This window comes from Argentina anserina, chromosome 3, assembly GCF_933775445.1.
Source record: "Argentina anserina chromosome 3, drPotAnse1.1, whole genome shotgun sequence".
NCBI lineage: Eukaryota > Viridiplantae > Streptophyta > Magnoliopsida > Rosales > Rosaceae > Argentina > Argentina anserina.
This window is the reverse complement of record NC_065874.1, coordinates 6,265,803-6,407,466: the sequence shown is the minus strand read 5'-3', so window position 1 is coordinate 6,407,466 and position 141,664 is coordinate 6,265,803. Positions and strand designations below refer to the sequence as shown.

Here is a 141,664-nt window from a genome sequence, read left to right as displayed (position 1 = left end):
TTTACAGGTTGTCGAGCACTCGTTTCCTTGCATAGTAACTCTCTGTCTTTCCCCTTTTAGATCGATGTTATATAGAAGTAACCCGTTAACATTGGAGAATTCTGTTATACGCTGCTGCATGGGATGCAGCAACATTTTCATCCATACATAAACCTCTTACATTCATTGTGCATTTTATCAAACTCATCATTCACCACACACAAGTGTGTGTATAGGATACCCTGCTGCATAGCAGACAAATCCGTTAACATTTACCGTTAAAGTTGAAATAAGATTAAAGAAACTACTCTCGCACATACTAGACTTAAAAGACAAAGGAACGTACAGATTAATTAGGAGGAAACAACAGTCCTTCGCGGTAGGATCGGAGCCCATTCTCTACCTATTGTCTTATATATTTGTATTGTTATTGGAGAGTATTCATTTGTAAAACTACTGGATTAGTTACATGTTAAGAATGATATCATTGAACAGGCCAGGTCGTGGGTACTGCTAGGATAGTAGAATCCACCATCTTTCTCATCAAATTAACGACATTTGATAATTATATGCTCATTATTCTTGGGCACATGGCCATAGATAGACACTGTCAAGTCTCGCTGTGTATCTGATCATGGCAGTCATAGGCAGACCAACTTATATGTCCTTGTGATTCAAGACTCCTTGGCAGCAATAATCACAAAAAGATCGACTGGTTATGGGTTTGAGCCCGATCGATAAAGACGCAACGAACCTATAATTTTCTTTAATGTATGATATGCATTGCATCCTTGATAAATGGGGCTGCATTCCCAGCAACATTATCCTTCAAATGGCCCCAAGATGTGAACACTAGACTCGTCTGTCCTCGATTGTGTTTAAAAAAATGTGGTCCTTCACCCCATCATGTTCAGATTTAATCGATGCTTCCCTTCTTCTCCAGCATAATTTCGAAACTTTATGATCAATGGGCCAATGGGCAATTATATATGATAACTTTCAATTTTGTGATGCTTACAACTGCTGGCTATATATCTTTGGGAGCACGTACTATATAGTGGAGTAAACTGTAGAGCAAAAGCCAAAGGTAATGTATATGCTGGCTAGCTAGTGATCATCGAGTACCTCACGCTTTATATTTTATCTGATACAAAACCCGTGAGGAAGAGACAGCTGCTAAAAAAGATGATGAAGAAATCCATAGCAGTGCGTGTAGGTTATATATATATATATATATATATATATATATATATATATATATAATGGGTATTAGGGTATAATTTTGTTTTTCAACCAACTATTTTATTTTTAAGGTATCCGTTGTATTCTTCTTAAGTGAATTAATTAATCTTTGATAATAAAAAATCAACTCTTTTTAAGCTATTCAATATATATATGGATACTCATAATTCACTAATATATTCTTCATACGTCGAAAAGTTCTCATGTGCTTATAGCCGGTGCAGATACCAAACTCCCATCTAAAGTTCTAAACTCCAAAGATGTGTCTCTTCTTTCCTTTTAATTTATTATACAAATGTACATGTCCAAGTCTCCCAAGAACATAATTCTACATAAATGTATTGCCAGAGTTCTTTATAGTAGTTTAAACTTTAAATCTTCATTTCACACACATATATATAATACTTTTTTTAGTATGAAGTCAAGACGATTTTATTCAGTAAGAGTATAAAGATAATCCACCCATAAGTCCTGACAAAAAGAGTCAGCTTATCAGACCATCCAAACCAAGCAAACAACTAAGCTTACATCGCCGACATACATCTATCATGAATACCGTTTATAACACTATTATTTCAGTGCCTAGTAAGATTTAGAAGATTGAATAAAGTTTGCAACCAAGCCTCCTAAGCACTTTGACCAACTCAAAATTAAGCCATATTTTGGGTCATAAAAACCCAATAGAGCCAAAGCCACACCACACACCAAGCATGAACCAAGAAGTTGAAAAAGGCCCATAAGCCAATCAGCCCAAGGCCCAACTACCCCATTGATTCGACCAACCAAAGCTTCATTGACGCCGGCGTCTCCACCACCGCCGTCCCTGCTCTTCCAACAACCAAAGCACGTCCAACAACAAGAGGGAAATTCGTGTAATGCTCCAATTGAACACTACCACCCGAACTCATTGCCGACCAAGTTGAGCAACCCACGTCACCAACCAAGTCATGAAATCTTGACGCCCCCCCCCTCCAATAATCAGAGGTTGGGAATCCAAGCCACCACCACCAAAACTTCATAATGTCATCAATCAATTCAGATCCCAAAAGAAAATTAGAACCCGAATTGAGGAGATCATCACCACCTCAAAAGGCATTCAACAAAGCCAGGAAGGAGAAGAAGTAAAGAGATTACGACAACCAAAGGGAAGAGAACTCCGGGGAGAAGGAATTTATTGGCCTTAGCCATATGTTATGGAGATTTTTTGCTGCGGCTAGAGAAAACTCTAGCAGAACAGTAGTTAGAATACTAATTGTAGACCATATTGAACTAACGTATCATTGTATGATCTACTTTACAAATGTATGAATATGTATATATGTATGTACGTAACATCATCATAATAGGAAAATGGAAATGTAATTCTCGATTGTACTTGTGTAAGGGTGCATGATTCTACCATCTACATGGTAACATATGGACGACGACAAGCCCAATTAAAGTATGACCAGTCCATCTGTATTTCGAAACAATTTAACAAATTTGGTCACGTAGGTTGTAATTGAAGGATCATGATCTAGGTCTATGCTTGTAGGCTGTAGCTTAATTGTAAGAACATCGGTACAGTAATCTCTTTATGCTCCATGAAAGGCAGTTATAGCCTTATAGGGCGAGAATCTGTGATTCGTCACTCTATTGGCAAGCACATTTCTGATACAAATATAACAAAATCTCACAACTGCCACCAGCACGTCAGCTATGCGATCCATCCCTTTTCATGAAGATCGCTACGGTCAGTCGGTCTCACTCTTTTATCTTTTACCTATATTTCTACTTTTCTGTCTCTAAACGTACTGCTCGAGTTCATCGTGAGTTGTGAGCATGCATTCAGTACTGTTCTACCGGCTGTTGGGGGGAGACGAGAAAATGCAGCAGTCTAGCTGATTTGGGAGTTGAGAGATCTGACTCCAAGAATGTGTTAAGACTGTTAGAGGAACATAATGAAGATTAAGATTTCTTCTCCTAAAAAAAAATTAAGATTAAGATTTAAGGGGTGTTGTCTTCGTCAACGGCTTATATATATAAATGGTTGTATTCCAATCTTTCATGGATGGGAAACTCATTCGTATAGATGTCATGTACTCAATTGTACTACAATGTTTACAACGAAGCTCGGAAAGCTTATGAACAACAACATCGGGCTGAGCTCCAAGTCACAGCATGAGCTTTAGAGCGGACCTGCTGGGCTACAAAATTGAATGGCCGAGTGATACATCTTCCAGCATCTCTGATTTTTCTGTGGCCCAAGTTGCAACCCAGCGTGGAACTGTGGATATAAGCTGAGGAACTAGTTTCATAAGTTTATTGTTTCCATTAGCGGTACAATTTTTTTTTCCCGAAAAACGGGATCGTGCGATTGTCCTTAACGGTTGATTAATGAATCTGACAAAATTAAAAGGAGGCGTTAGTGACCCTTTTAAGTAGTTTAGGATATGAAAGTTACCATTTTGCCTAGAAAGCTAAAGTTCAACTTAGTGGTATGGGTCAAAACGGAAGTCTCATAATATGAGCAAAACTAGGCCTCGCAATCAAGTCCGAAACCGTGAACCCGCATGATATCCGCACTATTAAACACGCACGAAACATGGCTAATAACAAAATCGTGTTGCGTAAGCCCGGACCAACTAAAACCCATTAAGTTTTGTGTGTGCCATGTTTTTTCGTGGAACCCGTTTAGAACTCGTTAACCCACTGAAAAGTTAAAATGAATTTCCAAGCCGCAATCGTGCAACACACCTCTTCAGTCTTTATCGATCTCTCTCTCCCCCACTGTGTTTTTGTGCTTCTGCAACACACACCTCCTACCGATCTCTCTCTCACCAATGTGTTGGAATAATGGTGTCTCGGTGCTTTTGAGTACTATAGCAAAATTTGAGGTAATCATCTCATATTCTTCCTCTTCCTCTTCCTCTTTTGCTTTGTTTTCTTCATTATGGGTAGATCTGAATGTGGGTTTTGTCTTCGATGGTGATTTCACACGAATTGTGAGTAATCGTGTGTGTGTCTGTGTGTATATTTGTGGGTATATATGAATGTGTGCTTTCTTTCTAATTTTCTGCGAATCGTAGCCAGGTACTCTCTCTCTCTCTTTCTCTACTCCTCGAGCTCATTTATGGTAAATATAACAACTCAATAACCAATTAAGTAGTAGCTCATTAAGCTCTGTTATTTTCACTTAGTGATGCTGGTTATTTAGGGGTAATAGTTTTGTGGGCTACTGGGAAATTTACACAAAGAGGAATATAACTAAAAATGGAGAAGGAAAAGCTAAATTTGGTAGAACCCAGTTTTAGTGAAAGAGTGAAAACACTTGTAGGCTCTAGCACCCTTCAAAGTTAAGCTTTTGTATGTCTTAGGATTTGTAGTTGGAAATAAGAGGTATATATAACGTTGCCTGTGATAATTGGTAATGCTTGTAGTGTAGTACAAAGAGTTCATATTTTGGGAGAGATCTCAGAAATGTGGCAGTAGTTGTCATTCTGATATGAGAAGAGTTTATAAAACTATGAAGGTGATTGCTGACTTTGTTTTGTGTTATTTGATTGAGTACAACTAACAGATGGGGATTGATCAGAAAAAAAGGTATTTAGTTTTTCACATAAATTATATTTAGTTTCTTATTTCCCTCATTGCTTCCCATTGAGGGTTTTCTTTTCTCTATCGAGCTTTGTCCAGAAAAGAAAATGGTATTTAGTTTTTCAAATAAATCGGAAGCTACACTCAATTTAGATATCATGGCATCATAGAAGGTGAAGTTAAATATTGATAGAGTACTTGTTTGGGTTTCTAGATCAACCAATCTATTCAGGTGAATATAATGCTTATTGAAAAGTACTGGGATTTAGAAAAAATTAGAATGATCACTGCTTTAAAATGCAAGTAGCAAAAATTATAATGAAAAGTACTACTAGCAGTGGCTTCTACCTTAGTTTACAAGTAATCGTCATATTGGTTTATTGTTTAAGGTGAAGTGATTTCTAGGAATATTATCATGCAATGATATTTTATGTTATATAAGAAGATCTCTCTTCTTTTATGTCTCAGAAGCAGAATGTATGCATGTCTGTGAGTTATAAAGTTTTGTTTGGGCAAGGCAAGAATTAGGGAATTGGAGGGAAATGTCATGTTTTGTAATGTAGGGCTTTGTTGACATGTATGTAATGGGGACAGTTTATTCATCATCATTTTGTAACTATAGGTCTCTCCTCATCCTTCTTTTACTGTGTTAAGTTCTTGTTCTTGTATGTTCTTGGAGGGAAATATCAACTTAGTATTAAACATTGGTAGGGTACTAGGGTTAATATGCTTGATGAAGTTTTATAAACTATTGGCCGCAAGGCATTCCTGAATTATTTTGCACTGATGCCTAAGATGAACCTTTGCCATATATCTTGGTTGAATGTTAATTTGTGGCATATACGACATAGTAGATTTGGTGCTTATTACTTCTAAGTACTTATTTGTTCTTTGATTGTACGTATACCCCATGTTTCATAATTGCTGCTACTTTTCCCTCACTGCTTAAATATCATATTCAGGATCTTATGTCTTTGAGATCCAATTGAGATGAACTGTGAGTTAGAGAGTTAGACAGTTAAAGTTCCAATTTGCATAGAGTTACAAAGTTAGAGTTACAGAGTTCATAGACTCACATTATTACATAATTAGAGTTCCAATTTGCATTATGTTCCAATTTGCTATGCTTTTGAATATAATGATATTTGTTTCAAACTGATATGTTTGCAATGCTTTTGAATATAATGATAGTTATTTCAAATTTATTTGCTATGCTTCAGTCCCATTTTTTTATATTTTACTCTTACAACTGTCTATACTTTGGAATTATAGATGAGTATGAATGATGAGTCTCATAATCTTTCCATTGATGAAGAATGAGGTAATTTACCAAGCAGTAATGAGGTACGAGGTGTGCCAGCTAAGAAGAAGAGGGCGAGAACATATGTGGTTTGGACAACGTTTGAGGACTTTGATGAGGGTCCCGATCGAGGGAGACGTGCCAAATGCAAAAAATGCGGAACCATACTCAAATGTGACTCAATAACAGGTACGGGTAACATGTTGCGTCACCATAATAAATGTAGTACTAGTGATGTTGTCTCACCACAGTCTTCCACACGTTCTTATTCGTTTAGTATTGATAGATTCAGAGAGTTGGTGATTGAGGCAATTGTTAGACATGATTTTCCATTCAGTTTTGTTGAGTATGAGGGCATTAGAGATGTGTTTCAATATATATCTCCTCCACTTACACTCCTTAGTAGAAACACTGTTAAGGCTCATGTCTTGAAGACGTATGATAGTGAAAAAGTGAAGCTTAAGAATTTGCTAAGTTCAGCTAAAGGAAGAATTAGTTTGACTGCTTATTTGTGGACCTCTGTAGTTACTTATAGGTATTTGACTATTACTGCACACTTTGTGAATTTAGAATGGAGATTAGAAAAAAGAATTATTAATTTTTGTCATATGCCTCCTCCTCACAATGGTGTTGCATTAGCTGATAAGGTATTTACATTGATTGAAGAGTGGAGAATTGAAGAGAAGTTGTTTTCAATTACCTTAGATAATGCAACAGCCAATGACTCTTTTGTTAAGAAGCTAAACATAAGGTTGAATTTCATATGGTTGCTCTTAGTAGATGGCACATTTTTTCATGTCAGATGTTGTGCACACATCTTGAATTTGACAGTTCAAGATGGACTAAAAGAGATTCACACATCTGTCACAAAGATACGAGAAGACATCAAGTATATAAAGGGTTCAAAAGTTAGAAAACAAAGGTTTCTACAATGTGTTTCACAAGTTGGTTTGGGATGAAGCAGAAGGGGATTGAGACAAGATATGCCAACAGGGTGGAATTCAACCTATTTGATGCTTGATGGTGCTCTGTACTATCGTAGTGCATTATGAGCTTGGCAGTAAGTGACAGTTTTTTCAAGTGGTTTCCTTCAGATGAGGAGTGGGATAAGATTGAGAAGATAAATAAGTTTTTAGGGGAATTTTATGAAGTAATAGTGTTGTTTTCTGGAACAAAGTACCATACATCAAACTTATTTTTCCCGAAGGTGTTAGTTGTTTAGCACAGTATACAAGAATCCATTGCCAGTGAAGATACTTTTCTAAGCCGGATGGGAAAAGAGATGGATTTGAAGTTTAAGAAATATTGGTCAAATTATAGCCTGATTTTGGGGATTGTAGTGGTGATGAATCCTCGGTTTAAGATGGAGTTTGTTGAATGGACTTATGAAAAGCTCTATGGTCGAGGATCTTCACAATTGAAAGTTTTTAATGACACTCTATCTTCTTTGTTTGGTGCCTACAAAGAAACCTCCACTCACCAAAGTTCTTGTTACCATATTCATGAGAGCTCGTCTCAAATACAAGAGAAGCCTCGTATACTTCAGGTAACTAATTAATATAATTATTTTGAGACTAATCTTGGTTAGTATGATTTTCTTATATTAAACGTCAAATTGCTCTATTGCAGGAATTTGATGCTCGTTACAAAAGCGGTCAGAATTCGAGTTTGAAGCCTGAACTGAACAAGTACTTGGATGAAGTAAGACTCGATAATTTGGTAGACTTGGATGTACTTGCTTGGTGGAAGATGGAGCGACACCGATACCCAATCCTGTCTCAGACGGCTCGTGATGTGTTGACTATTTATGTCTCAACTGTTGCATCTGAGTCGGCTTTTAGCATTGGTGGTTGAGTTCTAAATGAGTATCAGAGCTCTTGGTTGCCTAAGACAGTACAAGCTTTGTTATGTACTTGGGGTTGAATTTTCGGGAAGAAGAAAGGTAAATTGAAAATAATTTAGTTTGATTTCACTAGTTTGACCTTTATGTTATATTTACAATTATTATTTATAATATTTTAGAAAAGAAGATGGTTGAGGTGGACGATTTTTCCAAAGACATATTGGGTTTGAGAATGCATGATCGAATAGAAGAAGAAGCGAGCTTCACTTGAGAGAAAACATGGCATTGATGTGAAATATAGGGATAAAACATATTAGTTTGCAGTTTATTTTCCATGTTCTCAAATCTCAATTAGTTTGTTGTTGTACTTATAAATAGGCACTTGAATTCGAACAAGGGTAATTGTAATTATCAATTAGTTTGTTCTTGTACTTATAAATAGGCACTTGAATTCGAATAAGGTTAATTGTAATTCTCAGTTAGTTTGTTGTTGCACTTATAAATAGGCACTTGAATTCGAACAAGGTTAATTGCAATGTATCTTACATTCTTACATATTTTCAGTTAGCTCGATGTTGCACGTAGAAGCATGTACTTGAATTCAAACAAGTAGCACAATTATAATGTTATTTTAATTGTTTCTATGAGACCATTAGGGATGAACCTTTACAAAATTAAGGACTCCAAAATCAAAAAAAATCATAAATAAAAATAATTTTATTCTCAAAGAGTTGTGTAGAATTATAGAAAGATTTTTTTAAAAATAAATAAATCAAATCATGTCGAATTTATGAACAAAAAAAATTCGTGGATTGACGGGTTCCAACGAGTAGCACGGAAACCCGTCGTGCTTAACCCGTTAACATAAACGGGTTCTTAACGTGCCGGCCCGTTAAGAGCACGGCCCGCATAAAACACGCACGAGCCATAGTAGCCACTCCCTGTATTAGGGTTTTGCAAACCCTCACTCTATTTAATCTATTCATTCACGTCTCGCATCTCACAAGTATCACTTCCTTGCCAACCGTTAATCTCTCTCATTTTTGTTTCACCATGACTAGCCTTGAGGAAGTCATCGCTACCTTGCTAGTGGAGATGTGATTGACGTATCTTTCATGGATTCGTCAAATGAACCTCCGATTGAAACCAATATTTTTCTTTTAGCCCAAACCCTAGCTATTGAAAGGTGCAAGTTAAAAATCTGCAGAGCAAGTTTCGTCGAATCTGGAAGCTTCGTAGCAATTTTAGGGTCCAGGAACATGGGCCTTTGCTCTACATCTTCAAGTTTGATATTGCGAAAGATCAAAACACCTTTTTTTGGGGTGGTCCTTTGTATTATCGGAATGCTCCCATGCTTATTGAGTAGTATGATGGATTGCAATCTCCAACGTCCATACCAATGAACAAGCTGTACTTCTGGGTTAGACTACAAGGCATACCTCCGACGCTGGAGAAGCATATCAAGAATGTCGCTTCGGTGATTGGATCCTATGTGCGGCTTGATGATGACACCCTCACCTTTCAGCATAAAGTTAGGGTTAGGGTTTCTAGGGGTCTTAACAAACCTGTTTTCCAAAAGAAGATGTTGAAGATTAATACTGGTGTGATTGCAGAAATTGTGTTTGATTTTGAATATCTTCATGGAGTTTGCTTAGCCATAACCCTAGTGCACGGTGGCGGTGTCAAGGCCCGCACTTCTCTTTTGAAGCTTCATCAACTCGGTGCCCCTAGCGGAATTTCTTGTTCAAGGGTATTGAGGCCGATCTAGCTATGCCTTCAGTGGCTTGGAACTTTTTTCCCCCTAAACTAGTTCTGAGAAAGCCAATGATTCGGTGCCGTGAGGAAGGGAAACCCTCCAATGTTGTTGTGAATCCTAAGCCACAGATAAAGCTTTCGTTGATTTCGCTAAAGAGGATAAGGCATGTCGACTCCTCGGCATCTCCCAAGAAGCCAAAGTTGTTGTTGTTGAAAGATCAAGCTCACAATTCTCCAAAGCGGATGAAAATGTCGGCCGGGGGGGGGGGGGTGAAACTCACAGCAAAGGCCTTCGGTTTGAGGGAGAATACTTATGGTCTTTTGGTGCCTAGGCAAAATGGAGAGTCCACTGATGAAACAAAGAAGAGGAAATGGCGACCCTATGGTTCCAAGAACAAACCAAATAAAATGAAGGTGGAGACGGTGATTGGACGGGGTCAGAGCATCAAGGTTGAAAGTCATGATCCGGGCCCTAGTGTGAAGGGCAAAGAAAAGGTTTAATTAGTTTTGTTGCCTATTGCTATGCTTGCATTAGCCGTAGAATACACGAATTTTTCTTTCTTTATTATGAGCTTATTACTAAAAAATAGTTCTCTACCACATACTAGTTTTGAGTTTCGACTTATGACCTCTTGTTTGTGTTGTGTCACTGCGGATGGGGGTGTACTCGCTATTCAGGTCTGAGAAACATTATGATATAAAACGTATTTGTTTGTTGTAAAAAAAAAGGATATGAAAGTTACCCTCCCTTTGTTCCATATATACGCTTAATGAAAACGTTTAGTTTAGTTAAAAAAAAACATGCGAGCAAGGTAAGGTTCTACCGTTTTAGTCCTTTCTTATAAGAAATTTCATGATAACATAGTGTTAGAACAATGCCAACATTGATGAAGATAAGGATTGCAACTGGTGAAAGTTTGTTATATCTATATTATTAATAACTCAAACATGTTTTACCAACTAAAACGTCTGTGAAAATACATTAATAACCTTAGACTACAAGTTAATTAAAAATAGATATTAATATATAAAAGTTATAACAATAATTAAAAAATGATATATAAAAATAGAAATTGAAAAAAAACTTCAAAACTATCGGATAACTACCCATAAATTTCTACATCCTATTTTTCCTCCACTAAAATTAAAAAAAAAAACAAAACAAAAAACAAAAATTCTCCCCTTGTAAAGGCTAGTATATAATGATTATTAACGCCTCTAATCAATATCCATTAAGCAATACAATATTGATCTAAGTTCACGCACACGGCACACGACGAAGTATTTCTATTAAACAACGGGTTAATTTAATATACATCAATGTATGTTATACATCCCACATCCAACGGTTGACAACATATATTATTTTTTTGACCCCACTCATAAAACAATATCGACCGTCAGATGTGTGATGTATATCATACATTGATGTATACTAGAATTTTCCTTAAACAAGAATCCTCGATTAATCTTAACTTCAGGTCAACTCTGTTTAACTAATTAGATAATTATAACATAGCATTTATATAATCTATCTCACTTCAGTCACTTGAAAGCTCCACAGTACGTTGTCGTCTACGAGGCATGTCAAACTCCCGCCTCTCCATGACAATCGATTCGGAGGAGCAGTACTGGAACTAATTAGCTTAATGAAGAATAACACATGCATCAGAAAGTAATTTTGTATAATTAGCAATTCTTCAACAGTAGCCTAAATCCCGAGGGCAGTACTTTAGGTTTAGGGTCGTGTTCTTAATTTGTTCCAACTTTGTCGATGCAATAGGCCTAGGTGATTTATACAAGGAAATTTTAGAAATTTTGAGAGACCTTGCCAATAGTCAAGTACACGTACGTCAGTACGTGCATTAGATACTTGAGCAGAACACAAGCATTTACGGGAATAATGCATGCATATGGCAAAATGCATGCCTTTCTTTAAGAATCCCAGCTAGATAGCGCAAAATGCATGCCTTATCGAAATCAGATCGACTCACTCTATATATAATATACGTATAATATATGCAAGTGACACACTAAATGATCTAATGCAAAAATTCGATATGGAATATTTGGAATAGAAAAGTGTAGGAATATGATGATGTTATCAGAAAGATAATGTTTTTGGGGGTGATAAATTATATCACCCATATACTCCATTTTCCTCCGAATTCTGTTGGCCTGCTAATTTAATTGAAAGTGACTTCAGAACAAACTAATAGTTAAGAAATGAATGTGAGACTAATCTGAATCAACCGATCCTAATCTGTAATTGAAAAAAAAAATGCAATTTGTTTCAATATGTTATTCTTTTGGATATGTACTGCAATATGAAGTGGTACTGGAAATTCACGTAGCAATATAAAGGTATTATCTTCCGGACGGTAAAGTACCTAAATGCAGTATTTGTACGGAGATAATATCATCTTCTGAAGCATTCGATAACATCAATTTCATATACGTATGATGTCACCTGCATTATATTAATAAATCTGCACTTGAAATAAAGAATACTAAAATCATATGTTCGTTCCATGCAACATGCATGCCTGTATGACATTAGTTAATACTATCAACAAAAATAATTGAGCGCATAGAGTCATAAAATTTCCTTCTATATAAAGAAAATCCAGGAAATGCAAAACTCAACGAACGTTCCAACAGAAACAAGTCAAACAACCATCCAGTGATCACTAAACAGAGAGATCGAGTAGTCAAATATGGCTACTGCCACTTCACTTTCCAAAGCATTTCTCCCAATCTTCTTCATAATTTTCGTCTCCGCAGTCATCCCTCAAGCTCATTCGCAATCCGAGAGTGATGAATGCAAGTCTGAAACTACCAATTCCTGCAACGACAAGGCAGGAGCTGTGCCCCTCAAAATCATAGCCATTACCTCAATCCTGGTGACCAGCATGATCGGTGTGTCCTTGCCACTCGTCACTCGCGCTGTACCCGCCTTGCATCCCGACCGAGACCTATTCGTGGTCGTCAAGTGCTTTGCCGGTGGGATTATTCTTGCCACAGGGTTCATGCACGTTTTGCCAGACTCTTTTGATATGTTGTCCTCGAATTGTTTGACTGAGAAGCCGTGGCATAAGTTCCCTTTCACTGGGTTTGTTGCTATGTTGTCAGCTATTGTTACTATGATGGTGGACTCCATGGCTACTAGCATATACAGCAGGAGATCTAAAGCCGGAGTTAACCCTGATACTGATGGTGTTGCAGCGATTGACGGAGATCAAGAGAAGGCTGTGGTGGCTGGTGGACATGGTCATTTTCATTCACATAATCATCAAGTCAAAGGAGGAAACGAATCGCAGTTGTCACGCTATCGCGTTGTTGCCATGGTAAGTTGTATTACTTGTATATATTAACCGGACCCTATAATACATTAGTCAAAGAATTATAAGAGTAATTTTCTCTTAACATGTGTCGATTAGTTGTGAGCTCAACATTAAGACTTTTATATGTACGTATGTAGTATAATTATCTACCTTGCAAGATCATCCACATAATCATGCAGAGAAGTCCATGTTAGGTCATTACGATCTCAAAACTTGTGTTGGCCGGCAGGTACTGGAACTCGGAATTATTGTTCACTCAATTGTTATAGGGCTTTCTCTTGGAGCTTCAAACAACACTTGTACCATTAAAGGTCTTGTAGCTGCCCTTTGCTTCCATCAAATGTTTGAAGGCATGGGCCTTGGTGGTTGCATTCTGCAGGTACATATATATCGAACCTATTAGTTTCTGAACAAATAGGTTTTTTGTCCACCGCCAATTAATCTCACTATCATTTGCTGGTTTATGTTTCAGGCAGAGTACAAGTTCATGAAGAAGGCACTAATGGTGTTCTTCTTCTCTGTAACAACCCCATCTGGAATTGCACTGGGAATGGCAGTGTCGAAAATGTACAAAGAAAACAGTCCAAGGGCATTAGTGACAGTGGGACTGCTGAATGCTTCTTCAGCTGGGCTCCTCATCTACATGGCTTTGGTTGATCTTCTCTCCGCTGACTTCATGGGTCCAAAGTTGCAACGCAGCATTAAGCTCCAGATCAAGTCTTATGTGGCGGTTCTTCTGGGTGCTGGTGGCATGTCTTTGTTGGCAAAGTGGGCTTAATTAAGGTTATATATATGTGATCAACTATATATATACATCTTATATATAGTGATCAGGTACTGATATAGATCATCTTTTCCTCAAGCTTATGGAAGCTCTTGATCTTTTTTTGTTTTTTGGATGTTAAGTTCATGAACCTTTTATTTCCAGAAAATCGATGTTAAGCGTTCCACTGTGCTTACAGTGTGTGATCAAATAGTCCTGCAGTTATGCTAATCTTTTTCTTTGTTGCACTGTTCGGTGACTGATCGAACCGAACCACTCCCCTTAACAGTCAAACTTATCTTTGTCTGTGATCATATCAATAAAAGCTCGAGAAATTAATTGGAAATAGTTGTTTACTTTCAAGCTAGTATTCCATTTCCCCCAATCAGTAGTTCAATACTAATAAAACATATGAATTTCAAATGTCTTGTGTAGCATCAACTGTATCCTCATATATCTTTAGTTTAGTTCATTACTCTTAAAGAGTTCATAATGTGGAGTCCTGAATAAGAGTGAGCGTCTATATTACGTCTACCAAAACTCAGGCCCCCCAATTTCAAAAAATAAAAAAATAAAAAAAATAAAAGAAAGCTCGGCCTGGAGCCTGCCTAGCTAGCCAGCTAGGAGTGGAATATCAAATCTGCCGCCTAGGGCGGCATAGCGGATGTCGGGACGGACAGGCAGACCTTTTTTTTTCTTTTCCCAAATCGTCATCGAGGTCTTGACGTGAGAGGAGAAACAAGCGCTTTTTTGGCTATCCTTCAATTTCACGAGCATTTTTATTGATAATTTTAGTGCAAAAGATCTATGTGCAACACCTTTTTAAGTAAGCATAATCAGTTCATAGAAGTTTACATGTTTCATGAATCATTTACCTCAACCACCAATTACTTATGGTTGAACTATAATTATTTAAATAATATTATTTATTTTACTATAATGACAATAAATTTATAGTCATAATTGTAAATGTGAGTATCATATACTGGTGGTTACCTAAAAAGATTTTTTTTCTTTAGATATAGATGCGGAATTTGTAACTAGAGGTGACAAGTGGGCCGAAAACCTCAAGCCCGTTAGCGGCCATGACCGGTCCATGCACGTTAAATTCATAGGTCAGCCCGTTAAACACATAATTATATATTATTTATATAAATAATGAGAATTGAATATTATTTATATAATAATGAGAATTGAATATTAGACCTTTTAAATATGAACCTCTTGATTATTTTATTATTTTAACTACATTATTTTACAAATATCATCAAAGTAGTGATAAAAAAACATAGTTTTGACATATGTAACATTTTAGAAACAAAATTATCAAATGTATTGTATTATTTTATTTATTTTACTATTCTAAATAATTTTATAAAAAAATATTCTAATTACACAATTTTATTATGTTAATTGTATCTTATAATGCTAATGGGCCGGGTCGGCTCGCTTCTTGACCCAACACAAGCCCAAGTTCGGCTCAATATGAGTTTGGGCCGTGGACCGGGCCAGCCTTAATATCTAAACAAATTGACTGGTCCGAGCTCAACACGAAAAATTAATGGGCCGACTCGAACACGATACGAGCACATACACGGTTTTGGCATGTTTAAAATAGGCCGCGTCTATTTGTAATATTAATTACTTGTCTCATCTTGGTAGTACGAATCAAATCTTTGAATACTGTTTAAAAAACGGAGCATCCTATATCCGTATACAAGCCTCCAACAGACAGTCGATCATCCAATCTTAGGCCTAGTTTGGGTGGGCTTTTGGAATAGCTTTTGGGATGACTTCAGCTTTTGGGGTTGATATATGGTGTTTGGTAAATCCCAAAAAAACAGTTTTTGGCTAAAATTGATTTTCCCAACAGCTGAAAGTCAAAAACTAGGAAGAGGTAACTTTTGAAAATTGAAAGCCGCTTTTATCAAAAAACACGGAGCTACTGTAGCAATGATTAAATGAAATTTTCAAATCTCACTGTGTACTCTTAGAAACTTGATGAAATTACATGATGTACCTAAACTTAAAAAAAACTCTATCTTCCTTCACGGCTTCACTCTTATTTTGGTAATTATACCTACTAAAAACCATTTTGCTTACAACTTACCAAACGCAAAAAAAATTATTTTTCGCTCATACAACACTTATGAAAACAGTTTACCAAACACCTCAGCTAATTTCTCTCACAGCAGATTCAAAAGCCATTTTGCTCACAACAGGTTTAAAAATCATTTTGATCACAGCACAACTTTACCAAACTAGGCGTTAGTATCTTACTCAGAACTCAAATAGATAAAAATAGGTATAGAAGCTGAAGATATAGAAATAGAATGAGAGGAGTCGAATGAGAACTTGAGAAATCAATTGGGGGCTGTACGAACAAATTGGTTTACTGTACGGAAGGGAATGTACGAACAGATGGGATGCCTATTTATATGGATGGTGAACCTCTTATTTGCCGCTTGTCAGAACCTAAACATCACCAACATAGAGTTGATTTTTTTTTCTTTGAAATAGAATTCACTTTGTCTGAGATTTTGTGGTAGTACCAATGTGCCATGGTGCATGACGATTGCGGAGGGGATGGAAAAAAATGATTATGTTCTTTTCAGAAAAATAGAAGAATATCTTTAATCTATTAATAATCGAGAAGACTATATTGCATTAGAATGACAGGGTATAATAACTATTCCACGACACACATTCATACAAACATTCGTAGTTATATATATGTAGTCAGCATTTATAAAAACATCCATGACAGACATTCATACAAACATTCGTAGTTATATGTAGTCTGCATTCACTAAAAACATCCATGACACACATTCCTACAAACATTCGTAGTTACGTAAGAGTCTGTAACTACGTACTAACAATAAACATGAGCCGAATAAGCTCTAAACTCTTACCATATTTGTGCTCATATAATCGACCTACCTGATCGTAAAAGTAACAAGACAACTAGACTGTTTTTGTACAGCAGGGTTTTCTCTCTACCTCCACCGCCAACAGCCCAAGACCAAACTCACTCACCTCTTCTCTCCTGGCCGAGTGCAGTTAGCTCCGCCGTTGCGTCTCGGTTTGAGAGAGATTGTTTTCCTTTTTGTTTCGGTTTCACACAATAGTTTTCCTCACGCCCTCTTAGATCTCGAGTTCGCCGTCCGAGTTCTCGGTGTTCGGGTGTTTGTCAACGGCTTCCATATCCTTACTCTAGATTTCCCAGATCTGGGTTGAGCCTTGGTGGTTATACTGCCCACTTCACTTGGGGTGTGATCCTATTCCTTTGAGTTTTCATCGATTTGCAGGGCTGTGTGTGTTTTTCTTTTGGTTTGCTGAATAAAATCGGCGATCGGCTCTTGTTCAGACGACTCAACTCGACAGCGGCCGACTCAACTCGACAGCGGCCGACTCCTTCCCTTCGTGGGCGATGTCCTCTCTTGGGGTTCATCACCCTTTCTTGCTCTGTTGCTTTCCAGTGTTCTCGGGTCTTCTTGGAGCATGGGTATCGACATGGGCCTCCTTTTCTGCGCGTCCGGTTTCACCACCGGAGGTTTCAGTTTGTCTTCCTTCTTTCTTGCACTTGCGCCATTCAGCTGTGGTGGGTGCCCGCCTGCCTTGGTGGCTGAGTAGTGCCATTGCCTGTCTCTCTGTGACTACAGCTTGGTCGGAGTGGTGGTTGTCATCTTGGGCCTTGGGCCCTTGTCTCTCGTTTGTTGTTGCTTGTATCTGTTTTGGGTCTCCTTGACTGGTCTAGCTTTATCGGTTTGAGTTGTTAGAGGTTCTGACAGAAAATAGTTCTGGGTTTCGCATTCCCCTTCATAATCGACCATGCTCGGATTCAACTTGCTGATACTAGTGTAGTCTTATTGTTGTTGTCATGTCTGTTTTGTTTCTGTTTTAGAGTCTAGATCTACTGTTTGTTTTATTGCTTTCTGGACATGTTTTCCGAGATCTGGTGGACTAATCTCATCTCTAATAGATTAAGATGCTGAACTCATTGTAATTCTTCCTAAGTTGAATGAATTAATCTTTGATAAAAAAAACTAGATTGTTTTTTTTAATAAATACTTATTTTGTTCTCATTGTAATATAGATTAACTTAATGCCACCGGTATCAAAAAAATTTGTGTAGTATTGAAATTTGAAATGATGATCCATTGACTAGTCCCTCTACCGTACTAGCAAAGTAGCAATACCCATGCAACCATGAATCATTCAACCGGAGTGTTTAATAAACTTCAAGGCTAACGAAATCTATAGGAAAATTAAATGGTCATATATACTACATACACTGATAGATTCAATATTTATGAACAGTTGATATTTATACTACATAAATGATCAAAGTCTATTGCTATCTAATCATGTAATTATGTCTTTGACAAGGTAAGAGTTTTAATTAGAAAAATTGCAGTACCATTACCGTGTACTTGCAATAACCATGCAATCGTTCAACTGGGGTGTTTTCAATTGTTTTCGATTAGCTAAGAGTATTGAATGGTCATACCACAGACTTGGTTAAAATCTTTAAGCTTTCGGATCGGACTTAAGTTGTTTAGTAGACTTTTTGTTCGCTCGTTTAAATTTTCGTTCCTCGAGTGTGTCACTTGTGTATACGTATATCAAATCAGCTGTGTCTTGCATGCATCCTGCCATATCTGGGGAATAAATGTGTTTAATCTGCTCATGTGTACCTTGTACTTTGGTAATTAAGCATCAAAAATACGTGCACACTGCTAGTTATTAATTAAGTTTCTGATATATCCAGGAATCGATTTTTCATTGACTTCAATCACTTCATTCACTTTAGTATTTTTGTATAAAGGATATACTATGCCGTACATATTCATTTCATGCTATATATCATTATGGTACAAATCTTAAAGTACCCCTGACCACTGTATTATATGAACTAAACTGACCAACTTAAATCATATTTTCATTCTGTTCGCATGCACCATGCCACTATATACTATCACCAACTAATTTGAGCACATACTGTCACAAGCTTTCTCTCTATATAAACAAGATCCAGGAAATGCCAAACTCGATCATCAGTCCAACATAAGATATATAGAACCATTAACTTGGTAATTACTAAAGAGAGAGATCGAGTAGCTAGTCAGATATGGCCACTACTACTTCACTCTCCAAAGTACTCCTCCCAATCTTCCTCATAATCCTCGTCTCCGCACTCATTCCCCAAGCTCATTCGGAATCCGAGAGTGAAGAATGCGGGTCTGAAACTGCCAACGTCTGCGTCAACAAGACAAAAGCTCTGCCCCTGAAAATCATAGCCATTGCCTCAATCTTGGTCACCAGCATGATCGGTGTGTCCTTGCCGCTCCTCACCCGCTCAGTACCTGCCTTGCATCCCGATGGAAACATATTCGTGGTCGTCAAGTGCTTTGCCGGTGGCATTATTCTCGGCACGGGGTTCATGCACGTTTTGCCAGACTCTTTCGAGACATTGTCATCGATTTGTTTGCCTGATAAGCCCTGGCATAAGTTCCCCTTCTCTGGATTTTTCGCTATGTTGTCTGCTATTGTGACTATGATGGTCGACTCCATGGGTACTAGCATATACAGCAGGAGATCTAAAGCCGGAGTTAACCCCGATACTGATGGTGTTACAGCCACTGATGGAGACCAAGAGCTAGCTGTGGCGGCCGGGGGACATGGACACTTTCATTCACAAAATCATCAAGTCGTCAAGGGATCAGGAGAAGGCGAGTCACAGTTGACACGCTTTCGCGTTGTTGCCATGGTAAGTTATATATAATAAGTCGAACAATACAATTTTAAGATTGATATAATATATTTAGCATGACTTGTATAAAATTGTCCACAATCTCAGAAGTTCGATCAACACTTCATGACATAATATTTAGTCATTGATCTGCTGAAAAGAAGGGAAAATATGCCGATTTTGAAAACTTATATGTATGTTGGCAGGTGTTGGAACTGGGAATTATTGTTCACTCAGTTGTTATCGGGCTTTCTCTTGGTGCTACAAACAACACTTGCACCATCAAAGGTCTTGTAGCTGCCCTTTGCTTCCATCAGATGTTCGAAGGCATGGGCCTTGGTGGTTGCATTCTACAGGTACATAACTATATATCCAACCTATTAGTTCCTAAGCAAATTAATCTTCATTCACCTCCAGTTACTCAGAGTAACGTCATTTGCTGGGCGGTTAATGTTTCAGGCTCGGTATAAATTCATGAAGAACGCAGTAATGGTGTTCTTCTTCTCAGCAACAACCCCATTCGGAATATTACTGGGAATGGCCATTTCAAACACGTACAAAGAAAACAGTCCAAAGGCATTAGCTACAGTAGGACTGCTGGATGCATGTTCAGCTGGGCTCCTCATCTACATGGCTTTGGTTGATCTTCTCTCCGTTGATTTCATGGGTCCAAAGTTGCAACGCAGCATTAAGCTTCAGATCAAGTCTTACATGGCAACAATTTTGGGTGCTGGTTGCATGTCTCTGTTGGCAAAGTGGGCTTAACCAGCTAAGATGATCATCATCATCATCAACCATATGTACTGTTTTCGTTTGAGCTAGATCGGTCATGTTTCCTCATCAAGCTGATGGAACTCATGATCCTTATGTTTTCCCGAATTCGATCTTTTCCTCTGTTAATCTTGTATTGTGCTAAATGTATGTGTTGTTAGCTCAAGGCCAGGGCTCTAAATAAATAGTTAAACCTTTCTGTTGGATCAAATGGTCAAGTTCATCTCTTTTCTTTGCAGTTTGCTGCATTGTAATTTCTCATTCTATCCGGTATCTTCATACTCAACTACTGTAACACAATTCAATGTTTCAATAGGAATATATGAATCAATGAATGCATGCAATAGTTTGGCGGGCTATAGGTTCATGTAGCAACTTAAGAGACCTAAATTTCTGTCAAGGGGATCATGTAAACTTGGAAAATAATAGGAAATAAGAGAAAACAAACAACTAATTCATATCGTGAGCCCAAATTCATACGATTCTTTCACTTATTAAGTAAACATCATCTGATTAATCGATACTAGGCAGCCCTTTTGTTAAGTAAAATCTGGACAAGTTAAGGAAAAGAACATGAAATTCATGTTCCATTAGGAACCATATATGATGCTAATATGCTTGTATAGATCGATGTAAGGACTTATTTTAAGGAGGAATTAAATAAATCGAGGTCAACGATGTAGCTACCGGGTCTTGGTTTAGCCAATAATAGGAAATTGATAAACTGTTGCGTAGACAATTTGTCCACACTGATTCATTGGTTTCATACTGAAGAATATATTGTGACACGAAGAAGTTCAGCAAGAACAACAAGAGCTGCAGAGTTGGTGTTAGCATGAGTAATAGAGCCAATTAGGGAGTGATTTGTGGTAGGAATATACAAATTTATGTTAACTGTACTCTAGTTAGCTTATATATAGAACATTTCAGTGTAAGAATTTATCATCCAATATACAAGAAGCATTCAGTCTATTCTATTCGGTATCCGAGCCATGTTTTTCATCCTCTGTTTTTTCTGGGTTTGTGTTTTTGGCAACCTGCAGCAGCGTAGTCACCTGCGGATCACACGGCCCGGCAGTGGTCTTGCATAAACTATTCCCATCAAAGCTTGCCGGCGGCAAAATCCGGAACTTCGTCACCGCATTCGGATCGTCCACCTTCACTGTGCCGTTGGATTTGAGATTGACGGGTTCGCCGAGCTCGGAGCTGGTGTCACTCTCGATCTTCGACAACGTCGTTTCACTCTCATTAGCCAAGTCGAGATTCAGCGAGTTCTTGAGCGACGCGATTACCTCGGAGACGTTCCGGCTCAGCCTCTGCAGCTTCTTCTTCTCTCTCGGCCGAGTTCCCAGTCCGCTGGCGTCGTCTTTCCGACTGCGTTTCCAGATCGCCAACGTTCGTCTGGTTTGGCATCCCTCTTCCCTGGTCGTGTCATCCTCTTCGCAGATATGCGCGTCTCTCTCCAGAAGTGCAAGTGCACCAGAGGCAGTGCATGTTCACCGACATTGCAAGCGCACCAGAGACCGTGCACGTTCACCGACAGTGCAAGTGCACCCGAGGCAGGTTCATTTCAGTTTTTTTTTCCACTGCACAACTACTGATTTGTTGATTGTTTTACAATGGGTTCTGGAAAAGAAGAAGAAAGTTCTCAGGTCACTGATGTTCAGAAGTTTGAAGTATCTGTCAAGAATTCTGAAAGTAGTTCCTTTGGGGGAGCCAAACTCAATAGGACCAATTTCGGTAAATGGAAGAGAATTATGGAAGCTCATCTTCAAGGAATGCAACCGGAGTAACTAAGGCTCCTAGTGCAAATGATATTGTTGCATACACTAAGTGGGACGACGATGATGGTCTTGTAATGTCAGTCTTGTGGAAAGCTATGAATGAAGAGATAGTTGATCTGGTAGAGGCATGTGACATTGCGCAGGAAATATGGAAGACATTGGAAGGCTTATATACTAATGACTCTGATTTCATACATGTTCATGAGTTAATGTGCACAGCTTTTGCGATTCAACAGGATGGGCAACCGGTGACGCAATATTTCACCAAACTGAAAAATATTTGGGTTGAGATTGATGTGAAACGTCCTTGCATGATCAAGAATCAGGAGGATATTGTTTGGTACCAACAAGAGAAGGAGCTTGAGCGAGTTCACCATGTCCTAAAAGGTCTTGATGCAAAGCATAACAGTGCGAAAGGAGAATTGCTTAGAAAGACCGAACCCTCTAGCCTAATCACAGCTTTCACATATATCCGTAGGGATGAGTCTCAATAGGAGAGTCTTCATCAGACACAAGTTGAAGTTTCCAGCCTTACTGTTCATGCTAGATCTAAAGCACCACCCCTTCAGCTCCACTTCATCAGCAAGGACCACCACCAGGCTTCGGGAATCAGCTCCGCCCTCCTTGCTCTTATTGTCATGATACTAACTAACGCTAAGTGTTCTATGACATATTTTCCTATGTATGTGATATTTCAGGATTTTCTCACCGGAGAGTTAATTGGTCTAGGGTATCTGAGGGGCAGGTTGTTTCATCTGGATCAGACATATGCAGGGGAGAAACCAGGGGGACAGTCTCAGACCGCTTTAATCTCTACTTCTGACAAGCTAAGTGAAGTTTGGTTATGACATTGTCGCTCAGGGTATCAATCTTTTAGTGTTATGAAAAAATTCATGCCTACTTTGTTTATTAGTGTGGATGAGTCTTTTTTACGTTGTGAGACATGTGTTTTGGGCAAGAGTCATCGATCTACTTATTCCCCTAGTACTTCTCAAAAAAATATTATTCCTTTTGAATTAATTAATTCTGATGTTTGGGGACCCTCCAAAGAGTCTATTATGTCAGGAATGCAATATTATGTGTCATTAATTGATGATTATACACGTCTTTCATGGATTATTCTCCTTAAAACTAAAGATGAGGTTTTTTCGGCTTTTCAAGCTTTCTATACCACTGTCCAAACACAATATAATGCCACAATTAGAGTTCTTCGTTCTGATAATTGGGGGGGGGGGAATATGTGGATCGTGTCTTTCACGAGTTCTTTAACACACACAGAATTGTTCATCAAACAACGTGTCTTTACACACCTGAGCATAATGGCGTTTCTGAAAGGAAAAATCGTCATTTACTTAATATGGCTCGGTGTATCCTTTTTAGTGCCCATATGTCTAAGTACCTTTGGGGTGATGCTGTCATAACTTCCGCCCACCTTATTAATCGTCTTCCCTCTCGTGTCCTTCAAGGAAAAATTTCATATGAAGTGCTTGCATCTTATGTCTCATTACCCTATTTTCATAATCTTCATGCCCGTGTTTTCGGTTGTGTTGCATTTGTCCATCTTCCAAAACATCTGAGGTCTAAGTTGGATGCCCGGGCAGTTAAATGTGTGTTTGTTGGGTATGTCGGACATCAGAAAGGGTATCAGTGCTATCATCCACCTACCAGGAAGTACTAAGTCACTATGGATATTATTTTCTTTGAGGACATGAGCTATTTTATCTCTTTTGATACTTCTCTTCAGGGAGAGAATTCATATTTTGAAGAGCTGTATCATGGAGAGGGGGAGACAAGTGAGCTAGTAGATATGGTGATAGGTTTAGTTGAGATTACCAATGTGTCAGCTACACAAGCACCACCGAATGATTCCAGTGTAGTCATTCCAGAGATTTAGGTACCAGAAGATGACAACACAACTGCCCATCATGTCTCCCGTATTATTGTTTATACACCTGACCAATGCTCTTCTGGTACAGAAGATCACTCATATGAGGTTAGTCATTCTATTAGGGCTAATACTAGTGAGGTTAATAGTAGACAATATGTCTTGCCAAATAGGTCTACTCGGGTCAGCCAACAAAAAAATATGAACCTACCCTTCAGGTTAAAGCTAAGTATCATGCGGCAAATTTTATGTTTACCAAAAGATTGTCTAAGTCATATGAATCATTTGTGAGTCAAATATCTACTGTATCAGTACCTAACAAAGTGCATGATGTATTGGGAGATCCAAAATGGAGGAAAGCAATGGAGGAAGAGATGAGAGCATTACAAAAGAATAATACTTGTGAGCTTGTATCTCCACCACATGGTAAGAAAGCTGTGTGATGTCGTTGGGTGTTTAGAGTGAATCATAATCTAGATGGGTCAATGAGCCGGTATAAAGCACGCCTAGTAGCAAAGGGGTTCACCCAAACATATGTGATAGGAGCACTTTGTGCGACGTTCTTAACATGTTTTTACCTCCATTTGTACTTTGTTTAGCCCTTATTGCTATACTATTAAGTCATTGAGTCGTAGTAAGAGTCTTGGGCGGTATTGGATGCATTTTTGTGCTTACATGAGTTAAAAACGCAAAATTGGTCTAGAATCATAGTTTGAATAGGAATCATTGTATGACTAGGAAACTTAGTTGGATTAGGAGTCTTCATTTTTCTACGTTTTGGTCTCATTAGCGATATTTTGAGAGTCCTTCTTGCACTATGAATCCTTGTTAGGTTTCGAAACTAATTATCTCTTAATTATGATTCTATTTTCTTATTTTCAGATTGGATTTAAGAGATAATACTAGAGGAAAACAAGGATAAGTTATGCACATGGAGTCCTATCATCAACAAATCATGCAAAAATTAAATAGAAGAGATAAAAAAAGATTGAGAGAATTAAGAGATGGAGTCCTTACAGTGGGAAGAAGAAAAGAAGAAGGAATAAATAAATGTGAATATTAATTAAGTGAAAAGAAGAGAGATGGAGCCATGCATATGCAACCTAAAAGCTAGAAGATGATCATTAAAAGAATAAAACATGACATGATTTAGGGAATAAAATATGACATGATTTAGGGAATAAAGCATGACATGATTTAGGGAATAAAACATGACATGATTTAAAGGATTAAAGCATGACATTATAATAAGAAGAAAGAGGCAAGTTCAAACCAAGCATATCCTCCCTCTTTTCTCTATATATACATGGCTTCACCTCTTAAATAATATCACTTCTCATTAGCATTCAAGAGCCAAAACTCTACCAAAACACCACCATAAAACTTCCCTCACAAATTAGCCAAGCCGTCCACCCCAAAACCATCATCATCTCCACCGAGTTTCACTTATTGCAGCCGTACCTCTAAAGTTCATACAACGTGTGATTTTCGCAACTCATCTCCATTGCTTCGTCTATTTATGTTAATCTACATTTCTTTGTCTATGAAGATTGTAAGTTGTTGTTTATGTGGAAATATTAGTTTTGTATTTGTTTTAGAATTTTCAGATTGTATTTCATATGTGTTTGAGGCTATGCCGAGTCTATGTTTTTAATATTATTGAAGTTTGTATTTCTATTGTTGTGTTCTAATCATCTTTCTCATACTTTTAGATAATTTTCATATATGTGCATATGAATTTAGTGCTTGGATACAGTCCCTAAGATTGTGTTTGAGTGCTAGATTCATCAACCATATTGACACAAATCGAATCATGCCCTAAATAGGTTCGGTTTGTGTTGATTAAAAGTGGTAAAAATTCTTTACATGTGAAACCATGGTGGGTGACGCCACACATGAAACATGTCTCCAACAAAGATTTGGGGCTTAAATGTAATCTTGTTTGATTTCTACTCTAAGTGTTATTGAATTCAATTCCATGCAAATTTAGATTAGACCCTAAGTCAATCTAAATGTTAAATGAAATGTTGCATGATTAGATGATCCCCTAAGACTATAATTATATTGGTGTCTAAAAAATATGTAATTGGTCGAATTAATATGCATGATAGGTTCGAACTTGTAATTATGTAGTGTAATGGTAAATTTGGTTTAAGTTTGTTAAAGAGAAGTCGATTATGTAAATAGTAATTTAAGTTTTATTTTAGTATTTAATATTCAAGCTCAAACCTCCCATTATTTGTTAACACTATAAGTTTAGAGTTCCCTTTAATTTCCCGGACTGAACGATCCCTGCTTATTCTATATTAACGATGATGTTTTACATGGTTTATTATAGATGTTTTAATTAACGCTATATCAATATGGCATAGACTATGATGAGACATTTGCACCTGTTGCAAAGATAAACATTATTCGAGTATTGCTCTCTTTTGCTGCTAGCTTAAACTGGTCACTTAGACAGCTTGCTGTTAAGAATGCATTCCTTCATGGAGAACTTACAAAGGAAGTATACATGGATCTTCCGCCTGGATATGTGGCCGCTTCTCCAAGTAACTTTGTTTGCAGATTGAGAAAATCTTTGTATGGTCTTAAACAGTCACCTTGTGCTTGGTTTGGAAGATTCTCACAATTCATGAGGAAAGTTGGCTACAAACAGAGTAATTCAGACCACACATTATTTCTCAGACATCAACAAGGGAAGGTAACATCCCTAATTATATATGTTGATGATATGATAGTTACTGAGAATAATACTGTTGAGGTGGATAGATTACATAATAGCTAGCCACATAGTTTCAGATAAAGGACCTAGGTACACTCAATTACTTCTTGGGCATTGAGGTAGCCCGAGGAAGTGATGGTATCTATCTGTGTCAGAGGAAGTACATCATTGATCTACTAACATAGACATGTATGTTGGATTACACTCCCATTGATACTCCTATTGAGCAGAACCATCGGTTAACAGAGTATCCAGATCAAGTGCCTACTGAAAAAACTCGTTATCAGAGGCTAGTTAGATGCTTGATTTATTAATCACATACCAGACCAGATGTTGCGTATGCAGTAAGTGTAATGAGTCAGTTCATGCATAATCCCAGTGTGGACCATATGGATGCTGTTGTAAGGATTTTGAGGTACTTGAAGTCAGCTTCATGGAGATGAGTAATGTTTTCTAATCAAAATAATATCCTTGAGGTTTGTGGCTTCACAGATGCAGATTCGGCTTGAAATATCACAGATCAGAGATCCACATCATGGTACTTTACCTTTGTTGGGGGTAATCTTGTTAAGTGGAAGAGTAAGAAACAAAACGTGGTAGCTCGATCTAGTGTTGAAGCAGAGGATATGGGTATGGCTCATGGAGTGTGCGAATTGTTATGCCTTAGAAATTTGCTACAAGATTTGGGTATTAAGCCTAAGTGTGCTATGCAGCTGTACTGTGACAACAATGCAACTATTGATATTTCACAGAATCATGTGCAACATGATCGTACAAAACATGTGGAGGTTGATCGTCACTTTATACAGGAGAAGCTAAACGCTAAGATCATTAGTTTTCATTTTGTTCATATAGAAGAGCAACTTGCCGATATGCTTATAAAATGAGTGTCTAAGAAGGCCTTTTATGACTCACTTAGCAAGTTGTGCATGGTTGATGTGTATGCGTCAACTTGAGGGGGAGTGTTAGCGTGAGTAATGAAGCCAATTAGAGCGTGATTCAAGGGGAGCCAATTAGGGAGTGATTTGTGGTAGGAATATACAAATATAGGTTAACTGTACTCTTGTTAGCTTATATATAGAACATTTCAGTGTAAGAATTTATCATCCAATATACAAGAAGCATTCAGTCTATTCTATTGTTGGTTCCAAGTTGACTTAACCTCGCTAGCTTCCCATGCAACTCAGACTATTTATTGCGAAAATTTTACCATTTTGGATAATTATATTGTTGAATCAAAACCAATGTTTACTGAGGATTAATGCAAATGATCTAGTCCAACTTGAACGTGACATCCACGTTTCAGCATGTTTGGGCCTAAAATAATACTCCGGTATTATCTAAACTATTCAGGCTCGTGGACTGGTTATTTGGGGAAAATTTATCATAGAATAAGATTACCTGCCGTATTGGAATAGATTTAAGGGACTATCGCTGTACAGAATTTGAGTTGATTAAGGAAAGTGAATCTAAATCAACTAGGAGGTTCTCAAGACTTGATCCGCAAGAAAGAACAATTTGTGTTCTCTATATAAAGGGGTCGAATGCGCAGAATAACACACGCAACGTCAAACAAACTATCGCGCAACCGCATAGTCAAATCTCCACACAGAGTAAAAGTCCGATTCGCTTCGGCAACCAAGTCTCCCATTGGAGCAGAGCTACCCAGATGTACGCCTCGCGCTGTATGTAGCAAATAAGTCTGATTAACCTCGGCAACTAGAGTCAAGTCCATTGAGTCGCTAGCCTAGCTTCTTTTCCCCTAGCTTCTAGCAAACACAAAAGCCTGCATTAGTCAGCAATTTCCTTACAACGAGAAAGTCCTGCTATCAACGACGCATTATAAGCTCTGCTTTTCCCCAAGCGGTCTAAAGTAAGATCGATCATCTACTAGAGGTGGAGTGAAAGGTACCTAGCAACTCCGGTTGTGTATAGGTCATTCGAACTTCAGCGGTTTATCAGCAACTGCGGAGCAATCGTTTGAGACGAAGACAATACATGAGCGCAATCATCGTCAAACAAAGCAACAGTTGTACCTAACTCAAAGGTACTGGCATGCCGGCAACAACAGAGAACGAAGAGTCGAACCGTCTAGGGTTCGACACCGAGGCTTGCTGATTGTTCTCTGAGAAATATCTTTTTTCCCAGCTCGAACACAGCATTTTATATACTAGTTGTCTAGTTGATGCATTAGTTTTTGGATCTCAAGGTTGGTAGGCATTCTAAATTTGAGAGAGTACCTTGATCACCTACGTGCCTTCGCCCATTTTTCTTGTAATAAAAACAAGGTTGTTGAGCAATCTGATTTGAGAGTTTTGGACACTTTTTTCAAAGGGCCACCGAGACCCGCTTAGTCTCGCCTAGAGTCCGCCTACATCTCTTTGGCGACCGCGAACACCAAGTCAGTGTCCGCCTAGGACGCCTAGACCGACGTAGGTCCGCCCAGGACGCCTAAGCCACCACCTAGACTAGACCCTAAATCGCCCAGATTCCTGGACTAGGCATTTCTCTTCAATGTCTCACCAACGCCTAACGCCTAGGCGGGTTAAAGGGCCAAATTTTAGAACATTGATTTAAGAGGAAAATTCACCAACAGTCCATGAACTCATGTGGTAAGGACAATTTGATCCCTGAACTTTAAAAAAGATCAAAGAGATCCATGAACTCTTATTCTGATATCAATAAAGTACTTCTGTTAAAACTTTTGGAATATTCCATTAAAATATTTTTTTTTCTGTTAATTTTGTCATTTTGTTAAAATTTTGACGGAGCATGGTGGACCTAATTCTTAAAATTCATTTTTCTAAGCAGTTTACTAATCTTTAAATCTACACTCTTTACTCAAAGGTAAACATTCATTTTATCATCATAGCAATTATCATAGCTTTTAGACTTAGCCTTTTAGCGTTTGCTAAACTGTTTTTAAAAGAACTGCTACAAGAAAAAGAAAAATATAAAAAACTAATAAGAAATAGAAAGAACCTTCTAAGAAATACCAAAAATTATTGGGATATTATCTACAGAATACATCGTAGAATCTACGTATCTGAAGAAAATATCGAAGTTCTTCAAGAAATTTTTGAAGAAGATCAGAAACCTCTTCATATTTTGAGTATCGGTTAGATTCGCCCAAGATTGGAGTAGCAGATATTGATTCGTCAAGTTCTAGCCTGATTGAATTTCTAGATTATCTATATAGAGAAAAAGGCAATAACAAAGTTGCAGAACAACTCGAAAGGTTTAATCTTCGATTAGATCAACTCAAAGAAATAAATTCCCAACTAACAAATAACTAAATGACAAAATTAACAGAAAAAAGAATATTTTAACGGAATATTCTAAAAGTTTTAACAGAAGTACCTTATTAATATCAGACTAAGAGTTCAGGGATCTCTTTGATCCTTTTTAAAGGTTAGGGATCAAATTGTCCTTATCACATGAGTTTAGGGACTGTTGTTGAATTTTCCTCTTGATTTAAACACCTCAAGTTTAGTCAAGTTTTTTGCAAGCCTGTTTACAAAGCAATGGGACAGTTAAGTCGCTTTCTCCTACGAATTGTCGTGTTTGTTTAGTCCAACAACCTTATCAGCTACCAAACCTAACATCTCACAAAACGATGGAATTAGAGACAATAGCCAACTAATGTATCCAAACTGGGGATTATTCTATGACATGATGAATGATTATTGTGGCCTGCAATGCGTGTACCAGAAAATGATTCGGTGAGCAGAAAGAGAAGCATTCACAGGCATTGGCATTCATATAGTAGCCCACATTTTATTATTTTTCTGGTGTATTATCGCCAATAATGGCTTAACTAATCCTAGTGCCCCTCTTAAAGGTATAATTGTATTATAGATCAAAGTTGAGTTACTTCCAAATTTCAGGATGCTTGATGACTCAGTAAGGCAGGCTTAAATATCATATCCATAAATCCAAATTTATATAATGCAAATAAACTCCACTGAAGCTGCATGTTCATGCTGTTAGATACTGCGCTTTTGTTTAATTGTCAATTAGCCAAGTAATACCAGCTTACAAGATAGGGCTGGCAATCATTAACATTTTGATCTTTTCTAATCTACTTTTGTAGTTTGCTGTGATACTTTAACAATTTATTTTTTCGGTCAAAATTCTTTAACAACTTCAATACAAAGAAATATTGCAAGGAATAAGCAGAAAAGAGTCAAAAACAAAGTCACATTTTCCACATCCAAGAGACAAACGCCATGTGCTTAGCTGCATAGATTTGTAGCACCAAGATAAATCCTGCATAGGTTTTCTAAAGTCATGCCAGCTTTCTGGATGAGAATCTTAATTAACTGGGGTTTGTTATAATAAGAAGTTTTGTCTTCAAAGTTCATGTTTACTGATCAAGAATTTGTGTAGCAGAAGCTGGGAAGGTTCTTAACAAAAATTTTTCCTTGGCATAATTTGAAACAGTCTTCAATACATCAACGTATAATTTATTCTCTCTCTCTCTCTCTCTCTCTCTCTAAATTTTTTATAGGCAAATGCAGAAATGCTGTATAATTTTTATGGAGAAGTTTATATACAACTAAGTCTATATAATACTTAACACGTAACCGTCCAAAATGATGCTACAAATAGAAGATTAGTCACAAGAACAAATGACAAAATAAGAGACTCTAGAAACAACAATGGTCAAGTTATCTGTTCAAGTATAGGTGCCAAAATATAATTGCATCCAAACTGTTCGTGTTAGAAAAGCATTGATATATTGCATATATAATTTAATAAACTGAATTATAAATAATTATAAAACAGAAACTAAACATGTAACTCTAATAACGAAGAACACGAAAAGTAATTCAACCAAAATACCGAACGATTGGTGATGGAAGAACTAGTCGAGACGTGTGTGATACCACACTGTCCTTAAGATGTTTACGCCTCCTCTACCGGTACAAGGATGCTTGACGCTTGTCTCTCAGGATATAACAACTAAACAATTATAGGAAGTTGCACAACTAACTAGAATCCTCAACGAACTTCAATGGTACCTCTTTCTATCACCAGAGAATAGCTAAGAACTTTGAGAAGAATTGGAGAGCAGATTGTGCTTCAAATTGGATGATTTTACAATGAAAGGATGGTGGCTATTTATACAGTGAGGATTTGCAATCAGCAATGAATAAGATGGTTGTTATAGAAATCAAAAGATCATAACATATATGAGTTACATATGTTACAAACACTGATTTTAATTCTGTTATAATTCTCCATAACACACAGTTGTTACAAAAGAAGAATTTGAAATGTCAAAACCGAATTTTCGGAAATGCAAAAAGAATCTGCGTTCCGACCCTCAATTCGGTGTTGCATTCGTGTCCGCAGGTCGCACGGGCATACACGAGTTTCCCTTGTGACCTGAGATTTGTACCCCCCCTGCGCGTGTGCGAGAATGTATAAGGGGGATTACACACTTTACAATCCATACACAATGGATTTTATATAAAGTCTTTTCAACACTTCTATTTTCCAATGTGGGACAAACACATTTCCCTCATTCTAAATAGTCATCTTTGAGTGACAATTTCTTATTCATCCACAAACCAAATTACACAAACAAACATATGATCTTATAGCCCTCATTATGGAGAACTCAAATCTATGTTCATATTTGATTAATTATAAGTTTAACTTAATTAAATTAATCAATTAAAATTTGATTTTAAAATGGTTTACAGTTTGATCCACAATGAAGGTTGAAAGTTAGTTGTTTTTGACATCCCAATATGAAAATGCAACTTTTGTGCATTCTTACTAAGTAGGACCAATTTTGAGTACTTGACTGTTCAAAGTCTGGTTTAGATCGATTTGAGTCAACTAGGGATCCATGATGTATACGAGTCCAGTGGAAGAAACACAAATAAAAAGAACAGTAAACGAAAGTGAACATTACTATACCTCTAGGGAGAATGATATATAGGAAATTTGATCATGGTGGAGATTAAAACATAAAGAAAAATCACATCATACTTTTTGAAGTGAAGATGATATCTTCAAGTCTTTATCTTTTTCTTTAGGTTTATGTAAATATATCATCATTTTCAGTGTTCACAAGTATAGCAGATCGTTAGGGAAAGTATTAGATTTACAAGTAAGAACTTCGATGAGTACGGTTAGTTAACCAACCAATTTTATAGAAAAAAAGATGCAAGATGACGATGACATAACTCCTCACACAAATAGACTTTTGTTCATTATAAGTTATAAGGAACTTGACACCTATCTACGTGAAAGTGAAGTGATCGGGTACGAAATGAAAAAATCGTTATCTAATTTAAAGAAAATAAATATATATGAAAAAAGAGGAAGGGATTAGAGATATAGTTTAGGGAAGAGAATGCCAGCAAAGCAAAAGCCCCAAACTCCCAGTCCCAAAGGCACTTCCTTTTCTTTTACGCCAATAACAGCAATTACTGAGGATTCCTTTCTTCCTCTCTTTCCCAATCCCTCCTTAATAAATCATCTTTATTTAAATCTTCCATCTCATACAAAAAACAGCATCTTCTGAGTGGCTGTGGATTGCATTGAACTTTGTCAGATTTGGGTTCTTATTATTATACCCTTCTCTCTTACAAATTTCATCGTTGCATCACAGTCCTCTCAGTTTTCAGAACCCAAAAAGAATCTGATTCCCCAGACTTTAAACTCCCTCCAGATAAGGTAAATGGAACCTTCACATTTTCCTTCTTTACCTGCTACTGTATCTGCATGTATATATATATATATATATATATATATATATCCCTCCTTAACCAAAACACAGTTAAAACTTAGTTTTCATTTTTTTGTGTGTTGCAAGTTTTGATTTTGGGGATGTTTATAAAGTAAAGCATGGATTTTTGGTTGTTTTGGGTTGCTTGATTGATGTGTTTTTCTGGGTTTCTGATTTGGTGTTAGTTGCTGAAGCATTGGTGTTTTATATGGGTGTTTGTGGTACTTTCAGGAGGATCTGATGCTACAGTTTGCAGTTCTGGATCGATTTCTTGATGGGTCTTTTTTGTATTATTATATGTAGTTAGGCCCAGAAGATCCTGATTGAAATTCAATTTTTTAGTTTGAGGATTTGGCTGCTGAATTCCAGAGGTTCAGATTGATTGGATTTTGGTAAAAGTTACAGCTTTTGAGTTTTGGAATTTCTGAGCTGTTGTGAGAAATGGAGGGTCAGGTATTATTTGGTGATGAGGTTCCTGTGAATTTAGTTAGAGAGGAAGATGAAGAAGAGTTTCGAAGTTGTTGTGAAAATGATGAGGTTTGGAAGGAGAACGATGAGCCTGTGAAGGTTGAGTCAGAAGATGATCTTGATGAGTTTTCGGTGAAGATGTTCTTTAAAGGCATTTCGATAAGTGGGTATGGGGACTCGAGTGTTGGAATTTCCGGAATTGGAGTTGTTATGGAAAGAGCAGCCAATGTTCCTGTGATTCAGGTGCAGAAAAGGCTCGATTTTTATGTGGAGGAGCTTGTGGCTGACTATTTGGCATTGATGGATGGTTTAGTGGAGGCTATGCAGAATAATGTTCGCCGCGTATACGCATTCACAGATTCTGAGCTTCTCTATGATCAGGTGAGTGAGTTCTTCATCGTGAAGATATATGTCTTATCTGTCATTTTTGGTTCGTTTTGTTCAAATTGAAGCCAATTTTTACCGACTTTTCTTTTATCTTTCAGCTACACAACCATTTTCTTGTGTACCTTGGTTTATTTTGGCATATGAATTTGGTGTTGTCAATGACCATCAGTCCACCCTTTTTAAAAGTTCATTGCCAGATTAACTTTTGCAATTTCAGTATGATCACTGCTTGAGTCCATTCATTTAAGAAGAGAAGAGTTCACTTCATATTATTTTGTTATCGTTTTCATACTTGTTTAGCAACAGAAACTTATTTAGTTAGAAATGATGGGCAACGTCTTTTTCTTTACCAAAGGTCATTTGACTGAATGCTCCTTATGATTAGTTCACCTTTCTTCATTTGAGTTATAGCTCCAACATGATTCAAATCATCTTATTGTGTGTCAAGTGTTATTTACCGGCTTGAGTTCTTGATAGGTAACAAATGAGGAGAAACTTGACATGCCCCTCCTTGTAGCACTTAGAGAAAGGATCCTAGAGCACGCCGGCAATCTTCAAGCTTTTGTTCTGAAACTTGTTCCCACTGTAGATCTTGACCGACCATCAAAATTAGCCCAAGTGGCAATTGGAGTTATCTCTTTTCCTGCTAAGGGCGTTGAATCACTTGAAAACTGTTCCATCTGTTGCGAGGATAAACCATCGGTAATGATGATTACTATGAAATGTTCTCATGAGTTCTGTTCGCATTGCATGAGGACATATGTAGACGGGAAGATACAAGCCTCTCAAGTCCCAATGAGGTGCCCTCAGCTCAGATGCAAGTATTACATCTCCACTGCTGAATGCGAATCTTTCCTTCCACTCACTTCTTTTGAGTCATTGGAAAAATCCCTTGAGGAAGCAAATATTCTACATTCCGATAGATTTTACTGCCCATTTCCAAATTGCTCTGTTCTGCTCGATCGTTCTGAATGTTTGTCAGCTAGCGAAAGTTCATCAAGCCAGTCAGATAACAGCTGCATGGAATGCCCAGTTTGCAAGAGGTTTATCTGTGTGGATTGTGGGGTGCCTTGGCATTCTTCAATGAGCTGTGAGGAGTTCCAAAACCTCCCATTGGAAGAGAGAGATTCAGCAGATATTACCTTACATCGCCTGGCACAAAATAAAAGCTGGAGGCGTTGCCAGCAGTGCCGTAGGATGATTGAGCTTACTCAAGGTTGCTACCACATGACGTGCTGGTAAGACTGATTGAGTTCTTTAATGCAGTATGATTTTTTTAAAAGAAAACAATTAATTGAGTTCTGATTAGGAGATCGAGGACAGTTGAGTTTGTCCAATAAAGGATCATTCTCTACTAGGCAAATGAATTATAATGTTATAAAAACTAGTAGCTCTTGGTAATTTTATCACTTAGATGTTTAAGCAGCATGTATTTCCAATATTTGTTGGGACAAACAGGTGTACAAGCATGTATTCAGAGTAGGCTAGCACAATATAGGCTTGATTTACTATGAGTCATAAGTCCCAACTCTTTTGTTACAGTTGTCTTTCTTTTTGGATGTCATCATCTTGATGTAGCGATTCTAACTTCAAGGAATGCTTTTATGAAAAGTACTTGTATCGAAATGAATTTGGTTAGCTGTGATAACCGATTCATACATAGCTCTTCACTAATTAACCAAAGTGAGATATGCTCAGTATGAAGTTTATGCTTGAATATAAGCTCTTAAATGTATGCTGAGACTTTTGCTCATTTCAGGTGTGGTCATGAGTTCTGTTATTCTTGTGGTGCTGAATATGGAGATGGTCAGCAGACGTGTCAGTGTGCCTTTTGGGATGAAGACAACCAAGAAGACTTGGTCACTCAGTCTATGCAACAATCTGAGCAATGGGCATGGGAAACATTCAATTCTCTTCCTATGATCATGGATGCTTACTCAGAGCAAGAGAGATCACAACTAGCACTGATCCAAAGGTTCCTAGCCGGGGGTTTCAGTCTAAGTGATCACCACCCTTACCAGCCAGCCCAATCTCCGCCCCGTTGTACAGATGCCTATGTAGATGCCATGAAAGATCTCCACCAGCTTCCTTGGCTCGAGAGGTTTGTATCTGTTATTAGCGATAACTACTATGAAGAATATATCCAGTGAATAATAGGACTCCGACAACAAGCTGCATAGCTTCCCGACGATACTGCAAACGTGGTCAAAGAGCTCCTCGCTCTAGAATCATGGTCATAGAGAAATCATTTGCCTCATCCTTTTGAGATTCATAAACATTGTGACCATCAAGGTCCATTGTCTTAAATCTTAATTACCTTGAAGACAAGCATCTTTTCTTGATAATTGCTTTCTTCTTGAAAGAAAAGAGTAAAAGACAAAGAAAAAAGAAGTCAATCGAATGTGAAGAAACATTTCTGATGTTGGTGAATGTAACTGGCATGTTGTCAATTTTTACTCCTCTCTGAGATAGATTGGAAACACTGTAAATAACCATCTAAGCCAGAGTTGATTTTTCTTGATTATCAAGTATTCCCTGAAGTGTCATTTAAGGTTGCTTGGATATTTACATCATGACATAATAGAAAAGTACCATTCCCCCAAAAACTATTCATCATTATGATTATTGTTTGGTGGTGCTAGAGTTGGTAATGTTGGCCATGAATAATTGAATTGAATGTATTGAGGGATAACAGTGCTTCAATGATATTCACATGTTACATGGAAATTTCGTGGGAGCACTGCCTTCCACAGAAGCAAATATGAAAATGAAATAAATTGAGAGCCTTCCACAGAAGCAGATATGAAAATGAAATATATTGAGATGGTTTGTGATCTCTGGATTCTCTGCAATGAGTGTGATGAGTATCACATATGCAATTATCTTTTGTCTTGTACAATCTGGTACCAAAGCAATTTCATTTTAATTGAAGTGTAATCGGAGCGTGATTATGAAATATGAGAAACTATTTGGAGACCATATGAAAGTCTAAGAATTAACAAACTTCATAAGAGTGATTCTAATAATATGCAGGTTTGTTTGTTGATTTCCTAGAAGAATATTTGACCCGCTTGAGGATTGATATGATTCAAATCAAATATACTTTTGCGGAAACTCACATAAATCACACCAGTATTATGTTTGTCTAAAAAAAAAACTCATTTTCTCCATAGAACCGACAAAGTTTTCAACTACTTTTATTAGTTTTCTCCGATATATTAAACTCACCAATATAAAACATACAAGTATAAACATGCTTTTCGAGTAAACCAAGTTGAAGTAAACACATTTATATCAAAAGGTGTCGAAATTGGTGTTTGCATCTATACATGGCCGGCAACTATTGAACTATGTTAGTGTGATTGATGCATTCAGCTAAAATGAATAGACTGATACACGAGACATATAACGGTGTGGTGGCTTCAAATAAAGTCACACATAGTGGTTCATATCGAGCTTACACCAAACAAACCCACAAGCACGCATGGAAATGACTGGACGGTTTATACTTTGAGGGGATTAGGAACCTCACCTGCAATTTGTAAATAAACAGATCTATCTTATGACTCACCAGAAGAATCAAGATGAAGTAGCAAACTTGCTCATTCCTTCAAGTTGAGCAAGGAATGAGCAACAATAAAATAGAGGAATCAGCATTATTTGTTGTACCATATCTTTTTGGTAATCTATACTTCTGTACCATGTTCTCATTTGATAATGTTACACAGAGACTCAGATACTGGATTTAGAAAGATTCAAAATCTACTATGTATCTCTAGAATCGAGAAAAATGAAAATGAATTTAAAAAGATTAAAATTTACATGATCAAAAACTGTAACGAATTTGGTACAGATAGAAATTTATCTTCGACATTCTCAGTTATTAAATTTGTGTCAGAGGGATGAATTCGAAATTTAGAATACAAAAAACTGGTGGAGCCTCAAAAACATTAACATGAAATTTGGTTAGAGGCTTAGAGCCATATCTAATTATTTGGTTCGGATGCATGGGTGCATCTGGAGAGCTATTGCTACAGGTTTTAATTAATGATTGCAGTGGATGAAGCATAGCTTGTTTAGAACAGCATAACACACGTAATGTTGAGCAAAACAAAACATATAGGAAGCACAAAGCAACCAGCCGTTTCAGGGCTATACCAACAAGATTGGGTTGCCCCTTAACCTCTTACTGGCCGGTTACTACATAGAGTATGAATATTACACCGTGCGTTGTTAGTCAAAACTTGGTTTTTATGATTGAAATAAATTCCTTGATACTCCCTATAGATCTTAAGAAAAGGGAAATTAAGATATCTCAGTTGATTGGACATTACAATCAAAACAACTTTCTCAAACAGAGTACTTAAATTGGAGAGATCAATTTCTTTTATCTATAGCTTATTGCTTTAGTCTCAAAGTAAGAAAATGCATAAATGGGATCAGACTCCTAGGAGGGGATCCTACCGAATTTATGTATTGCATACTCAAAGTGTCAAACACACATCTTTCAGGAGAACATAACATCACAAGCAAAATAAATTACATAAAACACACACTAAATATAACATCGCAACATCTCATGAAGGACAACTTTTTTTTCTGAAAAATATTACGATAAATGAATGATTAGAAATTGTCCTACGTACAATCACTATTAGTTTTCTCCAGCATCTTACAATCACTAATTGAACAATAAGTGCAAATATTCATTGCTTTAAACTAAGTCGAGATACACATTTATATCCAAATGTCACAAATTTGGTGTTTGCATCTACATATATCATGTCAACAACTACGTTATTGTCACTGATACATGCATCCATAATGAATTGATTATAGGTAAGAATGTATAATGACGAACTGACGATAATGAAAGTTTGTTCAGACAGGGTTTATCCCAACCCCACAAGCACAAGCAGGCATGAAATGAAGGAATGAAATACGTTGGATGGCTTGAAATTTGAGGACTAGGAACCTACGTGCAATTTGTTATCCCATATTCACTGGCATCACATATTCACATTTTGAATCATCGTGCTCGTGGGCTACTGTGGTAATGTGGAAGTCGTTAAGCATTTTGGACTGTAATCTGCTCGAGCAGTGGTGCCGTAGACGTGCAAGTGTGCAGTGCCATGATACGGAGTTACCAGCTTCAGTAGTCATTACAGTTCCTATGAAGAATCTCAAAGGTAACCAAAGAAATGGGAATTCAAGCTTGATGACGAAGTTAAGGTCTGGAGTACTATTAGGATCGATTATACCTGTTAATAATGAAATAAAAGCTTTGAGTACAAGTTAAGGCTCCTTTTCTACGTCAAGAAAAAGAATCTAAACCCAGTATTCAGGTTCTACTAATACTTTTGCCCTTTCCACAAGCAACAAACAAGAAAACAGAATGGCCCAGATGCTCAATCAATCAAGCAAATAGTCAGATCTATCATATGAGGGACCATGAGAATCAAGATGAGGTTACCAAAGAGGAATCAGCACGCCATATCCTCATTTTGGTCATCTGTAGCATATCCTAACGACAGAATAGCAGTTGCACAGAGTCAGAGCAGCAGGGGATAATCATCCTGGAAATCACATTTCCTAGGTGACAAAGAATCAAAGTTTCTATATATTTCTGAAATCAAAAGAATAGAATGAATTTCAGGACATTCAAATTCACATGAATGCACATATATTGTAACAAATTGGTGTAGAATTGCTAAACTGCTATTAACTTTCTCTATTAACAAAAATTCAGTGTAACTATACCAACAAATCTGTGCCGGGGATAGAGTGGTTTAGAATGCAAACACTGGAGGAGCCTCAAAACAATCAACAAGATATTTGATTGGAGCCATAGCTAATTGCTTCAAGACTCGAGCCTGACATGTTTGTCATCCATTTCTGAGGTCCATTAGATTCTCCTAATATGTTGTATGCATATGTAGGCCACCTAACATCAACACCACATGAGCTACTGACTCCCATTTTGATCAACTTCTGTGTTCTGTCAAGAGCAATGAGGCTAGAAAATGTAGAGAAACTGTTTCCAACAAACACATCGGCTCTCGAGCACACTTCATAGTCAATTGCAGACTGAATGAGGTAGGGGAACGTCTTGTAGCGTGCATCAAAACCCAGTTTCTTCTTCTCAAAAGGAACCAACCCTTCTTTCCATCCATTTAAAATTGATGAATCTTGAAGTAGGGTGTCAGCCACAGCTAAGTATACAACAGCTGGAGTCTTGAGGCCAACAATGTTGCCAACTCTCTCCATGATCTCCTCTTTGCTGCTACAAATTTCGGTTATGTTCATTCTACGCTCGAGATTCTTACAGTGTATCATCCAATCTAACTCTATCCTCATATGAACAGCTACGTAAGGCACTGGCTCAACCAACAAAGAGTTATCAGCAGACTCGCTTTTGCTTCTCATTTGTTCTGCTCCTACCTCTCTAATCCTCGACACAACTTTATCGGCTTCTTTCATGATATCATCAACCAAAACCAAGCACTCAAACACCTTTGCATAGTCCTTCACAGGCCAATGATCATGCCACAAAAAAGGGTTCTTCCCAACAATTCGAATCGTCTCATGTTCATCATATGCCCCTTTACTATGCTGCTTCAACTGATCCAAGTCTCTCTCAGGTGTCCACCTCCTTCCACTTCCTTTCTGAAGCTCAAAAGCGCCTGTTTGGTTTTTAAGATCCGAATATTTCCCTAACTGAACATAACCATAACAGAGCGAATTAAACTTGTCAAACTTAAAGACCTTATCAAATGATATGGGCTTTAAGAGCTCAACTTTTTTGTAGAACAAGGAAGCACTCAAGCTAGGCATCAACAGAGTACGATTCATAAGCCTCGCGGTTAGACAAGCTCTTGCAAATGCTATTTTCTGATTGTTCAATCCCCATACAATTTGAGGAACCTCGAGAAGCTTATCTTTCCGGATTCCAGAATTAGTACTTGCTGACAAAGTTGAGAAGGAGATGTTGCTGACCAACACCAACTTGTTCTCCCGAGTCCCATCAAAGCTAGAGTATGTAGGAAGCAGAACAGCTCTAACAACCAGAGCAATGATAACTAAAACCACACATTTGCATGCTATTGAATTCAAGTTGCAACCAAGTGATTTGAAATGCTTGCAATAAGGAGACAGGTCCATCTAGATCCAATCCACAGAACTCAGAATTTTGAATCCCAAGCTCATGAAAGCTTGAGAAATTTCCACAGGACTTAAATCAGAACTCAAATCATCCTAACATAGAAATGTCCAAGATGTTCTATCCATAATTTTGCCCCAGTTCAATCCAAAGATGTAATCTACATGATCATACAAACATTGAGCAATTACAACAGAATCATCCAAGTCCAATTCAACAGACATTGCATAATTAAAGAGAGTGAAAAACTTTTGGGACGAGAACTTACCAGTTCTCTTCTTTTGCAGAATCAATCCTCAAAGAAAGATATAAGCAGGCATCAATGTCAGTCAAGAATCCAACTTCAAAGCCAGAAAGCTGTTCAAGAAAACCACTCATGTGATAATCTTCCAACTGTAAAGCAAAACCAAATTACAAAAACCCATTAAAGCCAGTCCCTTTTAGACCCCAGAATTCAATTGGGAAAACCAATATACAATTCTAAGGCATGCAGATGACATGCATAAAACAAAGAAAGACTCTGAGACAGAGTGAAAGAGTTTCAAAGACGAGCCAAAAATTGCATGAAAGCCTCACCTTTTGGAAACTGAATTGTGATAATCAGGAATCTATCCGAATTCTGAATCCTGAAGAAAACCCAGACAGCAAAAGATACCTCAGAGGAAGAAGGTGAACATGTGTCAAGCGAAAGCCAGCACTGCTGCAGTCAAAAACCAAGCCAGCCCATCACTATCATGACAACAAAGAACACCATATTCTAATCGTAGATTTAACTAAGCGAAGAGAACATATAATGAGCTTGCAAAAATCAAGTAGTAAATAAATTTGAGGGGATTACTTCTAAAAATGGGGATGAATTCTTCTGAATCTTGTGTAGGAGTGAATGATGTGAGATAGGGTTAGTATCAAAACAGACCAAAATGGGAAGTTAGAAACAGCGATGTGTCGCGTACAGAGCTAAACGGTTATAATCGGGCAAGACATAAAGGACAGGAACAAAATCTAATTCGTCTGCCATACCCTGCACAATTGTACGACGTAGGCCATAACTGATTAGGGTAAATACTCGGATTCTCTTGTATATATGTTTACAAGATTTACAAACCTACAAATAAGGTATCTATTACCATAGTACCATATACAGTGGTATGTTTATAATGGGTCAAACCATGCAAGTGAGATTTAGGTAAAAATAATTAATGTTCTAGTTGGGATCTGGGGAGGGTTTGTATGTTTGCATTGTGAATTGTGAGCACGAGTTGTTTGAAATTGTATTTCGACGTTATCCACACTTAGAACAAGTTGGTAGAAAGCCCTTTTCCAAATCACAAGCTAGCTAAAGGTCGTTGGTAATTATATATGTGAGCTCTTTTTGTGGCACTTTGCTATTAAATATTGTAATGTTCACAAGAACAGATTTGTGAACTAGCAATTCTCAAGTTACCATAGTGTAATTAGGGATGAAGATCATGATTAGCTATAATAAAAGCGACCGCGTAGTTAGAAGAGGCATCGTGGAGAGGCATCAAAATGTGCTATTTGGTTGAAATTGCTCGTTGATGAGTACTTACAATCAAATAAAGTATAAACCCACTTGTGTGAGGATTGTCGACCTTTTGTGTTGTACGCAACTGTTATCATTATTCCACTTTGTTAATAAAGACAATAGTGTGAGGACTGCCATTTTAGCTCTTTTATTAAAAAAAAATTTGTTTATTTGGTTGAAAATCACATAACACAGGCCAGAGATAGAGTTTTTCGTGGTTGATACGCTTAACTTGCAAGTGATACTACTTAGTACTCAGCTGTTCTTTTTTGTTAGCTATGAGTTGTCATTTTTAACCCTAATGAGCAACCCAGAACTCTTTGTCACCTCATTTTAAATGTTGAACTGTCGTGCCCGGCAAATTTGGCTCTTCCTTTTGCTACTTTCTTTTCAACTGTTTCCCTTCATTTTCAGGCGTGAACATTGAAGGCTTGGAGGGAAGGGAAGAAAGATGCATTTGTTATACAACTACAGAATTAAATGACATGAAAGGTAAAGGCACTGAATGAAATGCACCGAATGTGGGATTCTTATACAGCTTCAAGATGTCAATTAGATTTTGTAAACATAAATAATTGTAACTACATGCTGAATATGTAACTCCTTGTTTTTACTCTTAACAAGAGTTAGGGTTGTTTGTATGAACAACATGAGGGAAAAAATGTCAATGAGGTTTGCGGTTCTATGGTCAACTGCAACATCTGGACATGTGAAAGGTGTAATTGTGAGACGGCCACCGCGCTACACCTCCATTATTTAAGCTCACATCACATGCATGCTTGCCTAAATCAGCCTACAAAGACTAATGAGGCTCTCGCTGCGTTGGCACAGGCCACATGCCACGGCCCGGCCGGCGTGCCTGGAGGTATATGGTGGTCCACCATGACAGCTCCGCCGTGCACCGCCGCTTGATGTGGGGGCACGGAATCTGCCTGGTTCTGGCTCTCTCCCTCTATTATTCTCCTCATTTGTTTCTGGCACCACTTGCTTGTCTGTAGCTATATATCTACTTACTCATTGCTACCCACTCGATTACATGATCAAGAGAAGACCTCCTCCCACCACCAACGCATGCATGCACTTAGTGAAGATAAGGGAGATCAACTAGCTTAATTAGCCCGTATCAATGGTTATGGATTCATGATGAATCAGGATTTTGATGTAGCATCGTAGGATTTGAGATAAATCAAGAGTTCCTTCATGAAATTCACAAGATAAAATCGTATATCGAAACGACTTCTGACAAAAATTCTTGAGATCAATTGTTCAATTAAAAAGTTTTGACACCTATTTCGTTTGATCTATGTTAGTATGCTACTTCATGATTTTGTTGACTCTACAATTGAGTTTATAACAACAAATAATTCCACAATCTATATTTCCACCCGTAATTGTCAACAAGAAAATAGTTGTTCACTACTTTTATAACATGATCAATACCTCTAATGAACACACTACTGTTATTGGAAAGTACGGTGATACAGGTGTCAATGGATCCATTTAATTTGTTAATTGGGTTAGTACCTTGAGCCAATGTATCGACAATCAAATCCTCTTCAACAATTTAAAAAGTAGTTTTCTTCAATATCTTACAATAATTAATTACAATGCGATACAAGCATCTACAATCATAAACAAAACCGAGTGCAGCTAACTCTTAATATCAAACAGTCACAAAATTGTTATTTGCATCTATGTGTGTGATACAAGTTATATTCATATTGATGAGCCATCCAACATATACACGAGCTATACTAATTTACGCGCTTTTGAATAGTCACACATATCATCTGGGTACTGGATGTATCAAACCTCTACCTTCAATTAAGTCATATCATTCACATTTGAGGGAAATTAATCTCTTCATAGAGTGGAACCTTGCTAGTATCAAATCCACAAGTGTACACAAAATATGAAGAAAAAAGGTTGGATGGTTTAGAATTTGAGACTGGGCAGGTCTCAATAATGTGCACCAGCTTGTTCTCCTAAAAATATATTAGCACTGTAAAATAATGTGAAGGTTTTTGATACATTTTTGTCTATGCAAAGTTAATTTGTTGCTCTATCACAACTACAGATCCGATTATCCACACCACTAGTTTAAGCTAGTACTAATGAGTGACGCACGAGACTCCAAATGCTAGGTATCACTTCACATTTTCATATATGGGTGTAAATTTTAGCTAGGAAAAATGGGGGAAAGAATTGAAAAGACCAGCTACCCTCAAGTATGAACTAAAACGAAAGCTATTGCTTATAGACTAACATATTAGTTACCTGGTATCAAAAAAACATATTAGTTACCTCAGAATCTTAGATCCAAAGGTATCGTCAGGCACAGGAATGGATAGAAGTTGCAACAAGATTCAAACATGAAGTGCCAAGAAAATCAAACTGGTGATTGAAGTTGAAAACGCAATTGTGTATTCACAAGCACAAGAACAAGTTTGAATGTGGTACAAGCCCCTCATGGCCTCATCTACAGTATTGTTCAACAAAAAGTATTACTCGGGGTCATCAAGCCCACCACTCCCATATATGGGTGATGTGCAAAACGGCCCACGTTCAGTTTTTTTGTTTTGTTCATTTGTGTTGAGAATGAAGAGTGCTCAGCTAGTCAATTCATAGCTTCTCAAAAATCTATCCTTCTCAAATGCTTAAGCACTCCCAAAAACAGCTTAGGAATCATTTCCAAACTACGCAAAGAACGTAGAATGTTGAGCTGCGATCTATAGAAGAAGAAGTGTTGACAATCTGATAAATGAGTGACAATTTACTTCAATAAGACACATTGATACAAAAGTGCTGAATTTTTAAATAACAACTATATGTGCTTATAAGTGTAAATTGAATCTCGTAATGATTTATGAGGTATAATTTAAGAAAGAAATATCACGTAGATGCAATATTTGTTTTGTGTAAACCTCGAATCTAATATTCAATACCTTACATAAAAATTAGGGGTGAGTACGAGAAGGGATGAGACTCGTCCCACTCTTTTGAATCGGGATGAGATGATGGTTTTTAAGAATGCATTACACTCATGATTAATCCCAATTGGGACGGGACGGGCCGGATACAATCCCACATTCCCAAGAAGTTGAATACAAACCTATATTTTTAATTTTTCATTAACAAATTAGCATTCAACAATGAAATTTAAACAAAAGAATTGCATATAATGTTCAAAAATATTACCATTTACCATTATTATATAAGTTGTCATAACTTGAGAGTTATTAAGAACATAAATTAGTATCATCTGTAGTTTCCATTAAAATATTGGACGAGATGAGACTAAATGAGACTTAAATTATTCGTCTCGCGTCTCATCCCACCGTAATCAAACGGGACATGATCGGGATTACGAGAATTTATGCCCACTCCTAATAAAAATCGAGAAATAAGAAATTCAAACCTAGCCCAACCCATCCTTAATTGACTTGGATCGGGCCGGGCTAGGTTTTCTTTCATTTTTGAAAAACAACGGGCCGAGCTTTGTTGATTATCCTAGGATCCAAACCCATCCATTTATGACGGGCCTATCGGGTTTTATTTTAAATAATATCATAATAATCAAACAACAAATTTCACATGTGATATATAAAGATATAATTAATTTTCTTTTGTTCACAATCATACAAAAATAATACATCAATGTCCACAATATGCAAGTGAATAACATTGCTCACTAATTATGCAAGAAGCTCAACAATGTAAACATTTAATCTAGTAATATTAATCAATTTTGTTCTTAGTAATGTGGTGACAGAGAAGTCATTTATTATAATTCTAGTCATGAGTTATGAGTGTATATTAATTTAATATATAATTATATATATTAGCTTAAATGTATATATAACTATATGTATATACTATTAATTAGCATATATATATATATGTATGATTATATGTATATATACTAATTAGAGGGCTTTTGGCGGGTTGGATTTATAGACCAGCCGGCCCTCTATCCACCAGACCGGGCCTATAACGACTTTTATGCGGATTGGGCCAAACTTTAAGTCAATCGGGCTTACAGGCCCACTTGATTCACGGGCTTAATGATGCGGCATGCATTACGAATACGCGCTCCCTCACTTTCTCCGTCGCCATTGAATGCACGCCAATTCCTTTCCTTTTTAAATTCCTCCCACGCGGGCCCCACTCCTTTGCATAATCGAACCTTCTAGATTCTCTCGCTAAACGACACCACTCTCTCTCTCAATACTTCGCCTACACGTCCCCCCATTAAAACAACCGACCTCTCTACAGTTGACTCCTTCGCGACCACGACGTCAACCGCGAGGGCTAGACCGTAATTTTGCACCCAGAGAGCCCTCTCTATAAGTAACCGCAACCCAGACTTCCCTAGTCCCAGCATTCCTTTGGGGTTTACGAGAGCACAGTGAGACTAATCGGAATTGGATCAATGGAGAGAGGTAGGGGCGGCGGTTACGGCGGTGGTGGGAGAGGGAACTACGGAGGAGGAGGAGAGAGAGGGAGAGGCGGTTATGGTAACAGAGGAGGGAGAACTGGCGGTTATGCTGACGTGGTATACGGCGGCGGGAATGGCGGTCGCGGAGGTGGAGGAGGAGGAGAGAGAGGAAGAGGCGGTTATGGCGGCGGTGGTGTAGGTGTTGGTGGTCACAACCGTCAGCAACGGCAGCAAGATCAGCAGTGGGGTAATCAGACTCGCGGCCAGCGTGGGAGGTCTGATCAGCAATCTTGGAGGTCCTCTGGTCAGCCGCCGCAGGAGCAGCAGTGGAGTCAGAATCGAGGCCAGTATCCGAGGACTACTCCGGCACCGGCTTCTTCATCGTCGCCGTCTCCCAAGAAGAATGGTATGGGTCTATTCGACTCTAGTGATCCACAATTCACTTTTCCCCAATTTGTATTCTGTGTGTTATGATTTGTAGTACTTAGGTTTTGACTGTGAAAATGTAGTTTTACTTAGAAAGTAAAGGTTGAATTTTTTGTGTTTAATATGAGGAATTTGTTGGGGTAAGTGATTGGATTTCTATTCAGTTTTGCTTATGATGAATTTCAGTGTTTGATTAAATTTACTGAGAGGTTAATTGGATCTGGAATCGTCTTTCATTTGTGCTGAAAGTTCTTAGCAAGTGTTTTTTCTACAAGGAGATATTACTGATCATACTTTCCGATTTGTTTAACGCAGAAACTGGTGGTTCTGGAGTGCAATTGATGAGAATTTCAAAGCAGACAACTTCTCCATCTTCATTGAACAGTGCAGAGAAAAAGACGCCTGTGGCACGACCTGATAATGGAGGCACGGCATTTGTTAAAACTGTTGGGCTTCGTGCGAATTTCTTCAATGTCTCGTATGATCCCCAGAGTACTATAATGCACTATGATGTTAATGTCAAACCAGTGAATGCTACAAGGAATGGGAGACCAGTTAAAGTTATGAAGTCTGATCTTGCTGCCATAAGAAACAAGATGTCAGCTGATAATCCTTCAGGATTTCCATTATTGATGACTGCCTATGATGGTGAGAAGAACATTTTCAGTGCTGTGACATTACCCACTGGAGAGTTTAGGGTGGAGGTTCCTGGGGAAGAAGGCACACGCTTAAGTTCGTATATAGTTACCATCAAATTTGTAAACGAGCTCAAGCTTTGCAAGTTGAAAGAGTACCTAGGTCGTCAGCTGTTATCTATCCCTCGTGATATAATGCAGGGGATGGATTTAGTGATGAAGGAGAATCCTACTCGACGCTTGATTCCTGTTGGCCGTTCTTTTTACCCTACTGAATTTAACCCTGGTGATGACCTTGGACAAGGTACTGCTGCATTTAGAGGGTTTCAGCATAGTTTAAGGCTCACTTCCCAGGGTCCTGCTATGTGTCTGGATTACTCAGTTTTGGCATTTCATAAGCGCATACCAGTTATAGATTTTCTGCATGAAAAGATTTGGGGTTTTTCTTTAAATGATTTCTCGAGGTTTAGGAGGGATGTTGAGAATGTATTGAGGGAATTGAAAGTTACTGTGACTCATCGTCCGACAAAGCAGAAGTATGTCATCAAGGGGCTAACTGATAGGAATGCAGGGGACATTACATTTGAGGCTGTTGATCTTGATGGCCGGGTTCCACCGACGAGGCTTAGACTCGTTGATTATTTCAGAGACAAATACCAAGATATAAAATACAAAAATATTCCTTGCTTGGATTTGGGGAAAAATGGTAGGAGGAATGATACACCTTTGGAATTCTGTGTCTTGGCTGAAGGGCAGAGGTACCCCAAGGATCATTTGGGCAAAAATGCTGCAATTATGTTGAAGAACATGTCATTGACTTCACCAAGTGTAAGAGAGGCCAACATACGCAACATGGTACGGTCGGAAGATGGACCTTGTGGGTAAGTAAATATATAGGTTATGTCCTTTTCATTTTGATCAGCAGCTTATATATATATATTAATATTATATATTTATTGAAATCCAACTTTTGTTCTTGCCGTTTATGAAATGTGGCATGTCTATTGTTCTGCATTCTTATTGTTGGTCTGAGGATCTTTTTAAGGGCAGCAAGGCAGGAGTTTGTTCTTGTATACCATAAACATGCTAGTAGTTTTTCCTATCTTAAGAAAATTAAGTCATCAACATTTTATCAACAAAAACAGAAATTTAGGTTATGACTATATTCTGCAACTTAACTTCCATTGCATATTCGGCCTGATACTGATTCTGTGTGTTTCTGTCAGTGGCGGCATTATGAAGAATTTTGGAATTGAAGTCAACATGAATATGACACAAGTGATAGGGCGTGTCATTGGTCCACCTGAGTTGAAGTTGGGTGGTTCTGGGGGCAAGGTGACTAAGGTAACAGTAGACGGTGAGAAATGTCACTGGAATCTAGTTGGCAAGTCATTAGTAGAAGGAAAACCGATAGCTCGCTGGGCGGTAATTAATTTTAGCAGTTTCGATCGGGACAAACTGGACCCTTATCAATTCATCCCAAAGCTCATCGCTCGATGCAACAAATTGGGAATGAAAATGGAAGAACCTCTCATCTATGAAGAGGCTTCAATGAGACCATTTTCTAGTGTTAACATGCTTTGGGAATTGCTTGAAACTGTTAATGGGAAGGTGCTCCGGCAAGGCAAGGGCCACTTACAACTACTTGTTTGTGTGATGTCCAGAAAAGACAATGGTTATAAATATTTGAAGTGGATTTGTGAGACTCAAATTGGTATAGTGACGCAGTGCTGCTTGTCAAAGATGGCCACCAAAGCCAGTGACCAGTTTCTTGCAAATCTTGCACTGAAGATCAATGCGAAGCTTGGCGGCAGTAATGTAGAGCTGATTGACCGGCTCCCTCTCTTTGAGGGTGCTGGCCCTGTCATGTTTGTGGGGGCTGACGTTAATCATCCTGCAGCTAAGAACACAACATGCCCATCCATAGCAGCTGTAGTTGCCACCATCAACTGGCCTGCTGTGAATCGTTATGCTGCACGAGTTCGACCGCAGTACCATCGTAAGGAGAGCATATCGAATTTTGGAGACATGCTTTTGGAGCTTGTTGAATCTTATCATCAAATAAATAAAGTCAAGCCTGAAAAAATTGTTGTTTTTCGAGATGGAGTATCTGAGGGGCAGTTTGATATGGTACTTAATGAAGAGCTGGTAGATCTGAAGAGGGCTTTGGGAACCATAAACTATTTTCCAACCATCACTGTGATTGTTGCTCAGAAACGGCATCACACACGGCTGTTTCAGGAGAATGGGAGTTCCAATGTATCTCCAGGAACTGTTGTGGACACAACAATTGTGCACCCATTCGAGTTTGACTTCTACCTCTGCAGTCACTATGGAAGCCTTGGTACAAGCAAGCCGACACACTACCATGTTCTTTGGGATGAACACTGCTTTACGTCTGACCAGTTGCAGAAGCTTATATATGACCTGTGCTTTACCTTTGCAAGGTGCACAAAACCTGTATCTTTGGTCCCGCCAGTGTACTATGCTGACCTTGTGGCCTACAGAGGGAGATTGTATTATGAGGCTATGACAGAGGGATTCTCCCTAGGGTCCATAACATCCTCTACCTCAGCGTCATCATCGGCATCTTCAACACTGTCGGGGGGTTCTCAGGATGGCAAGTCTTACAGACTGCATGCTGACCTTGAAAATATTATGTTCTTCATTTAGTAGTCAACTCCGTATGATGGGATACCTGGACGCAAATCCAACCTCCTGTGAAGGGGTTTGTGCGTGAATCTAATGGGTTCTTCTGTGTTTGATGTTATTTTGCTTCGTGTGCTACTGCTGTTCACTTTCAAACTGTATTCTGGTATCATAGGTTGTGTCTTTTATGTTTAATAGTGTTTGGATTTTAAGGTTTGATAGACATAGTAGGAAGTTTAGCGCTTTTCCAAATGTAATTGTACCAGTAAGACTGACTGCTTTGTTTTACAATACGCAGAAAGCTTCATTAATAAAATTTAAACTGAGAAAAATGCTACTCGAAAGCCTCTAACTCTTTCTTTGAAGAATAGGAGAAGATTGTCGATGCTCACCTGAAACAATTATTGGGACCAACTTAATGACTGCAGTTACACATACAGTTTCATTATGCTCAAAGGAGCCGAATACAGCTCTGTGAATCATAACAGGTCTCTCCGGCTCACCTTGGTTTACCTCCGGAGTGTAATGCAGGTCGAACTGCTCCTTTTCAGGCAGCTGAAAATCAAGATGTATTGTTGTTGCACACTGAAATTTTCTCTTCAAAGCATTACACACGCCGAAATCTATCTTTGGTTCATAAAATGCCCCATCCCCTCCATTATCTGTCAAGGCTTGCCAAAATCATTTAGTGCTTCTGTAAGAATTTCCTCGGCTTCATCCCACGTCGCTCGGTCTCCATGGTAACTTTTCGGTCTTGTTGATAGCTCCACATCGAAAGAGAGACCAAACTTGTCATAAGTGTACTTGATGAAGTCTAGGACACCCTTGAGTTCATCTTTCAGTTGGGACTTCCTACAAAATATATGAGCATCATCCTGCACAAATCTCCTGACACGAGTTTGCACCACTGGCGTCATTTCGATGAAGCACCCCAAATTCAGCCATTGAAGAGGAAGTTCTCTATAAAAAGTCTTATGTCGATACGCTTCACAGTGACCAGGACAGTTCATAGGCTTCATGCCATATTCTTCTCTCTCAATCTCTAAAAGAAACATGTTCTCTTTGTAGTGTCCTGCATGCTTAGATTTCTCAAACAACTCCATTTTAAATATGTTTGGTGTTATAACCTCCTGATATCCTCTTTCTAAATATTCTTTTTCCATGAACTGCATTAGTTTCTTATAAATCCAAGAACCAACTTCCCGGGCTATATGAGTGACAAAATATGAGATCATGTGATTTACCCAACAACCTATGGTCATATTTTTTTTGCTTCTTCCTGCTGCTTGATATATGCCTAAAAGATAACTGTTGACCTTGGTAAGCCAATGTCAATATGATCAAGATTAATTCAAGTTCAGTTCTCAGTTATATGCAGGCAAGTATGCATTGGCCTAGCTACTTCAGCATTCTATCATAGTTCACAACCTGACCTCTACATATATGAAAGATCAAAAACAGAATATCACCTGCCAAAGTTTTTTTATCTGAATATGATATTCCATAAACTCGCTGCAGACTTTCGCAACCCTTATTTCCCTTGGAATTGCAAATGACAGATAAAGTGCCCATTGACACTTGATCAAGGTTTCGACTTCCTAATTAGCTTGGAAACCAAGAAAACCAAATGAGCAGAGGAATTAAAACTTCATTGACCAGGACAGTGGAAATTCAAGTTGGAATATATATTAGTGTGCTTTAGTGTTAATATCATATTAAACCAAGCTATGGATGAAGAACAAAACGCCAAGAACTCATAGTACATTTGTTCAATAAAATGGGATTATTTCGGCCTTCATAATTTCGAGTTGTTCAATTTCTTATGTTCGTATGATTGCTGGCCTTGTTCAAATGGGGCTCCTGCCACGTACTGTTGTCATTGCTCTATTTGGAAGGTAGGATACAAATCATCTAGCTAGAGAAGATGACGATATATATAATCAGAAAGGAACATTAGGATCTTTTGGATCCTTACAGTCATTGAGTGAGGTCCCTTTACCTGTAGGCCGAATATTGTACTTGGTAGCTAGATCTAGTGGGATTCTATTTACCAGAGGTCCATCATTTCCTTATATTGAAAGTTAATTCAATTAAATGTGGTACTTGCAAGTTTTGTTTACATTGTTTCTTGGTACAATTGGCTTGTCTGGGTGGGGCATGTGACCGGCCAGTCTTCCAAAAGGTGATAGGAAGTAGTCTTGTAATGGTAGGATGAAGGGGACCATGATACTATTGGAAGGTTAATCTTTATAGAGTAGACAAATTGTTGTTTGTGTTATTTGTCATTTTCTGTTAGAGTGTAACTGTTGTTTTCATGTGTACAAGGGTGTTCCATACACTTCTGCCAACCAATTCGTCACTTAAGCTAACCCCAATGCCTAAATTATACTGCACCGGCCAATATCCGGCATCTAGCCTATTCGACGCCGGATAACAGCTCAGGAAGCCGCTTAAGTAGTTTGTAGAGTGGCCGTACCCTTTGAATGGCAAACTTACCTCTCTACAAAATGCCTCAAAGTCTTTTAGCCTGCATGTATGCAAATAATAAATGTACTAGATTTTCAGTTTCTGATGATAATGTTTTGAAATCTTCTGGAGTAGGGTTTGTTGTTTCGAGTTGTTCACTCCATTACTCTATTGTATTCATATGATTCCAGGCCTTGATTCCGATGTGAGCTCCTGCTACTACTGTTGTCTTTGGTGTTTTTCAGGCTTCATACGTTTATGCAAAGCTTAGGTGGTGGGGATGCAAATTATATTCATCCAGCTAAGTGCAGAAGATGACGATTATATATAATGAGAAAGGGATCGTGAAGATCTTTTGGATCGTTACAGCCATAGAGTTAGGTGCTTTATATATAGGACACCGTACCTTGTAAGCTAGTAGATCTACTGAAACTGTATATACTGGTGGTCCACTGGTCCTATATGTCCTTAGATTCCCTCCTAGTTAATTGTGGTGCAAGTTTATAGTTTTCTTGAACCTCTATCTTGGACAATTGGCTAATCTGGATGAGCACCATGTGACAAGTTTGCCAAAAGGGTGAAGGGAATGAGTCCTATAATGGTGGGGTGAAGGGGACCATGCATGGAATTATTTGCAGGTTATCCTCAGAATTATATAAGCTTTGAATGAAGAATTGATGTTTGTGTTAGTTGTCATTTGCTGTTGGTTTCCAATCGGAGTTGGTCCTTTTGTTAAATCCACAAGGCCAGTGACAACATGTCAAGAACTCAAGAAAACTAGAAAGCAGTTTAGCTTTCTTTCCTCTTTGTTAGTGAAATGGATTGTTCAGAGTTAGCTTATCAAGAAACTGCGTAAGTGAGAATTGAAAGTTCAGTGACTGGTTGGATTTGAGATAAAAAAATTTTGAGCTGGGGGATTGAATGGATGGGAATGACAGGCACTGTGGCCAAGACATCTACAACAATCATTGTAAGTTTTGACAAAGGTTGGATGTTGACCACTTTTAAGGGGGAGAAAGGTAAATGGTTCATTATCTTGCTATAGATAAAGAGGGGGCCGGAACTTGTACGCAGCACTTATAAGGGCATAAATTTATTTACTTCAGATTAGATGACTGAACTGGATCCCTTCTACTCTTCTCATGTAAGGACTTGGGTAGTTTGTGGCATCAGCTTTACCCATTAAGAGAATGTAATCAGAAAGCTATTTGAACTTTATGCACATTCTTTGTCAGCAAAATAATCTTGGTACTAAAATATGCTGCACTACAAATCAGCTAGCAAAGAAATCTGTGGAATACAAACACACTCCTTCACTCCTTCCCCTCGAAAAAAAAAAAACACACTCCTTAAAAGGAAACAAGAAAATTTGCCAACACCTCTACAATTCCAGTACTGCTAATTTAACTGCCTCCAGGGTAATTTATTTGAGATGGAATAAATTCTAGTCCTCATAAATGCTTGTGATGATTGAAATAAGCTCATTAGCTGTCCAGGTCACTAAGGAGAGGTTCTGGAGTTTGTCGAGCACCTCTTTGTCTGCTGATAAGAGCATGGGGATGTACTCATCACCTGAAAGATTTCCATCGAGTAAATAATGATCGATAATTAATTTTCGAAAAGAAATATAGGCATTCAAGTATTTGTGGGGAAACATACCTGAACTTTTTACAAGATTCAGTAATGAGTATGAAGCAAGCACTCTTTCCTCTACATCTTTGTGAAATTTCAGTGACTCGAGCATCTGAGGCATGAGAATTGAACATGCTATGGACTTCAAACGTCCATCTCCAACTGTACTGAGAAAGCTACTCATCCATGACAATGTGACCAAGCTCACTCGTGCTAAACTCGGAATGCCATTTGCTATGGAACCCGAAAGGGCCACCAATAATTTCTTGCCACCGGTTTTAAACAAAGCTGTGGCTGCTTTCCTCTGCCAATTTTCTGTTGCTTCTTCGTCTTCATTCTAATTATTGACAAAATTACAAGAATTAACCAACTATTGTGACCAAATAATTTTTCAGATCACAAAAATGGTTAGAGTGACAGAAATCGTACCGAGTGTAAGAAACCTTCTTTGAAGTGAAATGAATCCCTTGACCAATAGCTGAAACCTGCTCGTTTTAATAGCCAGTGTTCTGTTGATGCCTCTCCTGTGTATGAAAACCAGCCTCCTAACATTAAGAGAGATCTCGCCGATCGTTCTTGAACTTTCACGTCACATGTTTGACAATCTAAAGCGCCTATTATTGCTTCAATCGCTTCGTCTCTATATACACTGCATCTAAATGGATCTCCCTGCAACAAAACTGATTCTCCATAATGGAACTATCCAAGGTATACTGAAATTTATGACAGATCCAAATTCTAGGTTGACAAAAAATCATTCCAACAGTATTAAGAAGAAGAAGACATGAAGATTAACAAAAGATTTACCATAAGATCAAGTTGTAGCAATATGGCTGCAACTAAGGGACGCTCTTCAGGTGATGATCTCTGCAGATAGACCAATAAAATTTGCATTGTGTTCAAGCCACAGCATCCTTCTTTCAGTCCATCTAGGATTTTAGTGATCTTCGTTCGTCTGAGAACAATCATTTAGATTGATCAGAAAATAACTATAACATCTAAGAAAATTAGAAGACTGAAAAAAATGTGCAGTAAATGCGTACCTGCTGAGGCAAAGTATTTCAATCAATATAGCAAATGCAGAACAAGTTGAATTTCTTCCATTTCCAAGTACAATGAGTTCGAGAAGAGAAGGCTTGTCCAGAAAATCAGCTAAGTAGTTTCGGCAGCTTTCATCAGCTATAACACAGCATGAAATCATGGAAGCAACACTGTTCCTCTTATGTCTATCCCCTTTCTCAATTTGTGTCACCAGAAGGCTCAACCCTCCTAGAGACACAACCTGCCTAGCATTCTCCAAGTTGCGATCTTCATCAAAACCCGTAAGAAGCTGATATAAAAGGTACAATGCTGCAACTTGAGGGCTGCATTGTACAGTGAATAGGGTCTGCAACTGATCTCCAAACTCGAGTACTTGAAGGACTAGTGCCACCCACTCGAGTGATTTCATCTGTTTTGCCTTTGGCTTAAGCAGGTAAAGCAAAACAGCTGCTTTCAAAAATAGACCACTACTTCTTAGAAGTCTCATGAAGATATCAAGCTGTGGATCAAAATTGAGTATTATCTTTGTATTCTGCTCATTTCTTGCTACAAATTCAGCTAAAACCGATATTACTAGTTCCAAAATTTCATCATCAGTGGAAGCAAACAACACCTCCAGCATTCCCTGGATAAGAGGTGGCTCAGACAACATTGCTTCAATGACAGGATCACCATGTGAGCCCAACCAAGCTTTGGTAATTGCACGAACGGCAATCTCGCAATCACTTAAACTATCCGACGAGTAAAGAGTGCGAATAGCACTACTTAAATTGCTTGAAGGAGGAAGGTGGGAATTGTCTTCTTGTCGGATTGAATTACTCTTGACTATGTTATTCCTATTCACTAAGCATTGAGCAGGTGCATTCTGGCAGCTAAAGAGTCCAAAGTAGTTTGATTTCTTTGTCTGATCAAACTCGGGCCATAACTCGGGTTTTGGGTCTCTATTACTTTGGCTCAATGATTTTCGTCGAGTACTGTCTTCCCTCTGCCAAATCCAGTCAATGATAAGTTGATAACTTAAAAACAATGTAATGTGAACCTCCACTTGCAGCACTACTATTACTACAAATAGAAATAGAGAGAGAAAAAAAGATCAGTGTTACCCACATGAATACAACTGGGACTGTTGTAGTTGTCTGTCTGAGCTTCACCTTCAAACAGCCTCTCCTGTTGAAATACATCCCTAGAAGCATTTGAAACTCCATTCCGGTCATCCAGGTCCACCGATCGCCTCTCGAGTGTGGGTCCAAATACAGCCTGATATCTTTGGTGATTTGGAAAATGATCAGTTACACAAACTACTGGTCACACAAATAACTTTGATATTTCACTATTACACAAACTACTAGTCACGCAAATAATTGAGATATTTCACTATAAACCTAATTTTTAGAAGCTCTTTAAGAAAAACTCATCTATATTTTTCTTCACTATTCACCAAATTATTGTCATTCACTTAAAATCTATATTACAAAATGTAACTATTAAAAGCTGATATTAATTACTGATTAGTCAATGAACAAATTATATCATTTATTACTTTAATTATAGATTTTCATAATTCCTAAATAATTTCAGTTTTTCTTTTGTTCATTATAAACTTAGAAATAGAAATAATAGAACATTTCCTTAATTACATATCTAGAAATTTGAAGCTTTTTAATTTGAATCAATTCAATATCCAAATCACATCATGGTTACATAGCTTTCTAATTTTTTTAATAATTTTTCTATTTTATAGGGAGCTTTTGTTTATATTTCATCAATGCAACCTATGTTTAAGGTAGAGATATAAGTTTTTTTCCCTATCTAGTAGGTTTTTTTTAATTACAACCTAATGATTAGGTACGTATCTATATAGAGGTTTATGTCTCTTCTAGGGATTTTTACATCAACCTGCTTGTTAGGTATTTTACCATTCTAAAAATCTCTTTCATAGGTAGAATGTGAATTTTAGACTAATATGTATGTTTCTATCTATTAGACATAATAGTAGAGAGTGAAAAAAAATTTGAAAAGTTGAAACCTAGAACAGAGGTTTATCATACGAAAGTTCATGTACAATGATACGAAAAGAAAATGTTGAAGAAAACATATATATAAGCATATTGCATGGATAACATACTTTATTCATAGATTCAAAAAATTGAAACAAACTAATGATACAAATACACAACAAACTTGAAATTCTCTCGTGTGATCTATAAAAGTTGGAGTAGTGGTTTTATTTTGAAACTTTGATATCAGCTATATAAATAAGTTTTTCTTAAGTAAAATTTGAAATTAAATCTTTCAGCAATTTAAAGTAATGAAGAATCAATGAAATGTTTGAATTTAGACATGTACAATAAAAAATTTTAAACAAATGCTAAGATTAAGCAAACCAAAATGATCAAAATGGTAAAATAAACTTGTAAAAAACAAAATTTGGTTGTAGATTGAAAAAACATTTGGATGTGGGTTTAACTTTAAAGGGACTTCAATTTTGGGTCTATTTCTAATTTTCTCATACAAGTAATCTGTGAAATATGATTGAAATGCATCAATGTAATACTTACAAATTTTTGTTCAATGAGGAATGTGAAGCGAAAGAATCGGATGCTCTCCTTCTTCTTGATCTGCTACTTGGTACTAAAGGCAGAGGCACTTCAGGAGCAACAGGAGGAGCCTCAGCCCCAACTTTGAGCCACTCTTTGTAGTATTGAGCAAACTTTGTAGTCCCCAAATCCATTTGGTCGTTGTAGACTTTGGTTATGGATTTGATTCTCTTCTCTTTATCAAATGTGTGTGAAACGACCTCAATCTCCTTAGCATACCAAATCTTCAGATGAAGAAGATGTGGAAGAAAGAAATGTTCCCATAGATCAGGAAGCAAATGGGTTCTTGCTAAAAATGGCGAGTCACAGAAAACTTGAAGCAAATGCTTAGCAGAAACCAAGTCATTTCTCTCAATCTTGTGAACAATTGCCAAGTAGAGCTGAGCACAAGCAGATAAATTTGAATTGGGTATGCCGCAAGTGGAAGCATTCATCTTGGACATATTGGCATCCAAAGAAGCAACAACACTTCTCAAATTCTCGATACATTTTCTCATTGCTTTCGTCCAAAAAATTGGATTCTCCACCAACTTGTTAACATTTTCGACACCCGATTGCAGAGACTCAAGTACTCCACTGCCTGAATCTCTTTTCTTCCTCACCAAACAAGCTCTACACTTTTCCTCAATCTCTTCCCTAAACTCCTTATCCTTTATATAACGACCTGCATATCCACTGAGAATAGAAACCGCAGCTTTAGTGGCAACTCTATCAATCGGTGCAGGCTCCGTTCTTCTCGAACTACTCTCCGAGACCAACGTTTTGGTATGCGACCTCTCTGAAGTAAAACTCACTCTTCTAGACGACCCTTTACGCAGAACAGAGTTCTGAGCCTTATGCTTGGAGAAATCGTATCTTTTCCTATCGTGGCAGATGTGTATAGGCAACAAAGCCAGAGACTCATCTGGAGCAACTCTGTATTTGACTGGCTTTTTGGTTTTGGCCACGAACTTGTTGTTGCTGCTGCTGCAGCTGCTGTTCCCGCGTTGATATGCTTCTTCTGTAAGCAACTCACGTAAGGAAGAATCAGCCATGGCTTTGATGGGTGGAAATGGATGATGATGATGAGTTTGGGTTTGAAGCAGAGAAGTAGTGCTTGTGGAAAAGCTTCACTGACATTCTTTCCAAAACCCAAAAGCTACAAAAAGACAGCTATTAACGATAGAGGAGGAACAAGAAGAAGAGGAGAAGGACACAATGAGGACAAAGAGTTTGGGTTGGCCGATTCCTTTTAGCCTTTTGAGAGAATTACCGCCTTGGTGAACGTTTGAACCGGTCAGCCGGTTCAGTTATGGACCGGGTTTTATTTATTCCATGAGAGAACGATGGGTTTGTTTGATGAAGGATTTTGTCTTGGTGATTTACCACCAAGGAATGAAACAAGAAGAGCATGCAGCATATTTTGGAAGTTGGAACATGTGAATGTTACTGCTTGTTTGAGTTGGGAGACACATTCGTTCACGTACTAATTCAAATCTCATAGGGAAAGAAACAAAATCATGTAAAGAGTGTTGAATGAATAGATTATTAGGTTTTAGGCCATGCATGTTGTCTTATGATAAATCACATGAAAAACCAGATCATTTACAACGCACAATTGCAACTAGACGATTGACGAATATATATATACCAAATAATACTGGACATCTATGGTACCGGTATTACTTACTTACGTTCGTAATTTTCCCCTAGTACGTCTCGTACAATTATTCATCACCCGCTAATTAACTAACAAATCAAAGCATGCATCCGTTGTAAGAGCTAGTATGACATAAACTTGTGGTATTGTAGCACATAGCACTCTAGTGGTCTAGTTAGCTAACAGATTTTTCCAAAGAGAGAAATTTGTGTTCCTCATTATCTGGTAGAGATCGATCTGAGGATTTATGTTTGACCTTTGAACAACGATAAGATGATTATGCGCGTTCGTATGTTCCACAGTTGATAGCTAGAGTTCGTCAATGTCACATGCACAAGTTCATGGAAGAGATCGAGAATTATATAATACCCAATGAAATGAAAATAAACAAAATAGGAGCGACAAAAAAAATATATAGAGAGACCAAAGTTCACTATGGTTTTGTGGTTTTGTTTGTTCACGCTGTTGTCTCTGGTGTAGTCTTTTCTCCTCTCCTCCTCCTCCTCCTCTCATTTACCGTGTGCTACTCTTTTTCTCAAGCTTTAGCTTCTCACTCTCAAGTCTCAACTCTGTCTTGTTCTTCGTTTAGCTTAATTAACTTAATTATTTACAATGCCCTTTTGTTCTTATCTAATTGGCCACTGTAATCCTCCCAAAATTTTACTTTGTCTGAGCCGGCGTACACCTGCAGTACTTGTCTGGGGTTCAGACTTCAGACCCGCCCATGCATAGAGCTCGCGGCCGGTTCAGGTCAATCATGCATACTCGTTCACGAATCAAGTTTTGTTAGGTTGTGAATGAAAGTTTTCCCCACGCCAATATCATCAGACATAGAAAGCTAACCCTAATTGATTGACTAACTAATCCTACCTAGGTATGTAGTAGTGCGGGATTCATAATTTCTTTATGTTTATGGAGATAAGAAGTTCACTCATAGAGTTTGTCATTCGCAATAAGCAGTTCCTTACATAACTTTTTGTTTTTTTTTTGTTTTTTAAATGCGCACGCTATGCATTCGTAAGTTCACCAAGTCTTCTTCTTAATCAGAATTAGGTAAAACCCACCTCGTTGCGTGCATGATGATGTTAAACCCTTTGAGCCACATTCATGTGCTTAGAATTACTCTTTCAGTCTTTAGTTTCCGTGTAACATTATTTTATCGTTACAGGTACAACTTATGTCCAAACTTATACATTATACATATAATGATGAAGATGAAACCAATGACAAGAATCAGAACTCTGAGAATAAGATCAATCAATCATATGTTATTGATGATGACCCAAATCATGAAGTGTTAAATCACATGGTGAGCTTACACTACTAAACGTACACACGAGAAGATATGTAATTGAAAAGACATTTTCCCATGTTGACTTGGACCGACCATACATAGTGTGGTAGCTAAAACGTTACTATACAACTACTACTTCACATGAAGCAATTTCCTAGTGGGCATGCAACCATACGTCGTCTCTTCCAAGTCTCAATCCAACCCCTAGCAAAATAGTGCTATTTTTGCTGTTTTTGTATATTACTAGCTTGGACTCTACCCCCTGCAACGCGTGAGCAGAATCCAAATCCAAATCCAATAAGAAAATCTAATTGGGCCTACGACTACGTCGTAAATAGGGCCTTTCATCGATACGGGCTGCTTTACAATAATATCCTATTGGAAGATATTGTAGACTTTTTTGATTTTATTTATCAACTTTACTATTTTAGTGTTATCTGAGAAACTAGTGTATGTTTTGGTACGTTCTATCTCAAGAAAAAGAAAATATATAAACACGTGAACACAAATGAGTTTGACGATCAATTGGGTTTATAACTAACCTTTTGTTTATTATAAGTGTTATTCATACGAAATTGTGTAAGCAGTGTATTAGGAATATAAAATTTATTGTTCCTAGAAGTGCAAATGGTTGCTCAATGCTATAGCGACTAGAGTAGCCCGTCTTGAGGGGTGTCGTATGTGTTTAGGGGTTGGGTCCAATTGGGTTGTAGCTAATTATCATAATCGGGAAACTTTTATGTGCGATCACTGGTATTAATAGTTCTTTTATATAATTTTTTTTAATTATATATTTTTCTAATTCTAAAAAAAGAAAAGAAAAAAGGAATATAAATGTTTACAAATGTTGTTAATTTTTAGTATACAACTGGAATACAGTATACTACAACTAATTTTTCGTGAGGAAGGAAAACTATATCATTAGATCTATCGTACTAGACATGTTAGTCAAATGACTCAACATCTTCCTAATACTAGATTTGATCACTGTCTCATTTTGTTGCAGTTGAGGTCTAATAATTTTGTTAACCGTGCTGCTTGTTCTTTTCAGTTTCAAGCGATGTGGTTTTCCCATGAAAAATATGCTGAGTTTATTTCTTCAATTTAGAATAGTTTGTCTGGTGATTTACATTCCAAGATGTGTTCTTTTTCAGCTGCCCTGAGGAAATGGAATAGAGATGTATTTGGTCATTTGTTTCAAAAAAATAAGATATTGCTTGCTAGAATTTGTGGAATACAAAAAGCTTGTGATAGATTCAGTAACTATTTTCGTGTTAACCTTGAAGCTGAGCTTATCCATGAGTATGAGCAAACTTTGAATCAGGAGAATATATTCTGGAAGTTGAAGTACAGGGACTGCTGGTTGCAGGGTAGAGACAAAAACACAAAAAAATTTCATATTACTACTCTCGTCAGACGAAGAATGAACAAAATTGAGGGTTTATTTGATAGCAATAGAATCTGGACTACTTTTGCTTATTCCATGAAAAATATTGTTGTTGGTTTTTCACTAATATTTTCTCTATGAATTTTCTTGATGATAACAGGTTCAGTATTGGGAACCTCTTTCCTGATCTTGAGCAGGAGGATCAGAATAAACTTTCTAATCCTATTTCTCTATTGGTTGTGAAGGACGCTCTCTTCTCTATTGGTCCTCTTAAAGCCCCTGGCTATGATGGGTTTCCTGCAAGCTTTTACCAACATTATTGGAAGTTGTATTCTGGTGATATTTACTCCATTATTTACAATGCTTTCATTTCTGGTTGCATCCCTTGTAGTCTTAATTATACCATTATCTCTCTAATTCCCAAAGTTGATGGCCCTCAACACATGATTAATTTTAGGCCAATTAGTCTCTATTCCACCATCTATAAGGTCATCTCTAAACTCATTGTGGAAAAGTTGAGACCTCTTGTGATGAAGCTTATAAGTCCTAACCAGGTTAGTTATGTCCCTAGAAGACACATTTCAGATAATATCATGATAGCTCAGGAGATGTTATTCAAGTTCAAGAAGTCTAAGGGAATTATGGGTTTCTTAGCTTAGAAGGTGGGCTTATCTAAAGCTTATGATAAACTTAGTTAGAGTTTTATTGAGCAGGGGCTTTGTGAAATTAAGCTTCCTTATATGCTAATCAAATTGATCATGAGCTGTGTTTTCTCTACTAGTTTTCAAATTTGCTTTAATGGTGAACTCACTGACTCTTTTAAGGCTCAAAGAGGAATTAGGCAGGGAGATCATCTCTCTTTCTCCCTACCTTTTTGTGTTGTGCATGGAGAAATTATCTCACCTAATTAAGTATGTTGTTGATTATGGGAGTTGGAAAGCTGTTAAAGCTTCTCAATCTGGGCTGAGAATCTCGCATATCTTTTTTGCAAATGATTTGATGTTGTTTGTTGAGGCTTCCTCTAGACAAGCTTCTGTTTTAAAAGGGCATTCTTGATATCTTCTGCTCTTTGTCTGGTCAGACTGTTAGTTATGAGAAATCTCTTATATATTGCTCTCCAAACACTGATAGAAGGCTTGCTAATGATATTAGTAGGACTTGTGGCTCCCCCTTGACTGCTGATTTGGGAAAGCATCTTGGTATGACTTTAGTTCATTCTCGAATCAACAAGCATACTTATGATGGTTTGTTTGATAAAGCTCAAGGTAGATTAGCTAGTTGGAAAAGTAACACTCTCAGCCTTGTTGGTAGACTCACTTTGATCCAATCTTTTACTTCTGCCATCCCAATTTATGTCATGCAGACTATTAGATTTCCCATCAGTTTTGTGAGAAGATGGATAAGTTAAATCGAGATTTCCTATGGGGGGACACTGAGGCTAAGAAGAAGGTTCACTTAGTCAATTGAGATATTGTTTGTAAACCTAAGTCTATTAGGGGTTTTGGTATTAAGAAAACTTCTGAGATGAATTAAGCCATATTGGCTAAGGTAAGTTAGAGATTTCTGCAAAAAGATGCTGGTATGTGGGCTCATATATTTGAGAAGAAAAATTTAAAGGATATGGATATCACTTATCATGATTTTTGTGCTCCCTCTGATTGCTCTTCAGTTTGGAGAAGTATTTCTCATGGTGCTCATTTATTTAGGAAAAATCTTAAGTAGAGAGTGGGGAATGGTAAAAAGATCAATATCTGGCATGATGTGTGGGTTGGTTCTCTACCTCTTATTGATTGTGCTCTTTTTTATGCTCATATTGATCATAATACTCTAGTTTGTGACTTCTGGTGTGATTATGGGTGGAATATTTAGCTTTTAAACTTTGTGCTGCCTTCTTATGTTGTTCTTCAAGTTGTTAATGTTCCAACTGGTTTTTGTGATGATGCTGCTGACCGACTTATTTGGGGGCATACTTCTAATGGTTGTTTCTCTGTCAAGTCTGCTTACAACTCTTTTTTTAAGATAAATGACGCTCAAAACCCTATGTGGAAACTTGTTTGGAATGTGAGTTGTCCTCCCAAGTTGAAAACTTTTCTTTGGTATGTGATTCACAAGAAAATTCTAACTAATGTTCAAAGAGCTAGAAGAAGATTTACTACAAGTGCTACCTGTCCTATTTGTAACTTTGCAGATGAAAGTCTCCTTCACCTTTTTAGAGATTGTTGCAGATCTAAGGCTATTTGGAATGGTATGAGTCCTCATGTTTCAATTGCTAATTCATTTTCTCTTGATTGGAATAATTGGTTGGCGGCTCAGCTTCACTGTCATCTTAAAATTAAGAATAACATTCGGTGGTGCAATAATTTTGTCTTTGTTTGCTAATTTATATGAAAGTGGAGAAACAAGAGTGTTTTTGATATCTCATTTACCATGCATGTTTACATTGCTAAAATCATCTCAGATTATGCTGAAGAGTGGAGCTGCTCTCTAAGCAAGGATAAAGTGAGTTCTTTTTATAGTTATATTATGCTTTCCTGGTCTAGGCCTCATGCTAGTTGGTATAAGTTGAATATTGTTGGCACTTGAATTTCTAACTCTGGGAAAATTGGTGTTGGAGGGGTGATTAGAGATCAGCATGGGCATTAGATTCATGGTTTTCAAATGAACTTGGGGATTAAGGAGATTTTGAATGCTGAGGTTTGGAGCTTATTTTTTTGTCTGAAACTCATTATCAAACATTATAGTGGAAATGTTGAAATTGAGTCTGACTCTGCTATTCTTATCCAACTTATGCAAAGGGGTAATACTTCTATGCATTCTCTTGAGTCCCCGCTTGCTAGTTGTACTTCTATGATTTCCAAACTACAGAATGTGAATCTCTCTCATATTTTTAGAGAATGTAACATGGTTGATGATGCCTTGCCCAAACAGAGTATTTCTCATGAGTTGAGACTGATTGAGTTTATTGATCCTCCTCCATATGATGCGTAGACTTTTTTGGACGATTTGGCTAGTATTGCTAGATGTGCGCACAAGAGCCTTTTTAAATATTTAGTATTTGTGGTTTTTTGTTTATGGGTCATTTAGGTCCCCTTTTAACCAAAAAAAATTAAAAGAATGAATCAAAACTTCTCGTAGTTTTGCCTCTAAGGAGCCCATTGTTGGAATCGTATACAAATTATTAATCAGTGAAAACTATAGTGGACCATTAGGATTAAACATCTTAGCTTAAAAAATTATTTGAAAAGAGACGTACTGTATTAGTGATGAAAGATTTTGTCTATTACTTTATTATTCCATGATTTCAGTAAGACTTAGTCATCACAGTCTGCTCAGATATGAATCATAATATCATATAATGGTCAAATAACATGGGCAATTTTCTTATATACATAGAACATGAATACAATGCCGGTTATATTAAACTAATGTAAATTATTCACGAACTCTGTGTTGCCTTTAATTCAACTATTAGTGGCTAGTGAATGTAGCCATGAGTGTTAACAACGAAGTATCTCTAAATCTCTTATATGCGCAACGCGTAAGTAAATGATGCAATTTTAGTCATTCATATGTCACATCCATCTTGTGTTTATATTGAAATACTAATTCCTCATCTTTCTATGTTTGTTATGTATTTACATAATCCAAATGCGAATGAGTCTATTGTAATATCCCACATCGGCCCACGGAAAAGGGGTGACGTGTCTTATATGTACATGCTCATCTTCATCTAACACGAGATCTTTTGGGGGCTTAATGGATTCAGAGAGAATAGGTACTCCGAAGTTATGTTTGCTCTTGCTAGAGCAATCTTAGGATGAGTGACCCACTGAAAAGCGGTCCCGAGATGTGACATATTGTGAACAATCCCAACTCCTTTCACTTCCACTAGAAATATTCTCGTTGTTATGCCGCATCAAACTTGTTCCATATGAGTTTCCTTCCTCAACAGGAAAACTCTTTGCTTGCTAATAAAGAACTCCGGCTCACGAGTGTGACATCGTTGGTCTCCATAATTATAATCACACACTTCACAAACAACCACCCCATTCTTGTACCAGAGAGGTCTCTTTCTCACGCAATTTCCAGCGTAGCCGTGACTCGGCATCTTTGGGCCTCATGAGATAAGAGAAGCCGAACTTCAAGATGGCTTCCTTCCTCCACACAAAACGCTAAACAATGACTAAAGACTTGATGTGGCTGAGTATTATTTTACACCAACTATGCTGACGCCATTGTATATGTCATCACACCCCAGCTGGGTTCGCTGATGCAACCCCCATCGTCACCGTAGGGACTTCATCCCCTGAACGAAATTTCTTTCTTTCTTCTTCTCTATCTGGCAATAGTTATTTACTAATAAAATTATCATCTTTCTCTCTCTCTCTCTCTCTCTGTAGCTTTGAAAGCGATAACTGAAGGTTCTGAAGTCCCTTGGCGTCGGTTGGTCTTGTGCTTCTCATTGCTTTCAGGATTGAAGCTTCATTTGCTTCTGGGAAAGTTTGTGTGTTCTCTTAATGCTGTAAAGGTTTGTCCTTTATCGTCTCTAGTGTGTCTTTCTAATTCTGGGTATTGAATTCAACTAAGATTTTGACAGAGAGCTAACTAGCTTCTGTGGAAGTATTGAAGTTTGGATTTTTATTGATAGAAGCTTTGTGATGAACAGTTAGATCTTATCCAACATTTTACTTGTTTGGAGTTCAGTGAGTTTGGTCTGTGTGCAGGCATTTAGTGCAGTAAAGATTTTGGATTGCTGTTTTTTGTTTGATCCCAATTTTAGATAGTTGGTCTTGCAATTTAGCTCAAATTTGTATATTAAAGGTAACCCAAAACTTGGAGAGATATTTTTGTTTCTCTTTTTGGTTTGTTGGTTTTCAGTTTACATCACGTTGGATCATCCCCCTTGTTTAAGTTTTGAGTGCTGTGTTTTTTCCCTGAGGGCTGCACCAGTTTTATATCTAAGAAACACATTTCCTTAATAGTTACTATATTGAATCAGCAAGATATTGACTTGAAGTGTTATATTTGAGGTTATTAGAATTAATAGATTTTTGGGCTATGGTTATATAAGGGAACTAGTTCCATATCTTGAAGCATCCTAGGCTCCGGGTTTAGGGCTTAAAGTAGATTAATGGCCAATTCAACTGAGCCATCGTCTTCTTTGAGCTTCACCTCATCTTCCCATCTGTCGAATGGTTCGATAAGCCACAACTTATCTTCCTATGAAGCCTTGCCTAGTCTTGAAGTCGTCAGTTTGGCCAAGCTTAGCTCTAGTTTAGAGCAGCTCTTGCTTGATTCTGGCTGTGATTATAGTGATGCTGAAATCATAGTTGAGGGAGTTCCTGTTGGTGTTCACCGATGTATATTAGCTTCTAGGAGCAAGTTCTTTCGTGAACTATTCAAGCAAGAAAAGGGGTCTTCTGAGAAGGAGAGAAAACCAAGCAAACCAAAGTATAAAATGAAGGATTTGCTACCTTATGGTGATATTGGATATGACGCATTTTTGGTTTTCTTGAGCTACATGTATACCGGAAAGCTGAAGCCTTCTCCCCCAGAGGTGTCAACTTGTGTGCACAATGTATGCGCCCATGATTCATGTAGACCTGCAATCAATTTTGCTGTGGAATTGCTGTATGCCTCTTCCATTTTCCAAATGCCAGATCTGGTTTCAATATTTCAGGTTGGTATTCTGTTTTTCTGTGATTCTGGTTGAGATATTTACCACTAGATGCAATCAGCCAACTGCACAAGTTCATTCATCCCAGTAGATATAGTAAAAGTTGCCTTTTATTGAGTTCGCACAAAAAGGTCTATATCTTTGTAAAGTAATACTATTGGACAGTTATTGAAATTCACTTTGAAATGTTATTATAAAATGAAAAGTCTATTCTTAGCCTGGACACATAGAAAAAAACCACATAGACCTTTCAATAGGCTATGCTGTTATTAGCATGTAAAAATAGTGCCAATAGGCTATCTTCTCTTACCATGATTCTTTAACTTAAGTGGTACTGTTTTATTGCTCAAGTTCTTTTTTTTTTTTTTAAGATTGCTCAAGTTATATTAGTTCATGGAAGTTAAAATGTAAAAGATTCATTCAGGTAAGAAGAAAATTGGAAACTGTTCTAATTTGGTTGTCTAATGTATTTGCAGCGACGCCTTATTAATTTTGTTGAGAAAGCTCTTGCAGAAGATGTTATCCCAATCCTTGTGGTTGCTTTCCACTGTCAGTTGAGTGAGCTTGTCACTCATTCTATTGAAAGAGTGGCTCGATCAGATCTTGATAGCATCTGCATTGACAAGGAACTTCCTTATGAGGTTGTAGAAAAAATTAAATTGCTTCGTCGTGATTCTCAACATGATAGTGAACTGAATATGCCGCCTGTGGATCCCTTGCATGAAAAAAGAATCAGGAGAATACATAAGGCATTAGACTCTGATGATGTTGAACTTGTGAAACTTCTTTTATCTGAGTCGAACATAACCTTAGATGAAGCCCATGCTCTCCACTATGCTGCAGCTTACTGTGATCCTAAGGTTGTTACAGAAGTTCTTGCTTTGGGTATGGCTGATGTTAACCTTCGGAATCCTCGAGGTTATACTGTGCTTCACATTGCTGTGATGCGCAGAGAGCCATCGATAATAGTATTGCTTCTTAGTAAAGGAGCTCGTGCATCAGAGCTGACATCAGATGGTCAGAGTGCAGTTAGTATATGCCGGAGGTTGACAAGGCCAAAGGATTATCATTCAAAAACAGAGCAGGGGAAAGAAACAAACAAGGACCGAATTTGCATTGATGTTCTAGAAAGAGAAATGCGGAAGAATCCAATGGCAGAAGATGCATATATGTCGTCCCAACCAATGGCTGATGATCTGCACATGAAATTGCTCTACTTGGAGAACAGAGGTAAGGCGTTCAGGACATTTTCTCAGTTTGATTAGTGAAGGCATCATAATGCAAGGTCATAATCAGTAGTGATCCCTCTAAAAGCTCTTATACATCATTGCTTCTTTTGATTGATTCGTGTGCCTCTGATTCTCTTATACGATACTATTTACTATTGGATTAGGCCTGACTTGCATTATTTATTGCAGTGGCTTTTGCCCGTTTGTTTTTCCCTAGTGAAGCCAAGCTAGCCATGGTTGCTGCTCAATCCGAGACATCATCTGAGTTTGCTGGAATCTCTCCATCAAAAGGCTCAACTGGGAACTTGATGGAGGTTGATTTAAACGAGACACCCACAGTGCAGAAGAAAAGACTCCATTCTAGATTGGAGTCCCTTATGAAAACAGGTAATTACATATGTTGGTGTCTGAATACCCGTATAAGTGCTTCTCGCAACCTTTCAAACTTACTCATGCACAGCAGGAAAAGATTTTAATATAGCTTGTAAAACGAATGCATAGTCAAGTGTTCACATCCCTTAAGTCTGCTTTTGAGGAGTTTAAATTCCCCCCTCCATCTCCCCATTTTCTGCAGATGATCATTATTCATTTTTACAGTTTTTGGTGAACAATAGATCATTATTCTCTGTTATCTTTTCATTTTACTTTATTCATCATATCACCATTATTTGGATTTTTTTTGGCCTGTGATATGTTGTACTAACCCTTCCTTTCTCAGAAGAAAGCATCAACGTTAAAATAAATGAATAATATTAGATTGTTTTCATTATGTGTGCCTTTAAACTACTAAAAGGCAGCCTGGTAAAGCACTTATGTTATCAGAGTAACAATTCTCTTTGAAGCTCATGCTTTTCAAGCATTTAGAGTTTGCTAGTATATAATCACTTGTGCTGTTATAGTTATTTTTCTCACTTGTGCCTTCTTGTTGGTGGCAGTCAACATGGGTAGATGCTATTTCCCCCATTGCTCAGAAGTCCTGGATAAGTTTATGGAGGATGACCTACCTGATTTGTTTTTCCTTGAGACGGGCACCCCTGACGAGCAGAAAATAAAGAGGATGCGTTTCATGGAGCTCAAGGACGAAGTCCATAAGGCATTTACCAAGGACAAGGCCGAGCGCAACCTCTCTGGGTTGACTTCTTCATCGTCCTCATCGTCACCAAAAAAAGCTGGTGTGAATCAGAAGACTAGGAAATAGTGAAGGCATATAATTTGTATCTATTAAGCCTTGCATTTACGCATAAAATATCTATAGTTACTTACGATTAAAGTTACTTACAATCACATGGTGTTGCTTTCAGTCTGCAAAATCTCAGCAGATGCAAATTGCCCTGTAAACTACTTTTTACGAGTTGCTGTCCTAGTTTTGTCCAGTAGAAGATGATTCTAAGTAATTGGAAAATTGATCAATGAAAATTAGCTTCGGTAATCTTGTGTGGCCATTTGATACTGATACACGATCAGTTTGAGTTCCAGAAAGCAATTGCCATGGTTTTCAGTTCTAATAACATTTAGGGATCCCTTTCATGGATGTAAAAACGAGCTCTTGATTTCTCATAGTTGATGGAAATTATCTAGCTGCTTAGGCTTCTGCCGACATAACTGGGATTGAAAGCAAATAAAATCTTATACCAGATAAGATCCGTGTAGAACAACATGGTCCAAGATCAAGTGTCGAATTCCAAACTTGTAAAATAGATCACAGTATCTTTTCGACTTCTTCTGTCATATGTACTTGAATAACCAGACAAAGGGGGAAGAGTCAAACCGAGAAGATGTATGTGCTTAACACAGCAAACATAATGTATATGCTGAAATGCAAATAAAACGATTATCACTACATTCGCGTAATTTAACATGAACAAACTTGTATAGAAGCATGAATGAATCAGTAGTGCTCAGGTTCTCATGCAAGATGGTACTATAACCAGAAATGTAAAATAAAAGTTACAAGGCTCCTACTTGGCCATCAGCTTTTTTTGCTTCTTCAAACTCTCCCACATGACTGGACCTTCAGGATGGATGTCTACATAGTATTTTGCAAATCGTGCATCCGAGCATGCAAGCAAAGTGCTCAAAGACAACATAGGTTTTGCTGCACGTTTCTCCCGTAACCACAAATACATTGAGAATCGAAGATTAATCCTGTCCATGTCGTAACATAAATACGCCGGGAATGCTGCCAATGATTCCAGCGGATAACCTAAACAGTTTGTTAGGCAACTTATCTTCTTCACGATCACGTCTTTACTCTGGTTAAGAACCATAGGTGCTTGTTTGATAATGTTCATCACAACATTGCAATCTAAGCCAGCTTCTACCAGACAATCGAACCTCTCCTGTAACTGGTCACCTCTACCCCTGAACTTTTTTAGAGCTTTCATCATCTCCTCTGAGTTTTCGGTATAACCCAATCTCAACAAGAACGATGTTTTCTCCAGGTGATTATATGGAACTCTAGATAATACTTGCCTGCTGGTAGTAGCCTTCGATTTTGAGGCCAATCTCAACAACTTGCTTGGGTCTTCCCTTATAATTTGCAGCAGACCATCTCTTCCGACCTTTAATTCCCTACATATGGTACTGGGTCTTTTCAGACGAGACGAACTCAGGAATGCCAAGTCATTGGCTACAACATCTGCAATCTCATCTGTACCCATTCCTACCTCAATCATATAATCTATAGCCTGCAACAGATATCTTGTGCACTTAACAGATAAGACCTGAGGACATTGCATAAACAACGAATAAACCTCATCCATGTCAAGACCCAATTTGAGTAAACGGCCAAACAACACGTAGACATTCTTCCCAGAACCTTCTAACAGTAATGCAGGATTTCTTTCAAACAAACTACACATCTGCTCCTTAGTATAACCAACTTTATCAAGAAAATCCATTGTATCAAGCATTCTGTTCCAGTTATACATGATGTTATCGGATGCATACCCGCCAATCCAATCCATTCCAAGGCCTAAACACTTCAATTTTTCAAGAAACTTAACAAGTTCATTATTAACACCACCAACCAATAGCAATGGGCAACAACTAACAAGCTTAATAACTGTGCCTTTGCTTAACCCCAAATACTCATAAGCTCGAAGCTTTGAAACCAACACTCCATACTCATATGCAAATATCTCTCTCGCCTCCCTATACATCTTACCAGTGTTACTCCGGGGTACACCATAATCACATAAAGCCTGAAAGTTCTCAAACATAACAGGATCATCACTCAAATACATCAAGTGTCTCGGTAGAAACAATGGAAGCTCAGATGGGCTCAAACCCAAGCTCTCAAAAAACGGCTCAAACTCATTAATCGGATTATAGCGAAAGAACCTGCTCAAGTTCCTGGAAACCTCTTTCTCACAATCAATCTTGGAGAGCAGATCCTCAAGAAACTTAGGGGAGTTCTTGCTAATATGCTCTGCATCAGTAAAGCCAAAGCTTCGAGTACAATGCAGGTAATCGAAAAGGGCAGCCTGACCCTCAGTTCTAGCAGTTCTGGAAACCCGGTTAGCAAAAGGTGAAGTGACCACTTGAGTTGAATCAGAAAGTGATGCATTTGGATGATGGGTAAGCCTAGAACTCGAAAAGCATCGAAATTTAATGGAAACAAAAGATGGGTTTTGCATAGAAGTGGGTCTGTCATGAACAACAGGTTTTGCATAGAGTACAAGGTTGTTGAGCTGCCCTATCATTTTCGATACCCTTTTGTGGATTCTATTCATTAACATCAAAAAGGGTTGGAGACAAAGAGGTTGGAGGGCATGATCTATGTGAGAACAAATTGTAAGAAATATCAAAAAGCTATAAATTTGTATACGAGGTTTGGATTTCTGGGCACAGAAGCTTTGGAGAATCAATTGCAGAAATGAAAGAGGTTCGGCTGAGAGTTACCTTTGAGGTTTATGTCTGATGTCTTCGGAGTTCAGACTGAATCAGAGTGCTCAAGTACTTTTGTGAGTTCTGTCTGCTCAGCAAAACCCTATAAGGATTTGGGGGTTTTAGCCGGTCCATTTTTTATTTAAGGCTTTTTTTTTTCTTATATCAACTGCAAGAAAGGGTCAAGGGTTCGAAACCTAATAACCTATCGTTATGAGATGACTCCCATTTTTTATTTAAGGCCTTTTCTACACTTCGACTTTGATTTAAGAAGAGATCTCATTTCTCAGGACTTATATCACAACAAGCCATGAAAATTAAACTATCAACATTACACTCCTTCAAGGATTTTGTTAAGTATTGGTGCATGAAAGAGGTAGCGTTTGGTGTAAAATGCGTAGGCAACTAGCATTTCACTCATTAGTGTGTAATCCAGTCTTATAATTTAGTTCCATAACCAACCTATACATTCATATCAGACCCTCTTAGATCTCACATATGTGGTTGTTTCTAATCCTCAACAACAAAAGCCAATGGCCAAAAACTTTGCGTGAAGACAAATGCATGAAGCCTTTTATAAGAGGTTCGATGTTTGAGCAGAGCATATGCCCATATATATATATATATAATTATATATTCATGGCAAACTTCAACTCAAAGCCAGCTGCACAGAAATGAGAAGGACCTTGTAACATTCAAACAAATGGATATGTCGAGCAAGATTTGAATTCTGATCATCGACTACTGATCGAGCTCCATCATGCATTATTATGATATAATTGGGGTCATCCGACTGCTTGGTCCTATCTATGATGAAGTGATGATCACAACATGTTGCCCACTCATTACTAATTCCGGTGATGGGATAAATTATTTATTTCTTTTTAATTTTTATTAGCACGTAATAATTTATCTGTCACTACTCTAGATGGTTCAAACTGCTAGCACTTTTTATAAATAATATACAAGTATAGGATTACATTAGATAATGAGCTATTAATTTCAATTAGTATATATGTGCTATATGGATCCATCTAGCTAGCTATGCGTGTCTAATTTGACAAAGATAATAATGATTGTGATGATTTAAGAGAATCTTAAGCTAAAGTGTCTATAGATCAAGGACAAGCATTATGTTGCTTGCTTAGTATGTAAGTTGAGGCTTGGATAATTTTCAAGTGCTTCGATAGTTCAATAGTTACAAGTATCCTAAATTTCCATCTTCTATTTGGCGATCATTAATATTCCAATTTTGGTTCATTTCTTTTTAATATTCCACTTCTAGCATATGAGCGAGCTCTTCGATAGAGAAAATGTCTAAAATCTGGATTATTTCTAAAGTGAGAAAACTGTTAAAGACATGAAGATCTACCACATCTTTTAAATACAAAAACTAATATTTTGATTTGAGAACTTTCATTTTCTCTCTTTGATTATTGTATTCAAAAGCAATATCTATCCAAAATGAAAATTGAGATTTATGAGTAGTAAGCTTTTGACTTGCAGAACAAAATTGCGCTCTTAAAATAAATTTATATCACATCTCGGCCATAATTTCCAAAATGAAGAAACACATGTCTATACTCAAAACTGAAAATCAAAGTAGAATAAATGAATAAAGACTTTGGATCTTCATCCTTATCAAAAAAAAATTAAATGAGCGACGATTTGTCATGGATAGAAAATGTAGGAGTACGGCATAAACATAATTCACTCATGTTAGTGATTCGTCAAATTAATGGAATCATACGAAATAAACCAAACAAAGTCTACCAATCTCAATGCTATAAACCCTAAACTTGAAATCCAAGAGATAACCAGAGAATTGTGAGACGAATCTCACTTATTCTGACTGCGGCAAGAGCGCCTTCGAAACATCTTAAGGACCCACCTTTAAGAGGAGCCTCTCTGATAGGCAAGGATACCAGTATGCACATGTCATCCTCCAGGATCCCAGATTCAGACCTAAATAGTGATTGGGCCTCAAAGCCCAATCACCAATAGGCCCATAGAGCCCCAACCCCCCCCCCCCCCCAAGAGCAGATGGCACAAAGGAAACTTAGGCCACCCAAGGGCCGTCGATCGGTGTAGCCGCCACACCATCCTCCACCTCCGGGTCGATATCAGTGCCTCACCTCAATCCACCAGCCACCATCCAATGACCGATGACCAATGGTCTAAATAGCGTTTATCGGCATCGTATCGGTTTTGTAAAATAAGGATATAACGGGAATATATCGAGATATATCGGATTTATCGTTTTTGCTAATTTTTAATTAAATTTAATATATTTATAAACATATACATCAAAATATACTAAATAAACTTGAGAAATTAAAACTTATAGAAGTAAATGTACTAAATAAACTTCATAAAAAATATTTGATTATTTTGACAATTAAAATACATAAATAATATTAATTAATAAAAATAAAGGTGATCATTCATCATAAACTCTCTCGTTATGGAATGCTATTAACGAAACTTTCATTTTTTTTAAATTATTTTTTCAAAACGACGTGGTTTTAAAAAAAAACACCGATATTCGGGTCAAACTCGGTTTGATCCCATATATCGCTATTTGACTTGATTTTTCGGGTTGACCGATATAATAAACTGATAAGCAACTTATCGTATCGTTTTCTTAATATTAAGGATATATCGGGATATTTAGAACATTGTTGATGACCCACCATCACCAACCTCGCAAGATCAAGAGAAGGTCGTCGCACCAGTTGAAACCTGCCAAGCCGCCAATGAACTCCAATGACGATGTAGCGACGATGTCCAGGACCCCAAATTTGAGACCAAGACTGCCGTTCTGATCTGCTCCCGATCCAGGGTATCAGCACCGCCACCTAGCATGCGACGGCCTTGCCTTGCTCAGCAACCGCTTCATCCTGCAATTCAGAATGCCGAACACATGGCCAAATTTGCTCCGTAAATTTGGTGAGAAAACTCCCCAACCTTGTGCCGCCACCACCCACTAGCTCCAAACCAGAGATATGCGTCCTTGATATTCCCCTCGAAGAGAAAGGGAGGTTGCCGGAGCGGTGGAGCCAAAGAAGGCCGCCACCCCGTAACCATCCAACGACCTCTAGCAGACCTCTGCTAGGTTTCATCCACACCACAAAAATGTTAAGTAAATATGGATTGTTTCATCACTATCAGTTATATCATGTTAATAGGTAACCTATTTCGACTAAACCTACATGCACATCAGCGCATATACTCAAAAGAGGACCATACACATCTCTGTTCTATTTTTTTTCTCTTCCAAATAAACTGGCCAGAGGACAAAACTTTGAAATCAAAATACCCAAGCCAATCACATTGTTCTTGTTTTCTTACTTCCCCCTATCTTGATTGGATTTGGTTACCATGAAATGCAAACCACACTAACCCAATGGCTTGTTTTGCTCACACCTAAAACCACACGCATCCATTTCCATCCAACTCGTATTTTGGCCTGTTTCTCCAGTTTAACTAATTACTCTCTTCTTTACTTTAACACCCTGTTCGGTTTTAGATTCGACACTCTCACATCTACATTGATTGCACCCTTTGCTTCGTCTCTCATCTTTCACGGGTTTGTTGCATTTCCATCTTGGACCAATTTGGTGATGATCATAATTTGACAACAAACCCATTTATTTATCATCAATTACCCATCTGCATCATCCTCTTCAAGGTTTTCACTTTCATGGCGATTTGTTGCTTTTGACATTGATCAGCTTTTGGTTCCTCTGTTTTCTTCAATGCCCATCTGAGTCTTGGAGGGTTTTGGCGGACTTCATGCTAATGGTGAGACCTCCCAATCTGATTGCTGAGCTTCTTAGCTTGTGTTCTCTGTTTAGCTTTCTGGGTTTTGTTAAAGGTTTAATCTTGGTTATGTTTATTCTCTGATCTCATGCTGAAGTGGCCTTTTGTAAATGTGTTTTGTGGTGGGCTTTTGGATCCGGTTTGCTTGTCCTCACTTTTTTCATACACAGGTTTTGGTTTTATCTGGGAGTCTATTTAAATCTCTAGTTTAGAACTTGTATTGATGGTGTTCTGTAACCACGATGATATTCATGGAGTGCTGAATCTTAGACTTGAGTTGCTCCATCAACATTTTCCAAATGTACATATGATCTTGGTGGTTGAGTTATTTGTTTTTCTATTCAGTATACGAAGTGTTCTTGTCAGTCCTAAATTCGAGCTAATCCGTTGTGTCTACTAATGTACTAATGTTCACTCTTATGTATTTGAAAACTAGTTCGGTCGGAGTTTGAGTCTTGCTTGATTTCTCTTTCTAGGTGTTGCTTAGATCTAATCTGTTATTGATTCTATCTTTGGATTATGGTTTATATTGGCGTGTTAGCGTGTTTTTTAAAAAAATTGCAAATACTTGAAAGATGCAGTACATGTCCAGTTGCTTGGTTTACAGCAGATTAAGATGCACTGGTGCAGCCTTCTATTCTATTGATTTAGTTGGTAGCTCTGGTACCTTGTTTATGGACTATGTCTATAAGAAATCTCGATCAAGTATAACATTTCTTTTGCGTATAGTTTACCCTTGCTATTATAAGTTACTTTGGTTAGAATGTCACTCTCAGCTGCATGTTTTATGATTGTGGATTATGATCCTGGATAGCTTATTTGCTCTTCTTATTTGGTGAAGGACAGATGATAATGAAGAAGGGAAGAAAGTGAAGAGGTGAAAAGGTGAAAAGGAGCTGCTAATCAAAGATATCATCCTAGGAATCTGTCACAATGGCAGTGCCCAGAAAGACAGTAATGGCAATTAAATCTTACCAAAATCAGGCTGAAGATCTGGTCAAAAGTTACTTACTAGCGGATCCGTTTATGCCATATACTTCCATTATTGGTGGAATATTTTTATGCAAAATGGTATGCTCTTATTGTTCAATTCTTTAAAATTTCAAATGATTCTTAAAGTTGTAGTTTTGTTTTACTATTCCTCTGTTAACTCATTATCTATTGCAGGTCTATGATCTTACCCAGTTAATTAGTACCTTTTACATCAAGAGTTATGCTGGTCTTACAAAAATCCAACGAATCGAGTGGAACAGTCGGTGAGTTGTTCAACTTTCCAATTGTTGCACATTAGTTTATTAGCTGTTATCATAAAGTAGACAGTTATTAACTCCAGGAAATAATTTTGGCAGAGGAATCTCCAGCATCCATGCCATTTTTATTACAGTTCTTTCCTTGTACCTTGTTTTCTGGTCCGACCTCTTTTCAGACCAAAAGCTTGCTGGTCTTGTCACATTTCGAAGCTCACCATTGTCTGTATTTGGATTAGGGGTATGCACTTTCTATTTAATATTTGCATTTTGAATTACATCCTCTCTCTTTTTTGACATATTTACCTGCAATTCTCTTATAAGAATGTGAACAGGTTCTTCTATACTTAGCTGTTAGGAGGTGCTCAACTCTTCAATTTTCACATTTTCGAGTGCTTAAACTAATCTTCTAAATGGTTGATTTAGTTACGGATAAATAATCTAGACAAGACTTTCTTCAAGATGATAGATGATTGTTATGGTGTTGAAGTTTCCTATCTCTATCTCTTTTTTTTTTAATAATTATTTCTTGTATAATTACTTTTGTGAAACTTGGCTAATTTTTAAAGGGCAGTGCCTTTACCGTTTTTAGTGTGTCTATGTAGAACATATTACAAGTACATCTTTTTTTATTGGGGGTCAAGATTATAAGTACATCTTGACAACCTCGCTTCTACTAAAACCACAAAATCACCATCATAAGATTCTAAAGCAGAACGTATGTGGGAAACATTTTCTTAGAGCTCTGTGAGTTTATATAATACATAATACCTCCTCTCTCTCAATAAATTTCGAAGACAACTATCAGTTTTATGTGTCATCCTTAGAGATGAAATCCCTTGAATGTCTATGTCTCCTTTTGTTCTGTACATTTTGCTTTGTGTCCATTCATTTGAATGGCATGTCATCCAGGAAAGAAATAATAATTTTGTATTTTAGGTGGTTTGGGTGAGACTAGGGGCATGGCTTTCTTCTTTGTAAATGTGAAGCTTGCTTCTTTTATAAGTACTTTGGATGCATTTTAGTTATAGTCACTATTATGTGGAGTTTGAGTTTTGTTTCAGCTTATTATATTGAGGAAATTTGGGTTGATGAGTGCTTTAAAATATTAGCAGACCTGCCGGTCGAACTGTATCAAGTTTTTACCGGGAATAATATTTACTACTGCACTTTGACTTAAAGCCTTCTAACTCTAGTGAAATAGTGATTAGTTAAACCAGAAATTTTCAATAGATTGGAAATTCTTGATCTTAATAGTGTAGAAACTGTTGTTAGTACACCTCTCCTATAGAGAACAAAGAAATAGAAGTTAACAAAGCTAAGAGAATAGGTGTCTTCTAGCACTAAAGTTAAAAGTGGCATACCTTAGGGAGTTTGGGGACATCAATCGAAGATGGAATTCATAACATCACTTCTCAGCTAGTTGTCAAGAAATTGAAATGGAATGGGTGTATTCATCTATTATGTTTGATATGAAGATTTGGCTACAAAAGAATCAATAACCAATATTTTTTAAGGGAGTAAAACATCAGTTTGTGATATTAAGTAGACATGCTTTGTGTTGTACTTCTGTTATACATCTTATTCGCGTTTGCACACTGCTGATGTACTATTAAGTTTGTGGAATTTTTATTAATATCGAAAAGGGTTTGTAATTTATACGTTGTAATCTAATTAATTATCAAGTCACCCATGCATCTTCTGCATTTGATGTAAACATAATTTTCTAGATGTTTATGATACCATGATGGATCATCATCTGACCATGCTTAGAAGTGAATAGAAATAAGCCACAAGCTTCATTTGAGGATTGATGAGTGATTTGGATTTTATCAAATTGGGTTTGCTTAACTTTACAGTGTAAGATACTTGATGGAAACAGAACCTAATTGCAATTCTTTATATCAGGTCTCTGTTGGGTACTTCTGTGCGGATCTAGGAATGCTGCTGTGGCTATACCCTTCTTTAGGTGGAATGGAGTATGTAAGTATATTGTTTATGGGAAAGATGATCTTTTGGTATGAGAAAACACATATATGTACTTTCTTGACATATTGGTGGGAAATATTACAAACCAATTTAAGGACAATTCTCAACGCTCATTTCCTTAGTTGCACAAACAGGTAACTGGAAAGAACAGAAGAGGAAAGAAAAACATGTTTGCATCAGCATCATATACACAAATATTTGTTTGTAGATAAGTAATCTCTCCGAGGCTGCATAACTCATAATACAGTTGTGTTCAATTTCAGGTTCTCCATCACTCACTTTCTGGAATTGCGGTAGCATACTCCATGTTTTCTGGGGAAGGGCAACTTTATACATACATGATCCTCATCTCTGAGATCACTACTCCAGAGATCAATATGAGATGGTAAGATTTATGATTTTATTTTAGTAAGATTGTGTGAGATGTTACTACTCCTGTAAGATTGTATGTTAGCTTAGGAATTTATTTCTGTCTAATATGATTTTGGGTTGCATGAAGGTATCTTGATACAGCTGGTATGAAGAGGTCCCCCGCATATCTCATTAACGGCATTGTGATATTTTTTGCATGGCTGGTCAGTGTAACTCGTATTGAATAAGACGCGTCATTTTTTTTATGATTAGATATTATGGTTTGATGCACCACATGTAGCTCATAGACTGAATTATCTTCCGGTAAAATGCCAATGATGGATAATAATTTAGTTATAACTTATAAATTCTGTCTTTGGAATGCAGGGCGCAAGAATTCTGCTGTTCGGTTACATGTTTTACCATGTTTACTTGCACTATGATATGGTAAGTTGCAAGTCCAGAAAATATGTACCATTGCAATTCCTATTTAAGTTGGATTGTCAGTTTATCTCATTACTAATGTACTTGGATGGGCAGGTCATCCAGATGCACCCCTTTGGATACCTATTGGTCTTTGCTGTGCCAGCAGTTCTAGCAATAATGAACTTGATGTGGTTTGGAAAGATTATCAAGGGGTTGATGAAGCAATTAGCTAAGAGGCAATGACGCATATATAGATTTTAACAGTCTAAAGTCTTCCCCTTACGATGGGTAGGATGTTGTGCATTCTGCTATTTTGTTCACTGTATAAAATGATAGAGGCCTAGAGAGGTTAAAGAAAAATCGAATCCGGAGGCATGTAGTCACCAGTGTTGTAAAGTTTGGATGCTTTTGTCCGTGTTGTAGACTTGTAATCACCTGAAATCGAATTGAGATCCTTCATCTCTATGTTAACTCAATCCCATATTATGTCACTAGAGTTGAGGTTCATTATACTCTTTGAAGATGCAAATGAGAAGTTGCAGTCTCCATTGTTTCAGCAGTCTCTTCATTACCACGCTCTCCTCCCCAACCTGCCAATGCCCGCCCAGCGTCCCCTATATTTGGTTGTAGATGACACATTATTTATCAGTGGACAGAAAGAAGTCAAAAACTGTGGGACTATAGCACATTATCACACGATTGCATACTCATTTTCTCACTTGATATTGTTCAAATTATGATATTTAAGCACTTCTTCAATTGATTCAAAAAATCATGACATAAATATTTTACTCAAAAACTCGAGATCTCGGTGTTCTGATAATTGAAATTTGAGATACTTTCTGCAAATCATGCTTCATCATCAATTGTGTGCTAGCTTCTGATATGTTGTAATGTCATTGCATTATGAATATGCCTGTGGCACCTCCCAGTTTGGCAAACCACAAACCCCCATTTATGTTAAGAACTAATGCTATTCGCAGTGTTCTTTTAGAAGTGTTTTAGAGTGTATAGACAGCATAGACTGCAGCCACTGACTCACTGCACACTAACTAAACTAGTTAAGGTAATGAAAAATGACAAAAGTGGGGAAGAATCTTCAGGATCAAGTGGAGGACTCATTCACTTCATAGGGCTTTTACAGTTGAGGATCCGATCAACCTAGTTATGCCAGGAGCTGAGATCGAAGGGACAAAAATGTGTCTATGAGTACGTACATATACTAACTAAACAACAAAGCAGATAAGCCACGATCATATCAGAATCGTTCGAGCTCCCAAATTATCTACTATCTAGTGGGATAGGGAGATCTCTGAAGTCAGTTTAATAGTACTAAACGTAGCTTATAAAGAGTACTTGTGAAAGCATCTTATATGTATAATCTTTTCATCCACTGTAGTGACTATATGTACCTTCAGTATTTAAAAGAACATACTACAGTATGATCGAGTCTATGACCAGATAGTACACTAAATGTAAATGTACGTGTACTGTTTGGTGATTTTTTACATGCAGTTATATTACCTATATACCTATATATGATTGATCTGCAAAATAGGCATTTTATACAGTTTACTAGTCAGAAGATTGATTTATTGATATTTCTATGAGATATTGTTATTCCTACACCGTCTGGTCTGCTGGTCGGTGCACGCGTTATTGTAACTTCTGGCTTTCTTCAGCAGGCATCATGATGATCGAGTCATACAACTGGAGCAAAACATGGCATGGAGTACGTAATGTAAGAAACTACTTCTGAAGCTGATTATTCATAATAATGCAGTATTTTCTGAGTAAGCACTTGAGCTAAAAAGTTAGATGGAGACCATAAATTATGCCTCAATATAATTAAAATGCAAGTAGTTAAGATTAATATCAGCTAGCAGCCAACTTCAGCAGAAATTATTATTGCAGATTGTTGGTGTCATTTCCAATATCAAATTCTTTATTAGCATTTGAAAGGGCATATTGATGTTCAAAGTACAGTTTTTACTAGAATAATGTATTTAAGTAATCCCTTGTTCCTGATAGGTACACTAATCCCATGTGAGATCCTGGAAATAGCAAGTATAGCAGTTGATCAGTTGTTGGCAGTGCGGATGTTGCGTCATCTCCAGGTGAGAAGGTTCCAGCAGCTCTAATATGGTGCAGATATCGTTGTATTTTAATTGCTCAAAGTATCATAAAATCCGGCGTGAAGCTTATAGGCGATCCGCAGTGGCATGAGTTCCACTATCACTCTTCCAGTTATGATCTGTTAAGAATCAGTCTTCGACTTTACGTCTGATAATCTATATATGCATCAGAAAATCACATATGTTTTCCCTTGTTGAATTTTTGTCATCATTCTGCTATACGTCCACCTTTAATACCATTTACCTATCGCTGATAGCACAGTACATATGTCTACCGATCGAGCTATATGTAACTATAAAAATCAATGTTAGTTGTAACTTGTAAGTTGCTGGTCTCACCTTAATTAGGTCTGATATATTCATATATATGCTGCTATCTACCTAGATACATTATTTTCTATCTGTATATAAGTTTTGCATTTTGCTGACAAATTAAAGGTGAGAACCAAGAATATATGGCAAGCTTAATATTGAACTCAGCATCAGCAATATACATTCGTATATATATTTTCTGTGAAAAATATTTAAATTGAAGACGACAAAATGCTTGGCCATAGACTCATTGAGATTACCTCAATTGGTCAGATGTCTAAAACTGTTTATATAAATATAAACTATAAAGCACGCGCAGTACTACGTACTCCATTTCCCATCACTTGCAGGTATTACAGGTGTACGTACTGTTGTTTATCATTATGAATACTAATAGGTATATGTATATATAATCTAATTATAGTGTTGTTTGTTAATTATCATAACTTAATCATAGGTACACAAAGCTCTCTCGCATGTGCGCTCGTGTGTCACACACTCATACTCGCAATATTATTCAGAGCCTATCTCGAATTCATCGATCATAAACAATCTGTTAGCTAACTTAGTCCATCTCAGAAAACCCTATATATATATATATGTAAGCTTGATTGATTCGACGAGGAAACCCCATCTATAAGTAGATACTATACAAACTACTTGTGTGCTAACTCGAAATGGCAACACCCTTCATCAGTAATCCCTTCTTTATCCTTCTGCTGCTCATTGCATTCCTGAGTTTCAACCAGACCCTAGCCAGGCAGAAGTCAAGTACCACATCCCTAGTACTTGGTCTGAGGCATTCTCGGAGTGTCATTCGGAGTCCAATTTCCTCCGCGAACTCGAAAAACATGGCATCACAGGTCTTAGACTTGATGGAGCCACTGAGGGGAGTCAGAGATGGGTATCTGATATCTCTCAATTTCGGGACACCCCCACAAGTCATTCAAGTTTATATGGACACTGGTAGTGACCTTACTTGGGTTCCTTGTGGAAATCTCTCTTTTAGTTGCATGGAGTGTGATGATTATAGAAACATGAGACTAAACCCCACTTTCTCTCCTTCAGCTTCTTCTTCATCAGTTAGAGACCAATGTGGTAGCCCCTTTTGCACAGATATCCATAGCTCCGATAACCCTCTTGATCCATGCACCATTGCCGGATGCTCACTCACTACCCTTCTTAAGGGAACATGTCCTAGACCATGCCCTTCATTTTCTTATACGTATGGTGCGGGTGGGGTTGTCATAGGTACCCTTAGTAGAGACACGCTGAGGGTTCATGGCATAAGTAGTAGTCCAAGCAATATCACTAGTGAAATTCCAAATTTCTGTTTTGGGTGCATTGGGTCTACTTATAGAGAGCCAATTGGGATTGCAGGGTTTGGTAGGGGGCCGCTTTCTCTCCCATCACAATTAGGGTTCCTACAAAAGGGCTTCTCTCACTGTTTCTTGGCCTTCAAGTATGTAAACAATCCCAACATTTCAAGTCCTCTAGTTATAGGAGATGTTGCTATCTCTTCTAAACAGAATTTGCAATTCACTCCAATGTTGAAGAGTTCCATCTACCCGAATAACTACTATATTGGCTTAGAAGCCATCACGATAGGTAATAATACTATTACACAAGTGCCCTTAAGCTTGAGAGAGTTTGATTCACAAGGTAATGGGGGCATGTTGATTGACTCAGGAACCACTTACACTCATCTGCCTGAGCCATTTTACTCAGACGTTCTTTCAGTTCTCCAGTCATTGATAACATATCCTAGAGCCAAGGAAATGGAGATTAAGACTTCTTTTGATCTTTGTTATAAAGTTCCATACACAGCCAATGCTGTCACAGATGAGCTCTTTCCTTCAATCACTTTCCATTTCTTGAACAATGTAAGCCTTCCTTTGCCTCAAGGCAATCACTTCTATGCTATGGGAGCTCCAATCAACTCCTCTGTCGTGAAATGCTTGTTGTTCCAAACCATGGATGATGGCGATTATGGGCCAGCCGGAGTGTTTGGGAGCTTCCAGCAACAGAATGTGGAGGTCGTGTATGACTTGCAGAAGGAGAGAATTGGGTTTCAAGCAATGGACTGTGCTTCAGCTGCAGCCTCTCAAGGACTTCAGAAAAGATAGTGGGGTGGTAGCTCTTGCTGTGTTAATTTGCAGCGTTGCACACTTCTTATAATCAGCAGGGATTTTGCAGTTTTTTGATATTTGATTTCCTTTTGTTTTTCTGCCTTGATCTTTGATTTCCATGCGTTGTGGACTTGTGGCCTTAAAAGAGAAGAGAAATGAGCTGGTTATATTCCTATAACTTGGTAATGAGTGGCATGAACAATATTGTTCTATCTATATATTTGAGTAATTATTAGAATGCAGTGAGATTATCTATATGGCATAAACTCGAGCAACTATTCCAGCAGCATGATTAGACTGTTTGGCGTTGACGTTTAGTAAAACTTGAATTGACACGAATCACACGATGGCTTGACAACCCTTCTTTCACGACCATAACACTAAAAAAAAAAAAAAACAAGGTTCATCTTCAATTTATGAATCTGATTTGTCGACATGAACTAAGCATGACTTTATATTTACATATGCATGTCTGCAGCATAGGTGTGAGGGCGAATTATAAGTATGTACAATCAAGATGTCATACGCTTCAAACTGATCCAACAAATTTAGTCGCATAATCACATTAATTATCATAGTGAAATATGGATTATAGTAATTAAGATACGGGTGAAAATTAAAATTATATAGAATGTTAAATGAAAGTTATATATGATGAGATAGAGCCACAAATACTTTAACATAGAATATCAGGAATCATGTTTACTATTGGACTGTACGATCACTGATAAATTTGAGCATCGATGAAATCATAGAAGTTAGTACTGATGCTAAGTGTTTTCAGTTTATAAACTAATGCAATATAATCGAGAATGCTCAACATAATTTAAGGTTAATAATCTTTAATTAAATAAAAATTTATATTATTCAAGCTTTCATAGATGATCTTTCCTCCAAGGACGTCTGCACCCGATCTATTGTACACTTCCATATCATATATACATTATATATGCTGATGACTGCATACTTTCCGGTTTCCACTTTATGAATGAGCAATATTGTTATTTACTACTTAACTTGCAGCTCACAGTTGGCATGCCAGACCACTTCATTACATGAAATTAAAGAACAATCTCCATAAGATCTCACACCTTGTGAAGGAAGGTTTCTAAGCAAACTGCATATACAAATCTGAATAAATGTACACATACATGGGAAACTCAGTAGCTGATACATCATTTTCCACAGTGATTTACGCAAGCTATTATGGATGAGCAAGTGATGACTGAAAGTACCACACCATCTCTATGAGCAACACGACGAACTTGCTACCCTTTCAGCAGGTCTATCCATCAGAACCATTCCTGCAGGGTTCTGCACAGGTTGCACCCGGGGTAATCTCTTTGCTGTACCGAAAACAGAAAAAGAGCACTAATGAGATAACTGAATATTGCGAAACAAATCTGCAGAAAGACTTTAATAAAGCCACCTATCGGTAAATGAACTACGTTCTTAAAAATAAATAAGATAAAGAGAAGAAGACCCTAAATTGAATCTGTATAGTTTTGAATCCTAAAAAGAAAACAATAAAGCAACAAAAAACCAAAGGACCTACAGACATGATTTCGAAATAAAACCCTGGATACATTAGCAGGTATCTAATCTTGTACTAAAATTTCAAAATTTTCCTTCAATATGCCGCCAACAGGTTATAGTTCCTCCCCACTAAGAAATTACCTATCTCATAAAAAATGTCATTGACATTGTCTGCAGTCTTGGCAGAGGTTTCAAGGAAGAATAGGCCATTCTCCTGAGCATACGCTTGTGCCTCCTACAAGAGAAACAGCATTCATGAAAATTATGCAAGCCGTAAAAGCATACAACAGCCTCTAAATTTTAGTCAGATTAGTTCAAAAGTTCTAAGGAAGTATTTACAAATATTGAGACTAGAAGTTACCATGTGTCCATTTTACTTTCAAAGCAGACAACAAAATCAATTGGCATTCAACATATGGTAATTGAAGTCTCATTCTCTTCTTCAGATTCTTTTATTTATTGGATACATATAATCTAAAAAATTAAATAGTTGACGATCAGCATAGTGACTGTTCATGCAATTTTTTTCTGTAAATTTAATCACAATCTCATTTCAGGAGCCAATACATCCTAGACACAAATTTCCTTCAAAGCCACAAATAAAAACCAACTTATCCTACAACATGATCCTGGAAAAAGCAGATTCATCATGCGGGGACAGAAGCAGATTCAACATGAATTTTGGAAATGACATTTTTAAGCAATAGTTAATCTTTTTTGTTGCAAGTAAAAGGTAACTACAGGACGGAGTTACATAATTACCACAGCAATGAGACCAATAACTAAGCATATCAATAGCATTATTTTGATATTAAAATGCTTTATCCTTGAATGATAATGATAAAGATAAAAAAAATGACTCAGACAATCAAGAGATGTGTATAATTCAAGTAAGTAGGATAAAGAAAACGAAAGTGATAATTACCTCTGCTGTCACCTTCCTCGACTCTACCAGATCTGCTTTATTTCCAGCCAGTGCCATGACCATATTTGGATTGCCTTGTCATAAATGAATGATCCAAGTAAAAATTAGCCATATTGAAGGACATAAATTACCGTAACAAAGTTATAATACTAAGTGCACCACTTAAGCAAAACTCAAATTAAAGTTATAGCCTGAGATTGTTTAAGGCAGCCAAGTACCCAGTTATGTTTAGACAGCAAGACAGTGGGAGAAATACCTTGTGATTTCAACTCTAGCACCCATTTTTTCGCCCGCTCGAATGAGGCCTACAAGAGAAAACAAAAGTTTTAAGTTAAATTCCTGTTTAAGGAAAATTAACTAGCAAAATTTAGATTTTCTTCTTTCCCTATATCCAACATATAAAACAGAATAAATTCAAAACGCTACTTACTACAACAGAACAAATTTAAGCTCAGGAAGACTACAAAGTGTTGTCAGGACTATCCTTTTCACTAAATTGGAATGAAAGCCATGATATAAGACATAGAGCCAGCTATTAGAAATTTGAATAGATTTATATTGTAATAGCAGATTGTAATGCATAATTATTAACTTTATACTTTGAATATATTAGTACTGTAATCTACACACTAACGAGTATGACAGATAGCTGAGGTCTATTTGTATAAAGAAAGCCTTAGATCTCAAGGATCACACTGCTATCTCAAGAAGGTCAACAAATGCCACACCCTCAACATCTTATCACAAATATATTAAGTTTTGATACATCTAGAGAATCAATAAAATGTGGATAGATGGACTCACTTGATTAGTTAAATCATACACAATGATTGCAGCTGCAGCTCCTCTGTAATACATTGGCGCCAAACTATGGTACCTCTCTTGACCGGCTGTATCCCAAATCTCAAATTTTACAGTTGCGTCATTTACAGCAACTGTTTGAGAGAAGAAGGCAGCACCAATTGTGGATTCCTACAGAGTATCATATAAGCAAAAATCAATTTCCCAGGAAAAAAAGAAGAAGAAGAAGAAGAAGTTCAAACAATCCCAGTAGTTTATTGTACATTTGTAGACCAACCTGAAATTCAATGAACTGTCCTTTAACAAAGCGCAAAACTAGACTAGACTTTCCAGCTCCAACATCCCCAAGAAGCACCTGAAGCACAATATCAAACATCATTCCAACCGATCACAAAAATGCAACACTCAGAAACAAAGATAACATTAACCTAAACACAAAGAGGGCTTCAACACCTAATGTAGAAACAGATTAGCCAACACATCAGGGAAATGATATTCCAACAAAACAATTTCCAACCAAACAATAGCACCGATTTACCAAACACACAAACAAAGCCACAACAATTCTCACTATCAATTATCATTCTCACATACCTTGCATCACAACATCACAGACAGTCCACGAAAACATGACCACAAAACAAGGGTACATGGTTAATCAGCTAGAAAACACAATCAAGTATCCGATCAGCACCAACCATCAACCATACATCAAATCCCACAGTTGATCAGCACGATCATAATCAGACATACAATCCTAAAACCTTAAGCTAGATCATCAACCAAAACAATAAAAGACAAAACTTTACAGCTCACAACCCCCCAAATCAGACCCGTATCAAATCACAACACTAATCAACAATCTAAACCAAACCCAGATCAGAAGTCCCACCGAATTACACACCCCACAATTCAAAATCAAACCCTGACCACAAACCAAACCAATCAGAATCTCAGAACTGAAAACAAAACAAACAGGGTTCTCGAGGACGGACCAATTTGGCATTAATGTTCGTGTTCCCGGTGGTGGCCATGAGAGTAATCGAATCAAACGATCAGAGAGAATCGAAAGCAGAATTGAGATTGAGAACGTTGACGAAGAAAGAGGGTTAGATGAGAGCTGAAGCAAAGAAGAACAAGGATCCTTAAGAACGAGTAGTGCCCAACTACCTCTTTTTTTTTCTCTCTCTCTCTTCGATTTCACTGAGAAAGAAAGAGAGAAAGAAAGCGATGTTAGCTTTGTTTTGTTTGGTCTCGGTGTCGATGAATTAATATTCCTTGTGTTTTCATCGTGGCTATAGTGTACAAGTCGAAATGTTATTCCTCGTTGGGCCTGGTCCCGGTGGCCGCACGTCATTCTGGACCGTTCTGACGGTAATCTTGAGCCCAATGGAAGAGTCCACTTTTGCTACTCATTGGTTCTTCTGGTCAAATTCACTAGTGTACTGAAAAACTGAATGAAACTTTTGTATTTGGGGGGGGGGGGGGGGGGGGGGGGACGTAACTAATGTAAAAAAATTTGCAGAGGTTCAGAGCCACTAGCACAACTGCAGAAGCAGATGCCCGGGATGCGACGGTGCCTTGTGGCAGCCTTCGAAGTCAGAAGGTGGTATTTGATTATGTCTTCTTTTTGTATGTGTATAATTATATATTTACACATTTAATTACTAATTTTTTTTATAACATAAGTCGTAACGCCTCAAGTTCTAAGACTCAAGGCTCTCAAGAAAACGCCTTGGGGTACGCATTCGTTTTTTAAAACATTGGTTATGAGTGAGGCCTAACTTATTGCGCGTAATCCTTGTATATTGGAGTTTTAGGGATCTGCGGAGGTAAGCTAGAGGTTTGTACGTATTTGTATCTTTTTGTGTTTGTAAATGCAGACATGCTTGCACCTGATCAAGCTTATTTTCCAGAAATAAGTAATACTGTATCTAGAAACTCCTAGCTAGTTTGATATGCAAAGAGATTTAGATTTCAAGTCTACCACTACTTATTCTGGAAGTTCTAAACTCTACTAATAAGTTAAACTATGAGTCTATGACTGTAGGACTTCTGGACTTGCTAATGGAAAAGTACAGTAAGCAACTTTAAAGCCTATATAGTCTTTGTTGGGAATGAGCAATGAGGAGGACTAACTACCAAAAGCAGACAGCACTATTCCACCTGAAAAAGGAACAAAAGAAAAGTAAGATGAGAAATTTATAAACACTGAAAAAGAAGGGTAACTGTGTGATGTTGCTGTTTTCATATGCGCATAGCTTTTCTGAGTAATTGATTTTGAGTCATGGCCTTAGGGGTGTGATAAAGATATCAAGACTATATATGGTCATTTTTGCTTACAATTAAGCATGAACTTCTGCATATTTCAGGTTACTCTCCCCACATTCTAAGTGCTCAACTTTCACACAGTACTTTGCGCGCGTGTATATATATACATACAGCCCTTCTTGGCTGCGGAGGTCCGCACCAAGATTTTGGTGTGGATTTCCATCTTTTTACCACTTTTTAATCAAAGTTTCTCATCTCCACCGTCTAGTATCTTGATAATATTGTGTAGATCATCTCTGAAAAATTTCAGCCAATTTGGTAATCTTTAAGGCCCTCAAAATTGCGTTTTTCTGTTAACATTATGAACGGTTCATGTTCGACAGAATTCGGTCCGTCCATTTGTTATTCGATTTTTAGGGCCTTAACGATTATCAAATTGGCTGAAATTTTGCAGAGATGATCTACACAATATTATCTAGATACTAGACGGTGGAGATGAGAAAATTCGATCAAAAAGTGGTAAAAAGATGAAAATCCGCACCAAAATCATTGGTGCGGACCTCTGCATTTGAGAAAATCCGTATATATATATAAGGTTTTTCATATAAGGATGTCTTTATCTTAGCTTAAGGTACGGATTTTCATTTTTGACCAACTTTTCGATCTAGTTTTCACATTTCCACCGTCCAATATCTAGGTTATAACGTATAGATCATCTCCACAAAATTTCATCCGATTTCATGATCGTTAAGGTATCGAACTAATCAAAACCAATGGACGTATTGAATTTGCTGAACTTGAACCGTTCATATTTTGAGTAGAAAATCGAAGTTATGAGTACCTTAAAGGTTATGGAATCGGCTGAACTTTTGTGAAGATGATTTATACGTTATTACCTAGATATTTGACGGTGGAGATGTGAAAACTCGATCGAAAAGTTGGTTAAAAATGAAAATATGTACCTTAAGTTAAGATAATGACCTCCTTACCTGAAAAGCCTCGTGTGTGTATATATATATATATATATATAGTATATATATATATATATATATCTCCGATCCATTGCTTTATCTTGTTTGTAGAAAGAAAAACGATTGCGTTCTCTAATGATAGATAGTACCAATGTACAATGCTTTGGATGCTTTTCAATTTCTCTGCAAGTTAGACATCATGCAGCTGATCACAATGTATTTCCACACAAAGAAAAATGAAGAATTTATCCCAAAATCTAAGCCCAAGTACTTCACCATTGTGCAGATTACTGTTGATTTGTAAGTGCACCAAGAGACAGTAAAGTTCTGTGGTCACTTCACCACTGTTGCTCTATGCTTCTTTTTTCAGCTACTCCAACAAATGACAACCTTAAACTGTTGATTCGCTGCTAACTCAACAATTAAACAATTAATTGACCTTAAGAACCAATTTTTTAAGTTGGGAAGTAGGCAAGTAGCAATGACCACTGAGGTAAATAAAAGAAAGAAAAAAAAGTGAAGGATTAGTAATTTATTAAGCGTAAAAGAAGTAAAAGGGTGATGATGCCACTGAAACCATATCAAAGGGAGGCAAAAGGCTGAAAATGCACATTATACATCTCCAGGCTCACCCTGTGATGCTCTTCTCCATTTAGGAAAAAAGGCAAAAGCTTTAGTCCACCCCCTCCCTTTGTCAGAAGGGCTGCCCCCAAATCAACCAATATGACCACTCTCTCCCTCTCCTCCACCTCCACCTCCTCCTCCTCCTCCTCCCTCCTTAGTCCTCTCACAGTCAGACCCAGAAACACCAACTTTTGTCACAGAGCAAGAGAATCCAAAACCAATGACACCAATAATACCAAACAAAGAAAAATGATGGCATTATGGTAATAAGGTAATTTGTACACAATGGCATATCCCATCCAATCCAGCCTCTTCTTCTTCTACTTCTTGATCATTGACTGGTCTCCCCTTTGACCAGTCTTTTGGGGGAAGCACTTGTGTCTGTGCAGGTTTTGCAGGTACTGCTCAGTACTCCAGCAATATTTCTGTACCCTCATAAATGATACATCAACAACTCTATCCCCCACTTTGGAGATTTTTAATTATACATATGCCTCTGTATTGTCCTTTTTCAACTTTCCTTTTTTCATCTACACATTTTTATTTTCTAGAATCTAATTAGCTTTTTGTGACACAATTTGTGTGAGTAGTCAAGACTGAGAAGAGGAGAGTTGCAGCTGAGGCCTGAACTGTGCAGATCTTTTTTCTGTTGGAAGATCTTTTATGAAATATTTCAGATCTTCAGCCCAGAAACATCAAAGACAAGGTCAATTTTATGACATGAATAGAATCTTTAGTACTTAAACAACAACTGAAATTAAATAGAACCAATTAATGGGATTGTAATTAAATTATGTACAATCAACCAGATGGTGGGGGATTGATAAAATGCCCTGATGATGATCGATATACTGATCTCTATTTTATCTCAAAAATAAATAGAAAATTATTGTAAATAATAATTAAGATGGTGATAATGATGATCACTTCACTTTGGAGCTGAAGATTGGGTTTGGTTGTTGGAAGCCAAGGCCTGGATGGAATTAGCAAGCTTGTTAATGGCATCAACAAGGCCACTAATGCCTTGCCTGTTGATCTCAGTTTTAGTCTCCTCAATCTGAATCATCCTCTCATGCATGCTCAAAATCTCCCTGTGCCTCCTCTCTTCTCTCTCCTCACAGCCCTGAAGAGCTTCTGCAATTATGGAAGCTCCTCTGGAAATAGCAGTGCCCACTTCACTTGAGGTGCTTGCGCTCACAGTCCCACTGGTACTGATCCCTTGCTGCTGATCTCCACCTCCACCACCACCACCACTTGCTCTCCCTCCTCTCCTCCTTTTGGCTGGTGAGTCAGAATGCTCACTTGTATCAGTATCTGAGCCTTCACATGTCTCCAAAAAAAAAGTAGGAAACTCCAAATCAACCAATCAATACTAACTGATCATCAGCATCATTTTGTTCATTATTACCATGCAACCAAGCCAAAACATGAAAAATAAAAACTACTCAGAGAGATCAAACTATGCTGCATTCATCTTTTTTCTTATTCAACAAGAAGATCAAGCATAAAATGAATTCCATACAATTTTTTTTTTTCACTGGAAGTACATTGTTAGTGGAGTTTGGCATGAAATGTACAGTATACTGATACCAACATAAATTGTTTGCAAATGTATTTGGAAAAAAGAAAATAAGAAATGCACTATTTGATAATAGATTCAAAATGAAAAGTACAAGGATTGTCTGCAAGAGGTGGAGATAGAGAGTACCTACTGGGGGAATAGGTTGAGAAAATGGAAGAGGAGGAGGTGGTTGAGCTGCCTCTGGTGCTGGTAAACGATGCACTGCTGGAATTGGTTGAGCTTGGATCAGGTGCTGTTGCATCACATTAGGAGGAGGAGAGAACACTGTAGACTGATGAACACCACTAACCATGGGTCTCTCCACCACATATCCAATGTTGGGGTTGGAACTAATGGACCCAGAAACAGAAGCACCACCACCAGCACCCACCACAATTCTACCCATCTCTCTCTTCTCCACCACCTCAACCAAAGCCTCATAAATCTGAGGCACCATATTGGTAGGCAAGTTCCTCTCCTTCCTCTCACTCTTCTCAAGCTTCCAGTAAGATGGCAACTCCTTATTCTCACCCCCCACTACACATCTCCTCTCATACTCCCTCACTTTCTTGTAGTCTCTCATGAGGTTATCCCACTTGTCATTGCATTGGTTTTGGCTTCTCAAGCAGCCTTTCTTCCAGCAATAGTCTTCCACCCATTTCCATCTCAGCTCAGCTGGTTTGCTTATTGATCTGGGGGTCTGATCCCCATGATCAGCACTGCCACTACCACTTCTCTTCATTATTCTCCTCTCCTCATCCATCTTCTTTGCCTCAATCAGAACCATTGTCTCCCCCACTGTCCAGTTCCCTTTCCTGTAGTCCCTCATTACAAAACTGCCACTATTCCCTCCTTGAATTTCAGCCATTCCCAAGATGCATGCAGCACATAAATATGAGAGAGAGAGAGAGAGAGAGAGAGAGAGAGGCCTAGGCTTTAAAGAAGAGGAGGGAAAGAAGAAATGGTGCAATAGAAAGGGTTAACATCCTAACAACAAATATATATTTTTTATCCTACTCATAAAATATCAACGTATATTAGAATTTTTCCAATAAAAATAGATTTTTATTTGACGTAGGCGCTTTGGTTTCAACCTTCCAGTCAAACCTCTCACTAATAAGATAGCTAATTTGGGTACAAGGACATAAATGTGATTACCTTAAAAAGAATCTAGGGTTCTTAAACATGCATCTTGATCGATGTTGACAACGTAAGCTAGGTAGCTCCATTTTCTTAATGTTTCTTTGTATCTTAAAATTTTCAAACCTTTTTGAGGGTGATGGATTTGCATTTGCACACCCTTGTGAGATTAAAGTTCAAATCTAAATCTAATTATTCAAACCACTACTGCTCCCTACAGTGAGGAGAGAGAACGAGAGAGAGGTGGTAGCATTATAAGAAAAGGCCAAGCAAATCCATTCAAACTGACATGAACAAACCCCAAAAAAATTTCAGAGAGATTGGAAGAGGAAAAAGATGAAGTGCTTGCTGGCATTAGATTACAGTGAATGCGTGACTATCACTGCCCCCCCCTACACGTGTTGTAGCCTTCCATCATTATACCCGTTCGAATTGCACAGTTTCTTTTTTCGGCCCTCTTTTTTCTTATTCACTATGCTTTAAATATTGCAGCTCAAAGTTACAGATACTAATAAGATAGAAATGCAGAATACTACCATGTTATATAGTTCCAATCTCAATTATTCAATCAAAACTATGCTCGTTAATTAGGATTTCATAGAACATTTACTATCGAATTACCTAGCATTTCATCGAACAATATTTACCAGCAAAAAGATGTATTATTTTGTGAGCAGTGTACTGCATAATACTATACATACTACATTTTGAATATATAAATCCAGCAGACTACTCATTGGCTCGATATAAGAATTAATTTCTTGCAATGATGAACATTGCTCTGCATGGTGGTGTTGAAAAAAGACCTGTTTTTTTTTCTTTACATCTCATAAGATTGGAGAAGATCTATCTAGCAGAATAAATCTACATCAAAAGTCTACAAAATAATTTAGATTTAGTTAGGTCTCCATATTCTAATCCCATGCAATGCAAGAACAATATACTAATACGGAAAACCCTAATGCGAGCTAGCTAGCTAATTTTACCAAACAGCCCCAACACTCGTACCCACTGTAGAAGAGGACAGCTTTGTTCTTTACGGGCACAGACAGGTGTCAATTTCGTCGTTTGAGGACACGAAAGGATTGGGTACATGCGGTGACAGTGGGTACTTTGACACAAGTTTGACCATACAGGACAAGGTCCCCGAAATGGGGCCGTGAAACCCCTCCGATCAGTCCCTTTCGTTCTATGGTTTTGGACTCTAGCCTGCACTTTTTTTTAGCGTACAGAAAGGCCGGGGGGCGGTACTGTCATTTCACACCGTCGGCATTTATGTTCTGAATGTACTCTCTATTGGCTATGATTTAAATTGGGGTCCCTGGGCGATGAAGATGGTGACCAGGGGTGAGATGTCCACACCAGTGAGATATATATATATATATATATATATATATTTGAACCCAGATTTCCCTCAAAAACAGTTCCATAACTTCCATTAATAGAGCTTCAAGTTACTTGGCATTAATTCGGAGGCCATGGTGAGAAGTATGGGCATTGATTGGTCATGGTTGGTGATGAGTTCTTTCTTTTGTTTGAGAGTATCGGTGGTGAGGTTTCGGCACATGCTAAATCGATAGAACAAACGGAATACAATGTGATTGAGTTTAGCTTGGTTTACTTCGAACTTAATTGATTACTTTTTCTGTATTTGAAAATTGAATTTGAATTTGCAATTGGATTTAGCTCGTGTTTGTGACCATCTCTAAATAACAATTGGCTCGAACTTGAGTTTAGAATAACTATTTTACAAATATAAAAGAATAATATGTGCAACCCGGATTGCTTTCTTTAATCATTGAGCTTAAGTCATTGTATCAAAACATCGATCCATCATATTTTCTAACTAGCGATTATTCCTTTATGAAGAAGTAAAGAGCGCCGTCTAGGGTTTTCTCTCTCGACTCCATCTTTTTGCTTAGCACCTTCTCTTTCGTCGACACCATGTCTAAGGGATTCAATGCTCGTTTTGCTACGCTTGAAAACAAGGAGAATGCAAGGTGATTATCAGCGGTGATGCAGGTGATGCAGCAATTTCATATCAGCATTTTGCAATGGGGAGGCTTCTTGTCGTGAAGAAGAAACCGATTGCAGATGAGGACGCAAGAAGATAGGGTTTTACGGACCATTTGCAAATGAGGGCGCAAGGAGATAGGTTCATGATGATGTTCACGGTGGAAGCGGAGAGGGATAAGCTCGTTTCCAATGGACCTTGGTTCTACAATTGTGCTTTGTTAGTTACAGCGGCTTTCGATGGTCTATGTGATCCGACTCTTGTGACTATTCTCAGTTTTCGGGTGACAGTGGAGATCGTGGGATTACCTCGAACCCTAATGACACCGGAAGTGGTGGAGCTTGTGGGTGAAAACCTAGGGGTAGTTAAGGAGGTTTTTTCAACGGAGCTGAAGCGTGAGTCAAGGGCTAGGGTTCGTATTACCCACTACTTAATAGTTAATAGATCCGATCAAGTAAGCATTCCCTTTGCATCTGTAAGAATTTGCCTATGGCAATATCCATGCTATGTTGTCGTTCAAATATAATAGAACGACTGAGTTTTGCAAAGTCTGTGGGATGTTGGAGCATGGTGTTGTAGGGTGTGGTGGGCCGCCAAATTTTTCTAAGCCAAGGGTGCTCAAGGTGCCTCCGGTGGTGAATGTGGGTACAAGGCAACCAGTGGATGCGACCAAGAGGGTTGGGAACAAGATGGTGGTGAGTACACTGTTGTTTCAAAACCCTAACCCTAAACTTGGGAAGGGGTTAGGGTTTAATGTTGGCGTATGTTCCTCGTCGTCAGGACCGACAGTGGTGCCAAACCTGGTTCTCCATCCCAGGGGTGGCGGTGGCAGATTTGGTAGCGAAATTTCGCCGTTGTGAGGAGCCGATGGTGTCTATCCCGGCGGAGGTTGTGGTTCCCGAGCAACCTTTGGCTTTGTCAGCACTTGTGCAAGTCAGTGGGGGTAAACGGTATGCGGAGATGGATTTGGTTACGCTAAGCAAGAGAAACTGTCTGGTGGGACCGTCGCCAGCGGAGGCACAACCACTGGAGCTGCCTTCCTCGGTGAAGCTAAGCCTTCCTCATCAAGATGGGCTTCTCTCGATAAGCCCACAGAGGAAGCATTTGGGCTGGCCTTCGAGCAAGAAGAACAAGCCCAAGAATCTTGTTGGAGAGGAAGAGGCAAAGGTTGGACCGTAACAAGCCAATAAGAGGACTTTTGGCAGTGACAAGGCCGGGTGGCGAAGATTAAGAAGGTTGGGTCGGTGGTAGAGGCTCGGTCCAGTGAGGAACTGATGAATTCTGTGGATACCTCCTTAGAGGTAGCTGGTCCGACCTAGTTCTCGAGTTTCTTAGTTCCAATAATAAGTTAGTTGATGCTGACATAGACTTTTTTTTTGTTACTTTTAAGTGGATTACAGTGTATTTGTTATAGATCTGGTTAAGAAATTGGTGATTTCTAGTTTTTCTAGGTTTTTCTGGTTTCTTAGTTAGTTCGTACGCTCTCAATTACGTTGTCTTATGAAACGAGCGGGAGCGTGCTCATAATATATCGTACATTTTCATCTTTTAATATTAGATCATGCATCATTAATTAAAAAAGGTTATTGTATCAAATGATTCAAATCTAATAAGAGAAATGTTGATAATAGTATAATTAACAAGTGGTGTAAACCCTTAGCGAGCATGTGAGTTTCGAGTCGTTAGAGAAAAAAAATTCACAGCAGAAAAATGTCAAGTAAAATAATAACTTATAAACGGGTAAATAATACCTAATTGTACCAAAAAAATTGTGATTAAAACCCTTAAGTTTAGATAATATTAATCTATTTTGATCCACGAGATGTGTTTTGTCAATGATTAACACGAGGTGAACAATTAGGATGTTAAGATGATATGTTGTTGCATTCTTTCCCTTTTAGCCTTACTGATGATTTGAATTTCTTGCCAAATACTGATCCTTGCAAAGAAGCTTTGTCAATTCATGCTTTCTCATGCGTTCGTCAACGGGGCCTCGGTGTTTTTTTTAGAGTATAATCATAAGAAGTTAAAAAAATTTAAGAATCAAGCTGAGAATTTGTACCCAACTATTTGTATATTTTCCAATTTTTTGAGAGTTAAAGATTAAGTATGGATCTAGGTGATATTAGATTTCTTACAATCACAACCATAATTCATCATCCTAGTCCAAAAGATGGGTTGTTGGTTTGAAACATATGCCAATTCAATAACAAGGAATTCAAACAAACATAATAAAAAAATGGATTTCCAAATTTGAAAAAACATGGAAGAGAATATCAAAGAAAATCAACAAATAAGCAAGAAACTTTAGCATGTCTAATACATATACCAATTCAGTAGTACATAATTCAAACAAACATAATCATAAAATAGATGTCCAAAATTGTAAAAACACGAACAAAAATATAAGAGGAAATATAAGACTTGAAACCAAGTAACTTCATACAAGTAATCCACACAAGTTATCTCCGCATCATATTCCTCTCTCTGAAATCTCTGGCCCGCCTACTCTTTTGTGCATCTACTATCCCTTTCACATACTCCCACTTTTTTTCATCAAACTCTAATTTCTTTTCATCCAACTTCAGCCTAGCCTCATCATTTTTTGCTTTCTTCACTCCTTCATTACGACTGTTGTGGGATGTTCAAAAGTCCAATGCAAATGTCAACCTCGAACCCATAAAGAAGTAGTAAACATTGGGACCAAATGATTTCAATAACTTTATAGTTTCTTCCATAGCCATATCCCACCTCCAAAAATCACACATTGATATAATAGAAAAGGAAATCACATCGATATAACAAAAGAGGAAATAATACTATTGGATAGAGGCAAAGATGGAAATGGAGTAGGAAAGATGGAATCACAAACAATTGGACAAGTAAGAAAATAATTTACAAACAGGTAGATAATACCTAATTGTACAAATTTTTTTGTGTGATTACACTCTTAAGTTTAGGCAATACTAATCTAACAGGATCCACAAGCTGTGTTTTGTCGATATTTAACACGGGGTGAACAATGAAGATGTTAAGATGATATGTTGTTGCATTATTTTCTCTTTAGCCTTATTGATGATTTGAATTTCTTGTCAAATACTGATCCTCGCAAAAAAACTTTGTCGATTCATGCTTTTTCATGCGTTCATCATTTGTAATATCCCATAATTTTATAATTGAGCTATAAATACCTTGTAGATATTATTAATTTGGTGGTGGTCCAATTTTATAGTACGAGAGAGAAAACGAAAGTGTTAGAGCGATTAATCACTCGAAAACGTTATCGTGAGGGGTTAAGAGTTAACTTTTCATTAGTTGGTTTTCTTAGAAAACTTCATTCATGAAAGTCATAGAGCTCGTTGATATAAGTTCGTAAACATGCAGCATGCGTAAAACAAATGAAAAGGTTACGATCCACCAAAGTTTAACTTTCGATTTTGGAGGGGTATAAATAGAAGTTAAAAGAGGAAACTCTAAAAATCAGAAAAGAGAGAGAACATTCGAGTTACTATTCATCTTCCCCTTCAAAATGCAGATAATTTCTTTGGCTTCGTTCTCTGGTGTCCGACGACGCCACGACTTGAGCCACCTATCAAACTGACAAGCTCGACTCCATTTTTCCTTTGAGCCTAGACCCATAACCCTCTGGCCACCGTGTGAGGAGCAGCAAAGCTCGAAATGGACTGTTGCAGTCTTCATCGTCTAGGCAACAACTTTTCCGACAAACCAAGCTTGGAACCGCCCATTTTCAATAGCTTGCATCTTTCTAATCACAGTTTTGACGATCTTATAGCTCAATTTGGGGAGTTAAGTTCTTGTGGTGGTGTTGAATTTGCAGCGACTTGTCAATGACTTTTTGGTTGATTTTAGTTTGAGTAGCATGTATAAAAGTTGCTTATCTTGTAGTTATCTATAAGTTTGTTGTTGTAGTTGTGTTCTTATGATAAGGGCAGCAAGTTTATAACATTTTGTAGATGATGGAGTTCTGAATTGGTGAAGTTGTGTAGATGGGTTCTTCTTCTATTAATCAAGTGGAAGTTTTCTTGGTTAGTTTGAGGTTTAGAGCATTGTTTTTCCCGATTAGTGAGATTTGAGCATGTAACAGTGCAAATGGTAGCTTCAGGCCGAGTCGTTTCGAGTTGCAGGTATAAGCTTGCCTCCCTAACTTGAATTTTGTGTTTGGGTGTTGTAAAGTTGTGGAATTTGATAAGAAGAGAAGTGATAGCAGGTTGGGCACACGAGCAACCTCTTTTGGTGACCAGTGGTTACTCGTTCAATCTTGTTTGGAGCTATGGGTAGCTTCGCTATTAGGTACTCGTTGATACGAGCATATTGGCATGCAAATTGTGATTTTGGTTGTCGGTTGAGCATGTAAGAGTTTTCATGTTAGTTTGACCTTTAATCTCATACACTTATTGTCGTGAACCAACACACTTTTGGGGTAGTTCAGACTTATTAGTCTCGGATGAAGTTGCACCTTGGGTAGTTTAAGTTCGAACGCTAGTGTAAGGGAAGTGAGTGGAACATTAATTATTGTTACTATATCAGAAGTGATATTGAGTTGCAACCTTGATATTACTAGGTATGTGGTGCATGAAATAGAGTTGTTTGTGGTGGCTAGGGCCTTTTGTATTGTGTGTGGAAGATGTAACAAGATTTCAAGGCGAGTAAACCTCACTTGTTACAAAATTTTGAGTTGTTAACATAGTTCATGTATCGTTAATCTCTTAAAAATATGCTTTGGTTTTTTAATTACATGAACTTGATCGTATATGGTTCATGAATAAGTAAAATTATATTTTTTTTCAAATGATCTTAAAAGGTTTTGGTAATTATGGACTATGGTTAATGTTGAGAATGAAATTGGATTGGTCATGTTGTTATTGATATATTATAATATAGTATACTTGTATATGTATATTTAATGCTGATGACAATATACATGTACACGTTGCTATATTATATTATATATGATTAATGTTGTGTAATTTGGTTAATTGGATGTGGTTATTTGATAATGTGGTGGAAGTGACCGAAATGGAAGAAAATGTACCTTCCGGTAGAAGTGTTATTTTATTGTGAGTTTTTATTGTTTTGCCTTAGTGGCGGCCAAAGTGGCGAAAATTGAATTTATGTTGTTTTGTCTTAGTGGCAGCCAAAGTGGCAAAAACTGAATTTATATTGTTTTGCCTTAATAGCGGCCTGAGTGGCGTTAGACAAGTGTCAGAATCACACATTAATCAGGTGTGGGGATGATTATCTAGACTTCTAGTCTTTATTGTTAATCTATTCATGGGGTAATAATTTGGTTGCTGTTCATCAATGGGTTCTTGTGTTTTTTTAATTATAATCATAGGAACTCAAGAAGATTTGAGACTAAACCTGAGAATTTGTAACCAACTATTTGTATATTTTCCAATGTTTGAACAGTTAAAGATCAAGTATGGGTTTGAATGGTATTAGATTTATTACAATCACAAAAGGAATTCGTGAGCCTAGTCCAAAAGATGAGTTACTGGTTTGAGTCTAGTAGGAAAAATAGTAACAGGTCACATATCCATATGAGAAGGATGGAGTTAGCCCTTGTAGTACTAAATGAAAAACAAAATGAGTAGGCTAGGTGACCACTTGAGCAATCTCGCAACATCACAACATGACTAGGGAGTGCAAAAACAATATTATGCACGACATGCATGCACATAGGAGTAATTACCAATCTTTGTCATTTATATGTTGAGACTTGAGACCACAACATATTTGTATTACATAGATCTTCAACATCTAGTATACTATGTTGTATCCCCCGTGTACTTATGACTCTATGGAATTAATATATAAAGTTTCAAAATGTTCATTATTCAATAATAACATGTAGGTATAAGCTTGAAGATGCAGCTGACTAGTTTTAAATTTTATTGGTCTCATTTGGTAGGTGACTTGGTAAACTAATAACCAAATTATGAAGGATCATTAATTATGCTATAAATAAAATCTCCCAAAGTACAATGTCATAAATTTTGAATAATTTGATGTTTTAACTTTCATAAAACTAGAAAAATTGGTTGTTTGAGTGAAAATGCCTATGTTTACTAAATCATTTAAAGGGATACTCGTCTTCAACCAAAACTTCACGGTTCTCCTTTAACTTCAACAAACAACAATCAACTTTGTACTAAATTTTCACCAACAATAGTGTCATTTTATAAAATGTATACATGAGAGAAGTTAGAGGGTAGTCCCGGTTTTACTACAGGAATGCCAAGTGAAGAGAAAAACAAATGTTGTATGACTTGGTTACATCCTCTTGTGCATTAACCTGTCACATATATTCCTAATCATCGCAACAAACATAAGCAATGTAGAATTATTTATAAACCGTCACAGCTTTCAGGTAGCTTGACTCTATTATATTATTATAAAAATAAGTGATGTATAAATTAAAAATTATTAAAAATAAATTTTCGTCAACGTGTTTTGTGCGCGTCGTATCATCAAATAATTAAGTTATTTAATTTAACACACCTGCTTTATGACTATGCTCTATAATCGTTTCATATGTATTCTTTGTATTTACCGATAAGCAAACGTGCTAAATCCAATATTTTTCAAAAAATTCAAATTAGATTTGGAATTACCGCTCCAAAACCTTCAACCCTAACTTAAAATTTTCTGACTCTCGGGTGAAAACAGAATCTACTCCGGTCATTACCGATAAACACGAAGTGCAGTGAATCTAGGAGGTAAACAAATTCCAAAAAGGTAAAAAATGTACAATCATTCACCAAATCCAAATCTGCCACCCAATCATAAATACTTGAATCCAACAAACGATCGCCCCGAAACCCAGAAAAATAAATAAATAAATTAAAATCTAAAAAAATTAGGGAAAAAAAGAGAGAAGACAGGACTCCCTCTATTCCGCTTCTTCTTCTTCTTCTTCTTCGCTTCAGCTCAAAGCAAGCATCTCTCTTTTGCTTTTTCTAAGCCGGTGCTGTGAGAGCTCTAAAGCCACTAGCTTTAGTGCCTTGCCGGATTCGGATCACCATGGCGGTGGAGGACTGCTACGCCACGCAGCTGATCGACGGCGACGGCGGATTCAACGCCGCCGGGCTGGACCGGTTCGTGAAGGAGGCGAAAGTCGCCGATTGCGGGCTCTCGTACGCCGTCGTCGCCATTATGGGGCCGCAGAGTAGCGGTAAAGCTTCCGCCTTTGTTTGAATTTTGGATTTGATTGGTTAGGTTTTCGATTGAAGTTGGTTTTGATTTGGTTGTGGTGATCAGGGAAGAGTACTCTGATGAATCAGCTGTTTCATACTAAGTTCAGGGAGATGGATGCGTTTAGAGGAAGGTAAGAATCTCAAGTTTTGTTTTTGTTGGATTTGGATTTGGATTTGGGTGAAGTGTTGGATTTGATGTGTATATGTGTTGATTTTACAGGAGCCAAACGACGAAGGGGATTTGGATTGCTAAGTGTGTCGGCATTGAGCCTTGCACTGTAGGCATGGATTTGGAGGGTACTGATGGCAGGGAGAGGGGCGAGGTAATCGGATTTTCGATGAGTCTTTACTTGTTTTTTAGTTCTGTTGGAGATTAGCAGAGCTGCGGAATGTGTAGTACGGACGACATTTTGAGATTTATGTGTGTGCAATCAGCAGTTAAAGTTTGCTGATTTACTTGCTATGTGTACAAATTGTGTTGTTTTTCAGGATGATACTACATTCGAGAAACAAAGCGCTCTGTTTGCGTTGGCTGTTTCGGACATTGTGCTGATTAATATGTAAGTTTGTTTAAGAAATGCTGAAGCCTATATATGTATCTAAATGGACAGTTTATTGGCAGTGGGTTCTAACTCCAATTTGTTCTGAAAAATGTTGTAATTATCTGAAAAATCTGAGGCGTCTGATTGAGTTTAAAGATTGCCACATCTATCTGAAGTGGATGTGAACCGGCAATCTGTTTTAGCCTGTGGAAAGTTGGTATTAAGATGGTTTTTCTCCCCTTCTTCATTTATGAAAGAAGCTAAGCTCATTGAGTGTCTGAGCTGGATATGGCCTTTCATTGAAAACAAAGGGAAATGAGATCTGAATTAAGAATCCTCAAAGTTTTATTGAAGCAAAATATATTCTTTGCTCATGATGATGTAGCAACCATGTCAACAGGAAATGTCGGCCGATACACACACACACATGTCTTTTAAATCATTGTTTGATAACAAATGGAATATTGGATTTTACATACAGGTGGTGCCATGATATTGGTCGTGAGCAGGCTGCAAATAAACCTTTACTGAAAACAGTTTTTCAGGTACCTTTTAAAAAAAAATCTCCAGTTTTTTAGGGGTTATTCAACACTTTCAACATTTCTTCTCTGTTACTGACATTCTGTTTATCTAAATGTACATAGGTTATGATGCGTTTGTTTAGCCCTCGTAAAACAACGTTGTTGTTTGTCATACGCGATAAAACAAAGGTAGATCATTTGTGCGAATGTTTCGACTCTTGTCGTTCCTAAGTTATTTTTCTTGTTCTATATTTTAATTCAGTCTTTTTTTTTGACTCTTTGCTTAGACCCCTTTTGAGTATCTGGAGCCTGTTTTAAGGGAAGATATACAAAAGGTAAGTTTGTCCCAAGCTCCAGGAGGCTGTTTTTGTCATTTCTTGTTTCTATTAAAAGGTTTTTTCTCCGGTCTCAACTTGTACATTCTGCAGATATGGGATTCAGTCCCAAAGCCCCAAGCCCATAAAAGCACCCCGCTCAGCGAATTTTTCACGGTGAGATATTATCTATCTATCTATCTCTGCTCTGATGTCATTGTTTTTTATAATGTTGTTACTTGTTAACGCACCCTTTTTTTTTTTTAATGGTTAAAAGTTAAAACACATATTTCTGATTATTGAGTTACTTGATATGAAGGTAGAAGTAGTTGCTTTGTCCAGTTATGAAGAGAAAGAGGAGAAGTTTAAAGAGGAGGTACCACTTCTTTTATAAGCATTCCATGATATCTCAGATACATTTTGGCCATATTACATTAAACTTTCACTTGTTGGATCCAACTCCAGTGTACCTGTATAATTATTTACTAGGATCTTATTAAAGCTGCTCATCACAAGAGAGAAAATAATTCCTGTATTCTTAATGGAATCTATTAGTTGTAAAGGTTTTCTTTGGTTCTTATATACTATGGCCGTATCACACAGGTTTCTCAACTGCGCCAGCGTTTTTTTCATTCTATTTCTCCTGGAGGGCTTGCTGGTGATAGACGGGGTGTTGTCCCTGCTTCTGGATTTTCATTTAGTGCGCAACAGATTTGGAAAGTAATCAAGGAAAACAAAGACCTGGATCTTCCTGCTCACAAGGTTTGTCAGTATTCATTTTCTATCAGAATATGGTTCACGGTTTTGACTTCTCATACACATGTATAATCACATGCACTGTATATACTTTGATCAGGTTATGGTTGCTACAGTTCGGTGTGAAGAGATCGCTGATGAGAAATTCAATCACTTGACGAAAGATGAGGTAGGTATCCATTTCTTTCCACTAAGATGCTTCCAGTTGTGAAAACTTATTGGTGAAAAGTTAAACTGGCGTATGTAGGATTGGTTGGCATTGGAAGAAGCTGTGCAAAGTGGTCCAGTACCAGGTTTTGGTAAACAGCTCAGCTATATTCTAGACGCCTATCTTTCTGAGTAAGTTCTACTCTGGTTTATATGGTGGTTAATCTTGTTTTTGTTTTCGGTGCATATGCAAATTTTATTCTTTGTTTTCAATGGGCTTCTATTGTCTCTATATCTGACTCTATTGTCTTCATTTTGTGTACATCACAGATATGACATAGAGGCCATCTACTTTGACGAAGGTGTAAGGAACTCAAAACGACAGCAATTGGAAACAAGAGCATTGGATGTATGTCTACTCTCTACATTTCTAAATAACAGATTCTAGTTATGCTTTCCAGTTTGAGATAGCTCCTAGAAATCTCTACATGTCTAATGGGATTTGTTACCATCCGTACTGTATTTTAAACATTGCTTCATCTAAACTTTTCAGTTTGTGTTCCCTGCATACACTACCATGCTAGGGCATCTGCGCTCTAACGCATTGGAAAATTTTAAAGTGAGATTGGAGCGGTCATTAAACAACGGGGAAGGATTTGCCTCATCTGTCCGAACCTGTATGGAAGGTTGCGCGCTTGAGTTTGACCGTGGATGTGCAGGTACTGTTTGCATTATCAAAATCAAGAGATTTTCTTTTCTTTAATTGAAAGAATAAGTGCATGGGATTTTATTGCTGGTGATCATCCACGAATTTATGGAAGCCCATGGCTTTTGTTGTTTCTTATCATGCAATTGTTTATTCATCACCATCTTTATTGCTGAGAACACTCTATGAATATGTGCCTTACCTCATGTCCTAGGAAATTTGAGTTCTGGAGTTCTGGACTGTTTAATCTATGTGTGCACAGTTTTTAAAATTCTTGTATGATCAGTACTCTTTTTTGGTCCCTCAACCATCTTTTGTGAAGTGACCTTAAAGGTCTTTTATGTTTTCTTAATATCTGAATAAGGTATTCTTACGTGTCTTCAACCAACTTATATGTTAGAGGGCCATCCGCTTGGTTTACTGATTACTATACACCATAATATCTTCGACTCCAATAGATTTCCATCTCTGTCCTTCCAGATGCTGCAGTACAGCTGGCTAATTGGGATACTTCAAGAGTTCGGGAAAAGCTCCGACGTGATTTAGAAGCACATGCATCATCTATTCGTAGTACAAAGTTATCAGAACTGAACATCAGTTATGAGGTATTGCCCTCCATATAAAATGCAGGAATGAAGCCTGGCAGGTGGCCCTGGGTCCCAGCTTTCTTTCACCCTTTTCATAAACTTCATATGAATCAATAGATTTTTGAAACTGTTACCCAAATAGCTTAACGAAGACACCTCATTTTTCTTGCAGAAAACACTCTCAGATTCTTTAACTGAACCGGTGGGGGCTCTACTTGAAGCTGGAGGAGAAGATACCTGGGCTTCAATAAGGAAACTTCTTAATCGTGAGACTGAAGCTGTAGTATCAGAGTTCTCAAAAGCAGTTGTTGGTTTTGAGTTGGACAAAGTAACAATTGCGAAAATGGTGCAAAATTTGAGGGATTATGCGAGAAATGTGGTGGAGATAAAAGCAAGAGAAGAGGCTGGGAAAGCTCTGATCCACATGAAGGATCGGTAACAAAGCTGTCATTAAATTTTCAGGTCTTTTTTTCGTGGTCCTATATGTTTCTTATGTCTTTCTTATCATTTTCAGGTTTTCAACAGTCTTCAATTATGACAGTGATTCAATGCCTAGGGTATGGACCGGGAAGGAAGACATTAGAACCATAACCAAGGATGCCCGCTCTGCGGTAATGAGTCAATGATATATAATGGATATTTGTTATAATCTTTTATTTGTGGAAATCTGATAATTATCTTATATTATCTTGTTCTTGTAGTCTCTCAAGGTTTTATCGGTTAGAGCTGCTATTCGCTTGGATGAGAAGCCTGATAATATTGAAAAAGTTATCTTTTCTTCTCTTATGGATGGGACAGGTACTGAGTTGTCCTCACAAGATAAGAGCATAAGAGCTTTAGCAGATCCTCTTGCAACAAGCACTTGGGAGGAGGTACTAATTTTTTTCTGTTCAAGTACTCTTTCTATTATTAAACTGGATTCTCATTTAGAAATTGAATTAGGTTTCTTCAAAGGATACACTGATTACGCCAGTGCAATGCAAATCACTGTGGAGACAGTTCAAATCAGAAACCGAGTATACTGTCACTCAAGCTATTCAAGCACAGGTACATTTTATAATGTCTTATCGCTACATGTTTAACTTACGTAATATCAATTATAAATGGGCCTTAATTTCCTTTAACTGTTCGTAATGATGTAAACATGTGATTTGTAAAAGATTTCTAGTGAATACATTCCAAATGTGGGGACAGTTATTGTGAACACTTTGCTGATCCATTACTTGGCAAACTGGTTGATACTGTTCGGTCTATTTAACGGACACTTGTTTTTTCTACCAAGATGAACTTATCATATTTTGAGTAAGCTCTTTATGTGTCTGCTGACCCAACTTTCAATCATAATGCTATTCCCTTTTGTAATTTCAGGAGGCTCACAAGCGGAGTAACAACTGGTTGCCTCCTCCGTGGGCCATTCTGGCTATGATTCTTCTTGGTTTCAACGAATTTATGCTCCTATTAAGGTTATTATGTTCTTCCACAGTTTATTAAGCATATAAACTTTCTTGGAACTCCTATTGTCTTGACTATCTGATAATGACTGTTTTGTTTTTCTTCATATGAAACAGGAACCCTCTCTACCTCTTGGTTCTTTTTGTTGCATATTTACTTTCAAAGGCCTTATGGGTACAGATGGACATTGCAGGAGAGTTCCGACATGGCGCTGTGAGTATTAAACTCGAATATTTTTCTGGTTTTGCAGGAAATTGTTGTTATCTTATATGTAAAGAGATTCAGCTCTAACCAAGACAAGAAAAGAAAAAAAAAATTAAGAAAAAAGATGCTCCCTATGCGGGGGAACACACGATACATGTTTGTTCCTGCTTGTTCCACGAAGTGTAAAATATTTTCTTCCAGTCTTTCATTATAGATAGATAAGGAATTTCAATAATAAAGATATTCTTTATTATTCAAATATTAGAAATTTCTTTTGCATTCACTGGGTGAAGTCTCTTTTCACATGTCTTGATTGTGTGTAAGCGCTGCTTTTTTCTCTGCATAATAATAAAGCTTTCAAATTCAAATTATTTTTTCTGGTATGACCATCATTATCTTAGACAAAGGTTGCCTTGTCATGAGCTCTCAACTGACAATGTGCCACCATATTGGGGCAAATGCTGAAGCTTTGTTTTTTTTTTTGTTCTTTTCCTTTACTCTCCTTACTTTGTTTTATCTTAAATTTAATGTCATTGTATTCCTTCGATAATATGGCCTTGTGTGTTTTGTATTATAATAAAAAGAAATTTCCTTGCAGACCTTCTTTCTCGCCAGGTGCTAACTCGACTTTCCTTTGCTTGATCTTAAACAGCTTTCAGGAATACTATCCATTTCATCAAAGTTTCTTCCCACTGTTATGGATATTCTGAGACGACTTGCAGAAGAAGCTCAAGGGCGTCCAACACCTGAAGCGCCTAGACAACCAGTTTCTCTTGCTTCTCAAAGTTATAGAAGTGAAACACCTCCACCAAATCCACTAACGAATTCAGTTCCTGAGTCATCTGTGTCATCTAATATATCATCTTCTGATAGCGGCATGGAGTACGCAAGCCCTAACTTGGCGCGTAGGCGAGCGACAAACAATCAGGAGATGGAAATCATGGAATGATGTGGGATTGTTGTTGTTTGTAGTTTTGTATCCGTCCCATGTGTATCAGATTCAAAATAGGATGATCAACTTGGTGCTATAGTGTTGCTGCTATTTCTTACAACGTTAATGGAATAAATGGTGTTTCCCGAAATGCCTGGTTTACTAGATAGTTTAGTTGTTTTTGCTCTAGGTAAAATAGAAATTGATGACTTGATGTACTTTATATAAAGATGAAATGTCATTTTTGATCTTTTCTCTGGAACTTTTCCTTGTTAAGAAAGGATAAGCGTTTCTTCTGTTAATGTTTGCAGCAGATTTGGGTGTAGTTAGAACTGATATGGTGTCTAACCACACGTTTTCTCTGCTCTAATCTGGAGGCTTCAAGATTCCAGTACTGGTTACGGTTACGTCCTTAGTATGAACTTTGAAGTGGATAGCCCTCGGATGGAACAGTTCACTTGTTTTTACAGTTTGTTGGTATATTTAAAATTTACATGGTTTGGATTATGTCCCCATGTATCAATGTGCCTCCGCTGGGTTTTGAAGTAAAAATTCTATGCATTTGGTTCCTGATTCCGCCGCTAATACACAGCCCTAAATAGTGGGAGCCTGGGAGGGACATCATGTACTAAGCCCACATGTATTTCCTTGGTGATATTAGGACAAAACCAATATGTTTGACAATAAAAAAAAAACAGCTCAACAACTAATGATTGTATGATTGAGTAACAAGCCAATGAGTCATCACCTGATTCTTAAGAAAACACATGGCATGCTGCATACGTTATTTGTAAATGGGTGAGGCTCTACACTTCTACACCTGTGTTATTTTGGCCTATTTATACACATTGCCTTAAGCTTCTGTTGTTTCCCATGCATGTTAAATCTACTTATTATGTCCATCTCTACAACAATCCACACTGATAAAGATAGGAACACTGTAACAAACATCAGAAATACATCACGCTAGGAACAGTGTAACACTTCACATTAGGTTACATTTAAACAGAGCAAAATCAAAACTAAAATTATTACAAATGCAGCATGATCCCATAAATTAGGTCTAAAGGTTTTTAGAGGCAAGTACCAAGCTTCAGGGTTTTTCAGGGGCTCTGTTCTTAGCTCCCTAGTCCCTGCAATAATACGCAGGAAAAAGCAGTTAAGACAACCCTTTTTCATGTACACCACATAAAGAAATACAAATGAATTTGAATCTAATTGCTGGTGCAAGCAATGGTAATGGAGTGAAATGGAAACAGAATACCAGAAACAAGGAAGAAATGTCGAGTACACAACCAATTTCCAACAGCCAAAATACAATTTGAAGACAGCAAACGAAATAATACAATTTGCAATGTTATATGCACGTATATATACATCCATTTGGAGATTACAAATATAGATTGCCAATTCAGCAGTAAGATATCAACGGTTTTGATGTCAGTTATGTCACATAATAAAGATGGAGCTAGATGATTCTCGAAAAGAGAAAACAAGATCTAGATATCTTAAAATTTCTGCAGGATGGAGCTACAAAATTCTTACCATCTTGTCAAATTTTCTATTGACTTTTAACTGCAGCGGCAGCACCGAAAGGTAAAAGCCGACTACAATTGCTACATAACCAAGTGGAAATACGGCATCCGTCTTTTCACGCAAGGACCTGGGCTTTGGGAGAGGCATGATTGCGATTTGCGAGGTCGATTGTTTTTTTATGGTTCGTTGACGTAATCTTTACTTATATGCTACTATAAAGCCAATACTCACAAAATTCACCAAAATTGTAAATTTCCAAATATGAAATGTTTTTAATAGGATCATCTTGTTGAGTACTAGTTGAGGAACAAATACTTAATTGTTAATTAGACATATTTTTCAATCATATTTTTTCATCTCAACCGTTAAGATTTTAGGTCAATATTTACTTATACAAATTTTCAGCCAATTTAGTAATGGTTAATGTATCAAAGTGATTCAAATTAGTGAATGGACCAAAATTGTCAAATATGAACCGTTCAAGTTCATAATGAGTAAATCAAATTTATGAATGTCTTAACAATTTTCAATTTAAACAAAAATTTACAAGAATGCTCTACTCATATATATACAAACTAAACGGTCGAAATCTGAATAACCGATCAAAAAATAGATGAATCACCTTGGTCTTCAACTAGTCCTCAACAAGATGGTCTTGGTTGGAAAGACTCTCATTCCAAATATACTTACTAATTACTTCCACTAACAAACAAACTACTATTGGACAAAAAAAAAAGACAAACAAACTATTAAGGATATTTTGGTCAAAACTTTAATAAATTAATTGATAAATATATTTTTTTCATATTTTAACCATCTAATTTTTCACATAGATAACTACTCACTTTCTCATACTTACATGCGGTCGATTTCTAGTATATATAATTATATATATGGGAATGTTGAGATTGTAAGTTGGGCCTTTTGTGGAATTATTTGCACGATCCCAACACAGCAGCCGAATTGCCCTTTTAAGAATCATGCAGATGCAATACCCCTAAATTAATCTAAGTAGATTCAGCAGACTCCTAACACTCGTCAAATTTCTAACTACACCCAACACCTTTCCAACAATACCCTTGTTGAACTTTCGTTGGAAAGTTGAACTTGGAGGAGTAAAGAGCAAAATGTGGTTACTAGATCCAGTGTAGAAGCTTGCGAGTTGGTTTGGCTTAAAGGTCTCCTAGCTGATGGGAATGTCTAGCTCTTCACCTTTCAGTGATAATAGACAGCTAGCTTTAAATCCAGTTTTTCATGAGTGCACTAAGCATATTGAAGTTGACTCCATTACATTAGGCATCAAGTTCAGTCTCAAGTGATTGCTACTCGATATGTGCACAATGAAGATCAATTTACTGATCGATTTTGAGAAAAAAAAATAGAAACTTACCACTACTCAATTCCAGAAAATTCTGTGCAAGATTGGATCAATCTATCTCCTTGATCCAGCTTACGGGGGAGTATCGAAGCAATGTGATTATGTGACAGGTTGATGATTTACTGATTTCATGGAGATAAATGTGGATCTTGGTTCAGTATGAGTCGTTTGCTGCCTTCATTGTGCAGTATGGCTGTTTTACCTTTTTTAACCTAATGCTTTACCTTCAACATGGTAATGCATGGTGTGTATTAATGGTTGTAGCAGTTGACAATTGTTTATAATTGTAGTTTAGGTTTGTGTATAAATATCATTCATGTAATTCTTCATTCATTAAACATTATCATCAATACAACTCAAAGAGAGTTGCTAAGTTATTTGTGTAGATGTATCTGAATTTCATCAATCTGACCTGCAAAAAAGTTGATTTCACATAAGATTGATTCCGAAGGAAAGAAAGATGGAAAGAAAGAAAGTTGGTTAACAATGAATTGTTCAGCAATTCGAACAACGAGACCTGACTAAACAAGCATGAATTGAGAACTCAAACTGAAATACTGAATCAGTTCACATGTTGGTCTTACAGAGGATCAAATTTTTGTGGGTGATGCCCCTACCAGACTAAACAAGACATGGAAGCGGCCAATGTATATTTCTTTGAGGACAGAAATCAAATACAGAACAACAAAAAGGCATTCAAGTAAATCTGGAAATAGAAAATCTATATAATCAACCAAATCAAAGCAAACACACAGCCCTTACTTTATGTGTTTGCTTTAATTTGGTTAAAATTAACCATTTAATTCTGTTAACAAGAAGAAAGATCTTGGAGCTACCAATGAAGCTTTCAAAACAAGTGGGTATGGCTTATACAAGTGTTGTACTCGTGTTTACCACTCATAACTTTGTGTGAATTGTCTGTCAATTGTCAGAATCAGTTATATGTTATGTGTATGCAAACTTGATTCAGTACTGGCATCAACGAAAATCGCCAGCCTCTATCTCAGATCCTTGTTCACTTTCATTAAAATCGTATAATATCAAACTTGATTAAGCAGTGGCATTAAAGAATAAATATATAAAATGGCAGATTCTAAAACAAGTGACATAATAAGTTGATTCCGCGCTCTATTGTGTAATTGGAGGCATTAAAAATGTAAGCAAGTTGTAAGCTGAAATGGATAAGTAAGCTACAGATGAGCATTTTTGGAACTTACAAACTTCTCTCTGGAGATAATTCTCCGAACATATCATCGACAACTATGTAAAAAAGAAAAAGAAAAAAAAGGGTAAGGTCGATGAACTTCATAGCCATTTCTTTGTTCGAAGTTTAGATATTGTCAAGTCTGCTCCCCCAAACCCATCCATTACAGCATTTGCTGATGGGAACTCAGCTCTAGCTGTCAAACTACACAGAACAGAAAACATAAATAGATGCAACAAAATCAAACTTTACCATCTCTCAACACAGTCAAACTCAGTTCATTATCATTAAATAGTCATGATATTAAGAAAGGACATGCACTTCCATAGTCATGATAAAATAAAACAATGATTTTAAGATATTAGGACAAAGCCAAAATATATGCGACAATAAATTTAATGTATTATCTGGATTATGGAAAGTTTCTATAACCAACAGATAATGAGACCACAAGCTAATTAGTAATTACGCTCCAAGAGGATGGGAACAGTGGAACACCTCTTACGACCACTGAATTTGCAACATTTTGGTACCCAATATTATTCACAAATTTGGCAAATAGTGGTTAAATTGCTGATGATTGAGTAACAAGTCGATGAGTCATCACCTGCTTCTTAAAACAACACATGGCATGCCAACTCGCTCAGCTCCTGCCACACCAGACTGGCTTCCTGCTATAAGAACACAATTGCATACAGCTAGTCCAGCACTTTCTGCCCCTGCCCTCAAGGCAGCTATGATTTTCTGTAAGCTGAAGAGCATAAGAGTACCAGATTAACATTAAATTCCATGTATAGAAACTGCCTTAAGCTGAACAGTATGGATATAAACCGCTAAACTCTTGACACTTACCATTCAAGTTTCAAGCTACATCTTTTCAGAACAGAAAATAAGAAACAACAATTTCTTTCTCTGTTCAGGATTTTATTTTATTTATTTGCTTTTCGTAAAGGTTTCATCAGATAAATGAAAGCTGAGTATGCAAAAAGATGTCATGAACAATCATTGAAGTCCAATTGACTGGAACCACATTAATGTAGTTCCGAGTCCAATGGACTAATGGAAGCAAAGTCATAAAAGAAAGTACAGTCAAGAGTTTCTTTCCTCTTATAAACCCTGTAAACCCTAAAACTCATATACAAAAGTAACAAACGGACAAGAAAACAATAAAGTGTCCGACTGATAGTAACAAAAGGTACAATTCAAAATGGGCTAACCTTTCAGACGGGGTAGTATCTAAATCTACATTCAACTTAAGCATTGAAGCAACCTCTTCTGCAATTCTTTGTTTCTCAGCAGAAACTGGCCAGAAAGCAAAAGAGATCCCTTAGTATGCAGAAAAGATGGACATCCAATGAACATGAACTCAAGATAGGAAGTTCACCTGCTTTCATTGCCTCTTTAGCTATTTCCTGATCCGCACCAGAAGAAAAGACTTTACCGAATACTAATTGGCCATATGAACTCTGTTCCACCTCCTTATCCCCAACAATCTTTAGGTTTGAAACTCTTTCATGGCCAAGCTTTTCAATAATGGATCTAACATAAATTAACAGACAATTGCACAACAACAAATTACAGCTGCTGCATAAGAACAAGTACTATGGTAACAAGGATAAAACTTTTGTAAAGAAAATCCATGATAAAGAAGAATACATTATACTATTTGCGAAGCAATTAAAATAATAGACAATGGGGCATCATACTATCTTGAATGAGGCTCTAAATGAGACTATAAAAGTGCCTAGCTTCACTGCCAAATTCAATCTTGTGCTAAGGCAAGTCCACACCACCAATTTATAACGACAACAATATAGTTATCGATTTATCATCTATGCTGAAATAGGGTATAACTCCATAAACATTTATAGAGTCCCAAGAAGACACTAATAACCAGTTTTTTTTTAGCAGAACACTAATAACCAGTCACACACTACTATAAACATTTACTTCAGGTAGCACCTCGAAAGACACCACTGCCACAATGAATTCTTCAAAGATAGTCTACTAATGACTAAAGTGCATTCAATATATGCAAAAACCATGGTACGATGGAAATGGTGTACAAGTATATCAATAAAATGAAAAAGATAAACAATCAAATTTTTTTTTACCTGGAAATTTTATCTCCACTTTTACTATAGGATGTCAGTATGACAACAGGTATTCCTTCATTGTAAGCATCATCAAGAAATCTGCAAATGGAAATGAGATATAGGATGTTACTCTTTGATGAAGATCTTGAAAACTAATGCAGCTTTTGAAATTTATATTGAGGTATCTCTTGGTAAGTGTTACAGAACTGAATAAGGATTTAGTAAGTTTCATGATTAGTAAAAGAGAGTGAAGACTTCGAAGATTCAATCGGGTGTTGGAGAAATTTCACAAGCAAACAACAGCATTTGATCTCTTGCAGCAACTACGCTATATCAAATATAACAGCATTTCTTCGACAACATTTCCAAAGGATTTTCAGTTCTTCTAATGATTGATATGTATTGATTAAAGTTGAAATCTGATCCTTCAGACTCCTAAATGTTTAAACATTTGAAGTTTTCAAAACGGGAAGTTGAACAAGAAGACTATTTGACTAACAAAATCAATCTTGATTTTACACCTTAATTACCATTTAAGCTAATGAAACCCAAGAAGATAAAGTATGATGTAGCAACAAGTCAACAACCATGACCTGTTTGGGTTGGACTCTGGTCATTGTACATGAATTTATCATAACACAAATTTAATAAAGAGTTCACACAGCTTTAATCAATAATTCAAATAAATCAAGCCATACCACTAACATTCACCATAGCTCAAGAGACCCACAATTGGAAGTCACACCTTATGCTTTTAGAGAGGGGGCGTTTCCTAAGAGAACTACTTTATAGAGATCTTTTAAGTTTTTAACAGATAGAATATAAAATCTTTTATACTTTTAATTTAATCAGGACAAGACAACTCACTCTTCAAGTCCAGGTCGTAAGGGTAAACTATTGGACATCAAATATTCATCCATTGCAGTTTTCTGTCAAAAACTAACCAATCTTTAGTTTGCTGGAGTCATTCTTAGAGAACAATGCTAAAAGATGGTGAAACATCCTACAATATTTTCAGCAGAACATAAATTGATGATGTGATTAACAATTTCAAAGATGATACCACATATAAGAAAAAAACCCATGACTAAACCAATATTGTAGACATGAAAATCAATCAAATCTAGGCCCACATCACTCCCGACATAAATAAAAATATTAAATTTAGTTATCCATTATACTGTTTAGTATGATGTATTTTACGAGTTATCGAATGCAATAAGAGCTTGTAGTTAATCTAGCCATTTCTTTTCTATAAAATCAACATAATAATAGGAAGTATCTTTGAGGGGCCGCTAAATTTGTAGTTCTCAATTAAGCTACTGCTATAACGTCATATAAGGTTCCTCTTATTTTTGCTGAATTTAAAACTTAGTGGTGCAACTCCCCTACCTTGAAAAAAGTATAAAACCAATTTAGGGGTATCAGACCTACATTTAAAATTTAGGATCAGATAATGATCAAAACAATGATTCAAAGTGTTCAATATTCCCCCTTATAGCCTTTGAGGCTATCAATCAACGATCAGTCTTTAAAAAAGTGCAACTACCTCGGCTGTTAGATGATATACCACTGAAATACATCCCTGATCCCTAATCTTAAATCTTTAGCTAGGGTTCTACTTAGATTGTCATCTTATATATGTGTACCTTTTTTTGCAGAACATTTTTTACAAATGATTCCTTCTCAGTAGTGGGCAATGATGAAGGCCAACCAATCTGCAGAGCAGATAAAAGATTAAAAAGAGTAAATACATGTGGATGGAAAATTTCAAAGATCTACAATAAGCCACTCATATTTCCAAAGACAACAAAACAGGAACTCACCCGATTAAAATACATGATTAGCATCTTTTCCTCGTCGCCAGCACACTTCCTGGAAAAATTAATGTAAAACTGATTTGAACGATTTCAGATCATCAAAGTCAATAACCTTGATCCAGACTCCAACATTATGGAACCATATCATATGGGAAAAGGCAAAGCATGTTAGCATAATTTGAGTCACTAATGTATGGCTCTCCATATGGACAAACTGTTATGACCAGCTGCATGTGAAGACATGCCGTTGTCATTATATAAACTAAAATTGTTGTGATTATGAGAAAAGCACACGACTCCTACTACACTTAATCAAGTTCCGGTTTCAACTTTCAGGAGTTTCCCATTGCGAAGGAAAGTAGATAACTTCCTAAATGATTTTTTTTTAAAAGCAACATATTGAGGAAGAAAAATACCGTACCTTAGGAGGTCCAAATAAACAGGTTCAGTCCAATTTGCACAGTCAAGCCCCAGACTTTTAAATGCTGCCAGAATCAAGAAGAGTAAAAATGTGAGATAAGTACATAATTGCATACTTCATAAGTTTTTACTAGTTACTAATCCATCAGGAAAAATTCAAATAATTACTGCATTTGCGTACCTACATTGAAAGTTTGGCGGTTACCCAGACGATATGCATCAATAAGAACCCTGAAAGAAAGCGATCTCAACAAGAATGCAAATCAACTTAGTCATGCAAGTTTCGCATTAGCTTAAGTTGTTAACCCAATCATTAAGCTGTTAGGACCAGAAGTAAGTGAAAGGGAGTTGGTACGAACCAATATGACTAAGCAGATAGCTTGAACAGTTGAACATGAAACTAACTTGAAAGAATTCCAAATATGAGTACCTAGCCAATCACTTAATTAAAGTCTATGATTCAATTAGAAGCAATATCAGAACCAAATACTACAATGCACCAAATGAAAGAAACTAAGGTATAAAGCAGTAAACTTTATGCAACTTATACTAAAGTTATCACCTTGAAGAACAATCATCAATTCAAGGCACAACAAAACCAATCAAACTAGTTGGGTGTTTGAAAAAGACAATGTTACCCGTCAACTTCAAGAAGAACAGCGAGTTTCTGAGAAGGGTTCTGGTCGTCGGCGCCGGAAAGTGAGCTAAAAGCAGTGAACCGATGAAAGTGGAGACATTTTCCGGGAAAGGTTGAGCTTTTCGGGAAAGCTGGGAAAAATGGAGAGGAACCCAAGTTTAGATGGTTCTTGGGGAAAGCATAGAGGTGAGAATTGGTACCGTGAGAGATGGCTGAAAAGGATTGGGGCCTGAGAATTGAGCAGGAAGCGAATTCCATGGGAGTTGAGTGTTGGTCCACTGTGAGTCCACAGTGGTGGATTTAAAGCTCAGGGAGCACCATAGAATCTCAGTTATATGAAATGACTCTTGTGACCAAAACTCAAAAGAGATTGCCCAAAGTTGCTGCACTCAAGCTCATTTAATCAGTATATATTAATAGACCGGGCCGACCGGGTCTTATGTACATTAAATAAGTGAAGGATCAAGCCGTGTCGGATATTTTCACAAATATAAATATCCAACTCTACTCACCTAAAGCGGCTTTTGCGGACCAGACATTGTGGGTTTGTATTAGAAAAAAAAAACATAATACTCTTGTTTAAGGGTTTGAACAATAAAAGAATTATTAGAAAACATTTTAAAAAAAGTCACGAATATATTCTAATTTCGAAATATTATCGATCGACACTGGTAGATGTGATCGTCCGTTTTTAACATGGTTTGACCGTCCGTACCTACGGTCAACAAAAAAAGAGGCGTTTTGACATAATAAAACCTCATTGACCGGGGCTTTGCCAAATGGGTTTCCTCGTTGCGACCACGTACAATCGATTATAAAAATTAGGTGATTTCAAATATGTAAATAGCTTTCGGCGGTCTAATCTTGGTAATGGATAATCTCTTATGACATATTAGTGGTGTTTTTGGTTTACTGGAAATTCTGACGGTCAAACGAGGCTATAATTGGATGAAATTTTAAAATAGTCACTAAATATATATACCGATCACATCAGATAGCGTCGATCGATTCCAAGAAGTTTCCTTCATATAATCACTTCAGAATACGATAGTTTATAAACCTAATATAAAGGTTATGATACATTAGTGGACACTTCGGCGATCGGCAACTCCAGTTCAAAATATGGTCGATCGACACCAGCAGATATGATCGGTATATATATTTAGGGAATCCGTAAATTTTCGTCTGTTTTGGACATGGTTTGACCGTCCATACCTACGGTCAACCAAAAAAAGCGTTTTGACATATTAAAACCCCCATTGACTGGAACTTTGCCAAATGGGTTTCCTCGGTGCGACTGCGCACGATAGATAACAAAAATTAGGTGATTTCAGATATATAAACGACTTTCGGCGTTCGCATCTTTGTAATGGATCATCTCTTATGGCATATTAGTGGTGTTTTCGGTTTATCGGAAATTCCGACGGTCAAACGAGGTCCGAATTAGATGAAATTTTTACAGGGTCACTAAATATGTATACCGATCACATTGGCTAGTGTTGATTGATCCTGGTAAGTTTTCTTCATATAGTTGATTCATAATGCAATAGTTTTATTCTAAATCTAATATAAAGGTTATGATACATTAGTAGACACTTCGGCGATCGACAACTTCGGTTCTAAATACGGTCAATCGACACTAGCAGATGTGATCGGTATATATATTTAGGGACCCCGTAAAAATTTCGTCTGTTTTGGACATAGTTTGACCGTCTGTACCTATGGTGAACAAAAAAGAAGAAGCATTTTGACATATTAAAACCCCATTGACCGAAGCTTTGCTAGATGAGTTTCCTCGGTGTGACCGCGCACGATCGGTGACAAAAATTATATGATTTCATATATGCAAATGGCTTTCGACGTTCGCATCTTGGTAATGGGTCATCTCTTAGGGCATATTAGTGATGTTTTTGGTTTATCAAAAATTCTGATGGTCAGACGAGGTCCGAATTAGATGAAGTTTTAACACCGTCCCTAAATATTAGTACCGATAACATCAGTTGGTGTCGATTAATCTTGAAAAGTTTACTTTATATATTTCATATAGTTGCTTCATAATGCTACAATTTTATTTTAAATATAGTTTAAAGTTATAATATAAAGAATATAAAATTTTAAATCTATGATTATTAATATATATAATATTTATGTATAATTATTACCAAAAAAGACCTATAATTGATATATGTATAATATATTATATGCATGTGTAATATTTTATTTCTTGGTGGGCTTTTACAAGCCGGGCCTTGCGGGCTTTTGACAGGCCGGGTCAGGTTTCACACCTCTAACTAAGTCCGGCCCTCTACCCATGAAAACGAACTTTGGCGTCTCGCGGGCTGGGCCGGGTAAAAGTCCATCGGGATTGCAAGTCTCCGCTGACTTTTCGGATTCGTGAGCTAAATAATGAGGCCTATGTTGGACATTATCTCTATAAATATCAGATATTCAAATATGTATGCCGGCATAGTCTCCATTTATTAAGTGAGAGATCTAACTTACAAGTCACAACATACTCGCCAATTAAAAGTAAGAAGAAGCTATTGTATCCGAAGTAGTGGTAGAAATATTGAATGCTTTTAGGCCCAATCATTTGATGCTCAAGAAGTTTGATATAGGATGGAGCAGCCTAATTAGTCTTATCATTCATAATTGATGGCTATTGGATCGATTTGATACCCAAACGGCAAATGCACGATAAAAAGGAACTATGGTTTAAGCTTGTGGTAACTGGTGATCCCTTAGTTACATGTTAAGATCTGACCATTTTTAAATTTACATAAATAATGCTTATAACATATGGAAAATCATAGCTGGATTAGCTGCCTGAAAACAGTTAAGCTTATGTGTTAGTCTCGACAGATGTTGAATGTAACTTCTTAACTTATGTACTACGTTACAGTTTAGAATATTTGTAGTGTGGATATTAGATAGCGACTTACAAAAATGAAAGGTGTTGCAATCTTATTTGATGACTGAATCCAATATTAAAAAAATGTCTCGCATGGCATGCCTTAATTGATCATATCAGCAAGATAGCACCTGAGTTGTGGGGAGCTCTTAACATTATTTTATGCAGTGTCTTAATCCACAGATTCAGAGAGAGTTTTCTCACTACTTAGTTTTGGTCAACACGTACATACAATTCTTTATAGCAGCCATCAACGCGCGCATTATTCGGCTCATAATCGGACTTTGATAAGCATCATTTGATTAACTTCTTGCTATAAACACAAGTTACGGACCCAACTGCTTGCGTGTTTCAAAGAAATAACCTTTCAGTTTTTCTGCAAACCCAAGCTAGCTTATTTCCACTCTTTTGGTAGCAGATTCAAGGTTAACCTTCGTACAGGTACGAAGAATCTGAAAATGAGAAGAAAAAACACAAGACACACACACATTTAAAAGTGGCTGATCGAAACTTCTACTTTGACAAACTAGTTATATGACGAATTAAATATTGCATGTGTTCTATATAATACACATATTGAGTTCTGATTTTCTGTCTTTCTTTAAAAAATTAGTTTTTGTTTCAGCATTATCTTCCAATGTCAATTTTTTTTCCATTTTAAGTATAAAAATTGAATTATCTTGATGGCCTTCGGTTGAGTCAAGCCATAAGAATAATGTTCACAGATTCACAGAGTGCGCGCAGGGTGGTGATAGCTAGAGCGAGGTACAATATTAAAAATTTATGTTAAAGTGATATGTCACTTGACCAATTTCTCGATTATATTTCAACATCTTCACCGTTCAATATTTAGAGTCTAATGTTTGTAAATCACTTATGTAAAATTTCAGCCAAAATAGAGGTGTTTAAGACATTCAAAACTGTGATTTAACTTATAAGTATGAACGGTTTAGGTTTGACAGATTTAGTGCGTCAATTGCTTTCACAAAGTTTGATACCTTAGCGATTACCATTTTGGCTGAAATTTTACATAAGTGATCTACATATTAGACCTTACAAGTTGAACGGTGGAGATGTGAAAATTTAATCAAAAAATTAGTTAATGAGCTATTCCTTTTGGAGAAATTAGATATACATCAAAAAAGGTATACTTATTTTAGATCAAACCCATAATTTCAATTTACACTCAAACCTATTTATTAGATTAAATTAAAAGTTTAAAAAATATATTTTAAACATGAATAATAGAACCTAAATTTGCAAGATTACCAAGTTTGCCATTGAGACAAATAACAACTCATACTACTCTCATTTTTCCACAGATTGCGCCTACCTATTTTTTCTCACCCTTAATTGTAGCTTTGCTCCCAATCCTTGATTGAAGTTTTTAAATTAATCAAAACAACTCATTTCAATGTTATAAGAGGTGATATGGTTTCATAAGTAGAGTGAAAAATAGTTGTGTTGATTTTGGTTAGTACACCTGTTTTGTGGATTTCTTGAATTTTCTTCTAGCGAAAAAAAATATATATATATATATATATATTTATATTTCTATTCGAGATATGATTCTCCATAATAGGTATGTGTTTAATTTTCCTTCTAACAAGTAGGTACTTGTGTATGTTTCTAGTCTTGATTACATGTGATATGAATGTACGTGTTTTCTTATGTGGTGTTTTTGTGTGTTCGTTCTTTTGTTGTTCTATTTAGTAGGTATACAAGGGTGAGTTGTCTTGAATCCATGGAGTATGTATTGAGTGTTACTTCTATTGTAGTGGTAGATTTTTTTACTTGACTAGTGGAATCTTATTTGAGGTGTTTAATTTGTTTAGTAGGTATGTGCAAAATAGATATCTGTTTCGTAGATAATGCATATTAAACATATGCTTTGTTGGTAATGCATAATAGCCATTTGTTTTGTAGGTATTGAGATTGATATCTGTTTTGTAAGTAGACAACTTTTCATTCTCTCATGTAAAAATATAAAATAAAATCAAACATAGGGAATTAGACATGTCAAAGAATAAAAATTATGTTTTGTTTGTTTCCTGACAATAGTAAGTAACATAAATAATGAGCCTAGAGGTAGAGAAAAAAAGAGAGATTTTAATACATTCAATCAATGTGATTAACACAATGATAAAAAACTGCATTAATCTAATTTTGTCGTTTGAATTTGTTCAGGGGGTATATTGTATATGGATTTAGTGAGAGTTTTAAAGAAATCCATGGAATTCAAAAGTCTAGGTGTATTCAATACATATTTTTAATTATCCATACAAGTCTAGATGTATTCAGCTAGAATTTTAAAAAGTCACTATGAAATCCATGAAAGTCTGAGTGTATTCAATCATGACTTTTTAAAATGAATAAAAGTATGTGGGTATTCAAAATGTCATTTATACTTATGAAATTATAAACTTATAGACTTTGTAGTGTTAATTATACACACCACAATCCAAAAATTGTCTAGCCACTAGACCAAAGATTTTCATGGACTTTTCTATGGAATTTCTCATTATATTTTGTTTTCTTCACCATTTTTCTTTATTTTATTTTTGTCTTTTCTTTACCAATTCTTTTTCCTACAACCCAACATGTTTATTCAACCTATGATCTCATGATTGTTTTCTTCTTCTTTATGTTATGTTCTTACCTTGTATCTTTATACTTATTAAAATCTCATTCTCATATGTGGACACATGCCAAATGTTAACAATAAAAAGAATGACAATGAAAGAAGTACATAAGAAGAAAGGAGAATAATAATCATATCAAGGTTTCATAAACACCTACTTCTTTAGCTTAAAACTTCCGGAACAATTTATTTACTTCCATTTATTTGGTACCTATTGGTCAATATATTAAATTTAAAGGGTTTATTTTATTTTTTATTATAAATAATCGAGATTTTTTAATGTTTTTGTAATAGATACAAGTTATACAACTAATAATTTTCTTAAATAAAAACTTGTTCCGTAGAATTTTTTCCTTAGCATGCATTAAATCCTCGTTCAATAACATTAACGAGGCGTTAGAGAATCCATAAGACCAACCTAGATGCTTAAGGCGCATCCGGAAGTGAAACAAATTATTACGAAACCATGAGCTTGTAGTTGAGAGACATAGTATGCACATATATTATGAATATTGAGAAATATATAGAAGTCGATCAATATGAATTATGTGGATTTCATAAATCAATAAAAGTATGTAGAAATCAGCCAAAAGTCTATGGTTGAAATCAGTTATTTTAACAATTCTATGAAAGTCGGTGTACTTTTTAAAGAGTCTGCCCCCCCTCCGTAATTTCTTCGATCTAATTTATTTCTTTAATTTACACGTACATTCATTGATTTTTATAAATTTAAATGTTTATTGCATTTGAAAAATTCTGAAAACTATATTTATGGTGTTGAAAAAGGAAATTAATTGGAAGGGTAAAATGTGAATTGAACAAATTGGAACATGTTAATTATTTAATAAAACCATGTAAGTAAGATTTTGGGAATAGATTAAAAATAAAATTGGGTGTGGGCTAATCTTAAAAGAGGGCTTGAAAATGGGTGTAACACTAATTTTCTCATCCCTTTTAAAATACAAAAAAAAAAGGATCTCTCATTGGAAGGGGTTGTATATATCAGTTCCTTGAAAGTTGAAACCAAAGTTTTTACCATCGGTCCTTAGATACTAATCATCCCAAGGTAGTGTAATAATGAAAAATACCCATTTTGTTCATCATGATTTCATCAATGTCTTCTGATAATTAATTAAGAAAATTTTAATTTCGGCAAATGCTTTGCGAAATTATCACCATGCATGCCACGCATACCTTCAAAAATTGGTTAGTTTCGGCAAGGAGAACTTCTTTAATTTACCGCTCTGCCAGCGCGGCCAGCTTTTAGTTTCGATTTAAGTAGATTGTATCTTCTTGTTTATAAAGTTTCCAAAATCAGTTTACCGGTAGGTTAAAAAATGCATGTAGTTTTAACGTATTATGTAGTTCGACCATTCCCATCGGCTGAGGTCGGAGGAGTTGAGCCAGTGTCTCCCTGTCCCTAAAATGTGGGGATCGGAGTAATATGAGACAAATACCAGTCAACTGAACCAGTCAAGTATCTTTTGCGACCAGGGAATATTAATGTAAATGATGTTATGCTAATTGCTAGCGAAAGGCAACTTGCATGCATGATTTCTCTGATAACACTTCTGGAGAGTTAGATATCAATAACATCAAATGTACCTAACATATATGGGTGACTTATTATGAACGTACAAATTATTCCGACATGAGTACCGGTGCAACACTAAGATTATATATTGATGCATAGATAGACCGTACCTTCAGCACCTAAAGCTGTTCGCTCTATATAAAACTTGGCATAGTAATAATTGACATGTCTACAAATGATTAGCAAATATTGTCGAAATAATCAGGTCATTATGATTTATTTATTTTTGCTGCTTCTTTGGTATATGATATAACAGTTTTGACAAAGTGAAAACTCATTCTCATGCAAATCAAAAATTGCAAACTTGGTCAAACTTGTTCCTCTCAACGACTTCTATTCCATTAAATGGCAAATGAATTTCAAACTCACACGTCAGATTTGTTTAAATTTTCCCTCTCACGGTCCAAACATCCGACCCCATAGATATATCACAATCATCTCTAGCACGAAGATCGATCTCCACCAAAAACTGATTAGTCAATCACACGACATTTGACCAAGCAAACCCTCTTCACATGATAATGCTACCAGAAACAGGTTTAAAGCCTCACATATATATAAGGGAGGATCAGAAAGCAGCAAGAGGAAGAAGCTAAACAGAAAATGGAAGTGCAGAAGATGATGATGAGGGATTCGAGCAACAACAGTAAAGATGATGCAGACTATCTTCCGGGGTATCGCTTTCATCCCACTGATGAAGAACTTGTGGGCTTTTACCTCAAGAGGAAGGTGGAGAACAAACCTATTCGTCTCGAGCTCATCAAACTTATTGACGTCTACAAATACGATCCATGGGATCTTCCAAGTATGTTCTTCACGCTTCATTTTCTACTTCAGAACTAGTTAGTTTCACTATATTGATCGATTGCTTTTAGATAACTTGCGAGTAAAGCAAAGAGTAAACATAAGGAAGTGTGATATATATATATATGCACCATCTAGAAAGCTTCTTGCACCCTTTGAAGGCAAAGACATGCAAATACTAGTAGAAAACTAGAAATGATCCAAGGTGTATAAAGTTTCCCAGCCTGGGAACTAATTACTGCTACTTAATAGCATATCATATGCTCAGAAGTGTACGAAATACCAGACATTTGTCAATTAATTAACATGGTTCTCTCTATTTGGTGAAATGCAGAAGCTAGTGGTTTAGTTTGGGAGAAGGAGTGGTACTTCTTTTGCCGAAGGGGAAAGAAATACAGAAATAGCATAAGACCTAATAGAGTCACAAAATCTGGGTTTTGGAAAGCCACCGGCATTGACAAACCTATATATTCAGTTGGAGGAGAATCCCACACTTGCATTGGCTTAAAGAAATCCCTAGTATACTATAGAGGAAGTGCCGGAAAGGGTACCAAAACGGATTGGATGATGCAAGAGTTTCGTCTTCCAAATACTAACGCAATCACTAATGCTCATTCTAGTATCAAGGACATCACTGAAGAAGCTGTAAGCTCATCCATCTTATATATGTAGAACTCAATCGCGTTAAATATGTAACATGTTGTGTGATCACTCAGGATAACACATTTAAAAAATATATACTTCACCCAGCGAGCCTCAGTATTAGTTCAAAAAATGACAAAAAAAGAAAAGAAAAGGCAATTTTAACAATATAACATGCATGTCTTCAACTTGGAAGTTATTTGTGCATATGTGCAATGATCTGAAACTAATATAATTTCTGGATGATTTTTGCAGGAAGTTTGGACCCTTTGCAGGATCTTAAAACGTAATAATTCTTCTAGAAAGTATGAAACAAATTGGCAAAAGACAACTTCCAAGCTGCTCAGTGCAGCTGACTCAAGTTCCAAAACATGCAGTACTGACTCAGATGGAAGTCTTGGACGTGCTTCGGCTGCCCAGAAGAATGATCAACTTGAAAAGAGCAGTACTCCTCGTTTTAACAATAATCATCTGTGCAACGGAAACAATCAACTCTCAGCAAGCCAGAAGCTGGCTTTAAAAGATGAAGTAATTGATCCAACGATGAACTCATACATAAACTTTTGGAATCCAAATGACTATGAGATGCTAAGATCAGATAATCCCAACTGGGATGAGCTGAGTCCAATGATCGATTGCGTTCTAAATCCCTCCCCACTATATCGATCCGTTTAGAAATCAGACAGATGGGAATTATGTTCTCTAACTATTGGAGCATTGTGCAGTGCATTGAGTTATTTATGAGCTTCAAGGTTATTGAGGCAATGTTGCAGTGAGGCAGGGGATGCAAGCATAGCTGCAGACCCTCTTCATAATGGTTGTGGTTATTGGAATAATTGATGTAGCAGACAGTGATGTAGGGCTGCAGTGATGCAGGGCAAGGACTGCAGGGTCGTGCAGGCAGTGATGCATGGCTGCAGGAAAGGGCTGCAGGGTCTGCAGCTGTGTGGTCGTTTGGTTCTATAAGTGTCGTTTCCAGTTAAGTGAAGAATGATCGTTTCCACATGTTCATGTTGTTGGAGCTCTTCAAGCTGCATTTAATGCTGGATCATGGCTGAAGATTTGCGCAAATCTTGAATCACTGTCTCTCCATCCTTTCTTTTCTCCTTAATTTAGGGAACAAGCTAATGTAAATTGTCTTTGCTTTTTACTGTTTGGTAGTTTGTTAGCTTTATTTTTGCTTGTTATATTAGTCTTCTATTGTTCCTTGTAAAACTCAACTGAATGAAATACATTTGGAAATTCTCCAAATTCATCTTCTTCTTCAGTTCACATTTCAACACTAACCTAGCTTGTAATACTTATACTTTGCTGCATTAATATCATGATTATCATCAGTAGTCTTCCTTTAAAAAAAAAAAAGAAGAAGCTTGAATGATGTATCAACGTACTATTCAATTTGCAGCTACAATTCTCGCAGTATAATAAGTATTAGACTAGAAGTATCTGTTAAGAAAGGGTGTAATCGCTATCTGTCGTTATAAGAATGGAAACACGTAGCAGCAGTTTGACAAAAAATCAATCAACCCTAACCTCCACCTCTTCTTTTTGTCTTCGAGAAAAGACAGACACTACAAAAAATATGGGTAAAAGCCACAAATGTAAAAGTCACAAAAATATGGATATGTGGCTTTTAGTGGTGTGACTATTGCAAAAAATGCCACAAATTTCATGCAAATGTGACAATTTAATTATTATAATAATTTAATTGTCACATTTGCATTAAGTTTGTGGCATTTTTTACAATGGTCACATGGGTAATGCCCACATGTTAGCCACATATAAATGTGTCTATTACCAACTTTTTTTGTAGTGAGAATCAAATTCTACAAGTATAATAAGTATAATAAAGACTACAAGTATCTGTCAAGAAAGGGTCGTATCGCTATCTGCCGCTATAAGAATGGAAACAAGCAGCAGCAGTTTGACAAATAATCAACCAACCCTAACCTCCACCTCTTCTTTTTGTCTTCGAGAAAAGACAGAATCAAAACTATCACGGGCGCAAATCATACGTTGAAGTCAATAGTTGTGTATGAAACTATGAATGACTTCGGAAGGGTTTATATATAGTTGGCAAAGTTGAGGCAGTCTTACTCAAGGGGTTTGGTGTAGTGGTAATGCAGGCTGCATCTGCATGTTTGACGAATACTGATGTGATACTCCTGGTAATAGAAGGTCACTAGTTCGATCATCTGCATGTGAAAAGTACCATCTGAGGAGAGTATGTACCGTATATACTCTCTGGGCCCGGAGTGGTAGACCCACCCGTCCACCATTTTTTTTTTACCAAAAAAAAAGTTGAGGCAGTCTTTTTGCCTCTTCATGGTCCTGTAATATTCCAGAAAAAAATGTGCCCCATCCTTTTCTTTGACTATTTTGTCTTGCTAAAGATCACCTCTGTTTGATTATAGAATGAATCCTTTGTGGTCAAAGTACTTGCATATGTGAACCCTTTGTTCCTCAATAGCTGCAAATCAATTTTCAACGTTATTTCTGCAGAACAATTACAGCGCAGAGATATATTGATGAACCCGGCCAGAAAGTGAGAAAACACATGTAGACGTTTTATTCATGAAAGACATGATCAACAAGTAAATATGGTACAGAAAGAAAAAAGGAAGAATTTTATCTATATATACATTTATTTATATGTTATTCGAGCTTTAATTATTCGTTAATTTTTCATAAGTGATTTCAATGATAATTAACAGGATCAATATGGTACAGATAGCTAGTTTTATTGCGAAAGTTTCTTGATGACTTCCTTCATCAGATCAGGGTTGGCACGTTGGAAGGCGAAGAGCTCCTCCAGTGAAATGAATCCATCATGGTCCATATCAATCTCCTTCATTCGTCGATGCACTTCCTCTTCTGAAGAGGAGCCGAGTGCTTTAAGTGCATCTGCGAGCTCGTTCAGTGCAATTTTCCCATCACCATTGTAATCAAAGCGTTTAAAGATACGCTCACATCCAGCCTTAGCATCAGCATCATTAGCCATTGTTCTTGTATTGTGATTGCACTAAGAAATGCTCGAGTCTTTGTTTTCAATATTGGCCTTGAATCAAATGCTAGGCAGAGTTTTATGTGACGAATTGAGAGGGTATTTGTCCTTGGACCCGGTATTATTGGTTAGAAAACAATCATCAGTCCTGAAACGAAGGACGTATGATTAATCCAAACAGAACCACAATTCTTGGTCAAGACTCACGAGACAACGGTTGGCAACGCAACCACATCACTCGTGAGTTATGATTTATCAAACTGTCACGATCCCGAAATTAAGTATGAAACTCAAATTTCAAAGCCATGAAAAGTTCTAAGACAATCTCAATAAATCGAAATCATATTAAAATCACAGCGGATCATTACTGAGTTCATAGTACAACTCAGTTAAATTGATTATTACAAACCAAATTTATAATTCATGCATTATATCAAATGGAAATGTAAAAATCTTCTCAATCCTCACCACAAGATAAAATAAAACAACTTCAAGTCTTCATGTTTGTCCGTCAACTCCGCTAATCCACACCTGCGGAATTATCCCCTACACCATCGAATAGGTGCACCGGGATTGTAAACACAAACCCGGTAAGCTTTGCAGCTCGTATGAGTAAAACAACAATATAACTCGCATAAATATATATACGAAAATACATAAAGCATCAATCATAAATGCACTCATGAGTCATTGGACGACCCATCTGGTTGTCCAATATTAACTGAAAATATATATACTCATGAGAAATCGGGCAACCCCTCTGTTTATCCAAATGCATTTATAATACGGGTAGTCATAAGCGCTGGTACACCTCTGTTACCCCTCATGTTAGTACGCCTCCCGACATTGGGCAACCACTTACTACCATATATCCAAAATATAGGTACTCATAAGCGCTGGTACACCTCTGTATATAATATAGCAAACCATATATATGTACCCATTTTACCAATTATACACGTACACAATCCACTATATCATATACATATCATAGTTCATTCTTTTAAATTAAGCGTAATTATGAATCTCCTCAAGGGTAGATTCGTCATTGTGAGATTTACTCACCTTACAATCTTGAGCGTAAATTCCACAATTCCGCAAATGAATCATTTACTTGTTGTGTTGATCACCTAGAATAGATAAGAAGTGAATTTAGAAGCGTTACATAAAACTTAAATGCCGAAATAGTAACAATGTTTTACTGTTCAGCAATTTCTGATTTTTTGTGAAATTACTGTTCACGTAATTAATATTCACGTATTACTGTACAAATACATATTACTTACGTATTCATGTACGAGTGCATACTATTTACGTATTTCTGTACGAGTATATACTATTTACGTATTCATGTACATACATGTACTATTCAATCGTAAATAGTGTTTCAGTAAATAATAATTACCGATTTACCCTTCAAAAAATTACTTTTACATTTACTGTATGTAAATTACATTTACTGTACGTAAATTACATTTACAATACGTAATTTACTTTTTACATTTACTGTACGTAAAATAATTTTACAATCATCGTACGTAAAAATAATTTTACAAAAAGTTAATGTTTCAAAATTACTGTTCACACGCCGCCGCACGTGGCGGCGCATGGGGTACACGCGCCACCTCTGGCGACCGCGCCTCCCCACAGTGGCAGCGCGTAGAGCTCACGCGCTGCTCGAACTGGTGCGTGTGGCTTGCCCACTGCCGCCCAATCCTTCTCCTTTTCTTCCCCTCTTCCCCTCCACGGCCCAAGGCCGCCTCTTACCCTCCTCACACTCCTTCACGCGCCGCCTAAGGCGGCGGTTCTCCCTATTTCTCCTCCTCCTCCTCCGATTCTCCTCAAAACTCCACAAATTCAACCACAAAAGCATCTCAACAACCAATTCAATTGAAACCTTACCTAATTCGAGCCTTGGAACCACCGGAGAGTCGCCGGAGGAGCAGCTTGGACGGCGGCGATTTCTGCAGATTCTTCGTGTTGCCGGTTGAGATCTGATGTGGCATGGGGCGGCGTGTCGAGCTCGAGGGTCGCAGCGGAGGATCGTGTGAAGCTGCTGGGGCCGGCGGTGAGGGCCACGACGACCTGGTTCGTGAGATCGTAGGCGGAAAATTTCTGAGGGAGAGAGAGCTCGGGGAGAGAGAGAGAAGAGAGAGTGTGAGAGAAGAGAGAGGCGGGTGAGAGGGGTTTCCGAAAATGGAAACCCTAATCTCTAAAATACCCTTTTTATACCCACTTCTAAAATCGGAAACTAACTTCCGTCATTAATAACTTTCATGTATGACGTCCGATTAGAACGCGTGACGTGTCCACGAACTCGTATCGACGAGCTCTACAATTTTCGTGAAGGAAGTTTTCACAAACGAACGACGGAGTAAAAATCGATTCTTGCGTCGTGAAAACGTAACGTTTTCCTAATTAAAATTTCCGAAAACGGTTCCGTTTTCGACTAACAAAGTCGCGAAACGAACAAATGTCGTTTAATAAATTTTACAAACTCCATTAATTTCTAAAAATTCAATTTACTTGACTCCGAAAATGTAACGACCCCAAATTTTCGAGCTTTAAAACTCAAAATTCTAAAGTCGTTTAACACCGAATAATCTCAAATAACTCGAAATCATTAAAGTGTAACAGCGGATCAATTCTGAGTTCTCAATACAACTCAGTCAACCAATTATTACAAACCAAATTTATAATCCATACATAAAATGGAAATGCAATGATCCTCACAAATCACTCACAAATCTCACAAATGAAATTACACAACATCTCACACACAAACCCACGCTAAAACCTCACCACAAGTAGGATAAGAACGACTTCAAGCCTCTGTAGTCGTCACTCAACTCCCACTAATCAGCACCTGCAGAATGATCCCCTACACCATCGAATTGGTGCACCGGGATTGTAAACACAAACCCGGTAAGCTTATAGCTCATATGAGTAAAATCACAATACAGTTCGCATATCAAAATATACGAAAGATCACAAAACAACAAATATAAATGCCCCCATGAGCCAATGGTCAGCCCATCTGGTTGACCCAAAGAAATATGAAATAAAAAGCTCATGAGGAAATTAAGTAACCCTTCTGGTTACTCAATGCATTTATAATACGGGTACCAAGAACGCTGGTACACATCTGTTACCCCTCTCGTAATACACCGTTGATATTGGATAGTCACCCGCTACCCAACATCCAAATACACCGAGTACCCATGAGCAGATAACCACCTGTTACCTCGCATGCAGTACTAAGGCAGACAGACTAGAGCTCTAACTGTATCGTAACTTTCGCCCGGCCAAAGGCTAGGTTCCGACTTGCCACACACGTACAATAATCTCACATCATATTGTACCCAAAAATCACGTCCGAAGACAAATCACATTTTAACAATCTCAATGTTAAAATCACGTACAATAATCACACATCATATTGTACGCTTTAAAACTTTCACGATATCGCCACAATAAAATCATAACAGTATATTATATAGCAAACTATATATATTCGTATTTATTACCATTTATACAATATATACATAGTCCACTATATCCTATACATGTCATGGTTCATAAACACCTGAAGAAAAACGTACAATAATCTCACATACTCATGCTCAATTTTCCGTCACCGAAATGACTATTTTTAATGCATTAATAACAGTACGTAATTTAATGAACTATATATATATTATGTACCTATTACCATTATACTATATATATGTAGTCCACTAAATCATATACATGTTATAATTCATTTGATAAACACACTTGCAAAATGTTGAATCACCACGAGGGTAGATTCGTAAATTCAGTGAGATTTTACTCACCTTATCGACTCGAGCGTAAATCCTCAATTCCCGATGATAATTCCTTTCCTCGATTAATGATCACCTTAAAAGAATAAGAAAAGAATTTAGAATCGTTTCGTAAACCTTTAAATGCCAAAACAGTAATAAACGGTTATTGTTCAGCAATTTTGGTTTATACGAAGTTACTGTTCACTGTTCACGGTTACTGTACAATACTCAAATAATACGTATTTCTGTACGTATAAATAATATATACGTATTTCTGTACGTATAAATAATGTATACGTATTTCTGTACGTATAGTAATATATACGTATTTATGTACGTATAAATATTAATACGTATTTCTGTACGTATAAATATTAATTCGTATTTCTGTACGTATAAATATTAATACGTATTTCTGTACGTATAAATATTAATACGTATTTCTGTACGTATAAATATTAATACGTATTTCTGTACGTATAAATATTAATACGTATTTCTGTACGTATACGTACGATTTAAATGTAAATACGAATTCCGTAAATAAAATTTACTAAATTACCCTTTTACAAAATTACTTTTTACATTTACTGAAAGTAATTTATAATTACATTTACCGAAGGTAAAATTTAATTACATTTACCGTAGTAAATAAAAATTACATTTACATTTACCGTACACAGTAAATTACCAAAATACCCCTATCGTAAAACATTTTTACACAGCCGCACGTGGCGGCGCGTGTGGCACACGCGCCACCTCCGGCGGGCCGCGCGTGGGGCCCACGCGCCGAGGCTAACCACGGCGCGTGTCACGCCACCGCTACCTCAAATCCCTCCCTTTTCTTCCTCCTTCCCCCTCTCCGGCCTCACGCCGCCTTTATACCCCTACACGCTCCCACACGCGCCGCCTAAGGCGGCGGTGTTCACCATACCCCTCCTCCCTCCGATCTTCTCCACAACCACTCCAATTCGCTTCCAAAATTACAACAATCAATCATCACAACCAAATAAACTTAAATCTCACCTAATGGATCTCTCGGATTCACCGAAACTCGTCGGATTGGCCGTGCTCGGCTCGGGGTGAGGAGCGGTGTGGCGAGCAAGGGGTTTTGGTGAGATGGGCCTCGCGATGCCGTAGGGAGGAGCGGCGTAGTCACGACCGCCTGGAAAGGAAGATCGTCAGCGATGGAGTCTTCGAAGGGGGAGGCTCGGCGTCGATCCACCGCGATAAAGGAGGGCGCGTATTGCTTCGGAAAGGGTGTAGACGAGCTTGTGGTGGAGTGGCGACCGGTGGTGAGCAGCACGGAGCCGGAGTTCGTCCGATCTTAGAGGGAAATTTCTTGAAGGGGAGGGGTGAGTCGGGGAAGGAAGAGAGAACCGAAGGAGAGAGAGAGAGAGAGAGAGAGAGCGGCGGGATGAGAGAGAAGAGAGAGAAAGGGTTTCTGATTATGGAAACCCTAATTCCATAATTATCTATTTATACTAGTTTCCAAATCGGAAACTAACTTCCGACGTTAATAACTTTTACCTCCGACGTCCGATTCGAACGCGTCACATATCCACGAACTCGTATCGACGAGCTCTACAACTTCCGTGAAGAAAGTTTTCACAACCGAGCGACGAAATAAAAGTCGATAAATTCGTTCGGAAACGTAACGTTTTCTTATTAAACGTTCTCGGAACGTTTCCGTTCCCGTTTCGTAACGTTTGCAAGTAATCATATTCGGTTTAAATCAAACTTCACAACTTAATAGAATTTAATTAAATCAAATATCGTTTAAAAACGAGGGTTATTATAGAAAAATCGGGTCATTACATTAGTAAAGTGTCTACAAGTCCAGAACCATTTTAGATAGAAAACATTTCGCCATCGGTACCCTAACTCTTGTGCAAAGATAAATATAGTACCTCAACTCTTTATATATTATCAACGAGGAGTCTTGTGTCATTTTCCGTTACGGCTCCGTTTGTTTGGTCACATGCTCCGCCACATGACTACAAAAAGAGAGAGGAACATTTACCTAAATAACCCTATTCTCTCTCTTCTCATTTCTCTGGGTTCGACAATAGAGATTGTAGTCTCTTCTCTCACCGACGCAGGACACCGTCTTGCTTTTCGGCCAACAAATTTATTGTCTCGGTGATCTAGCGCCATGCAACCTTCCCACCATACTAGCCTCTCCTTCCTCTCCCTATCCATGTCTATCGATTATCATCTCGGCCCAATTTACAGTTCCGAATTGTAGCAGTATTGAGCTTCCATGAAATCCGACCATGGATTTGAACTCCGGCGAGCTCTTTGGTCATCTCTTGGTAATCCTAGTCTCTATGTTAAGGTGTTAACCCTAACAATGGAATCTACAAAGGGAAGATAAGAGAATTTCCAAGAAAAAGGAAAATAAAAAAGGCAACTTTGATATTCATTCTCTGGCTAAAACCCTAGCTCAGATTTAAGTAGAGATTACAAAAGGTTGAGATTGCGACACGCGTCAACAATCAGATGGAAGCTCAACAAAACCCCTAAAACCTCATTACTACTTAACATAAATTAACAACTTAATTAATTAAACTACTGGAGCTGGATCCGGCCAAGAGATACCCGGCCCAAATACACTGAAGTAGCCATTCTTGAGCCCACTAGGATATTGACTCATAACATCTCAGCCCCCTTCATTGGGAACTTGTCCTCAAGTTCCAATCAAAAGAGGGAAAACGCGCTATGATGTTGTCAGCTAACTCCCAAGTGGCCTCCTCGGGAGTTTGGCCTAGCCACTGGATGAGCCACTATGTTGCTGCAGCCCCGCCTTTCTTGACCATCCGCCTCTGCAAGATAGCAGCAGGTTCCAACTTTGAGGTTGAAGCATCCTGAAATGGAGGTAGAGTGGATTGCACAATTGCCGATTACCCAACTCTCTTATTAAGGAGAGACACATGGAACACATTGTGAATCTTGGCATGTTGCGGCAGATTGAGCTTGTAAGCCAACTGTCCAACTCTAGCAATTACTTGGAATGACCCATAAAATCTAGCAGCAAACTTGTTTGGTGTTTCAGAGGCAAGGGAACGTTGTCTATATGGCTGGAGTTTTAAGTAAACTCAGTCACCAACTTGAAACTCACGTTTGGACCGGTGCTTGTCATATTGCACCTTCATTCGGTGTTGAACCTGCTGCAAATTCCTTTTGATCTTAGTGAGTAACTCATCCCTTGCCAACAATTGTGACTCAACCTCAGCCACTGCAGTCATACCTTGAGTATAAGGCTTGATACTTGGAGGAGGGTACCCATACAACGCCTCAAAAGGGGTCATCTTGAGAGCTGAGTGATATGCCGAGTTGTACCACCACTCGGCCCATGGCAATGTCTCAACCCACTTGTGAGGCAGCTCCCCACTCACACATCGAAGGTATTGTTCTAGAGTGTGGTTTAAGCTCTTAGTTTGGCCATCGGTTTGGGGATGATAAGCAGTGGAACAACTCAAAGTAGTACCCTGCAACTTGAAAAACTCTTCCCAAAACATACTCATGAAAACGGGGACGGGTCCGAGATGATTGTGTCATGCATTCCATGAAGTCAAAACACCTCTTTAACAAAGACTTGAGCAAAGAAGCAGCTGTATAAGGATTAGAAAGACAAATGAAATAAGCAAACTTACTAAACTTATCTATGACCACCCAAATGATTGTTTTTCCCTTGGACTGGGGTAACCCTTCAATAAAATCCATGGTTATCAAACTCCATGCTCTCTCAGGAACTGCAATTGGTTGTAAGAAACTAGGAGGCTGGATTGTTTCATAGTGATGCTGTTGACATGTTGGACACTGAGCAACGAAAGCTTTAACATCCTCCTGCAAACCCGACCACGCAAAATTATTGTGTACCCTCATGTAAGTCAGAGAGACCCCTGCATGGCCCCTACCAATCCCCCATGAAACTCTTGAATAACTTTGGTCTTCCAATTATCATGATCAGGAACACATACCTTGCCCTTGTAATGTCATTGCTCCCCCACTAAGGTATAATTCTTGTGCTGGTTGCATCAAGTTTCAAGTCTATGATAATACAGCTACACTTAGGATCAACTAGGCAAGTAGAGTGGATTTCTTGAACAAATTGATTCACAGGCTAAGATAAACCCATAATGGCATGTACACTTGGAACACGAGAGAGAGCGTCCGGAGCTTCATTATTCTTCCCTTTCTTGTAGACAATCTTGTAGTCATACCCTAATGATAGTCACATATTTATGTGACTTTTATTGTGTTAATTATTTCTTTTACTTAGGTATTTTGTTATATTTTTATATTTATAATTAGTTTTATTTGTTTTTAGGTATTTTGAAGTGGAATAAAGAAGAAGAGAAAAGAAAGAGAATATATGCCGAAAGAGGGAGAAAAGAGAGAAGAAAGAAAGAGGAAAAAGAGAAAAGAAAGAAGAAAATAGAGAAGAAAGAGAGAAAAGAAAATGAGAAAAGGAGAAGCCAAAGAGAATAAAGAGGGGGAGAAGAACATAGGGAGAGGAGAGAAAAAGGAGAAGAGGGAAAAGAAAAGAGAAAGAAAAAAAAGATTGGAGGAATAGGGGGAGCCAAACATAAGTCACCTTCAATCTACTCAAGCTCACTTTCAATCTCCTCAAGCTACAACCCACATTTCCTCAAGGTGCTAAAATCTTATCAAGCCTCCACAAGAAAAAAGAAGTTCGGCCTCTTCTCCTTTAATTCATCTCTCATGTATTCTTTGATTTTTTTATTCAAGATCATGTATAACTAAATTTCTTGATAGTTAGGGGCTAATCGAATCTCTAGATATGTCTTCGATTTCAAACTCCAATTGATTTATATAATTTTAGATGATAATTTCTTCACTGATTGTTCATTGATAATTCTATTGCATGTCTCATTGGGTCGATACTTTGATTCATGTTTTAGGGTTTTATTATCTTGAATATGTATATGACCGACATATCGTTGCATATTCTGTGAGAGATAACAAGTTCTTTGCAGCTAAACATCACAAAAGAACATATATATATATTTATTTATTTATTTACAACACAAGTAGCTTGATATCCCATACTTATTTATTTGCTTCATCTTCACAATCTTCTGCCTTGTTCTTCATGTATACGTTTCATGTAAAACTCTACTAAATTCTAGAACAAAGGTAGAGATATATAATAATTAAGAACTTGTTACTCAAATGTTCTTAGAACTTCATGATTTTAATTATTTTTGTCTAGATACCGACATTTCATAGATCAATTAATTGGGAATATAGTTAAGTTGATACCGACATTTCACTTAACATGACAAGTAAGAGAACATAATACGGTTAATGACATAACGACATTGGCTTGAATATGAGTGCATTCATCTATAATTATTGACATTGTTTTGGGGTGATTGAAGCATATTAGTGGTGAAGAGAAATTCCTAGCTATTGTTTTTCTCATATTTACATCCATATTCAATTTTTAATATTTTGTTTTTAGCAGTACTTCTTTATTATTTATTTT

The 141,664-nt window shown here is 37.3% G+C and overlaps 16 protein-coding genes across 26 annotated transcripts; 9 read left to right on the top strand and 7 right to left on the bottom strand.

The window, feature by feature from the left end:
- Positions 1-12,412: 12,412 nt before the first annotated feature.
- Positions 12,413-13,845, top strand: LOC126788001 (fe(2+) transport protein 1-like). The gene is made up of 3 exons (XM_050513945.1): positions 12,413-13,042; positions 13,269-13,418; positions 13,512-13,845. Exons 1-3 carry the CDS (start codon positions 12,413-12,415, stop codon positions 13,815-13,817), a joined length of 1,086 nt encoding a protein of 361 aa, XP_050369902.1. The 3' UTR covers positions 13,818-13,845.
- A 4,986-nt stretch (positions 13,846-18,831) lies between these two features.
- LOC126788123 (fe(2+) transport protein 1-like) lies at positions 18,832-20,322 on the top strand. Its single transcript, XM_050514089.1, has 3 exons — positions 18,832-19,575; positions 19,764-19,913; positions 20,017-20,322. Exons 1-3 carry the CDS (start codon positions 18,937-18,939, stop codon positions 20,320-20,322), a joined length of 1,095 nt encoding a protein of 364 aa, XP_050370046.1. The 5' UTR covers positions 18,832-18,936.
- A 12,891-nt stretch (positions 20,323-33,213) lies between these two features.
- LOC126786259 (E3 ubiquitin-protein ligase RSL1) lies at positions 33,214-36,853 on the top strand. Of its 2 annotated transcripts, XM_050512032.1 has the most exons (5): positions 33,214-33,415; positions 33,699-33,849; positions 33,880-34,316; positions 34,800-35,560; positions 36,082-36,853. In XM_050512032.1, exons 3-5 carry the CDS (start codon positions 33,909-33,911, stop codon positions 36,470-36,472), a joined length of 1,560 nt encoding a protein of 519 aa, XP_050367989.1. In that variant the 5' UTR covers positions 33,214-33,415; positions 33,699-33,849; positions 33,880-33,908; the 3' UTR covers positions 36,473-36,853. The 2 variants fall into 2 exon arrangements, with proteins under 2 accessions (XP_050367989.1, XP_050367988.1); XM_050512031.1 differs by having other exon boundaries at positions 33,699-34,316.
- Positions 36,854-39,807: 2,954 nt separating this feature from the next.
- Positions 39,808-42,489, bottom strand: LOC126787996 (O-fucosyltransferase 23). Of its 6 annotated transcripts, XR_007671322.1 has the most exons (5): positions 42,320-42,489; positions 42,058-42,181; positions 41,750-41,874; positions 40,083-41,641; positions 39,808-39,898 (listed from the first exon to the last, which is right to left on the bottom strand). XR_007671322.1 is itself a non-coding variant. In XM_050513935.1 (4 exons), the coding sequence occupies exon 4, from the start codon at positions 41,481-41,483 to the stop codon at positions 40,146-40,148; it is 1,338 nt and encodes a 445-aa protein (XP_050369892.1). In that variant the 5' UTR covers positions 41,484-41,641; positions 41,750-41,874; positions 42,058-42,181; positions 42,320-42,488; the 3' UTR covers positions 40,005-40,145. The 6 variants fall into 6 exon arrangements, 5 of the variants coding, with proteins under 5 accessions (XP_050369892.1, XP_050369896.1, XP_050369894.1 ...); XM_050513935.1 differs by lacking the exon at positions 39,808-39,898 and having other exon boundaries at positions 40,005-41,641; positions 42,320-42,488; XM_050513939.1 differs by lacking the exon at positions 39,808-39,898 and having other exon boundaries at positions 40,005-41,641; positions 41,750-41,776; positions 42,320-42,488.
- A 4,935-nt stretch (positions 42,490-47,424) lies between these two features.
- LOC126787813 (protein argonaute 2) lies at positions 47,425-51,681 on the top strand. The gene is made up of 3 exons (XM_050513720.1): positions 47,425-47,871; positions 48,207-49,407; positions 49,753-51,681. Exons 1-3 carry the CDS (start codon positions 47,460-47,462, stop codon positions 51,197-51,199), a joined length of 3,060 nt encoding a protein of 1,019 aa, XP_050369677.1. The 5' UTR covers positions 47,425-47,459; the 3' UTR covers positions 51,200-51,681.
- A 3,262-nt stretch (positions 51,682-54,943) lies between these two features.
- LOC126787727 (putative E3 ubiquitin-protein ligase LIN-1) lies at positions 54,944-60,080 on the bottom strand. Its single transcript, XM_050513626.1, has 7 exons — positions 58,873-60,080; positions 57,422-57,578; positions 56,317-57,299; positions 56,081-56,228; positions 55,703-55,942; positions 55,301-55,610; positions 54,944-55,213 (listed from the first exon to the last, which is right to left on the bottom strand). Exons 1-7 carry the CDS (start codon positions 59,943-59,945, stop codon positions 55,086-55,088), a joined length of 3,039 nt encoding a protein of 1,012 aa, XP_050369583.1. The 5' UTR covers positions 59,946-60,080; the 3' UTR covers positions 54,944-55,085.
- A 7,332-nt stretch (positions 60,081-67,412) lies between these two features.
- Positions 67,413-71,566, top strand: LOC126786123 (BTB/POZ domain and ankyrin repeat-containing protein NPR1). 3 transcript variants are annotated; one of them, XM_050511842.1, is made up of 5 exons: positions 67,413-67,521; positions 67,632-68,911; positions 69,385-70,138; positions 70,327-70,524; positions 71,073-71,566. In XM_050511842.1, exons 2-5 carry the CDS (start codon positions 68,363-68,365, stop codon positions 71,333-71,335), a joined length of 1,764 nt encoding a protein of 587 aa, XP_050367799.1. In that variant the 5' UTR covers positions 67,413-67,521; positions 67,632-68,362; the 3' UTR covers positions 71,336-71,566. The 3 variants fall into 3 exon arrangements, with proteins under 3 accessions (XP_050367799.1, XP_050367800.1, XP_050367798.1); XM_050511843.1 differs by lacking the exon at positions 67,413-67,521 and having other exon boundaries at positions 67,609-67,759; positions 68,303-68,911; XM_050511841.1 differs by lacking the exon at positions 67,413-67,521 and having other exon boundaries at positions 67,609-68,911.
- A 355-nt stretch (positions 71,567-71,921) lies between these two features.
- LOC126788155 (transcription termination factor MTEF18, mitochondrial-like) lies at positions 71,922-74,088 on the bottom strand. Its single transcript, XM_050514118.1, has one exon. It carries the CDS (start codon positions 73,875-73,877, stop codon positions 72,096-72,098), a length of 1,782 nt encoding a protein of 593 aa, XP_050370075.1. The 5' UTR covers positions 73,878-74,088; the 3' UTR covers positions 71,922-72,095.
- A 3,280-nt stretch (positions 74,089-77,368) lies between these two features.
- On the top strand, positions 77,369-82,336 carry LOC126786549 (uncharacterized). Of its 2 annotated transcripts, none has more exons than XM_050512395.1 (9): positions 77,369-77,829; positions 78,694-78,918; positions 79,015-79,103; positions 79,197-79,335; positions 81,003-81,077; positions 81,347-81,468; positions 81,583-81,658; positions 81,822-81,881; positions 81,975-82,336. In XM_050512395.1, exons 2-9 carry the CDS (start codon positions 78,781-78,783, stop codon positions 82,101-82,103), a joined length of 828 nt encoding a protein of 275 aa, XP_050368352.1. In that variant the 5' UTR covers positions 77,369-77,829; positions 78,694-78,780; the 3' UTR covers positions 82,104-82,336. The 2 variants fall into 2 exon arrangements, with proteins under 2 accessions (XP_050368352.1, XP_050368351.1); XM_050512394.1 differs by having other exon boundaries at positions 78,689-78,918.
- A 2,648-nt stretch (positions 82,337-84,984) lies between these two features.
- Positions 84,985-86,433, top strand: LOC126788756 (probable aspartyl protease At4g16563). The gene has a single exon (XM_050514767.1). The coding sequence runs from the start codon at positions 84,985-84,987 to the stop codon at positions 86,431-86,433; it is 1,449 nt and encodes a 482-aa protein (XP_050370724.1).
- A 940-nt stretch (positions 86,434-87,373) lies between these two features.
- Positions 87,374-90,913, bottom strand: LOC126785817 (ras-related protein RABF2b). Its single transcript, XM_050511468.1, has 7 exons — positions 90,694-90,913; positions 89,976-90,053; positions 89,702-89,869; positions 89,154-89,202; positions 88,898-88,971; positions 88,114-88,207; positions 87,374-87,782 (listed from the first exon to the last, which is right to left on the bottom strand). Exons 1-7 carry the CDS (start codon positions 90,730-90,732, stop codon positions 87,682-87,684), a joined length of 603 nt encoding a protein of 200 aa, XP_050367425.1. The 5' UTR covers positions 90,733-90,913; the 3' UTR covers positions 87,374-87,681.
- Positions 90,914-94,492: 3,579 nt separating this feature from the next.
- Positions 94,493-95,993, bottom strand: LOC126786911 (uncharacterized). Its single transcript, XM_050512872.1, has 2 exons — positions 95,273-95,993; positions 94,493-94,878 (listed from the first exon to the last, which is right to left on the bottom strand). Exons 1-2 carry the CDS (start codon positions 95,991-95,993, stop codon positions 94,493-94,495), a joined length of 1,107 nt encoding a protein of 368 aa, XP_050368829.1.
- A 9,192-nt stretch (positions 95,994-105,185) lies between these two features.
- On the top strand, positions 105,186-111,918 carry LOC126789261 (protein ROOT HAIR DEFECTIVE 3 homolog 2). The gene is made up of 22 exons (XM_050515378.1): positions 105,186-105,474; positions 105,561-105,627; positions 105,717-105,819; positions 105,986-106,056; positions 106,520-106,583; positions 106,683-106,748; positions 106,847-106,894; positions 106,988-107,050; positions 107,193-107,249; positions 107,477-107,635; positions 107,730-107,798; positions 107,877-107,968; positions 108,107-108,185; positions 108,330-108,495; positions 108,963-109,087; positions 109,242-109,504; positions 109,584-109,680; positions 109,771-109,941; positions 110,012-110,116; positions 110,438-110,532; positions 110,638-110,734; positions 111,378-111,918. Exons 1-22 carry the CDS (start codon positions 105,324-105,326, stop codon positions 111,672-111,674), a joined length of 2,505 nt encoding a protein of 834 aa, XP_050371335.1. The 5' UTR covers positions 105,186-105,323; the 3' UTR covers positions 111,675-111,918.
- Positions 111,919-115,652: 3,734 nt separating this feature from the next.
- LOC126786712 (CBBY-like protein) lies at positions 115,653-121,070 on the bottom strand. Of its 2 annotated transcripts, XM_050512623.1 has the most exons (12): positions 120,948-121,070; positions 120,749-120,878; positions 120,292-120,341; positions 120,112-120,175; positions 119,697-119,745; positions 119,520-119,588; positions 118,738-118,799; positions 117,889-117,969; positions 117,159-117,313; positions 116,992-117,076; positions 116,382-116,525; positions 115,653-115,978 (listed from the first exon to the last, which is right to left on the bottom strand). In XM_050512623.1, the coding sequence occupies exons 1-12, from the start codon at positions 121,003-121,005 to the stop codon at positions 115,876-115,878; spliced, it is 1,050 nt and encodes a 349-aa protein (XP_050368580.1). In that variant the 5' UTR covers positions 121,006-121,070; the 3' UTR covers positions 115,653-115,875. The 2 variants fall into 2 exon arrangements, with proteins under 2 accessions (XP_050368580.1, XP_050368579.1); XM_050512622.1 differs by having other exon boundaries at positions 115,657-115,978; positions 120,749-121,052.
- A 7,396-nt stretch (positions 121,071-128,466) lies between these two features.
- LOC126788132 (transcription factor JUNGBRUNNEN 1-like) lies at positions 128,467-130,581 on the top strand. Its single transcript, XM_050514099.1, has 3 exons — positions 128,467-128,698; positions 129,032-129,342; positions 129,595-130,581. Exons 1-3 carry the CDS (start codon positions 128,497-128,499, stop codon positions 130,012-130,014), a joined length of 933 nt encoding a protein of 310 aa, XP_050370056.1. The 5' UTR covers positions 128,467-128,496; the 3' UTR covers positions 130,015-130,581.
- Positions 130,582-132,079: 1,498 nt separating this feature from the next.
- Positions 132,080-132,340, bottom strand: LOC126786910 (polcalcin Phl p 7-like). The gene has a single exon (XM_050512871.1). The coding sequence runs from the start codon at positions 132,338-132,340 to the stop codon at positions 132,080-132,082; it is 261 nt and encodes an 86-aa protein (XP_050368828.1).
- Between the last annotated feature and the right edge of the window lie 9,324 nt (positions 132,341-141,664).

Coding starts and splice junctions, on each gene's coding strand:
- LOC126788756 (XM_050514767.1), top strand. CDS start 84,985: ATGGCAACACCCTTCATCAGTAATCCCTTCTTTATCCTTCTGCTGCTC.
- LOC126789261 (XM_050515378.1), top strand. CDS start 105,324: ATGGCGGTGGAGGACTGCTACGCCACGCAGCTGATCGACGGCGACGGC. Junction 105,475..105,560: donor TATGGGGCCGCAGAGTAGCG/GTAAAGCTTCCG, acceptor TGTGGTGATCAG/GGAAGAGTACTCTGATGAAT. Junction 106,057..106,519: donor GACATTGTGCTGATTAATAT/GTAAGTTTGTTT, acceptor TTTTACATACAG/GTGGTGCCATGATATTGGTC.
- LOC126785817 (XM_050511468.1), bottom strand. CDS start 90,732: ATGGCCACCACCGGGAACACGAACATTAATGCCAAATTG. Junction 90,054..90,693: donor CGAACATTAATGCCAAATTG/GTCCGTCCTCGA, acceptor ATTGTGCTTCAG/GTGCTTCTTGGGGATGTTGG. Junction 89,870..89,975: donor GACAGTTCATTGAATTTCAG/GTTGGTCTACAA, acceptor GATACTCTGTAG/GAATCCACAATTGGTGCTGC.
- LOC126786259 (XM_050512032.1), top strand. CDS start 33,909: ATGGAGGGTCAGGTATTATTTGGTGATGAGGTTCCTGTGAATTTAGTT. Junction 34,317..34,799: donor CTGAGCTTCTCTATGATCAG/GTGAGTGAGTTC, acceptor AGTTCTTGATAG/GTAACAAATGAGGAGAAACT. Junction 35,561..36,081: donor TGCTACCACATGACGTGCTG/GTAAGACTGATT, acceptor TGCTCATTTCAG/GTGTGGTCATGAGTTCTGTT.
- LOC126787727 (XM_050513626.1), bottom strand. CDS start 59,945: ATGGCTGATTCTTCCTTACGTGAGTTGCTTACAGAAGAAGCATATCAA. Junction 57,579..58,872: donor TCCTCATTGAACAAAAATTT/GTAAGTATTACA, acceptor AAATCACCAAAG/ATATCAGGCTGTATTTGGAC. Junction 55,611..55,702: donor AAGAAGGTTTCTTACACTCG/GTACGATTTCTG, acceptor GTCAATAATTAG/AATGAAGACGAAGAAGCAAC.
- LOC126786549 (XM_050512395.1), top strand. CDS start 78,781: ATGGCAGTGCCCAGAAAGACAGTAATGGCAATTAAATCTTACCAAAAT. Junction 79,104..79,196: donor CGAATCGAGTGGAACAGTCG/GTGAGTTGTTCA, acceptor TAATTTTGGCAG/AGGAATCTCCAGCATCCATG. Junction 81,469..81,582: donor CCAGAGATCAATATGAGATG/GTAAGATTTATG, acceptor GGTTGCATGAAG/GTATCTTGATACAGCTGGTA.
- LOC126787813 (XM_050513720.1), top strand. CDS start 47,460: ATGGAGAGAGGTAGGGGCGGCGGTTACGGCGGTGGTGGGAGAGGGAAC. Junction 47,872..48,206: donor GCCGTCTCCCAAGAAGAATG/GTATGGGTCTAT, acceptor TGTTTAACGCAG/AAACTGGTGGTTCTGGAGTG. Junction 49,408..49,752: donor TCGGAAGATGGACCTTGTGG/GTAAGTAAATAT, acceptor TGTTTCTGTCAG/TGGCGGCATTATGAAGAATT.
- LOC126788001 (XM_050513945.1), top strand. CDS start 12,413: ATGGCTACTGCCACTTCACTTTCCAAAGCATTTCTCCCAATCTTCTTC. Junction 13,043..13,268: donor GCTATCGCGTTGTTGCCATG/GTAAGTTGTATT, acceptor GTTGGCCGGCAG/GTACTGGAACTCGGAATTAT. Junction 13,419..13,511: donor TTGGTGGTTGCATTCTGCAG/GTACATATATAT, acceptor TTTATGTTTCAG/GCAGAGTACAAGTTCATGAA.
- LOC126786123 (XM_050511842.1), top strand. CDS start 68,363: ATGGCCAATTCAACTGAGCCATCGTCTTCTTTGAGCTTCACCTCATCT. Junction 68,912..69,384: donor ATCTGGTTTCAATATTTCAG/GTTGGTATTCTG, acceptor ATGTATTTGCAG/CGACGCCTTATTAATTTTGT. Junction 70,525..71,072: donor GGAGTCCCTTATGAAAACAG/GTAATTACATAT, acceptor TGTTGGTGGCAG/TCAACATGGGTAGATGCTAT.
- LOC126787996 (XM_050513935.1), bottom strand. CDS start 41,483: ATGGACCTGTCTCCTTATTGCAAGCATTTCAAATCACTTGGTTGCAAC.
- LOC126786911 (XM_050512872.1), bottom strand. CDS start 95,993: ATGGCTGAAATTCAAGGAGGGAATAGTGGCAGTTTTGTAATGAGGGAC. Junction 94,879..95,272: donor TCAACCTATTCCCCCAGTAG/GTACTCTCTATC, acceptor GTGAAGGCTCAG/ATACTGATACAAGTGAGCAT.
- LOC126788123 (XM_050514089.1), top strand. CDS start 18,937: ATGGCCACTACTACTTCACTCTCCAAAGTACTCCTCCCAATCTTCCTC. Junction 19,576..19,763: donor GCTTTCGCGTTGTTGCCATG/GTAAGTTATATA, acceptor GTATGTTGGCAG/GTGTTGGAACTGGGAATTAT. Junction 19,914..20,016: donor TTGGTGGTTGCATTCTACAG/GTACATAACTAT, acceptor TTAATGTTTCAG/GCTCGGTATAAATTCATGAA.
- LOC126788132 (XM_050514099.1), top strand. CDS start 128,497: ATGGAAGTGCAGAAGATGATGATGAGGGATTCGAGCAACAACAGTAAA. Junction 128,699..129,031: donor CGATCCATGGGATCTTCCAA/GTATGTTCTTCA, acceptor GGTGAAATGCAG/AAGCTAGTGGTTTAGTTTGG. Junction 129,343..129,594: donor AGGACATCACTGAAGAAGCT/GTAAGCTCATCC, acceptor TGATTTTTGCAG/GAAGTTTGGACCCTTTGCAG.
- LOC126786910 (XM_050512871.1), bottom strand. CDS start 132,340: ATGGCTAATGATGCTGATGCTAAGGCTGGATGTGAGCGTATCTTTAAA.
- LOC126788155 (XM_050514118.1), bottom strand. CDS start 73,877: ATGTTAATGAATAGAATCCACAAAAGGGTATCGAAAATGATAGGGCAG.
- LOC126786712 (XM_050512622.1), bottom strand. CDS start 121,005: ATGGAATTCGCTTCCTGCTCAATTCTCAGGCCCCAATCCTTTTCAGCC. Junction 120,342..120,748: donor GTTCTTCTTGAAGTTGACGG/GTAACATTGTCT, acceptor GCTTTCTTTCAG/GGTTCTTATTGATGCATATC. Junction 115,979..116,381: donor TGTGTTGTTTTAAGAAGCAG/GTGATGACTCAT, acceptor TGTTCTGTGTAG/TTTGACAGCTAGAGCTGAGT.